Source organism: Oryza brachyantha, chromosome 2, assembly GCF_000231095.2.
Source record: "Oryza brachyantha chromosome 2, ObraRS2, whole genome shotgun sequence".
In the NCBI taxonomy this organism is placed as follows: Eukaryota; Viridiplantae; Streptophyta; class Magnoliopsida; order Poales; family Poaceae; genus Oryza; species Oryza brachyantha.
This window is the reverse complement of record NC_023164.2, coordinates 24,998,521-25,103,835: the sequence shown is the minus strand read 5'-3', so window position 1 is coordinate 25,103,835 and position 105,315 is coordinate 24,998,521. Positions and strand designations below refer to the sequence as shown.

At 41.5% G+C, this 105,315-nt stretch overlaps 8 protein-coding genes and 1 long non-coding RNA gene across 17 annotated transcripts; 6 read left to right on the top strand and 3 right to left on the bottom strand.

The window, feature by feature from the left end:
* Positions 1–9,702: 9,702 nt before the first annotated feature.
* On the top strand, positions 9,703–12,725 carry LOC102719653 (serine/threonine-protein kinase RIPK). The gene is made up of 4 exons (XM_006649030.3): positions 9,703–10,196; positions 10,312–10,447; positions 10,608–10,744; positions 11,655–12,725. Exons 1-4 carry the CDS (start codon positions 9,822–9,824, stop codon positions 12,345–12,347), a joined length of 1,341 nt encoding a protein of 446 aa, XP_006649093.1. The 5' UTR covers positions 9,703–9,821; the 3' UTR covers positions 12,348–12,725.
* Positions 12,726–13,239: 514 nt separating this feature from the next.
* Positions 13,240–29,167, bottom strand: LOC102709147 (protein OPAQUE1). Its single transcript, XM_006647937.3, has 38 exons — positions 28,938–29,167; positions 27,755–27,904; positions 27,263–27,408; positions 27,011–27,167; positions 26,813–26,871; positions 26,496–26,652; positions 25,777–25,926; positions 25,505–25,641; positions 24,694–24,840; positions 24,519–24,620; positions 24,061–24,118; positions 23,855–23,956; positions 22,844–22,881; positions 22,630–22,756; positions 22,390–22,563; positions 21,675–21,806; positions 21,039–21,148; positions 20,212–20,272; positions 19,823–20,000; positions 19,525–19,730; positions 19,004–19,123; positions 18,575–18,673; positions 17,799–18,020; positions 17,486–17,625; positions 17,244–17,355; positions 17,030–17,080; positions 16,864–16,953; positions 16,545–16,715; positions 16,296–16,448; positions 15,370–15,546; positions 15,140–15,277; positions 14,963–15,033; positions 14,413–14,512; positions 14,135–14,191; positions 13,992–14,048; positions 13,821–13,901; positions 13,656–13,738; positions 13,240–13,520 (listed from the first exon to the last, which is right to left on the bottom strand). The coding sequence occupies exons 1-38, from the start codon at positions 29,055–29,057 to the stop codon at positions 13,385–13,387; spliced, it is 4,569 nt and encodes a 1,522-aa protein (XP_006648000.1). The 5' UTR covers positions 29,058–29,167; the 3' UTR covers positions 13,240–13,384.
* Positions 29,168–32,982: 3,815 nt separating this feature from the next.
* Positions 32,983–39,435, bottom strand: LOC102719363 (LRR receptor-like serine/threonine-protein kinase ER2). 2 transcript variants are annotated; one of them, XM_006649029.3, is made up of 26 exons: positions 39,224–39,435; positions 39,063–39,134; positions 38,888–38,959; positions 38,735–38,806; positions 38,570–38,641; positions 38,433–38,504; positions 38,135–38,206; positions 37,972–38,043; positions 37,819–37,887; positions 37,652–37,723; positions 37,455–37,526; positions 37,239–37,310; positions 37,082–37,153; positions 36,926–36,997; positions 36,777–36,848; positions 36,608–36,679; positions 36,455–36,526; positions 36,305–36,376; positions 36,155–36,226; positions 35,937–36,005; positions 35,775–35,846; positions 35,609–35,682; positions 35,403–35,531; positions 34,878–35,243; positions 34,308–34,681; positions 32,983–33,752 (listed from the first exon to the last, which is right to left on the bottom strand). In XM_006649029.3, the coding sequence occupies exons 1-26, from the start codon at positions 39,424–39,426 to the stop codon at positions 33,381–33,383; spliced, it is 2,952 nt and encodes a 983-aa protein (XP_006649092.2). In that variant the 5' UTR covers positions 39,427–39,435; the 3' UTR covers positions 32,983–33,380. The 2 variants fall into 2 exon arrangements, with proteins under 2 accessions (XP_006649092.2, XP_015689543.2); XM_015834057.2 differs by having other exon boundaries at positions 34,308–34,678.
* Positions 39,436–49,818: 10,383 nt separating this feature from the next.
* On the top strand, positions 49,819–60,801 carry LOC102708496. Of its 4 annotated transcripts, none has more exons than XM_006647935.3 (20): positions 49,819–50,144; positions 50,998–51,312; positions 52,373–52,564; positions 52,650–52,733; positions 52,936–52,995; positions 53,137–53,181; positions 53,250–53,449; positions 54,173–54,727; positions 54,881–55,007; positions 55,091–55,288; positions 55,420–55,509; positions 56,231–56,293; positions 56,973–57,047; positions 57,133–57,183; positions 57,451–57,528; positions 57,777–57,911; positions 58,217–58,324; positions 58,737–58,802; positions 59,191–59,305; positions 60,027–60,801. In XM_006647935.3, exons 2-19 carry the CDS (start codon positions 51,010–51,012, stop codon positions 59,257–59,259), a joined length of 2,499 nt encoding a protein of 832 aa, XP_006647998.1. In that variant the 5' UTR covers positions 49,819–50,144; positions 50,998–51,009; the 3' UTR covers positions 59,260–59,305; positions 60,027–60,801. The 4 variants fall into 4 exon arrangements, with proteins under 4 accessions (XP_006647998.1, XP_006647999.1, XP_015689361.1 ...); XM_006647936.3 differs by having other exon boundaries at positions 49,819–50,149; XM_015833875.2 differs by lacking the exon at positions 49,819–50,144 and adding an exon at positions 50,384–50,909 and having other exon boundaries at positions 60,005–60,801.
* Positions 60,802–72,682: 11,881 nt separating this feature from the next.
* On the top strand, positions 72,683–74,652 carry LOC102708214 (growth-regulating factor 1). The gene is made up of 3 exons (XM_006647933.3): positions 72,683–73,000; positions 73,103–74,047; positions 74,133–74,652. The coding sequence occupies exons 1-3, from the start codon at positions 72,781–72,783 to the stop codon at positions 74,138–74,140; spliced, it is 1,173 nt and encodes a 390-aa protein (XP_006647996.1). The 5' UTR covers positions 72,683–72,780; the 3' UTR covers positions 74,141–74,652.
* A 3,292-nt stretch (positions 74,653–77,944) lies between these two features.
* LOC102707933 (replication protein A 70 kDa DNA-binding subunit A) lies at positions 77,945–81,345 on the top strand. The gene is made up of 2 exons (XM_006647932.3): positions 77,945–78,412; positions 79,389–81,345. The coding sequence occupies exons 1-2, from the start codon at positions 78,144–78,146 to the stop codon at positions 81,079–81,081; spliced, it is 1,962 nt and encodes a 653-aa protein (XP_006647995.1). The 5' UTR covers positions 77,945–78,143; the 3' UTR covers positions 81,082–81,345.
* A 197-nt stretch (positions 81,346–81,542) lies between these two features.
* LOC102707465 lies at positions 81,543–88,270 on the bottom strand. 3 transcript variants are annotated; one of them, XM_040520281.1, is made up of 9 exons: positions 87,969–88,270; positions 85,810–85,953; positions 85,551–85,707; positions 85,292–85,353; positions 83,605–84,561; positions 82,871–82,954; positions 82,056–82,316; positions 81,923–81,979; positions 81,543–81,831 (listed from the first exon to the last, which is right to left on the bottom strand). In XM_040520281.1, exons 2-9 carry the CDS (start codon positions 85,909–85,911, stop codon positions 81,658–81,660), a joined length of 1,854 nt encoding a protein of 617 aa, XP_040376215.1. In that variant the 5' UTR covers positions 85,912–85,953; positions 87,969–88,270; the 3' UTR covers positions 81,543–81,657. The 3 variants fall into 3 exon arrangements, with proteins under 3 accessions (XP_040376215.1, XP_015689292.1, XP_006647993.1); XM_015833806.2 differs by lacking the exon at positions 87,969–88,270 and adding an exon at positions 86,700–86,903 and having other exon boundaries at positions 82,056–82,313; XM_006647930.3 differs by lacking the exon at positions 87,969–88,270 and adding an exon at positions 86,700–86,900.
* Positions 88,271–98,703: 10,433 nt separating this feature from the next.
* LOC107303629 lies at positions 98,704–99,765 on the top strand. Of its 2 annotated transcripts, none has more exons than XR_005811181.1 (3): positions 98,704–98,979; positions 99,063–99,169; positions 99,245–99,765. It is a non-coding gene; the product is annotated as an uncharacterized LOC107303629 (long non-coding RNA). The 2 variants fall into 2 exon arrangements; XR_001549587.1 differs by having other exon boundaries at positions 99,056–99,169.
* Positions 99,766–101,261: 1,496 nt separating this feature from the next.
* On the top strand, positions 101,262–105,025 carry LOC102706914 (nuclear transcription factor Y subunit A-7-like). 2 transcript variants are annotated; one of them, XM_040520960.1, is made up of 5 exons: positions 101,262–101,486; positions 103,235–103,263; positions 103,377–103,445; positions 104,071–104,244; positions 104,378–105,025. In XM_040520960.1, exons 1-5 carry the CDS (start codon positions 101,444–101,446, stop codon positions 104,798–104,800), a joined length of 738 nt encoding a protein of 245 aa, XP_040376894.1. In that variant the 5' UTR covers positions 101,262–101,443; the 3' UTR covers positions 104,801–105,025. The 2 variants fall into 2 exon arrangements, with proteins under 2 accessions (XP_040376894.1, XP_006647991.2); XM_006647928.2 differs by having other exon boundaries at positions 103,157–103,263.
* The last annotated feature ends 290 nt before the right edge of the window (positions 105,026–105,315 follow it).

The following is a 105,315-nucleotide window of genomic DNA, read 5'->3' as shown; positions in this document are numbered from 1 at the left end:
TAATATCGTCCTTTTTATTCTGATCTTTATTGCAAAAAAAATACAAAATTACAAAATACTGCTAATAAAGTAATTAACAAAGTAAAAAATATTCTTTTTCTATTGATAGTATAATACTACTAGTAAAATGCACCGAAGAGTTGCCCATAAAAATTTTATTCATAAATTATCTATTTGTAAATATGTTATTTGCCTTCAAGCCAAAAGATGACCACCTGATGTTCTTACAATGCTTACAAAAGAAAATTTATGATTTTTGAGAAAGCATTGTTAGGTACAAAATATTACACTAAAGATTTTGATAACTTTATATAGGTACTAAATTTTGCAATAGAAGTATGGTCATGGTATCATCTCAAAGTCTGTAAAAATGCCCTTCAGGGGAAAAAAACGCGCTAGATTTTCAGGTTCATCTGGAATGCTGACATTTGACAGAAAAGAGTTCGATCCCTGAACATACACACGAACTTTCCCTTACACTTTACAGTGCTGATTTCTGGATTTAGTTTTCCATTTTTCCTAACGGAAGTTGCTGCCGCGTTTCTTGAGCACAGATCCACGACTGCAAGCTTTCAAACATACCTCATGTTTATCAGGTTACGCCGCATCGCCAGCCATTGTTACTGCTAAAATACAGGAGACGTCGACCTCAAAACGATCAAGACATTCGTGGCACACGTTTTGGCGATATGAACAGATTCAGCGACCACACGCAGCACGTCAGCACGGTTTAGAACTTCAGATAGGCTGGTGTTTAGATTGAGAAAATTTTTAGGAGAAGTGTCACGTCAAATGTTTGATTGGATGTCGGAAGAGGTTTTCGGACACGAATAAAAAACGAATTTCACGGCTAGCCTAGAAACCGCGAGAGGAATCTTTTGAGCCTAATTAATCCATCATTAGCACATGTTGGTTACTGTAGCATTTATGGCTAATCATGGGCTAATTAAGCTCAAAAGATTCGTCTCAAGATTTCTTCCATAACTGTGCAATTAGTTTTTTGGTTCATCTATGTTTAATGTTTTATTTAGGTGTCCAAAAATTCGATATGATATTTTTGAAAAAAAAAATTTGGAACTAAACAAGGCCTTAGGTTAATTAATAGATAGATCTCCTGACTTGTGTAAACTAAAAGGCGTGTTTCAGTTTCAGGTTCAGTTTCGTCAGGCTAACTGAACATCTTAGCTTAAAGTGGTGTGTAGATTGAGAAAATTTTTTGGAGAAGTGTCACGTCAAATCTTTGACCGGATGTCGGAAGAGTTTTTGGACACGAATGAAAAAACGAATTTCACGGCTAGCCTAGAAACCGCGAGACGAATCCTTTGAGTCTAATTAATCCATCATTAGCGCATGTTGATTACTGTAGGACTTATGGCTAATCATGGGCTAATTAGGCTCAAAAGATTCGTCTCAAAATTTCTTTCATAACTGTGCAATTAGTTTTTTTGTTCATCTATATTTAATGTTTTATTTATGTGTATAAAAATTTAATATGATGTTTTTTAAAAAAAAATTGGGACTAATCAAGGCCTAAGACTCCAGGTCTCTGACCGTGCTGAATACTGACGTCAATCACTCGTTGCTGGACTAAACAACGTCGGCATGCAACTGGAACGTACTGCCTCCTAATTTCAACGTCACGGCCTGCAAAAAAAGTCTAATCCGTGGTGTGAAACTATCCAGTTTACTCGGCGGATTAATTATCCTATGGACATTGATAAGAATGTTCTTGTGCAGTTGTGTTGTTGACTAATACTGGTGGTTAGTGAAACTTTTTTTGCAAGGCTTCTGCATCGTCTTCCTGCTTTTCACGTGCTTAACGTTTGATAGCTCTCGTTTTCGACATGAGTTATCATGTTAGATTATATGAGCTATAGATGTCTTTTTTAATTACTGTTGTTGACATTTTGATTATTTTTGCTTATGGCCCTAGATAGAATAATTGCGATTGGCAAGCGAGAAACTTGCCTGATTCTCTTCTCTTTTTTTTTTTTGCAAAGACTTGATTCTCTGCTTGCCTTGAGGATCACTACGAGCGTGTGCGTCGTCGTCAGGCCGGTCGATCTCCAGGCAGTCATCAATGGCGAACCTGGCGGCGACATGCTAACATCTGAAACCAAATCAACACTGCAATTTGGCCATCGCCGAATTGATTGATCGTGCCGTGCCACCCTCATCCGATCACGACCAGTCGAGAGACGATCAGACCATCAGCTCAATGGAACCAGACGATTTGCCGTAGTGTTCTTCACGTGATGATTTTGTGCTGCCACGGTGAGTGAGAAACGGACGTGTTTATATATGAGCCACGCTGAAGTGATTTTTTTCTGCGTAACTTCAGACAGAAAGAACATCGGTCAGATAATAAGTACTGTTCACTTCATCACCTGTTCAGAAGTTCAGAAATCCCAAACGGCCAATTTTTTTTTTCAGAAAAAGGGGAATTGATAGCATGTTTTGCACTGTCGTGTAAGAAAACTGTCACTTGAACAACTCGGAAAAGGCAGATTAATCGATGATGTATACAGTTTGTTTCTGAAGAGGCAGACGCGTTTTGGTTTTCGGTTATCTTCGCAGACATTCACATCTATCGTTTTTTAAGCCCCATTCACATTGGCTGTGGGTTATGCTTATAATCTAAAATATAAGTTTTTAACTTTAAATTCAGAGTTGTTTTTGAGGTTTTTCATCCAGTTTATTTTTCAGCGTTGGCTTTTTTTCACTATGAACACGTGCATAAAAGTTTTATTCGTAAATTATTTTTTGTTTGTAAATAAATCATTTGGATTTTTTTCCATTTTACGACCATAAAGATTACACGATTACATAGGATATATTTAAAAAGAAAAAAATTATGGCGTTGAAAGCTCAGCGGCATCTTGAGCAACAAGCGATCGAGGTTAACCAGTTGGTTGGCGCTTCGTTTTCGCGTACGTATAGTACTACTGCTGCACGACTAGTTGCCGTCGTTTTCTCTTTCTCCCCCAATCTCTCAGACAGACGTTGTACGTATATTCAGAGACACTGAGACAGAGACTCCGTCTTAAACTCTGAAACCCACACGTCGTGTGGCACGTCAGCAGAACTGCAGAAGCTAGCGTTTGCTTCCGTTGTTAAACATGACACGCATCAGAGAGAAAAGATCAGATGATGATTTCTCCTTGCTGCTTGCCAGCTGCCCAAGGCTAGATCGCCATGCATGCAAATGAGAATAATAATCAGCAAGTTGAGAGCTGAGAATTTTGACACTGACAAGAACAGTTCCTTGGATTGACCAGGTAGAAGTGTAGACTAGACGGCGTGTGAAATAACGAAACCCAAGCTGATTACCTCTGGGCGGTAAGGCCTCTTGTTTGGAGATGATGAGTAACAGAAACAGGGCAAGTGTTTGAACTTTGGACTAGTGAACATGCTCGAAGCCGATTTGGTCAACCGGAGAAAATTCTCTCTGGAAAGTGCATGCAAAGTTGAGATTTGGATTTAACAAATTTTGGAACTGGATAGAGAAACGGCGCACACAATCGATCACACAAAAAGGTGTGAATCTTTACTGGACCTAACATCAGATTTTGGTGCCTAATTTCCGAAATGGCTAGAACTCACCAAAGTGTTTCAGGATACGAAAACACCAACATCTTAAAAAGGCATGTGGAACTCAAAACTCCGTTTAAACCACATGCCAGCCGCTAACAAAAGGAGGTCTCGAGCGAATTCAAACACTGACAATTCTTTCTACTTTTGAAGTCCAAGAACTTTTGCATTTTAAAGTTAGATGAAAACTTCAAAAATCAAGTCTGAATCTGAAAGAAAAGACAACACTGCTAGCCAGGTGCCAGCCGCCCGCAAGCAAAAGCAGCACGGAGACGAAGATTATACTAGAATTTGACCAAAAAACGGCCGAAACTACCGCTGCTGCTGCGTTCTGGCAGGTCTCGGGTCAAATTCAAAGCAGATTACAGCCGTCGTCGTGGCTGCATATGAACTGCCCACAGAATGACAGAAACAACACCACAGCTCAAGATTTTTCACCTCATCTCTGCAGAAACATCCGTGCATTGCATGAAGGAGATGTCACGAACGCGTAGAAGCTCCCGTCTGGGAGGAAGAGTCCAACGCTGCAGATGCGTGCAGCACAGGATGTGTGCTACTAATGCGACAGATTGATCAAATCGAGCACATGATAATTAGAGCAGGAAGACTCTGAATTTCTGAATGTTGAGAGCTCGTCGCCGTCTGACGGCTTACCATTTGACAATGCATACACGGTGGATGTTGAAATGTATGTGCAGTACTAAAGGCAGCTCAAATCCTGTTTCTACACTTCCATTTTTTTAAAAATGAATTAAGATGACGAAGATGCATTCCCCACTTCCATGGAAGCTGCTAGCGTTATATTTCTACCCCGCAAATCAAATCCTAAATATTAGGCTCTGTTTCATCTCCTTTACTCCTTATCCCTTCACAAACAAAATGACAGGATCATAAAGAAAATCCATCTCATGTGCATTTTACTGATAGTAGAATTTAATCGATACTGTTGATCTATTTTTATCGAACGACTATGATTAAATTATACTACAACAAATTAGGTATGGTCGAAGTATAAAGGGGTAATATTATCTTTTTACTAGGATCTTTATTGCCAAAAAAATAAAATTATAAAATACTAGTAATCAATTAATTAACAAAGTACAGAAATATTATTTTTCATCAATAATTAAGATTAGTTTTACTGATAGTACTATCACCATCATTTCTATAATTTCAATCTTTTAGCAAAATATAAGCACTTCGGGCACGGTCCACAGGTCCACAATACTCCTTGTTTCATTAATCATTTTGATTCAAAGGTACACACTTTTATCATCATCTGTCCTCTCGTTCTCATATATTTCTCATTTGTTAAGGTCACCATATTATTTTGTTCTCAATCTTAATATATATGTATATATATATTAAAAAATCTAGAAATACATTTATTTTGAGACAAAGTAATATATTTTACTTGCAACTTGACGTACTGCTCCGTATAGAGTGATACCTAAGTGCCATTGAGTGAAGCTAATCCACCAACGAATGCATGCTAACTCAATCCATTTTTAAGAATCAAACAAAGTACTTTAGTAGCATGCCACAGATCAGTGGCTGCTGCTGAGTGCTAATGCAACGGTACAGTGGCGGAGACAGATGGTGGTCCCGGGACCAAAAAAATCTTAAGTTAAGAAGTTAAGTGTGTGTATGTATATAATATATATGTATATATATAATAAATATAAAAAATTAGTATTTATTAACATATGTAAAATACAATTTTGGTTAATTTTATATTTTTATTAAATATATTATATATTATATTTGTGACAATTAAAAAATTATGTAAGTTGGACCTATGGCCTAATCATGGCTAGCTAATAAGGGTAGTTAGGTTATGAAGAAATGGCCAATGGCCTAGCTAGCTGATCCATTTCTAGAAACATGGTACAGCTCCAAAATCGAAAACCATCACTTATATGATGCTTCGTCTCGTACTCTTGTGCAAGGTTGGTTGGAGAACGTGTGAACTATTAGTTAGTTATTAATCCACAAAGGCTTTGTGCTTTTCTTTCTGCAAAGAATCTCAAGTAATAATCCTCCAGTTTTGTCAGGGAGCGTCTCCTGGCGCAGTTTGGTTGGAAGAAAATTAAATTAAAATCAAACACCGTGTCCGCGAGGACACACACTCAATTTTACAATTAGTGGCTAATTCAAATTAAAATGGTTTAGTGTTGATGCTAGTACATACTAGTACATTAATACTGATTTCGGTTATGAAAAGAAAACATTCCTTAGGTTCTTTTTTCCTGAGAACTGGGACTGAATTATATGTCGAATTGGCGAATCGATCATCGATGAGTGACTTGAAGTCAAGATTCAAGGCTGGAAAATTTTGTAAAATGGGATGGATTAATTAGTGGATAAGCATGCGAATGTTCCGAGTAATTGCGACTGTGAATCGTGCATTTAGTTCATCAACCAATCGTATCTCTGAAATTTGAGGTCTCAAAATCAGTCTGAGTTGGCCATCTTCATGCTCCGTTCTTGTAGGGACAGAGAGTGAGAGTTTTTCTTTTTTTTTTTACAAAAATCAGGACAGGATTGCTTTCACGTCATGTTTTCACCTTTGATCTCGCTATCTGAGGCCTACAATAATTCCTTCTTTTCACAGTAACACCATCCACTTGTTGTTCCAGCATCAGTGAATTGACAGGCTCTTTCCCTCGCTGAGAAAGCATGAGTTTTACGAAACAATCCGTTCAACCCAAAAAGATTAAGCTGATTGCAAAGATCTAGCGAACAACACCACATAAACAAGGTGATTATCTGCTTGACCCAGGGGAAACGAGAGCCAATCAATGGCCATGCTTCCATCAGCCATTCCAAGATTCCTTCACAAACACCCAGCCATACACACATGTGCGCTTGAATCGTTGTGAGATTACACATCTTACGATCGAAACGCAGACATGGACAATTAATTAATCATGCATGCTGCTCCATCGTATATCCCAAATACTGTGATCAGTTAGGTCTTGAAGGTGTCCATCCATGATCCACCTATCTTTAATTTTTCTTCTCAGGCCAATGATCGTTCAGCCAGATAGGCAAATCTAACAGAAAGATAGATGAGCAGTGCAAGTGCAGTGGAGTGGTTGGTTTGTTTGGCTGATTATTGCACTGTTACTCAATTCCTTGATTTCCTCCAGCCTTCCTGGATTCCCCCGTTCCTTGATTGAAACAGTAACAATGCATGCACGTGCATGATCAGGTTCTACGGCCTGATCGCATGGTGAGCACGAGCACCGAGTTTAGTTCGAAGTAAACGCACTATATATTGCACCGATGCATCTAGCTGGCTCTCCCTCTAATTAAGGATGAACCATCCCATATATATGCATTTTTAACGTCGATACCGACCCTACATTTTCGACAAATTGTTTGTCATATTTCACCTTTAGCATAACGACACTTGGTTAAAATACCGATAATAGAACATTACCTGTAGATATAAACCATAAAAAATGCCATTACAACTTTGCAATTGTTATCATAAGCACATGATCGTATTATCACTGAGCAAAGTCATGATATTACCTCCTAGTGGCGATGATCCTAGCTGGAGGCATGCGACAAACAACAACGCTCTGCCGATGTAAGGGCAACCATAACTACAGTGGGCAGAAAAAGGCGGTAGTAAATAATAAATGTTGTCCTCTTATAAGGTAATATATACTGTGGAATGAGGTAATAACTGCTATCTATCTGGTTGTAACCTTATTGTCAATAAAAAACAAATATAGAATATTCTTTTGCTGTGTATGTGAGGATTGATGATTTTTCTTGTAATTGACTCCACTCTTAAATCTCTCATAGTACACTTATACATTATGGTGAGTGTAAATTGCTCTCACCACCTAATTGAGGGACCACACTACTATCCATTTTCACCATATACATTGAGGTTGCTCTAACATTGGCGTGCAGAGGCTAGCCAGTGAAGGGACATCTATGCAATTAATGGTGTCTATGCGTAGATGATGATTGGATGGTGATTGAAGGGGTGGCAGCCGCAGCAACCAAGGGATGTAAGTAGGTAATAAGGAAAAAACCTAGCCTAGGGCTTATGGGACCGATAGCAGCAACGCCTTTGAGCATTGTGTTCCCTCTAGGAGCGTTTTTGAGGCGCCTCTCTCCCTACTTGATGGTACTCTCTAGGTGAAAGCATTGTTTAGGACAATGGCGACGTTATCTGCATAGTGCTTTTACTAGAGGTGTTCCCTCCATTATGACCTTTTGCATCTTTAGACAACATGTGACACTGACATTCTTAGATGACGGTGGGTCTATGTGAGGACAAGGGATCTTTCTCTTCTCTCGTCCTATTCTTCTAAAACCCTTTGCCTTCCTGAAGACTGTGGGTGTTGTTTGGAGACGACATTGGGTTGTTTAGTTGCGGCTTTTCCTTAGGTCTCGTGATAGGTCAATCTATTGCTTTTCCCTCATTGATTGTGTTCACCCAAGATTGGTTTGTGGTGGTTTGTTTTTTTCTCTTTTTCTGATTATACATAGCTTCCCAGTGTTACAACTTTTAATTGTTTTACTTGTTATATCAATATAAAACATTGTACTATCTAATGTTCTACTTTTTCTAAAAGAAGATCGTCATAGCTATTCTTGTCTCACTTTACTTCTATATGTCTAGACAACTATTGTGATTCGGTATGTTTCCGGGTGAATTGCACTGAGGCAATCTCTACTTCCTGTCATTTTATTACTACAATCCTTCTACATCAATCAATTGATCATAAACCCTGATCAGATTGGTTTTTGGTTCTTTCTTTAAGCTGGAGATGAGCTACATAAATAGATGTATACCGTATATGAGGCATTCCACATCATGGTCACCAGGCGTCTTTAAACTCCAATTCTAGAGAGGATAAGATCAGTAAACACATCGTTAGTTTGTGTACGGTCGCTTTCTCCGACAAAAATAAACAAACCATTTTGCAGAAAACAGCATAAATGAAGTGGTCTTCTAAGAGAAATTACGAGGGAAGGTAAGGTGTCTCTTTCTTACCATGACGCTGATGCAAAATGTAGTATAAAGAAGCCAACCATATGCATGCTTTAATTCCATCCACAATCAAGATATACACATATCCCTCCTCGCAGCCACATCACCTTTAAATCATTTTACATCCATCAAAATGCTAGATATTTGGCATCATATATTTTTTCTAAGAGCAATTCAACCGTCCTTGAGAAGGTACTGAGAGGTATCAAAATTTTAATGTAAGAGTTTTTTTACCATCCTTGAAAAGTACCTCAAAGTATCAAGAATTTTAGTACAAATTTTTGGTACCTCAAGGTACTACATATTTTACACTAAAAAGTGTGGTACCTTGATATACTTTTTCAAGGATGGTAAAAAAGCTCTTAGTGTAAAATTTGGTACCTCCTATTACCTTCTCAAGTACGATAAAATTGCTTATTTTTTAAATATGCATAATTCCGACACTTATTATGCTGTCTTAATTTAGACAACCAATGGTGTGGTCCTGTACAAATATTGTAGGTACCTACGGATATTGCATTAAATATATTTTATCCCTTAGATCATACAAATGTATGGTCTGTAACATCATAATCATGGTAGTATAACTCAAAGAAACTGTTTACCTTCCCAGCAAAAAGGGAAAAAAAACTTATAGGAAGAGTTGTATATGTGTGTTCCCACAAGGTAATTCTTTTTTTTTTTGACAAAAGATGTATCTCGTTGGTAAGTATTGATAACGATGTAGCTGGGGAAGAAGCTAGGGTCACATGAACACTAATCATAAAGTAAATTCTAAGGTCAGAAATTTGCAACACGCCTGTTTATAGAAAGTGCCATTTCTCGAAGGAGGGACGGCTCAGCATCACATCACGTATCACCACCGCGGAAATCACCAAGTTTAACCCAGCCGGCCTGCGCGTGGGCATCGCCCAGGACCCCCAAGGTGATCAGGTCAAACCGGCCGTTTCGTACGCGCGCGCGCGCGGGGGGCGCGACCACCCAACGAACCAACCAACCAACCCCTCCGCGCCGCGAACCACCCACACGGCGCCCAACTCTATATAACCCCGCCAAACCCCACCCGCTCCGTCGTGTCAAACCATCCATTCCAACCAAACCACCACACTCGACTGATCGTCGCCTCGACCTCGACCTCCTCTCCGCCGGCGAAAACGAAGAGATCAAGTTGTCTGCACGCGCGACGTCGTCGTCGGAGGTGGCGGCCGTGATGAGGAGGATGCTGCGTTGCTTCTTCGGCGGCGAGGCGGAGGCGGAGGCGGGGGCGGAGGGGCCGAAGAAAGCGGCGGTGGTGGTGCAGAAGAAGTCGGTGCGGCGGATGCGGAGTGCGACGGGGCGGCTGCGCTCGCTGTCGCTGGAGGACCTGTCGCGGACGCTGGCGCAGTCCGGGCTGCACGCCTTCACGCTGGCGGAGCTCAAGTCCGCCACCCGCAGCTTCTCCGGCAGCAACTTCATCGGCGAGGGCGGCTTCGGCCCCGTCTACAAGGGCTTCGTCGACGCCAAGCTCCGCCCCGGCCTCCACTCCCAGCACGTCGCCGTCAAGTACCTCGACACCGACGGCCCCCAAGGCCACCGCGAGTGGCTGGTACGCACTAATTACTGCAACCTCAATTACTACGTAGGAGTGCTTTTGATCAAATTCGTAGCTAAATTAATGTGATTAATTGCGTGGTTTGATGGGATGCACGTACATGTAACAGGCGGAGGTGGTGTACCTGGGGATGTTGAGCCATCCGCATCTTGTGAAGCTGATCGGCTACTGCTGCCAAGACGACCACAGGATGCTCGTCTACGAGTACATGGCCAGAGGCAGCCTCGAGCACCACCTCTTCAAGAGTAAGCTCCTCCTCACTAATTACGAATACTTTTTCTTTAACGCGCAAAAAAATTACACATCGGTATATTAGACTAGTTACGAGTACTCAACTGAGATAATCCAATATATAGATAACTTAATTTGGTCATTGATTAATTAAGCGGGTGATTAATGTTGCAGATTTGCTGTCGAGTTTGCCATGGGCGACGCGGCTGAAGATCGCCGTGGGCGCGGCCAAGGGTCTGGCCTTCCTGCACGACGCCGACACGCCGGTGATCTACCGCGACTTCAAGGCATCCAACATCCTGCTCGACTCGGTGAGAGTTGCTTGCTTAGATTAGCTTTTACCAGGTCTATCCTGCACACGTACGTACGATATGTAGTTCCAATCATTTTGATTTCTTAATCTGCGTTGATGACTATACGACCAGTTCGCCTAATCGCCTGCAGTCAACTCTGAATTTTTCTGAACCTAAAAGCCACAAGCTTAGCTAGCTGTAGTATATATCAACAGGGGCAGCACGCAGTTAGAGTACGATTTGAATAGTATAGTTCTTGGCCAATCTCTGTCGATTCTGTGTAGCAGGCTAGCCACACACCGAAAAGTATTAGCTGTGGCGGCCAGCTTAAGAAATGGAGAATTAATTAAGTACTGGTACGTCGAGACTTAAAGAAACGAACAATTTATATCGGAGTCTTCGCCGATTTCTTTATGCCTCTGCTACCTAATCAGACAAAAATGTCCGTGCTATTCTAAACAGATGTACAAATTGTGGAACGTACGTACTCGTCAATTCAGGTTGGTGTTGATCGCCGGCCGGACGATATACAGAATTGGTTGTCGCATTGCAAAGGCTATTTATGAGCACTGGCTAAAAGTCTCTAGTAGAACAGTAGGAACTTAATTATTACAGGTCAAGCGTTTGTCCAAGCTAGTAACTACAAAGCTAACCACTCTCTTTGACTCGAGTTATATATCCACGTAAATAGCAAACGGGGACATTTTGGTATTCCTCCGATATTATTACGGAATAGTTTATTACTAGTAAAACACACATGCGCAGGCAGGCAGCAAAGAATTTTGACACGAAATCGACCACGTGAACCTGATCTGTTTCTTATAGTATCATTTACATTAACAGGGAGAGAGAGAAACATAGATTAGCTGAGACGATAGAAATGCTAATGGCGCTGTGGCTGACGGAGATTATCGATGCGATTTTGCAGGATTACACGGCGAAGCTCTCGGACTTTGGGCTGGCGAAGGAGGGCCCACAGGGTGACGCGACCCACGTCACCACCCGCGTGATGGGGACCCACGGCTACGCGGCGCCGGAGTACATCCTGACGGGCCACCTGACGGCGAAGAGCGACGTGTACAGCTTCGGGGTGGTGCTGCTCGAGCTGCTGACGGGGCGGCGGAGCGTCGACAAGCGGCGGCGCGGGAGGGAGCAGAACCTGGTGGACTGGGCGAGGCCGTACCTGCGGCGGCCGGAGCGGCTGCACCGGGTGATGGACCCCAGCCTGGAGGGCGGCTACTCCGACAAGGTGGCGAACAAGGCCGCCATGGTGGCGTACCACTGCCTGCACAGCGTGCCCAAGTCGCGCCCGCACATGCGCGACGTCGTCGACGCGCTCGAGCCGCTGCTCCACACGTGCGGCGACGTGCCCGCCGGGCCCTTCGTCTACACCGTCCCGGCCCAGTCGCCGCCGCCCGCCGCCGCTGCCGCTGCCGTTGCCAAGGACGACGGGAAGGCCACCTTGGCCGGCGCGGCCGAGGACGGCGAGGAGGTGGCCAAGAGGAAGAAGAGGTACGTGGCGTCGGCGGTGCACGCCGAGGGCGCGCTGCGGAAGGGGGAGCACCGGTACGCGAGCTCCGTGTCCGGCTCGCCGAGGCAGAGCAGGGACAGGGGGGCCTAGCCGCGCAGGCGCGCAGCTTGACTGAAGCGGCAGCTGCATCCGTCTCAAGCTCTCGACGGCGCGGCAACGCGTGAATTTGCCTGTTACTGTGTGAGTGTGTGTGTACGTTTTGTTCGAGATCGTTTCAAGTGTATATACTGCGTAACTAGTTAAGCAGGGGGTGGTGTGGTAGTAACATGTTCGTTGATTCTTTTTCTTGGTGATGCTATTTTCGATCCCAAGAGCAAAATGTTATTGTTGTTTTTGTTTGAATTTTCTCATGGAAAAGGGTTTTCTTTTTCCCTATGTTTTCGGCTTGTACCCTTTACTGCCTGGAATATAAATGAGAAAAATGAGAGTATAGAATATAAAAGAAAAAAATGGAGACGGTTCAATCACAAGCAACAATTCAAAAGAACTATAATGCAAATGTGGTTTTTTTATTTCATCTCATGTTATAAACCAAAATTTAAATTTTTAATATTAATTGAGTTTCCGGCAGTCCCATTTCACAACATCGCCTCGTAAACTGTTGTGTATGTTAGATTTTACCATAGATATCAGCGCACTCGCTCATTTCAAGTTACTTTTACCCAACCATGATATGATTGTTGCTCGAACGCCTTTTTGTTCTGTTCTTGTCTCTCTTCCTCTTGTTTTGAAGAGAGTCAAAGCCCAAAAGGTAGTAGCAAGATAGTCGCGTTTTTGCCAACATTGCACTAACCACCAGATTACGAGTACAAAACTGATTCTACAGAAGATAGATTTCTTTCCATAGCAAATGCTTGAGTCTCTACAACATTATGTACATCTGAACATAGGACTGGTGGACACATAGGGTCCACGGTAGTTTAATTTTAACATAGCAACAATTGTTGCTTTGAAACGCCATTATATCATTTTCTGTTTCAAGCTTTTTACCCCCCCCCCCCCCCCCCCCCGCGCGATAAACTTAAGACTACAGACCTAAAATACAACAGTTCAGAAGATATAACCCCCACTAAAAACTGGGAATAAAAATAAAAGAATCTTCAAGTCAACCCAACCAAGACTTACTACTAGATAGGCTGTGGATCATGATGCTTGAGTAGGAGCTGTACTGATGGATAGTGATGCAGAGATTCTGGAAGTTCTACATCTGCATAATCTATTGCAGGGATGGCAATTGACAAATCCTCTGTAGAGAACGGTATACTGAAAGAAAATATCACGTATAAGCAAATTGACAGTCAGGAAAATATGCTCTGCCATAAGGATACCTCTAGTCATGCTTTACCCCCCAAAAAAGACCTATTGTCTATAAAAATTCAACCAAGAAGCAAAGCATACCTTAAGTCATCATCTAATAAAAAGGAATTCGACACGAGATTCTGAGTATCTTTGTTGACAATCTCCCTCATTGCATTAACAACCTATCAGATATTAAAAGTTTCAGAACAAAGCATAGTGAATCCCAAAAAGAAAATGGAAAGCCTACAAACCAGAAGAACTTACATCATTTGAAATTCCTTGGGTATTATATTTGTCGTCCCAGTACATTGAGCATATCCTGTATATTTGGCGTACACTCAAGGACTACAAAGAACAAGAACAGAAAAGAATTAGTTAACTTCTGGCAAAAATAATGGTTATGCGCAAAATCAGAGGTTATACATATTGTCTTACCGGGCAAAGATCTTGCCTAATCTCCTCAAGTGTCTTCTTCCTTTTTTGATGTATGACCTGTGTCATGCAATTAGTGAGATGCTCAAGAGCGATACAAAAGAACAAAAACATGGAAAAAAAATATAGCATGCACAAACAATTACCAAAAATCCGACAGCCTGCCTGATATAATTTAGCTCATGCCAAGATGTTCCTGCAAACTAAAAGTACAATGATAATAAACTAGTAAATCAATGTGAAAAAGTTGGGACACCCAAAAAAGAGATGTTCAATAATGCTGCTTGTTCCCAACTTCCTAAAACAAGGTATATCAGTGAACTAGGAAGCAAATAAAGCGGGACAAGTTAAATAATTTCATCAGGGATTCTCAGTCCATTCTTAAAGTGTAAAACAGCTTCGCAAGCAGAATGCAAACACCTACCTCATCCGTGACATCAGAATTCCACTTCTCCAGTAACGACAGCCCAGCTTTGACATATTCCCCATTGGAGAAAGTACAGCATTCACGCCGAAGGAGGAGGCTGATGGAACAATGGAAATATAACTGTTAATATCATTAAAAACCATAGTATTTCATCGTTTCATTTTTATCTCAAATATAATAGAATAATGATTTTTTTCTGAAGCAACTATACGACCATCCCCTATTATAACTTTCCACCAACAGAATTCCATCACTCCAATGTCAAAGAGGCCCTTTGATTGTATCTTAATGAATGGTGCAAATGATCTGTGCACCAAAACTAATGAAGGCATAACTCTATCATCCAAGGAATGGCTATGCTCTCAATAACATTGATTGGCTACCATGTGTAAATTGTTTTGCATTCTTCCATCCATATGTACAAAGAATAAATTTAGAAAGCCAATGAACTATTTGTTCAGTAACACTGATTAGCTACCATGTGTAAATTGTTTTTCATGCTTGCATGCACATCTACCAAGGATAAATTTCATAAATGAGGAATTACCTGTTAAAAAGCTGTATATTAATAAAAGAGAACAGCTGAGTAATAAGTTTACGTATAAAGAATGATGGCACCTGTAAACACAAAATTGGGTTATTATACTCACTTGGAGAGCTAGGAAAGTCTATAAGTTTCCAGGAGATAATAAATCCACAGAAAAAAGTTCAAGGAAATGCTCACATGATTTTCATGCAATGTGTCCATAAGCAATTCCAGAAAATTGACGATGTTGTTCCAATGGGAGTTTGACGGTGGTTGGGTGCCAACCCCAGGTGATTTGGATGATTTTCCAGGCTGTGGACGTGTTGATTTTGGAGCCTGCATGAAAATTATAAGTGGTGAGAGAGTGTACTGACATATCTGGGTGTCCAACACATATTTGCCATCCGTATTTTAAGGTGGATAAGTACCTGAATGCAGACACTAAGAAGTGGTGATATTTCCTTTTTCAGATTATCCCTGAGCTGCCCAAAGATCTTTTCAACACATGCAGTTAGTTGCTGTTTGAATAATATGGCTGGATACCGAGCATCCACTTGTGCAAGAGTATCACTGCGTCCCACAAGCTTCGAAGGAGATCTGAGTGTCTGCAAGAAACAAAAAGGTCATTCCAATAACAGAGGTAAAATAATTTTAACATACACAAATTTTCATAAAAATGAAAACAAAAATTGCACTGTTATGGGTATGGGAACTTCAATACTAGCAAATCATGTTAGTGCACTTATACAGTTGTGCAAATTAAGAATACTTGAAAAGCATGGCATTTCCATTTCCCCCATTTTGGGAAGCAGCATAACTCTCTGGCACACACAATTTATGAGATCTGGCCCAGCACAATGCAGTGCTCTGTCGTAAAAGGGGAAAATGAACCAGATCTTCACCATGACAGTCCAACCAGACTGGATCTGCGGAATGGCCACTTTGAAGTGGCAAACCGCAGGAACTACGCTAAACTGGGTAGTTTTGGCGTGAACTGATGGCATAAAACTGCAGGCACACACCAGCCTATAGATTCCCAAGATGTGAACTGCATCTGCCTGGTAAGCAACTAAGCTAGCTACTTATTCCAGTTAAACAGAATAAGCTATTTAAGACCTTACTAAGCACCGTCATGCTATTGTTTTACCGCTAAAATGAAACCGGGGACCCTATGTCACCCAAGATGTTGACTGGGTCAATAGACAGGTCATATCTAATTATGCATACACATGAGACAAATAAAATGATATAAGAATTAAATTAGACATGCTTTGCAAATATCACTTCAGATGGGTATTAGCACACAACATAATTCAATACTGATAAGAAGATCCTTGATGTTCAAGTTCCTTACTTGCACTATCTTCCCACCTAGCCCTAAAGGCCCAGAAGGCCGGCGGGATGGTGTAGAAAATAATCCATTTGACCGTACATTCTTTTGCAGAAGGCATAGCAATGCAGAGGTATTGGATAACCAATAAGGTAATCTACCGTCAGCCTCTTCCCCCTGGAAAAGAACAGAAGAAACTCCACAGTTATTTGATGCCCACAAATAAGCATCTAATACAAACAGCAAAATAGATTTGTTTCAAAGTCATTTTACCTTGAGAACATTATTTATGGCTTCAATGATATGATCAAAAATAGCAGTCCTCTCAGATTCAAAAGCACGCCAGTGCAAAAGGCAACTGTAGATGATGCATGCGGCAACTGGTTTACCATCCTTGAATCCCAGATTTTCCTTTATGCATCGTAATAAGATTTCATGATTTTCCTACATGACACAAAATCATCATCAAGACACATGAAATAGATTGTTTTGGATAATTTCAGATGATCCAGAACAAATTATTTGACATCTTATCTAAGAATGTATCAATAGAGCTAGAACAAGGAAGCAATAACAAGTGAACAATAAATACCTCCTGCTTTTCAACAGGCATCCTGGTTCTCCTTGATCCAGTTAAACTCTGTGGAAGTGAAGCGAGGTATTTTGTTGGTTGTGGGGTTTCCTACAATTCAAATTGAGACACAATATGTCAATGAATCTATTGTAGATATGTACATCAACCAAAAGAATAGGCTTACATATCCATGCTTCTGCTCGCCGTTGGGAAGCCCGGTCGGTGTAGCGAATTTCTGCATTCAAGCAGCATATCAAGGAAACTATTTAAACATAAGCAGATATGCAAACAAGATCAGTACTAACTGTCCCGAAAATGAGTATCAACAATAGAACCTAAATGTTGGAAGATTTAACAGCAAAAAACAAATAAAGCAATTAAAGAACAAAGAAAAGAACCTCAGACAAAGCCTTTGTAGCTATGGACATATTGTTCAACGGAGACATGTTTAATGCCTTTTGCCTAAGGACATGATTTTCATTTTCCAAGTTCGAGAGTTTTTCCTGCAACCTGAAATTAGCAAGCTAGTACCTATTACATGCTTTGCTTTCAAATACAAAAGAGCAGTGATAACCCCTAAAATATTATATACATATTTTCCCAGAACTCTATGGTTTAAGAAAAACAAGGGAAAACATACTTGTCCAAATTTTGCTGGAGATGGTTGCATTTTCCCTCTACATCTTTCAATTTCTCCATTGTATCATCACTACCTTTACGAGCTGCGGTAAGTTCATTTTCCAGTGACGAATTCTTCTTTGATAATGACTCAAGTAAGTTCTACACAGAGTAAAAAGGGAATTATTTCAGGTAAGATAAAATCAAAAGAAACACAAATGCATATTGGTAACACGTAAACTACAGTAGCAAGAAAAACTATTAGTACAAACTAAATAAAATTGTGGTGATTTTATCATATTAGAATAACTTGATAAGGAAAAGAGCCTTCAAACCTTCAGATTGAAGTTCTCCTTTTCTGTTTCTGCTGTCATAATCTTGTTACTCCGCAACATAGTTATCTCTCTCAACGAATCATCCAATTTCCTCTGGAGTAGCAGATTTTTGTCATGTTCAATTTGAGCAGCCGACTTGGCTTCAGCACATTCGACACTTAATGATTCTATCATTTTGTCGCGCTTTAATATTTCTACAGACTTTGCCTCCTCACCAGCAGCCTACATTTTCAAGTTCATGCACAAGGAGGTGAAATATAGTATTATTATTAAACAGGAAAAATTTGTTCAGTGATATTAATAGAATGACTAAGGAATGGAAGCATTAAACACCAAATAACAAATATAACTGCCATAATACTGTTAGGAACAAGCATATTAATAACATATACGCATGTAGAATCCCCTCGACACAGTAATTCTTACTCTCTGTCCCAAGGAAGTTAATCTTTTTAGTTCAAAATCAAACTAGAAAGATGAACTTATTTTAGGACGCCGAGCGTATTAAGCACTGTTAAATAACAAATATTCCCTCCTTCCAACAATGTAATGTCGTTTGAAGTGTTTTGGAGAGATTAAGGTTGAGAGAGGAGGGCTGTGATTGATGGAGATGCAGAAGTAGGTGGGAAAATTAAATGATGGATTGTTGTGATTGGTTGAGATAGCTAGGTAGGTGAAGATATCCTTATATATAAAATACAAACTCTATATGTCCTTAAATTTTTGGGCAGAAGGAGTAGAACCCAAAGGTAAAAAAAGTGATAGACAACAATTACCCGCAGTCTCCTTTCCAGAGTTAGTCTCAAAGTAAGGTCATCCAACTTTTTCTCAAGTTTATTCTTCGCCTCACGCAGTGCACCAGCTTCGTTTGCAGCCTATAGCATAAACCGAGATAAGAGTATACACAATGCATGAAAATAACATGCTAGAAACAAAACAAATCTGCACACAGGATAACAAAACCTGCCAGATGACACAAAGGGAGCGAATTAGAGTAACACAAGAGGTAAATTAAACCACATCATTTCAATTACATAGAAATGTGTATCCCTCTTGAACATGAGGAAGAAAGAATAACGAGTACCACAATAGTATGCAACGGAGAAAAATAAATTAACTAAGACAACAGTCAATCATTTGGGTTCTGTAGTACACCTTGAAAATTTCCAATAAACCATGTATAGAATAGCACAGAATAAATTTACCATTTTGAGTCTCCTTAGTTCTCTTCTTGCAAGTTTCTGTCTCCAAGCACACTGAACTGCCACAGTGGCTTGCCTGTATTGTTGGAAAAGAATGATAACCTTCCGTCTTCTCCACACAGACTGCAATTGCCAACAGAAATCAGCGGAAAGTTGGACCATTTGAGTATATTTTTTCTCATATAAACAGTCGATGGCATCACAATACAATATAACCTTCCATGCAAGCTAATATGATTATGGCACATGCTTAAGACTTCTGACAAGATCTTATCAATTACTCGCACCGTCTCAAAACTAACTTCTTAAGCCATTTTTGGAGGGATTAAGGCTAAGGTGAGAAATGGTTGTGGTTGGCTGAGATGAGAAAGTTGGGACTTGGGATGAGGAAGTAGGTGGAGAAGTAGTTGTATAGTAAGCCAAATTTGAATCCTAGAAGTAGCAATATTTGAGACAGATTGTTTACTTGGTATCCTAGCATTGTTTCCAGATAACCAGGTTGGAACTTAAGTGGAGGGACACACCTGTATCACCAAAGCAGCCTTCTGCTCTCTGATGACTGAGAAATAACAGCGAGCAATAAATCCTCGAATACAGGACTGAATAAGAAGAGCTGCTGAACAAGCTTGCTGGTAAGTCCGATGAAGCCGCCATCTCCGGACATACTTCTGAACAATTATAGCAGCCGCTGCTTCTCTTTTTACCATATACATCTTCCTTGCCAAACAGCCTGCAAGGTCATTAAAATTAGCAACCAGAATGTAGCAGCAATAGATTATAATTCAAGCGAAATAAAGATAATAAAGCAATACAGATATTTACCTCTGCAATATGCTTGTATAAAAATCGAAGCCTCCCTTGCTTTAACAAACTCTTTGCGGGTAATGAATGTTCTGAAACAACCTTGAATGAGGCGTGCAGCATTCTCCAAAACTTCAGCACGACGCATATCTAATATTGCAATTTGACCAGCTCTAAGGAAAACCTTAGTGCTACCAAGCTATTAAGTAAAGCAAAGTGTCAGACCATCAAAAAATTATAGTCAGTTTATCCAAACTTAACATAACATAGAAAAGTGTGTACAAAAATGACTTCAACTGTAAACAGAACAAAAATGTGGGGTACAAAAATCACAGCTGGAATGATTCGTTTATATAAACAAGAAATATATTAGATAATGACAGTAATACAGAATATGTTGAGCAGATTACCTGAAAATTTTCGAGCTTCATCTTTTCAAGAATTCCCTTTGTCAATGCTCTCTCATCATAACTGCACAGTTAAGCATAACATCACATAATCACATAAGGTGATGCAATGAAAAACAAAGATATAAACAGTTCTTTAATGACCCATCACAAAGAGAAGTTGAATAATGGGGCTGTCTCGAGAAGAAATTCTAGAATAGCCTACCAAATCAAGCATACACTGACAGGGGTTGCTTTTTGCAAATAGCCATTGATAAACCCCCATTTCACACAGAATCTTACAATTTAACACTAATAAGAAAGTGAATAGAAAGTATAGCAAGTTAGCATAGAATAAGCAAAAGTTGCAACCGTTTGAAAAGATAGGATGTGTTAGTTACTCCTGAATTTTGGCCAAATGTGCATATGCTAATTAAACCTGTTAGGCTAGAGCTGAACTATACCATAAATAAATCCATTGATTGGTTTGGCCTACTGCAACTAATGAGGGAATGCTGGATCAAAGTAGCACCGTGAAAAGCTAAAATATCATTATTGGTAACACACAAACAAGATGCAGTACAAATAACAGATATCAGCTCCATGATGTTCAGCAAAAAAGTGGTGTTTGTTGGACAACAGTTATATCAAATATAATACAAACCTAACTGTTTAGATCCAAATAGATGAAAAGATTCAGCAATAGCTTGTACCAACAACAAATGGAATGATTTGCAGCTGTGATTAAGATCACCAAACCCGTAAACAGAAAAGAGAAAAGATGTACTCGTTGCAAACTACAAATTGAAGCACAAACTCAAAATTAATTTAATGAAGTATACATTGAATACCTTCCAAGCATCATCTCAGGAACTAGAACACCAAACCGGTCAATAAATTCAGCATAAGTTCTTCTGGTAGGATAGCCAGCAAGACTAATGCGAACAGCCTCTAAAACACCCTGCCAAACGACCAAGTTACAATCTTCAGGGAACATTTCAGTTCATCATGAACTGACATACGGAATCAAAAGTGATGAATAGCTCGAGATGAATAGTCACACAATTTATAGAATTATCTGGTGCATTGCTAGAGACAGTTCTATAAAATATAATAACATGACAATGTATAATATAAATATGAAAGACTTTAAAACATTTTATTAAGTGATCTTATGAATGTGGCTCGATATACGTGACCACAAAAGGGTTAATTGTTTGTGACTGTAGCACACTCGAGTCACATGGTAATTTCATGTATGAACAGTACAACACAAACCTACACAATGAGTTGGGCAAGTTGGCATAGGACCAAAAAATCATCTTGAAGTGGAACAATTAACATTAACTCTTCAACCTTTATGGTGCCAACAGCAAACTGAGGTGGTGGTCAGTGATGTATGGACAGATGTGCTGCTCAGATAATTTATGGAGAAGAAAGAAAATACTATTGATTTGGTGTTTAATATTTAAGTTGTATGTTCTTACTCCACAGCGCAGTTGATGCAGGACACTCTGATTTTCAAAGATCTGAGGGCGATTAACAGAGTTAGGCTTCACGCAGCGTACGTAGTGAGGCTCTGTCGAGTTGAGGGTTTCCATGAGGGCTTGAAGTTGTTGCTTCAGAAAGAACGAATATAATAGAGCAGTTAGGAAGATCATAATATTATGATTGCAAAATAATCCAAGACAATCAATGAGAAGTGAATATAGAGCAAATCAGTGTCTTAAGTATAGCCTTGATATGGGAATGGAAGGAAATGAATAAAATGATCAAAGCTAGACAGCTAGTACAATTATGGCTCAAACCTCTGCATGTGGTGGAACTAGGAAACATAGAATTTCCAAAAGTGAAGTAGTCACCCTATAAACCAACAGTGAGCATATGCGCTGCAAACTTTTTTATTTTGATGAAAGAACAACCTTTGGAGGAAAAACACACGCTAAAATACCATTATGGTGGAACAAGAATAGATAAGTTCAATCCCCTCTACATTGAAACCCCATGGGAAAATGGGCGGTACCTTTACACAGCCACACTACTCATCACTATTTAATAAATCATAACGTGGAAATAGATGCATATAACCATTTTTTCTATAGAAAATAATATTTTGATGGTGCATCCAACAAAAGAAACCAAGCCAAACATAAATTTCAAAGACCCAAAACGAAACGGAAGCAATGAAGTTTTTGCTGATACCTTAAATCTGGAAGCAACTGACGAGAACTTGTACGATGATCTCAGGGATTCTTCAGGCAACGAACCAAAAAGTCCAGAAACTAAAGGGCATCTTGATGAAGACAAAAGATTACAGTGCTCTGCAACAATATAGTCTCGGTTTTTCTCCAAAAAGGATTCCGTTTGATACGTCACCTACAAAAGGTGGCCTCTCTGATTGTTCATACCTGATATAGGAAAAGCAATTAAATTACAACATACCTTCCCAGCATAATGGGAAATAGTAAAATCTGTCTCTGAGAATTTTGTCTTCTCAAGCCTATGATGCGAAGAGAAATTTCTGAACATCTTTGTTGCAAAGGTCTCGTGAGTAGATTTTGGGAACATACTGGAAAAGAACAACCGTAGATTAGAAAGGTTATCTCTTTGTTAATAGAAACAGCTGTTTTCCAACAGAAATAAAAATAATGGTTACCAAGCTTCATCTAGCAGTGCAATAATTCCAATTGGTTTCTGCAAGGATATATAATTGAATTAGCCTTGGACTGCCAAAAATATGTTACAAGGGATGGAGCAATAGCAAAATAGCACCTCAAATATGACACCATCATAAATTACCACACATGAAACTGTCTCACATACGCATCACCACTCCCAAACATCTTAGATATAATTTAGACACTAATAAACATAAAAAAAAAATCATAATTATTGCACCCAACACTTTTGATAAAGAAGATATTAAAGCTTGCAGAAGCAAATGTATGTTTGGCACAATAACATATTTGTCAAGGTTTTTACCCAAAGAAAAAAACACCATCACAAAATTATAGTGAATTCACCAATGTGTTGTTTTGCTTTTGGGGCTTCTAGACATTTTGCAAGTACAACAGTTGTACGCATCAATGCATTCTAGTATTCTACAAACCCAAGCCATGTTAAGCATTTGTTATGGTCATTCAAGTATGTCTCTAGTTATTCAATGATGCATGTTCAAACTGTTAGGAGTAATGGCATGGACTAAAAGTGTAGCTGATGTTTCTTCCTAATACATCACAAAGGCTATAAATCATCCATGTGCTTACTACTTAAAACCCGGTATAATACCAATACCAATGACAATATGTGATAAAGCTTTGGTGGGATGTGACATGCCAGTAATAAGGTCAGGTTGGCGCTAGCAATGGATTAAGGCGTCGAACACTCAACAACTACTGCTAATGTCATCAGTAAGTGACACCCAAATCAGGAGACAGCTAACTAATTCCACCATCACTGGCACAAAGAGCAAATACAATACAGCTCAAAACATAACTAAGTAACTTGTAATGCAAGTTGGCAATGTAGCCATACAAAATGGCATACGAAGACACAGATTGATGAAGAGCAAAAATAAAAAAGAAGAAAGCTATTACAACATTAAAACAGTTACTAGCATAAGTGATTTGTCCGTATTGAACTTGGTAAATAAATGCACTGAGACAACCTTTTCAATCAAATCCAAAACATCTTGATTATCAATAAATTCAATGTAGCTCCAATCAATTTTCTCGCTTTTGTACTCCTCCTGTTCCATCTTGAATACATGCTGAAAAAGGGATTTGTAGCATTTAATGATGAGATAGATAAGTTACACAAATATTTAATGCAAAGTAATAATGTCCCAATTAAAGAGAAAATGATGCACTATACCTCATTGAAATGCTGCTGAAGCTTTTCATTGGCAAAGTTGATGCAGAACTGCTCAAAACTGCAGCAATAAACAAGAATGGTTCATCGGGAAAAGGGAAGCTGATGAAAATGCAGCAGCTAAATATCCCATGATTTTCCCACAGTTTTCCCGAGTTAGCAGCACAAACAGTAATAACAAACTAGCTTGTGGGCATTTAACAGGCCAGCTGAACCAAACAAGAAAAAAGCACAAAAGGATCAAGGCTTATATGGGAATGGATAATCAGGGATGATTTAGGAATTGGACATAGAAGTAAATTGGTGCATTGCCAACAGAAATGGTGAGACAAAACAATCATCAAGGACCTTTTGTTTTCTAATAATATATTCACAAATCAAATCAAATAAAAATATTCCAGTATGAATCGCTATAAAAATACTGCAAGTAAATTAAACTAAATGACAGAATGCCGAATTACCTGTTGTTTTTGAAGCTCTCAAAGCCATAAATATCCAAGACACCAATTTGTACTTTGGAATCAACATCTTGACCAATAGATTTGTTAATATTCTCAACAAGCCTGGAAACAATAGAAGAATGCTAACTTCTCAAGACACACAAAATGCTTGAAAAAATAAGGCAGGTAAAAATACCAGTCAAACAATCTTGCATATACAGTCTTTGCTAGAGCATCACGATTAGCTGCTGCTTCAGAACAGTCTAATGCTTTTATAATTGCTCCTTCAAGGGTGTTAATGCAGCGGGTACATAGAGTTGAGACCAACAGATCTGGATCACACCTAATTCAAATAGAAAAAATGAAGCAATAAGGAACAAATAAAGGTGCAGAACGGTACATTTTTCCGCTCCCAGAAATTTGAATAATTTCCACTACATGGAAAGTATATGATTCATAGCGACAAAGGACATTTTAGGAATAAAATGATTTTATGCATGCATGCATTATCCTTACTAAATGTACATTATCAACCTGTTCACTTAATTTGGTAGTTCTTTTATGACCCTTCTTCAGAAATGCAAGTTAAAACAGTATACGCGGACAGTTCAAAATTGTGAACTTTGCTAATCAGGCATTCAAAATTCACCAATGACAAACTTAAATAAAGTGAATAAATAAATTTAATTATACTATCCATATATGTGTATTGAAGGTATAGGAGCGTAAACATGCCAATTTTAATTATCAACCGTAGGCTGTAATCTTCGTTTACAGTAACTAACTAATAGGGTAGAACGTGTATTTTTTGCTTGTGACACATCTATAAGAAATCAAGCATTGAATCATCTACGTCCATAAGCTCAATGCCCTGGAGCATTAAAAACTAAACGCTTCAAGAATCAAGAGTTAGGAACTTGACACAGTGTTGGTATCATAATTCTGGACCGATGAGGATGATGAGGCGAAAAAATGGTCACAATCATACATGTAAATAAAATTCATACATGAATAGTTTGGCGGCCATTTGGAGGTGAAAATTTGATGATGAATCCTTAATTTTTGAAGAATCAATTTCCTTTCCAGGAGAAAACTCAATGTTGCCAAGATGAAGAATGGCTGCCAGTATCCGAAATATAGCATCCTGAACAAAGTACAGCATACACATTCATTTCTGAATTTTTTTTAAAAAAAAAAAAGAGTACGCGTAATATCCATTCATTTTCTATATATATTTATTTCCAAGTAACATCTGAGCATGTTCACATTCTGTAGAAACCTGATCATTTCTGCTAATTCCGACAATATCCATTGCCCTTTTTGTCTTCCAGTACTCGTCTTCATTATTTGTTCCTTCCAATTCATATGTCCTACTTTTATTCAAGTAATGGAAACTCCTTGGATGACCAAGCTTGTATAGTTCTGCGTCCTTCATGAACAAACAAATGCAAAATTCAAAAGTAACCTTAGAACAGCATGGAATCAACTGTACAATTAGATGCAATAAAATGAATTGAAAACAGATTATACAACTTCTAGAATACTATGTTCTCATGCTTAACAAAGGTTTTGAATTAAGGTGTATTATGATAATCTCATTTTAAGCAATTAAAAGAATTATGTTGAATAACAAGCTTGACTTTAAACTAAGTTGCACATGGATATATTATTGTGTTTCAGCAATAAGTACATCTTTCACCATTTCTTCTCTGATATGCAAAATACTTTGGCAGTAAAACCTGTTCTTATAAATTATAGCAGAAATAGGTGTCATCGTAAACAAATCCAGTTGAACCCAATAACTATTGAAATGCGAGGAAATGAATGAGGTGTAGGTTAGAACAGGGTATGAGTATAATTTAAGTCTAAGCACATTCTTGAACAACTAATGCAGACCTCACAGATAGCCCAAAACGAAACCATGCAGTAATGGAAATTACACCAAGTACGCAGATAGTAAATGAACAAATATGCAATAGAAATGGTTGGTACAGGTACCTTTCCAGACGCACATAACTGATAAAAGCAATGGAAATTTCTTTCAGGGTCATTAATCTGCACAACACGAGACCTTTCCAAAAGATAGGTCCTAATAGCAGCTCCAGATATTCTACCATTTGCATCGAATTGTATCTCAACAAATTTACCAAATCGGCTGCAACCAAAAAGTTTTGCAGGTTAAAACTTGAAACTATAAGACAAAATTGAATTGTCATTCAGGAAAACATCACTAATACTGTGTTTATCATAGAGGAGTTTATTCCTAACTATAGCATATAAGTCAAACAACATTATGCATTATGAGTGATACTCACCTTGAGTTGTCATTTCTAACTGTTTTTGCATTGCCAAATGCCTCCAGAAGAGGGTTAGACTAGTAAGGAGAAACAAAAAGACTTATATGAGTACGAGAAAATGCCTTGAAAAGTCCCAACAAGAAACGCTATAGACAATCAAATATGCATAAATATTAGTATCATTTATTACAGTGGAGAACAGAAGGCAAAACTCACTTCGAGAACCTGCTGCTCAACGGTTCGGTCGTCAATAGCAGCTCTACCACCAACATATGTAAGATACTGCATGATAAGCTTTGTTGTTTCGGTCTTACCAGCACCACTTTCACCACTAACCAGGATTGACTGGCTCCGGGATTCATTAACCATAGCCCTAAATTACTCAATAAATGTGATGGAAAAATTATACACACAAACAGAGGCTAAGCCACTAAGGACACTTAAAGTGAATCAAAATCTAATCCAAACCTGTATGATGCATCAGCCACTGCAAAAACATGTGGACTCAACTCCCCTAGTCGGACACCCTTGTATTGCTCCATCATGTACTCATTGTACAGGTGAGGAAGCCTCGTGAATGGATTAACAGCAATCAAAATGCTTCCAGTGTATGTCTATCTCAAGAAAGAAAAATGAAAAGGCTGTCACAAAGAGAAGCTTAAAATTGAAGTAGCAAAACAGAGGTAAATGTATTTAGTAAGACAATAGATGTTGAAAAAATAATCATCATTAATGATTCTAATCATAGGGACAGCCAAAGTGAATTTGTCTCATGAGAAAGTAACACTGACACATATCAGCATGGTCACTAATTATCATAAATTGAGACTTACAAGTCAAGTATGTCTTTACAACGAAATTTAAACAAGGATTCACAGATCAAAAATAAGTTATCATATACATTTCATTGTACGCAAGTCACTTGACAAATAAAAACAACAGAACCAGTTGATGACTTACATATATCTCATTCAATGCATATCTTCTCTTCAAATTGTATAGAACACCTGGTTCATTAAGATAAGTCAGTTTGGTCATGTCATCAACATGACCCCCACCTAGATCTTCATCTGTGTCCCTAGGCAGCAACTTCTCTGCCAAAACTGTAATCTGAAAACCAGAAGGGGAAGAATAAATTAACTGAATCAAATTTTAATAGTAAAAACAATGAAGATGTTAATACACATGTCAACAAAATGTGGTTGCAGTGTGGAATTACTTCAATATTTTCAACAAGTATGATACGAAGGACGGAAATCAAGTGCAGACCCCAAATAGATCAATGTGTGTAGACATAAGGGATCGGATTTAATTTGTAAAACAAATTTCCACCCGTCACACAATTGTTCCAAAATTATAAAGAATGCCAGGACAGCTACAAAATTAAGAGCCCAGCAGAATCTAGTCTGGTAAGGCAGAGCATTGCATCAAACCAAGAGGATAACATAACACAGATATGACTCAAAATAGTTAAATTTTAACTGATATCACAGTAATTTCCAAATTAACTAAAAAGATCAATGCCAATGCATGTATATTTCACAGCTCAGGCAATCCAGTTAAATAGCAGAGTGCAGTTACAAGTCGCACAATATCTAGAAGTACTCTAACTGAAGCTTCAAACTAGTTCAGCAAATTACATGTCAGACAAGTTGACACAACCTAAAATCAACTGACAAATGATCGGAAAATTTTGATCCAAATTACAATACCACGGAATTGCTACCGTTTGTACTTCAAATAGTCCCCTCGAGCGAACTGATGCCCCGCCAGAACCAGGTCGAATTTATTGTAGAAATTAACGATAGATACAAATAAGTATCTGCAACCACAACTTCCACCATTTCGAATCAACTTTGTCTCCCTGTTTTCTGACACGCAAAATTTACAACGGAACAGTTCGAAAAAATAGGTTAAAATGTTGTCAACTACCTCAGTTCACTGATGCTAACACGTGATCAAACTGACAACAAAATCAAACCTCTATCCCATCGTCGTGAAACAAGCTCGAAGAAAACTGGTATGGAGTTCATCTGCTCACATCCCACACCCACGAAAAATCCCAAAACAGCACGACGCAAACTTAAACCGCACGGAATGAGGGGGACAGCGATAGAGACAGAGAGGGGGGGGATTGCCGAACCTTCTTCCGCTGGCTGGTGAGCACGACGACGGACCTGTCCTTCAGCTCCACCACCTCCGCCTCCATCCACCCCTCCCCCTTCTCCTCCACCCACACCTTCGACCCCTTCCGGTAGCTCATCTCGCCGAAACCCTAGCCCCCGACGCCTCCGCCTCCCAGCCCTAGCCTCGCCTGAGCACCCCGGCGGCGGAGGCGAGCACGAGGCGCGCGCGCCGCGGGTCCGGGCGCCGCCGGTGGCGCGCGGCGGCAAACCGAGAGAGAGGGAAGAGAGGCCTCCGGTTAGAGCGAGGCGGCGGCCGCTGCTGCTTGGAGTTGTCGACTCATGGCCGAAATTTTGGCTTTGGCTTGGCGCTTCTTCTCCTGTGCACTTTTTCTAATGGCCAAAAAATAAATAAACAAAACAAAAACGTGGTCGCGAGGGGTGGTGATTGCAAAATTCTCCCGCCGACGTGGCACGGAATTTGAACGGTAGAGGGGCGGAGCGTCATTTCCGCCTGCGTGGCAGTGGTGGGACCGCGAGGATCAAAGCGGTGTGGGGCGCGTGGGGCCCGGAGGGCAGAGGCGTCTTTTTCTGGGCGGGGAAGAAATCACGTGGACCCATCGGTAAGCCAGGCCTGTTCAAATTCACGGCCAACTTGAAACTTTGAATGCACGGCCACATGGGCTGTTCTTTTCTGGTTAAGGTCCCTGGTCTGTTCTATATTCACTACTTGAGGACATTAGGAACTCATTTAGGGGCTTTTACACGTTACAGTAATATGTCCATTTTCCTTTCTATGGCAATACTCATAAGCTGGAGCTAGTAAAATATGATCTTCCAATAAATTTATAGTGTATCCGCTTAGTGCAGCGCGATGAAACATGTAACACTGCAAGGCACCATTATAACTATCAACGACTAAAACTTACCTAAACCATATAGTATACTTTTTCCCCAAACATTGGTTGTTTTCATTTTAGCCTGTCGGGCTTAACTAATCCTCGTTTTTCGTTAGCATGTTTTTCAAACTACTAAATGATATATTTTATACAAATTTTTCCTTATAAAATTGTTTTAAAATTATGTTTATTATTTCATGTGCGGCTAATTAGCTTACGCAACCTTCACCTTCAAATGCAGTCATTATATGAGACCAAAGTACACGTGCAACATGCCTCATACAAATGTCTAAAATTAGTCTAGTTATATTCTAAAATTGGAGCGAAAATATGTGTTTTCAATATGAGTTATTCATTTTTATATTTATGTTCAAGAAGTATGTAATTTTTATGTCCAATATTTTTTTACATGAACCTAATATAAGTTTTTGAATAATAAAATATTATTATTCTTTTAGAGATGCTCTTCAACTTTCAACGATTAAAAAAAGGCAGGTTGAATGGAGAGACTTGCAAGCAAAGAATCACCGAAGACAAAAGGGTTGAACATGATAAAACTTGGCAATAATTTAAACACAGAATGACACAAACTTGCATACTCCTGTTTTTGCTAGTACACAAAACAACAGTTGCATTTCCCTTGCTATCGATCGTAATTCGATCACTTGATTCGACGGCCCAAGTGCGCTCAAAGGGTACAAACCGGACCAACAAAACGCGCCGGGATTCGTTCCGAGTCACCGTGCCAGTGCGTTTGCGATGCCTTCGAAATCTGACGGTTATATTTTTCTAGTGCCAGTACCAGTTCCAGTCACGAACTTACCGTTTTGCCCCTGAGACCCTTCACTCAAGACGGTTGGTTGCATCACGAGCGCGTGGCCGCGTGACTCGTCCTGGCCGAACGGACCAGGCCACGTAGGACCAGGAGACGGCCATCCTCCCACTGACCCCCGGGCCCCACCGTTCAAGAAACCCGCCACGTTGCTCGTAGTCGCGTGCGCTGGACTCGTGACAGTTTCGCACTCGCAGCTTGGGCTATGGAGAAGCTGTGCACGCTAAGGAAAACTTTTCTTTCTCTGAGCCTTTCGTTTTCTTCACTTGCTGGTAACTCCTGTATTTTCCGTGGGGTTTGGGGGAACCGTCCTCTACACGGTTGCTACAAAATGTTCCTTTCCCCCTCTGAAACCATGTGTGTGCTTGCACTGCTTGGAGTACCATACTCCGGAGGAGAACCGAGAACCATGCGAGGAGAGCTCGACGAACCGATAATGGTCACGTGAGCGAGCATTTGCAGAGAGGTCCAAAAGGCCCGGGGAAATTGCTGCTGCGCTCTCTCTCGTCCTCTCTACAGAACATGGGTCGTGTCCCGTGTCCGATCCAATCAAATGGTACACCGTGCACGTACACGGCACACCAAGACACGTTACAGATGGCGTACGGTGTTCTGGCCCAACAGAAACTGCTTCCTTTTGCTCGAGAGGGAGACGTGGCCCAACCTGCAGATAGACATCACCCTGTCATGGGCCTTCTCCTCAGCCCATGAGAACGAGACGGTTCGTGCCGCGACACGCCCAGCCGGAAAAAAGCCCACGGCGTCGTACGCCAATCGGGCCTGTGACCACGCTCACGCACCACTCGAGCGAAAAAAAGAATTCCGCGAGGAAACCGCATGAAAAGCCTCGTTCGTTGCGTCGCGGTCGCGCCCATGTAGCCCACAGCCGGACGGAAACGCGAGCGCTTCCCCTTCCAAAAAAAGTTCCCCACGCGCTCGCGCCGCGCGCGCGCGCGTGCCGGCGTCCGCGGCCGCAGCGCCATTACTCCACGAGGCCGCACGTCACGAGGAGCTCGCCGCCCGCGCCCGCGCCCTGCACGCCTGCCTGGCCTTTTTGGCCCCATGGGCGCTGTGCTCGACTGCTCGCACGACACCTCTTGCTACGCCATCAATCATCAGCCGGGGATAGAGCCATGGAGGGACCCTACAGGGGCAGTACCCTCTGAACAACATTTCATGGACATGGCCCGGTACGCATTCGGCCTCGTCCATTCAATCCTCAATACTGAAACGCGAACGGCAGGACTAGTACTGAACACAGTAAAAAAAATTGAACGGGTGACTGACCATTAACTAACTACGCAGCTAGTTGGTACTAGTACTGTTTCTCTTGCTACTAGTCACCAGAGAGGCAGGGAATCACAGTGTGTGGCATGAACTGTGCGATACATCGACAACGATGCCCAAAGCTCTGCCGCGAAACCTATCAGCGAGAATGATTCCTCAGACCTAAACAGCAATCTGATTGAGCAGACTATACATCCGCACGGATGATCATTACCAGCACCCATTTTCGCCTCTGGATGTCCCAGCTGGACATGCCAGTAGAACTGTAAGAGCAGCACCTTAACAGCGTTAAGATCAAACACGGGAATAAGAAGTATTTTGAATGCCTTTTTGATCATTTTCAATCGAAAAGATAGTTTTTTTTCGTCTTGACAAAGAAAAAATCATCTTGAAAACGCTCTACATTAAAAGTATGCATTTGCCTAGGAGAAATTTATGATTATATCACTGTCAATAACTGGTTTCGTTAAAATACCATTTTCAACATGGAACACGCTAAAGTACCATCATAATCACCTTATATTTGCTATTTTACCATTGTGACTGTTTTTTTTCCAATTTAATTACTTTAACCCTTCCAGGCCACGCGAAAAGACCAACATACCCTTATTCTTTTTTCATTCGAAGAAGGATGGAGATCGATCTGTTCTGTCTTCTCTCCATTCTCCCTCCTTTCGTCTCTCCCAGCAGCAAGGACGCAGGAGGCTGCAGCAGTTTGGGTAGCAGCCCGCCATCCTTCCTCCTCCCCTCGGAGCATATGATTTGGGATTTTTAAGGTTGCTGTGTGTAATCATGTTTTATTGGAGCACATATAAACTACTCTGTTATTGGTGTGTTGAAAACTAAAATTATATTAATTAATTGTAGTGCTGTTATGATTTGTGATTTTTTAATTATTAAGATGCTTTGTATAAAAGAGAAAGCTGGCCAACAAATAGTAATCTGTAAAAATAAGATGTGAGGGTTAAAATTGTCTTTTTATAGGGGTATAAAGAGGTTAATCAGTAAAAAGCTGAACCAATGGTAAAAAAGCAATTGTGGGATGATTATGATGGTATTTTAACGTGTTTCATGTTAGAATGGTATTTTGGCGAATCCACTAGTTGGCAGTGGTATAATCACAACGCAGCAAACCCCCCTCCGTACAACGAATTTTTTACCCATCACACGGAAATTTTACTGGCTCGTGATTGCAAAATTCATCCATTCCACTCAAGGAGGCCTTAATACAGTTTACCTCATCCAAACCCCACTAACTAAGAATCACAAGAATAAAAAGTGATCAAAACAGGAAGGCCAAATAGCTTTCCAAAGGCCGAACAAACCAGAAGACAGAATATTTACAGTAGCCAGCAAAATAGCCACCCGTCCATTCACATGTCCCTTCTTATTCCTGGACACACCAGCTGGTAACTTCGCCTGAATGCTACAGAGCCATCAGATGGTCACTCCACTCTGTTCTGTGATATCACCTCGCCGAACTTCAGGAAGAGCTCCGCATCTGACGCGCTCGATGAATTTTCGCACGAGAGCGTGCTCCCGCCTCGTAGGCTCACGTACTCATTGACATAGCTCGGAACCGTGGACGACTGTGGCAATGCCGGTGGCTGCGCCGGCTTTGAGGGCGGATCAGGGTAGACGAGGCAGTCCAGGACACGCACGACCTCGTGCATCGTCGGTCGATCAGAAGGCTGCCTCTTGCTGCAAAGGAGCGCCAACTGGAACACTTTCTTGACCTCGCCGAGATCTTTGCATGTGTCGGCGATGTCTGGGTCGACCATCTCCATGACCGTGTTGTCTGCAGTTTTGGATAGGATCTGCAACGAAGCAACCAGTGAGCATAACCAGCTTTCATGTAACCGGTTCATCGCTAAAATTGGCTGTTTACAGTTGCACTATTCCATACTGTGAAGGCCTACGGGCTAGAAATACTAAATGTACTTCATCTATTGCCATTTTCGTTCAAAAGGAGATGCTCAGGTTTGACAAGGTAGATTCTTCAGATAAGTTACCAGCATGTCAGTGATCAAAATGGCCGGTACTAGTAATCTACAGTTTTGACAGTGGTGTGATGCCTGTAAATGTTCACCCACATGATTGAAGGCAGGGGACAAATATGGCAGGCTTTATGGGACACTGGCAAGTTATGATAGAGCTTTCACCAGCCATACAATGAATCACACTAGCAGGTCCGCCACAGTGTATATAGATCAGGTCACATGGCAGGATTCATGCCTGGTCCCCTTGAAGGAACACAGGCCTGATAATGCCCATGATTCTGCACTTATTGAACCTCAAATGCAAGGGTATATGGTGAAGGAAATGAACAAGTTTTCAAATAAACAGTAGCAAATGAATGAAAAAATAGTTACCAAGTGATGGAGATTGCACTCATTATCAACTGGCTTTTTGCCGGTGAGTAGCTCCAGGAGGACAATGCCATAGCTGTAGACATCAGATTTCTCGTTGAGGCGGGATGTACGTGCATACTCAGGATCAATATAGCCAATAGTGCCCATCACGTATGTTGATGTGTGTGTCTTCGAGGTACACAAGCTCTTGGCGATACCAAAGTCAGCAAGATGTGCTTCATAGTCCTTGTCTAGGAGGATATTCTTCGACTTTACATCCCTATGAATTATTCTTGGGTTACAGTCATGATGAAGATAGGCCAGACCTTGAGCGGCACCAAGAGCAATCCGGAGCCTAGCCTCCCAATCTAGTTTCGGCTTCTTGGATGAACCTGCTAAAATAATAAATAATTTGCTAATTAGGCTATAGTTGCAGGAGTCTAACCAGCAAACATGTTGATATGAAAGTGACAAGAAGGTGCTTATTGACAGGAACAGGCGATGGCTATACAAATAAAAGTCAGTCATTCTGAATACTGAGCACTCTGGAGCCACATTTGCCATGTCCAGTCTTTCAGCAAATTCACTTACCATGTAAAACATCCCAGAGACTGCCGTTTTCCAGGTAGTCGTAGAAGAGAAGATTCCCAGCAGGTGACAGGGAATACCCCTGAAGGCTGACAAGATTCCGATGCTTGATACTTCCAACAGTCTCAAGTTCAGTCTCGAATTCCTTCAGGCTCTGTGGATAGTGAGCATACAATTTTTTTATTGCCACCGGCTTGCAGTTCTTCAGTACACATTTGTAAACTGTGCTTGATGCCCCATATCCGATAATGTACTTCTCGCTCAAATTTTCAGTCATCCTCATTATATCTTCATATACAAGGAATGCCATGTTCATGTGAAGGATCACAAGCTTTGGAGGAACATTGCTCGACGGTAGGGCATATATATCTGTAGGAAATTAATAATATCACTCTGTTAACAACCAATTGCATCTATCAAGTCTACTAGATCATTTGCAAGGTTGAATGTGGCAAGATGACACTTGCCAAAAAGCTACCAAAATTGATGGGTTAAAGTAACCGACAGGGGCCTATGCAGATGTATTACCTGGTTTGCTTAAAGATACATCTTTTGGAACTTGTGGTCTGTGTGGCCAGCAAGCAACTCCTAAAATCATCAGCAGGATAACAAGCCCAACGACAGCAATCCCAAGAATTGCAGACCTTGAGATTGAGGCTACATACAAATTCCAGGATATAAGTTTAGAACGTTTAAATTTCGGAGCAACCCAATTAAGATGGCATTTTGCTCACATCTCTGCACATGACTGGAGGAATAGCATGAAGAACCAAGCCAATAGCCACAGAGTCCAGGATTGCCAAGGAAGCTGAATTAAATACCAGATTATTAATGAGAAGCATGGTGCACACGGATTATGAGAAGTTCTTTTTCGAGGGATTGATTAATCCCCAACGATACCTGTCCGGTGAAAATCGTGAGAAGTTACTGTCTGCTGGTACAGTGCCAACCAGGTTGTTGTATGATACGTTTCTGCAGCACCATTTGAGGATAAAAAGACGCTATCAGTGTAAATCTTGCATGTGAAATCAGTTCAAACAGCTTTTCAAGTGTATAACTTACAAGACATTGAGACTGAAGCAGTTAATAAGTGAAGAAACATCCCCAGTTAAATTGTTACTTTCTAGTTTTCTGAAAGAAAAGAGAAAAGAATACATTAACCAATATGCAGGAACCAGAAACAGAAAACACAAGTTAATATGCAGTCCAACGGAAACAGCCTTTTCAACTGTGCAACAGTTCATTGAATAGAGGAAAAAGTCACAAAACATAAGACTTACAACAGTATCAGGTTTTGCAACATGCCAACCTCTTGTGGAATTAAACCACCAAGGTGATTACTAGACAAATCACTGAAACAAAGCAAGAGGAATATGCATTACTCCCAAAGCACCATAGTAGAGAACATATTTAAGTGAGAAGTTGCTTACATCTCCATGATACTCCTCAAGTTTCCAAACTCAGCAGGAATATATCCAACCAAATTATTATAGCTCAAGTTGCTATAGGAATAAGAGAATATGTCATGATATGGTACATTGATGTTATTTTTTTACAAAAAGGTAGATAATAAAACTTACAGTCTCAAAAGATGCTCTAAGCTCCCAATAACTGAGGGAATTGAACCATCAACCATGTTACAAGATAAATCCCTTCAAATATATTCAGGTGACACGTCATGTCATCAAAATAACTTGCTTAAAAGCAATTACTGATTAACTTCTGGTACTTACAGTGTGTCCAAGTTTTTCATTCTTGCAAGCTCAATGGGAATAGCTCCACTAAAATTGTTTGATGACAGATTCCTAAAAGTTGTGGATGAACACGAATCATTAGACCTTTTTTTTGGCAGGCTTGCAGAAAAAACACATACTGAAAAAAATAAAACTAGTATTCACTTACAAATAAGTTATACTCTCGAGTTTGTGCAGTGAACGTGGAATGGTCCCATTTAACTTATTGCCATAAGCATTGCTGTTACAAAACTAACATTTTTAAGTATTCGTGACAACAGAGAGGATATTGAAAGTTGGGAAAACAAATGAACTTACAAGCTAATGAGATTTATGCATGAGCTTATATTATTGGGGATTGGTCCTTCAAGGTTGTTTTTTGCCAGGTTCCTGTGAAAACAGATGACATGGATCACCGACTGATTTAGCATTGCAGGTAAAGCATCACTTCACAAAGGATGAGTGGATTTATACAAATCAAATAAGCCTGTCAACTTTCCGAGCTCGGACGGAATGAACCCAGTCAGCTTATTGTCATTGAGTTCCCTGAATTCAGATATTACGTCAAAAGAGGTAGTGTAATAATCAAATAACAATCAAGAAGAAACGAAATATAAAGCTGCACACTTACAAGTAATGAAGTGTCGACATATTACCAAGCTCGGGTGGTATTGATCCAGTTAGCCTATTGCCTTGGAGGTATCTAGGAAAAGAACATACTGTGATGTTAATTTTATAAAGAATATATTTTTTCTTAAATGCTAATATTTTGTGTCACAAAAAAGCAAGATCATCAATCAACCACAAAAGAGATGTGTCAAGAAAAAACACAGAAGGGCAGGCTTACAATTTTTCTGTGTATGTCAGGTTGCCCAATATTGATGGTATTGGCCCGGACAATTGGTTGAAACTCAGATCACTGGATCAAAAAAGGAAAAAAAGCAGTACAGGTGAAAACAATGGCCTTGTCTTGCATTAGAGGGCTAAGGTAATACCCCTGAGCCCATAAATTAAGACAATCATATCAATTATCATTGGACTTACAGCACTGCAAGTGCCTGCATAAGGCCAATTACTGATGGAATAGGGCCAGAGAAGTTGTTCCCTTGCAAAGACCTGGTATAAAATAGGGCATATTAGTTCAATTAATTGATGTCATTAGTTGAGACAAGCCAGATAATCTTTCTGTTTGTAAAATGACTACCACATACAATGTAGCCACTTGCAGGAAACCAATGTTGAATGGGATTTCTCCCGTGAGCCGATTGTAAGACAGATCCCTAAAAGTACCAGAACATCAGGAATGATCGACGTGTCAAAAAGGAAGCAACATTATTACAGAGGAGTAGAAGGTATATACATACAAGACCTGAAAGCTCGTACAGTTCCCAATAGTATCTGGTATTTTTCCCGTCAAGCTATTATTCTTCACATCACTAAGTCAAACAAAATCAAGTTTGTGAAGAGAACAAAGGAAACAGAACATGTTAAAACTAATAATAAAGGGAAGCCGAGCAATACACTCACAAGTACCACAGGCCTGTCAACTGGCAAATCTCCGGAGAGAGACTTCCTTCTAAATTATTGCTCCGTAATCCCCTGTATATATGCAAAATTTAGATCAGCACAACTGCATATGACAGTATGGTCTACTTGTTCTACATTATATATGTAAAGTCGCCATGTCTGATCCCCACACTGTACTTTACATTATTAAATCTGATTAGCATTCATGGCTCTTAAATAATATGCAGTTTAAGTACTGAAACAAAAAAGGGAAGTTTCTGAAAGTCCAGATCAGAGTCAATGACTACTTAGCACTCACAAGTACTGAAGAACCTCGTTCCAGTAGATTAACCTTGGAATTTCACCATTTAGCTTGTTTTGAGCCAAGTCCCTGGGGTATATATCACATTAAAATTTGCCCAAATTAAGCCCTCAGAACAGTTAGCCACAACTTACAAAATCTTCAAATTTGGTAGCTGAGAGAGTGTTGAGGGGATCATCCCCACCAGCTGGTTGTTCTTCAAGATCCTATAAATTCAAGTAACAGCTGGGCTCACAATGAAAGAAATGCTGCAAAAATCTTCCCCTCTACCGCATTTCAGCAGGATAGATAAGCCTTACAAGTTCTCAAGATGCTTCAGCTTAGACATGGAAAATGGTATATCTCCTTCTAGATTGTTTGAGGACAAGTCCCTTGAATAAAAAAAAAACATGCGTTACTTCTACTTACATTGTTGAAACAACACTGCAGACCAAAAACTGAACCTCACTTACAGAGTTTTAAGCGATGTGCAATCGCCAATCTCATCAGGGATCTGCCCAGAAAGTTCATTCGACTTGAAGTCACTGCATACATACAAACGAATCAACAGACATGGACATTAGAGTTGAGCAGACTAATTAGGCAGCTGAAAAACATTTCATTCCAACAGACAACGTGCCGCCATACATCGACACAACGCTTTTCAGATTCCCGATGGCCGGGGAGATTTCACCCCCAAGATTGAGCCCTGAGAGGTTGCTGCATTGCACGCATGAACACACACATCAGTAATAACCACGGGCACTGCTGCAGCCAACCGGACGGCAATAGATTGCGACCAAACTTACAGCGCCGCGACGGCGAAGGTGACGTTGTCGCAGAGCACGCCGCGCCACGAGCAGTAGCGCTGGGGCGCGCCGTCGCCCGACCAATCGTACAGCACGTTGTCCACATTGCGGAAGGACTTCTTGATCTCCAGCAGTGTTCGCCCTAGAAAAAACGCACGAGCAAACCAGATTAAATAACGGCAGAACCGAAGCATATCAAGCATCACGAGGAAACAAGAATCTGGTCTCGCGGAGGAATCGGAGAAGAACTTCCAAATGATTTAAAACTACTCCTGGATCCAAACATCTATAGACAAACCCAACAAAAATATTCACTCCCAAAATGGTCGCCTCCATTTCAGAAATGGGCACTTGATCTCCAAGAACAATAATATAGAACCAGTTAACCTTAAAACATACTAAGCGAAATGAAACAGAAAATGCAAAATAAAATGTTTGAAAATAAATCACATATTTAAACCAAAAAGAAAACTACAGGAAATGTCCCCTGGACAGGGAAGAAGAACAGAGATGCTACGAACAGGAGGCTCGGATTAATCTAGTATTAGGCCATTCTTAGGCTGCGCGACCAATAGGGAGCAAGCCATAAACAAAGACCAAAAGGCGCGCACTTGCAGCACTAAAAAAACACCAACACTAACCAACCCAACCCAACCCAAGCCCCCACTAGAATGAGAATCCATCATCCTCCCGCAGTTCCGCTCGCGTAGCCCAACGCACGCACGAGGCAGGGCACCAACCGTCGTCGTCGGCTCCGGCGACCGCGAGGAGAATGGCGGCGACGGCCGGGATCAGCAGCCGCAGCATGAGGAGGACGCCGCGGGTGGTCGTCGTCGTCGTCGTCGTCATGGCGCCGGAGGAGCGAAGCGTCCGCGCGGGGGCATCGACGCGGCTTGTGGTTTAACCAACCCGGTGGGGGTTTGGACGTTCTGGCTTTGGCTACTCCACTACTGCGAGCTATGGAGAGAGAGAGAGAGAGAGAGAGAGAGAGAGAGGGAGGGAGGAAGAAGAGGCTTTGGCGTGAAGGCGATGGGTGATGGCGAGGTGGTGATGTGTGCGACGAACCGGGGGCACGTCCATGTGGATGACTGCAACTTTCGCTCTCGTGGTTGTTATGGACGCATGGTTACGAATGTACTTCGCCCCTCCCCACTTTCTGGCCCGTTTGGATCTTCCTCTTTTTTTTTCTTTTACATCGACCTCGCTGAACATATAGAGCTGCGTGAGTTCGCCTAGGAGTATAATAGTCAACGCAGTAAAAACAATTTGGGCTTGTTCGTTTTGAATAAAATTAAATGATTTGGACTTTTAAGAAAATGATTCCACCGTTCGGTAGGAATGAAGTATAAGAATGTTGTTACAACTTTAGAACCTGTATAGAAAAATAAAGAAAATTACAAATTGGTACGTGCACGTTTCTTTATTGCTCCGTTTTTTATATTATTATATTTCATCCATTTTATATTATAAGACTTTCTAGATTTATCTATATTTATTCGTATGATAATAAATTTATACATATATACATAGATACATGGATGAATTTAAATAGACTCTGAAAGTCTTATAACCTGAAACGAAGGGATTAGGTTAAATTATTTTAAAACCGAATGAGCTCTAAACGTCTTTGTTTGGGGAATTTAAACGTATTGGAATAGAAAAATGTGAAAGCATAGGAATGAATGCTCATATTAATCCATATGAATGTTTTCAAGTGGTTTGAATGGATATTTTTTTATGTTTTCCCTCAACAACTTGTAGAAAGATTTTTTGCCTTTAATTTTCCTATTCTATATTCCCACAACTTAGATGGTTTTCATATGAATTAATCTTTATGAATTCAAATATTTTGTTTTTCTCCAGGCTGAATAGGTCCTACAATTAGCAAACCTTAAGTTCATAGTTCCTTTTTTCTTTGCCGTGTTCGCAGACTTTTTGCATTAGGCCGGGGCTTGTTTGATTTGAATGCATACCAAAATGAAAGAAGTATTTTGAATAATTGAATTTAGTGCATGAAACAGATTGAGCGCGTACAGTACATGATGAAAGAGCATGGAGAGCCTCCAAGATTCCTCACAGTTTTTCCTGAGGGTGGTATGCACGCTTTCTTTTAAAAAAAAGATTATACAAAAATTCATACTCTCATATTCATAAAGTAGATTATTATCTTTATAGTTTAAAATTTTGTAGATTATATTATCAATTAGGTAAAATGTTTAAAAAATCCATCATCACCTGTCAGTTACCTCAAGCACACTTTGGTAGTAGCAGCATGCATTGTGGGCCACGCCCCCAAATGCTTCCGAAAGGTAACATTAATTAGACATCCCAATGGTAACAAGGGCCAGCAACCGCAGCGCAGGACCCATGCCACGTCCACCGCTCTGACAAAAATCCCATCCTTGAGCGCAAGCGCAACAGATCCCTCCGGCCTGGGCCAGAAGGGAATCGGTGATTCGCCGGGACACAGCTCCTGTGGCACACTATGTGGCCGAAATAAACAGAAAACGATCATCACCATTGCCGATGCGTTCGGTTTGGGTTAGATCGTGGTAAGTCATCCGGTGTGAAAAATGTGTTATATGTTTAATTAATTATTAATTATAAAAAATTTAAAATAGATTAATATGGTATTTTAAAACAACTTTCCTATATAAAAATTCATAAAAAAACATCGTTTAATATGTCGGAAAGCGTGTGTATGAAAAACGAGGAAACCTGTATAGTTAGGCTAGTCTCAATGTATAATGTTATGGTATAGTTACCAAGACCGTAAACTAGGTAACCGAGCCAGATGATCTCTTATTTTATAAAACTCCCTCGTTTAGTAATTCTGTCAAGTCAGCAACTTGACAGCAATGTTGCTGATATGGCATTTTATTTATGTACATGACACCCCATAAAATATGCATTGAGACTGATTTTAAGGGGTATAGTTGAACGCGGCCTACATTGACTAGTATGTTAGCAAACTTTCGGTCCATGTATTAACCGAGGACATACGTAGCCGTGTTCGCTTAAAAGGGGTAAGTTAACTTACACCACCACGGAAAACATAGTAATAGATTAATATTAATTATTAAAAATAAATATATTAATATGATTTTTAAATAAAATTTTCTATAATTTTTTTGTCAAAATATACCGTTTAGCAGTTTAGGAAACGTGCGCGCAAAAAACGAGAAGATAAGTTAACTTAGAGGGGCCACGAAAGCCGCCATGGTCATATTTATGGACAATGATACTTAAATATTTATAGACAAGAGTCACGTACAAATAACTCTCTTATTGGGTTAACAGTGATTTCCAAAACAATGCTGGCATGCACTTTTATCGTTTATTTAAACACCGTGAAATTACTTGGAGCAAGTTCAGTGGTATAGCTAACTATTAGCTCTAATTTATCTGTAATCAATCTAATAGTCAACTTATACAATAGCAACATATGAAATACATACTACCATGATTCACCTGTCATACACACACTATGTCGTGAAGTCTGTATTGTAGCTAACTATAAATCTATAGCTCATTATTCTTCTCTCTATTTTCTTATTTATTTAGTTTATAGCCTGCTGCTATTGTACCGATAGGCTGGCCGTAGATGGGGTAGATCCACCAATGGGAGCGGAGTCTCCACTGCACCTGTCAGGACTATGGTCACCTATACTATGTTTTTTTTAAAATTTTATGCTAAAATAATTAGAGTTAGAGTTTATCTAACTTATTCACATCCACTAGTATTTTAATTTCTAAATCCTTCACCGGCGGTAGCCAATTAGCCATGGATTAATCTTGGTCTTTTGAGTAGCACTCTAGTATGCTACTCTTAACAACATTCCGATCGTCCACTAGTATATTTCCTCGGTCCCTAAATAAGTTTATTATCGGTTTCTAGATACACTTTTGACCTTTTGTTTTATTTAAAAAATTATAATTATTTTTTTATTATTAGATTATAAAATATAAATAATATTTTATACGTGACTAATTTAAAAATGATATAATTTTTTATATAAGATAAATGGTCAAACACTGAAAATAGAAAAAAAAAATTAACGGAACGAGTATCTAGGTTTGAGTATATATACAGAGCAGCAGCAACAATAACAAAAACACGAAAAGGACGGGATGTGAAAGGCACAAACGAGCTGTCATGCTTCTTTGGGCAACGAAAGGGGCAGCCTTTTCTTCGGCAGATTTCATTGAGAAAACGCTTGCATTGCTTACCAGCTCCACGATCTTTAAAAGACTCGCCGTGCAAATCTTCCACGGGTTAATGATGGCGAATATTGAGCCATATGATCCTCAAAGCTGAAACTCAAAGGCTGCATCAGGTCAGGGAGCGTGATAAGCTTTCGAGTTGTATTTTGCTGTTTAAATTTTCCTAGTCATGTTGACATTACCTGTAGCACAATTTGACAAACTATTCCTATGATACATGAATTTTCATAGTGAACAAATAGACTCGTAGAGCTTCTTCGGATCACAGGAATTTCAGAGGAAACAGTTCAATTCCTCCAAAATTCCTATAAAATTCCTCCAAACCGAAGAGGGCCGTAGACAGATCTAGCGATGTAAAACAATGTTTTGTTTAGGGTATTGAGCAGATTATCTACTTATCGTAGGAATAACGAGGTATGTGTTACTATTCTATGAAAGCCTGGGAATGGTACCGGCAGGGACGGATTCTGCAAAAAGTAGCAGGGGGTCTGACTGAATGACGAAAGTAATCTAACATAAATTGAAACATGTTGTCTCATATGTTTTAATACAACATGTTTCAATTTTTCTAGATACACTTGCTAACATATCCATGAAAGAAATTTGTAGGGGTATTAGGGGGGCCTTCATGGTTCCGGCGCTGGTAGGGGGGCTGAAGACCCCCTGCACACATGCCAGCTCCATCGTTGGATACCGGATTTGTATCAAATATGGTAGTATGGTAACATGCTACCTCATCGGTATAAGCTCGATAACTATCGGTATCATATTTGATATTAGAAGAGAGAGAGCATGGAGAAATGACTATTAAACATAAATCTTTTATTACTCCCAAGAAAAATTCGCAAATGACAAAATATTCTCCCTTCAACAACAGCGATGGTGTCAACACACTCGCCTGACAAATTATGTGTCTCGACACATCTCTCGTAATTCACGGCACCACAATGGTAATCTTCACCTCCAACTCAACCTCGCTGCCTTCACCTTCTCTAGCACCACCAGTGATTGTTCATATCTCTCGCACCACCTGCTTCCTTTCCTCAACATCGTCGATCATGCATCTATCCACTTTCTGATAAGCTCGCAGATCTGACCACCTTTGCCTATGCTCCTCCTCGCCACACAAGGTTTCGCTATGGATGGTGTCAATTGGTTGCAAGATTTGGCACCCTCGAAGGTTTATATGTCTGAAGATGGCGAGATCCTTGTGCTTGATTTCGGGGAAGAGTTGCTGCTACGTGAAGGTATGACAAACAAGGATAAGAGGAGATGATAAGTAGAAATATATTGTCTAACTTGTTCCGCAGAGTATCCTGTTCACCCATTCTACTCTCTTGATTGACTTTTCACATGTCTATGCTAGAGCATGCGATTTGATTGCCACGACATGACTTCCTCCATAATGTGGAGCACACTTATATCCACATTCTTAATAAGTTGCTAAACATCTAGTCGTTTATCTTCTTTCATATGGATAAGTTGGTAGGACGACGATCGTATCAAAACCCTTCCTTCAAGTCTAGGTGATAGTTTTAGTATTGTCACACCATCAGCACTATATCAGTGACAAATTTACTATTTTCAAAATAAAACCGTATATTTATAGTGATCCAAAGTAAAATTAAGATAATTAAATATGGTCAAAAGTGCAGTCCATGTAAATTAAATTAAAACCAGCCACGTTATATTAAGACTTAAAAGAGTATTATGGCACACGGTTCATGGGCCTATTATAGAGGACGAAACGATTGGCTAGGCTGGGCTGGAGCCTGGAGGTGATTCGTTGCCGATGGTCGTGACGATGGAATCGCAAAATTTGGGCCATGCGCCGGTCCAATATGACTCTGAATACGCATCGTTCTGGCCCATACAAAGGTAAGCTGGCCGGCCTCATTGAGGCCTATCCAAATGAGCCCTGTGGTTAAGTGGCCTATGCTAGCCTACCACTTCTCTCTCTGTTCCTCCTCTTCATCACGAACTGAAGTCAGCTGCTCAGTGCAATTGCTAGCTTGATGTGTGTGGGCCTTAAAAAAGGAGAGGAAAAATCTGCACCAGAGTAGTCCAGAAGTTCCATATCTGCCTGCCTCACGTCCTGTTGGCAGTACTTCCCGGTTTCGACGCTCGTTGTGTCTTCTAGCCAAACAGAAAATCCATCGAACTGTCCGGCCATATCCACTATGATCTCACCCACCTACTGCATTTATGCAGTATTTTCAGTCAGACACCACGATGCTCAACAGGCGATTTTCTTCTGAGTCTCCTACTCGGCTCCTCGCCTGAAGTTGCTGGGCGTTGAAGCCTGAAGCCACAAGGAGAAGGGGGTCCTATGCAAGTTGGGGTTATTATTCAGAGAGAACCGATGCCAAAGTTCAACTGGCAACCAACGGCAAAGAATGCGTCAGCTATTCAACTACTACTGCTTACAAATAGGAAGTGTTTGATAATCTGACGGGTTTGGTAGAGCATCAATGTCAGTGACTGACATCAAAGTCGGGCAAGCTAATTCACCATGCCATTCAGTTGTGTTAACTGCAACGCAGGTTCTTCAATAAACAGATTTGCATATGTTTAATCAAGTATGTATGTGGAGGGCAGAGAGAGAACTAGCTTTGCTATACCTAACTTTTACTACGCTGCTTAACCTATCAGCAAGGGTCTGAACTCTGAAGCAAGTGGCCTTTTGCTAGAACTGTCAGAGAGTGGAGTTTTCCATATAATTGTGTCAGTTCGGTGCTTGGAAAATGCTCATGACCTCGAGTTCTTGCATCTGGTAACAGCATGGGGGTAATGATGCCATCAGACGGAGGGTGACACAGCACTCTTAATCAATCTAGTGATCTGTTGATAAGGCAGCGGCTGATTGGAGGCATGCTGGCCAAAAGACATCTGATTATCTAGTCTACAAATCGATTAGAGACTCTGCTTGACAGCTACGGCAGGTTCTCAATAATCATGATGCTAACATTTCTCCCCCCTTTCTCTTTCCTTCTTTCATTGGCGACGGCTTGATAAAGAAATGCGGTCCTTTTCAAGAGGAAAGAAAGCCCCTAATATCTTTTTTTCTGATATGGATAAAGCCGGGGACTGAAGTGCTGAACTCTTATCCAATTTAGGTTACACGCGTGGTCGTGTCATCTCGCCATCCTCTTCGAAATTAATTGCCCTGGCGTTTATGGGCACCACGTAGGACATTCTTCCGTTCTGCATCGCCAGGCTTGCTAGCGCTAGGGGTGCCAAAACGACGTATTTAATAAGAAAAAAATTTATGAATGATACTTTTTATATGTATTATTAGCGATTTAAAAGTTAAGCTTAAAAAACCCTAAAATCAACTATAAAATTAAGGCTAAAAAATATTTTTTTCTAACAACCATAAGCAGAAATGAAAAGATAAGATTGCTGATTTACAGGAGTAAGAATACATTCATCCCATGTCTTTGATTTATGTTCATCGTAGTTCTTATTGTTGGCAGCATATTTGTAGATGAAAAAAATATTTTGTAAATAGAAATCTTATATATGTGGTTTTTAGTAACGAATTGAAAAATAAGCATCAAACAAGAACCTTAAAGTCAGTTTAAATTGAAGGTAGCGAAAAGAGGAGGATGCACATGTTTACTTTTAACGATGTATATGTGCGAAGCTGCTCGACGTGCCCAACGTCAGTGTAAAACCGTTATTCTGAAAATTATTCACCGAGTTATTAAAACGAATCACTTACTCCACACTTTGAACATTTTCACAAATAACTTCCTTCTACCGCATTGTTGTTAGAAGACCTGTTTCAATGTATCCATATATAAAGTTTATTTCTTAAACTTAATTAGAATTCACTTAATAATCTCAATCAGATGAGGCCTAAGTCCAATCATCATACCAAAACATAGCTAAGAAGTGCTGAATAGCTCAATAGACGAGCTGAATGATTGGCGCTAGTTATTCTATGATACGCACAAACTAATTATTAAATACTATAAGGTTGAAGCATAGATTTAAGATATTTTTCAAGAAATTTGTGCTACTGTATACATTTTTCTCGAAAATCATGTCGTTTAAAAGCTTGGGAATCATGCACATCTATCTATCCATTTGTTCATCCATTCCTTAAAAAGGAACATACGTAATTCTAAATCTGAGAAGTAAAGGCTGTGTTGTGCAATGCAGAGAGCTGGCTTGCCATACAACCAGCAATTGGAACTGGAAAATTCAGAACACTGCCTACTACCTCTGCCTGTCTGCCGAATCACCCGTCGTTTTCTTGCGTGCTACAATACCCATGTCCGGTTCCCCACCATGCAGGCATGCACGGGCTGATGCAACTGAAACCCAACCATGCAGTCTGAGATGTTTCCGCCGAACGATTCTTCACCAAAACGCAACAAATGGAGCTGTTTATTGATCACTTTCGCAATGACCCAGTCTCAGGATATGTTGGCTCAAGACTTCATGAAAAGTTCAAGTTGTCAGGTAGAGAAATATTCTGGATTATAAACAACCTCATATTTTATCTTCTGTTTATACTTATAAGATAAAATTTAAAATTCCAGTCTTAAATTTAAATTTAATTTTAGAGTTTCTTAATCGTAGTTTATTTTGTAACCTTACTTTTAAATTAAAAACATGTATATAAAAATTTTAATTCTAAATTATTATTTATTTATAAATATATCATTCCATCCTGCATTGCAAAATGAACCGATGACCACCGAAGCAAAGTAAGCGGCAGAGTTGAATGCTGACATTGGAAACCGTGGCCGTCTTCAGAGTCGGCCAAAGTTGAAAGGGTTGGCATGGCTGATTCCCAAATCTGAAAGAGATGAAATAATTGATTTTTCCAAGCTGGTTTGTTGGTTAGGCTTTGTGGTGGGCGCGTGGATCACCCAATGGGCCCGGGAAGGCTTTTTCGCCACGTGGGCATGGCCCAGACAGAGAAAAAGATGGAAATCAGCAGGGGGGAGAGTTCACGTCGCTACTGTAGCCGTACGTCCGCCGTTGTCGTGATCTTATGCGGCCTTGGGAGGATCACCTGATCAGATCAGCACGACAGCGTTCACTCGCGTCAAAAATCGTTGCTCGCAGGGCGTAGTTTAAAATCATCCGGAGTAGCACGATCTTTTCGACTTATCTTTTCGTTTTTATTTATATTTATATATTAAATTTAAAATTTTTAACTTTAAATTTAGAGTTGATTTTATAATTTTTTCATCAAAGTTTATTTTTAAGCATTGGTTAAGATAGTTAAGAATACATATATATAAAGTTTTTTTATAAATTACTGTACAAATGAAACAGTGTGCGTGAGAGAGAACTGTACTTTGCACAGGTATTTGTTTATATAGTTTAGTACCTGCATTGTTTTCGACGGCGGCCAAATGGCGGAACCACTTTATTGATTAACCATGGATACGACTTTAACCACCATCAGTCCATCACGGTACATGTGCTGTACTACCTGTCCCTTGTTCTAGAGCCTTTGACATCTGGATTACTGAATACTACTTCCGTCCCATGATAACTTCATTTTTCGTTTTCCGTATTTCACGTTTGATCATTCGTCTTATTTAAAAAAATTATAAAAAACTTAAAAAATCAAAAATATTAATCGTAAAAAAATTTCAAATAAGACGAAAAATCAAAATATTATATCAAAAAACAAAAAAATTCTAATTTCGGGACAGAGACAGCAATAGATTCCAACCCTCCCATTCACTCGTGCATTTTCGTTGGTCATTTTCTGCTAGCACTGCATATTTGTAAGTAATAATACAAGAGATTTTGAGAAAGAAATGTTCGCATGATGAACAAAATCTTGAAGAGCGGAATCAGGATACCTTATCAAGCATATCCACAGATAGCTGTCCAAAAATACAAAAACAATACTACAATATAATGCTCGGTAGGAACAATCAGAAAACGACTGCATCAGTATTATAAAAAACCCCCCTCAACTGATAGGAAAGAAAAAGTTGATTGCTCGGACTAAACTTGTTGGACTCCTGCTATATAGTATCAGTATGATTTATATCCCATAATAGCTCACAAACCGTACAATTATTGTTTCAAAAACATTTGATTTATACAATTATACTTGTCATGCATGCATGCCTGCTGGCTGGTTCCGTGTACTTCTACTGACAAAAAAAGCACCAGTACGTAAAAAGAAAGAGCTCTTCACTTCCCTTCTGGCTCCAGGCAGCCAGAGCCGTCCACGCGTCGCGAGACGTGGCGGCAAGCGGCACCCGGCCACACGGAGGGCCACACGGCTCGGGTCAACTCAGGCAGCGCCGCACGGGGCCCACGCGCAGTGACAGATCGCACCCCAGTTCCAGCAGAGTCCCACTCGTCCACGGAAAAAAAACTCGCTTTCCGAAAATCTCAACCTGTCCAGTGCCGAACCAAATCACGCCACTTAAATTTTTTTCGCGACGAATCGCCTCTTGCTTAATCGAACGGATCGAGAGCATTAAACCACAAATCCGAAGGGGAAAAGGGGAGGAGGAGAAAAAAGGGCGAGGAGGAGGAGGAGGAGGAGGAGGAGGCGAGAGGCGGAAGGGGGAGGAGGCAATCTCCCATTCGCTGCTAGTTTGGGGTTGACGAGGGGGTCCATTTTGGTGGCGGCGCGTGCACGCAGCGGGAAAAGCCGAGAGATCTTCGCGGCGGGAAGCTTCAAAACCCTCCCCCGCCGCCGCGTCAGGTGAGGTGAGCCGATTCGAGGCGCTTTTCATTTTTTTTGTTCGTATGTGTTTTGAGGATTTGTTTTTGATGTTTCATCTATCGTAGTGGGGTATGGCCGTATGGGTTCCCACTGTTAAATTCTGAGACCATCCGACTCTGCTTGGAGGATGCGATTTCCCTATCGATTTGGGACTTTGAGGTTACTGTCGCCTGTATGATGGCGTTGGAGAGTAGTCAAGCCGTATGTTGGGTATGGTATTTTGGCGAATTTTAGGTCAAACACTGAGATCGAGTGGTTGGTCTGTACGATTTTGCTAGATTTCTATAATGCTTCGGTAGATTATGTTGTATTTTCGTACTTTGTTAGTGTAAAATCTATGATAGCAGTATAGGATTATGCGTTATTGTTTGATTTGTTCTTACCTTTTAGATTCCACCATGCACTCAGCGATTATTTCAGAAAAGTTCGATCATTACTCAAGTGGAGCGCTTTTTAGTTAGTTAGGTAAAGTGCTTATAGTTTGTTGTTAGGTGGCCTTCTGTTGGATATCAGAGTGAGGCACAAGCTAATTTGTTGTTCTATATGAGATAGATCATAGATGTCACTGTTTTACGTGCTACCAGAAGCCCAGGACTGTAGGTTGTGTAGGCCATAGGTTCAATCGAATTGGATTTAAATGGTTCAGAAAAGCTGAGAGCATGATCTACGTGTTCGATAGATGATACCACTGGGTGATCATGTTGGAATGCTCACGTTTTGTTTGTTACCATAAGCACTTCCATGGTATGTCCTACATCCGTATTTTGTTTGACTGATATGCACATGCTCAGTCATGCTACTGGAATTACAATCTCCTTCCTCGCATGAATAGGAAGCTTTTAGAATGGTGGACAAGAACGAAGGATCTGAAGGGCTCAAATTCAACACATCACACCTGATGCAAACAACTGAAGAGGTAGCGAGAGCATTTATTGCTGCAGCTTCTGCAGCCACTGTACAGTCAACACGGCCATCTGTTGTGTACTCTTCCAAAGATGAGAGTGGCAGCCCAATGCAGAAACTGCAACAGCAATTTTCGAAAATCCTGAAGGGGTTTTCAACGTCACCTGAAGTGTCTGGATCTTACAATCCGGAGGTTCTCACAACACAAAAGCGTCAGTGGTCCAGGTTCCAACTAAAGTCGTTGGTATGTAACTCTCATTTTTAATGTATCTGTTGTTGCATATACTTCTGCAGATTAACTTGAGTCTTTCAGTGAGAGCTTTAATTTATGAGTGGATGTGGAACCTGGTCTTCTAACTGTTAGGAAAGAGTACAGTAGTACAGAAAACATAATTAATTCAATTGTGTATCTTCATTGGTAGTTTTTGTTCAAGCATAATACTCAAGCTTGCAGTTCATTCTAGGGATGTTATTCAGGTCAGGGTCATTGGTTGGTTTTTTTGTGGAAAAAGCAAAACAACATATTTGCAAATAAAAAATAATTTGTGAATAGAATCTTTATATACGTATTCTTAGCGATCTAAAAGCAAAGACCAAAAAATAAACTATGATCGCAAAAACCCCAAAATCAACTCGAAATTTAAGGTTAAAAATTCAAATTTTGGTTTATAAACATAAGAAGAAGCGAAATGATGAGGCCCATTGTCTTAATTCTTTCCCATTACAAACCTATATAGGTCATAGCATTGTCATAAGACAAGATGACAGTCACTTCAATGTCTATTAGCCATTTACACGTGTGTATTTTCTGATTAACATTAGTGTCTTGGTGTTTTACTTATAAAAATATCAGAACTCATTTAATATCGCTTGTCAGGCCCAATGATTTATCACGCATTGGGTATTTTATTTTGGCTCTTTCACCTTGCTCATGTATCTATCATGTAGCGACTTATATTTAAAACTATTTAATTGTTTACACCAGTTGTGATTGACTGATTGTATTATAATACTAGTCATCTCTTGGACAGTTAAGTAATAGATACTAATACTTAGTAATATTTGGATACCACACAGTGCTGAATGACCTAGCTTTTTTGAACTACTAAGACTGGTAAATTGTGGCAAATGCTCTAGAATTATATGCACTATGGTTATCATACATGATTATCATGAGTCATTTTGCTTCAGCACGCGAGCAGCTGTAGAGTTGTTTCTGAAAAGTATTTTGAAGAGTATGCAGTTGCATTTCTTGTTTCTGTTCTGGTCTGGCTAAAAACTGTCAAAATTCTTTTCTCGTTCAGGGTAACAGGTGTATCAGAGAACCATCACATCTTTTTGAGAGCATTGTGATTGTTGGGCTTCCTCCTCAGGCAGATATCCATGAGCTAGAAAACATTGCACTAGGGAGCAATGAGGAAGATATAAAGAAACCGAGAAATATATTCGGCAATAATCACCACCAAGTTCATGCATTATCAAATTTGGAACCTCAGGTTTATAACTTGCCTCATCCCATTTATGCTTAATTCATGCACTTTAAACTTTTGCTGATTATTATTTGCATGCCTTCTTCGCAAGGTTCTTTTTGCATACCCTCCGGAGAGGCGTCTACCACTCAAGTATAAGGATATCCTCTCATTCTGCCTTCCTGGAGGTGTACAGGTCTGTCACATTTGGGCTACATACTGCTACAGTTTGCATCTTTCTTGTTTTTGCAGAGGGCTTCAACCAGAACTCATATTATTTGTTTCCTCTGCATGAGAACACATATGCATTGATTGCTTAACATCCAATCCTCAACAGTTTTGTCAGATCATGCACTGTATAGCCTCAACAATTTACCATTGTTTATGTTTGTAATTAGGTTAATGCGGTTGAACGGACCCCCTCATTCAGTGAGCTGAATGAAATCCTCCTAGGGCAGGTGGATGTTTCTCTGCACTAATTTTGTCTTTATATTTTTAATCAATGTACCATATAACAGCGATGCTCGGATTTACAGATTGTGTAATATACTCCTGTGATTTTTGATCCATAATCTTATATCCTAAGTTTCCCATTTCAGGAACAACTGAAAGAAAGCAACCAGTCTTTTGTGTTTCGTTTACAGGTAAATGCATTTCTTTCTCCTTTATATCATTCCACCTCAATAGGTTGCTGATTATCGAAAGAGTGCAGGTTGCTGATGATTCTACACTATATGGATGCTGCGTGTTAGTTGAAGAGATTGTGCAAAGACCTTCGAAGCTGGTTTCTATGCTTACAAGTGAGAAACCTATCTTTCCACGTCGGAGTCGTTATGTAATAACCACACCACGATGCTATTGCATCCTTTCCAGGCTCCCGTTCTTTGAACTGCACTTTGGGGTGCTACAGAGGTACAGTATAGTGATCGCCATTATTGCTAATCTTGCTGATTTGTAAATATTCCTTATTTTTAGGCTGCCTTTTGCTTTGCCACCTTTTTTGCCTGCACTCAGCAGAAGTGGAAGCCTCATCCTTACGTACCATTTATGTGTTCTAATTTTGGTCATGGTTTCTTGTGTAAAATGTAAACAATTTTAATAGTTTGCGTTTGGCCCTTATTAGCGATAGAAAGCTTTTACATTATCGATTGTACTGCTGGGCTGCTGGCTTTACAAAAATATACCAAGTTCATTTACTCTTTTGCTTCTGCAAGTAAATTTTTTTTACATCCCTGCGACTAGAATAGGCATCCACATCTTAGATAAGAATACTGAGGAAGGTCTGAGAAGATTAGGAGCTAAAAACCATGAACTGAACCTATATGTTCCACACTTTGCACAGTGTTTCGAATTTTAGTTATGATTTTTAACTAACATCAAAATCAACCTTCTCCTTTATTATATGTATTTGATGGTTAGTTTGTCTCTTTGAGTACCATAGTGATCTAAGGTTCAGGATTTCTATTTGTGGCATAAGAATATTTTAGTGCTGAAAGTACCTGCTTGGCTGCTTTGCTCAATTTGCTAGTGTCTATGTTTAACTTTGTTGTATGAGTGCCTTTGATGCTATCCAGATCTGTACTCAATATTGGTATTCTCCTTGATGTTACGTTTGCATATGACTTCCACAAACAGCATTCTTATGGAAGAGCGTCTTGAATGGCTCACCGATGGGGTTAGCATGCTTACATCATTATCACCTGAGGAAACATGTGAGGATGAAGATGTCTGTGAAGGAACCAAAGTTTCAACAGATAAACAGTATCTTGATGGTCATGCAGTAGATCTGGAAAAATCCTCCGAATCAAGTGTGGGAGTTTGTCCAAAGGAGCTGTCAGACACCGACAGCAGTTCTGGATGTAGAGATAACCAACTGGACTTAAACTCCAAAGAAGTCCAAGGGGAATGTGGAGTACAGGATGATCTTGTAACAGTAACCGTTCCTCAGTGTGATACTCTTGAAAGTCCTGACAATTGTTTATCAGAACATACAACTGCCGATCAATCTGGAATTAAGCTTCATGAACTGGATTCTGTACCAGTTATCCTGAATGAATCTGTTACCACGAAAAATTGTGGCGATTCTTTACAGGATGATGTGGATGATGAACAGCTTGACATCTTTGTTAGCGATACTATTCTACCTCTCATGCGCTCTCACCTCTGTGAAGGTTCCGAATCATCTCCAAGGTATGTTATTCTCCACATAAATAAGGCACTAGTATGTTATTTACACAACTATTCCTATGTTTCTTTTCTCACTTGAAATCATCTTGTTACTTCTAAATTCTGAGCACCAGTAGCTGAATATAATCATAAAGTAGCTAGCACTGTTTCCTGCAGTTCCCAGGATTCCCCTTCTGCAGGCATAAATTTCAGAAGTGATACCCATGAATCGGATTCGGAGGAGCCATCATCCATTGGTCATGGAGACTTATTTGGCCACAACAATATATTGCAATGGGCTAAGGTTCTATATGCATAAAATCACACAAGTTTTTACTTGGTTGCCTCTTTTTTGTGGGTAGTTTTGTAACCTATTGTTTTCTCCAGGCAAAAAACTATGGATCTCTGCAAGTTGTTTCTCAGTACTATCAGCTGCAGTGTCCTGCCAGGGGTTCATCGCTTATTTTTCACCCTTTAGATCACCTTCATCCTCTAAGGTTTCACCGGCCGGGTGAAACAGTTCTTCATATTGCTGGTTCTACTATTGATCTCAGGTCATGCGATATGAGTTTAGAGGTGGCAGAGGTAAGATACACCGGTGTGTTGCAGTATTACGCATTTGATATTTACCATTCTAGTGTTATAAGCTCCTTGCTATTTATAGCTTCATGAAATACATGAATACTATGTGTAAGGCTTTGTCCACTCCTTTTCAGATGCGCAATGCGCTATTTGCCGAGGAGGAATCGACTGCTTTATCAACATGGGCTGTGGCATCCATATGTGGATGCCTCAGGTTGGAGCATGTAAGATCCTTCGCGTGTTGTTGTGATGACTTATTTCCTTTACAGAACCTAATTAATTATTACCGCTACTAGCTGCTTGGTGCTTTCATTTTTAGAAGAGCCTCCTCATACTTTCAAAATATGCAAGTGCTCCTACCCATCGTGAACTTAATTTTTTCCATGCTCGACTGCGAACTATTTGCAAGTGGCCAATTGGCATCATTGTGGTATCTGCCTTGTTTTTCCTTTAAAGAAATGTGCTTAGAATCATGTCAATAGGATAAACCTTTAGCGATGGCAACTTGTCTGGATTAGTAGATTACTCCAGGCTCCAGGCATGGTTTTGTAATCTTTTTAGTAGTGACTTTTAAAGGAAAGAATAAGATGGAATTGTAATATATTGATATTGTTCATGGAATGCGGTGCATTTTAGTACATTCAATGACATGAAATTCTGTATGCTTAGCACTGTGATATAATGCCTTTTAGCGTTGCCTGTTCATTCCTTGACAATGATTCCATAATAAAATACAAACTGATGTCTGTCTTTAAGACCCATTCATTGCATTGGATTAATTTTTTTTGTTTGGAAAAAAAGCTTAATGGATGATCTGGTGTTCCATATTCTTGTGCATGTGTGTTATTTGTGTCGCCCAAAAGCTGAAGCTTTCTATAAATTGATTCGGAGTACTACCTGGCATTTACTTGCATTTTACTCATTTTGAAATGATATTGTTGGCAGGTAATGACACTTTTTGCTGCAGCACTACTGGAGAAACAGATCGTTATTGTTTGTTCTAATTTGGTAAGCATCCAAGGCTTTTAAGTTTTGGCATTATCTTGTTATATATTTTTTGTTGTTACAATGATGGTCAGTTAATCTATTGCTTGTCTTTATCTGGCATTGTATAAGTATTTTCTGTTATAACAATAGAACTACCATGCATACTCCTTCCGTCCCAAAATAAACCAATCTTTCACTTGGTACCTATACTTTTTGACTCTTCGTCTTATTTAAAATTTTTTTACGATTAACATTTTTGTTTTTATTAGATGATAAATCATGAATAGTACTTTACATGTGACTATTTTTTAAAAAAATTTCTTGAAATTTTTTTAAATAAGATGGATGGTCAAACGCTGGACACGGGAACCGAAAAGTTGCCTTATTATGGGACGGAGGGAGTAGTTATTAATCAGCCAAATCATTAACATACATTGTTGTGGGGTATTTAGCTGGATGCTTTAGCTGTAGTAACACTTTTGATGTTCTTTTATGAGTTTAATTGTTATTAAAAGGGGAATGCTAGGACCTTATAGGTTAGTAGATTTCTTAATTTATTCATTGTCCCTTCCAAGTACAATTTTTTTGAGTCCTTATGTAGAACATCAGTTCACTCTTTGATAATGAATAACAAGAATTCAGCACTAATTAAATTGTTCCTTGCATTCTATGTTGACTTCTCATCATTTCCAATGACCAGGGAATGCTTTCTGCTTCAGTTTTATCCATCATACCTCTGATACGCCCATATCAGTGGCAGAGTCTACTCATACCGGTACATTGACGTTGTGATTTTGAATGAATCAGATTTGAGCACAGCAATGCGTTTGTTCCTATATTCTAACATCATTCGTTTCCAGGTCCTGCCAAATGACATGATGGATTTTCTTGATGCACCTGTTCCCTACATAGTGAGCTCTCTCAACATTGTTTATCTTCATAAAATCAAAGATGACAAGGGATAGGATTGTACAGGAGTTGTTAAGTGTGTACATTTCACAGGGTGGGATGAGACCTAGATTTATAGTTCTCACATTCGTTTACCGCTGAATATGTGGATATAATGTCCAGTAGATTTTGTTTGGTACACCACCAATTTTATCAACGGTTTCAAATAAATTTAAATTGAGTTAGTCTAGACTGTCTTATCCATAATTAATAACAGCTATCATCCTTAGGTTGGTGTGCAGAACAAGACATCCGATGTACATTCCAGACTAGCAAATGCCGTTGTTATTGATGCCAACAAGAATCAGGTGACCGTTATTATGTTAATATTCCAATGTTACTCTGTCGCTTTCCAGAAATTCAATTCATTGCACAATTATGAATACATGTACAAATATATCTTTTTATGGGACCTCGTGATGATGACTATGTGTTCCCTGTTATCCATTTCAAAATCTTCAATAAAAAACTCATAATACTGCGCTATCACTGGTGGAAGAATGATGTGCGTTATGCAACAAGCTATTTGCTTACATGTATTTATGTTGAAATGTAGATTAAGTCTACTTCAGTCCCACAACTCCCGCAGCAGAAGGAGTTGCTTTCTGCCTTGCGTCCATATCATTCCAGACTAGTGGGAGAAAGTTTTCTTGCAAGAAAGAGGCCTGTTTATGAATGTACAGATGCCCAGGTAGTTTCTTGATTTATTTGATTCTTCACGTTATCTTGTATCTCTTGATCTGTTCCCAACTTAGGGTGCATCTTGATATGTTGAACCTATATTTATTTCTCCTTTTTCTGATGTCACTGGTAGAGAAACCATTGATGTGCTCCACTGTTTTCATGGCACACTTATCCAATGGTCTCTGATCATTGAAATGTAACTTTTGTTTTTGTGAACTGATATTCTTTTTCTGGTTCAATATATAAGTTAATGCATTGTAGGAGCAACATATCGTCAATCCTCGAGGCACATTTAATTTTCGCAAATTGCAGGTGGAAGCTGCCAAAGGTTTCTTGGCAGTGCTTAGATCCTACCTTGATTCGCTGTGCTCCAACTTGAGATCTCACACAATTACTAATGTACAATCCAACAATGACAAGGTTTGTTACTATATTGTTTGGTCTGGTTATTCTCTGTCCACTTTTCTTGTGGACAATATAAACTAGCTGTCATGTGCCGTAGCTACTAGACAGAACATTTTGGCCGCGTTCGGTAGGAGGGGGGGGGGGGGGTAGTGGGTTAGTTATCCTGCACGGAAAGCGTAGTAATAGATTAGTACATGATTAATTAATTATTAATTATTAAATAATATAAAATAAATTAATATGATTTTTTAAAACAATTTCCTATAGAAAATTTTTGCAAAAAATACAGCGTTTAGTAGTTCGGAAAGCGTGCGCGCGGTAAACGAGGGGGTTAAGATAACTTGCTGGAGTGCCGAACGCGGCCTTTTTCAGCATGCTTATAAGTGTAGGATACTATCTACTAACAATTATTTTCTGTATTGCACAGGTTTCCTTACTTTTAAGAGAAAGCTTCATCGGTTCTTTCCCGACCCGTGAGAGGCCCTTTATGAAGGTATAGAACTGGGGCTTTCCCTTTTTCTTCTTGTTTTCAATGGAATTTTTGAATTTTGATATTACAGCAAATACATGTATGGATAATCTAGTTCTGTTTTGTGGCTACTAAAGTATTATAATATATTTGGACAACAGAAAGTAGAACAAGTCGCTTGGCATTTGAAGTCTTCTTTCTTTTATGGATATGCATCATGTCAAACTTTCAAAACTTTGGGCACCAATTTCCTTTTAAATACTAACCTGGATAGATTTTTCACAGCAATTATTTTCATAAGAAATTAGTGGTCAAAGTTGCATTTTGGAGACCATGTCGACATCCAAAATGCCATGTTCTGTATACTGGTCCATGGACTAATGTATCTGGAGTTTCCTTTTTCTGTTGGCAGCTTTTTGTGGACACGCAATTGTTCTCAGTACATACAGACCTAGTTCTCTCCTTTTATCAGAAGGACTGAGTCTCTCTTATGAATTTAACCATCTTCAGCGAGCTGATTTGCCAAGGTACACTAACTAGTTTATCTTTTTTATTATGGCAAATCTGGCATAGATATTTTTTGAGACCCCCACAATTACCATGATTTGGTTGGCGAACACTTTAAGTTCCTAGACATTCACTGTTCTGCACTATAGCTTTTAGTATTATTGCTAATATAAAGGAAATATAAGGGTACACTTAGTTCATGTTCACAGGTCTAAACTGAATTATATGTAGAATCAGATGCAATCTCAATTCTCTCTGACACCCTAATGGCAGACCTGATTTTGCTATCCTCCTGGTCTTGGTGAGAGGACAAATTTGAATTTCGCTTCAAGTCAAAAAACCCCTATGATGATGGATAGTGTCTGTTAAATGGCCATATAAATAATTTAGAGAGTCCAACCAATTCACAGTTATGTGGTGTGTTTCAACATATATCAACAAAGTGCAGTGCCTACTGCCTAGGTACCAGTTTTGGATTTTACCATATATCTTGTGTATAACTGATCTAATATTAAGTGTGTGTCTTTATGTCGGACGTCTTTTTGTCCTTGCAAAACAATGAGGTTACTAGCAGTTACAGCTTGAAAGTTGAAACCTACAGCTCACAAGAAATGTCCATGAGATAGCATTGCCTATAAAAGATATTTAACACGTTATAAAATCTGTACCTAAGTATCTTTTCCATCCTTAGGCATCTACTACATCATGATTTATTCTAGTGATTTTTTTTTGGCATTACAGCATTAGACGTCAGACATCAACCTCAACTGTACATATTCATCTCGAAAAGATGAGTTGCCTTTTATTAAATTGATAGCTCAATGATGGGTTACCAAGCTGTATTGGTCATGTACGGTTTCAAAGAAACCATACTGAACCAGACATAAAGAGTCCAGTTCATGGCTAAGTCACCGGCATGACGCCCGTAAAAATGAATATGGCTGGTTTGGTTGAAACCACCGATGAACAGTTCCACCAAGCTGCAAGGACAACCCATATACTGTTGGAGAAATGGTATATTATTGAGATCCAGATATGGATAATAAGCAAAAATGGTGTTATAGCTGTACATTAATTTGGCATGGCTGTTGCACACAGCGTGCCATTTAAGATTTTGTAGTTAGCAGTCCCATAGGAAACCTTCCTGGTCTCTCCCTTCTACATTGGCTACTAAAATTTAGCCAGTCTGCGTTGCAAAATCTCTGGACTGGGAAGTGTTTACTTTTGCAGCTGTTCTGTAATCTCTATACGAGGGGGAAACCAGAAATATACTGTCATATCAAGAGTGAGTTGTTTGAATCTAGTCCTATCTCTTTTGTGTTGGCGTCCTGTGTCCAGTACCGTGGAAGTATTGTGCTGAAATTCCTGTAACTGGAGGATATTGTCATACTAGTTCATTTTTGCCGTCTGATGTGAGGGAGTTAGGGCTATATTTTTTGTGACAACAGAAGGGCCAATCCTACCAGGGGACGTGGCTATGTTAGATTCATTCAAAGCAATGCATTTCGATGGTGTCTGTTGCCGGAGTTTAAATTGTCTGACAGTTGTGGTTGTACTCTTTGCCGGAGTTTATATCGGCGTCCTTCACCCATTGGCTCTTATACCTATCCAGAGTTACAGCTGTGGGGCATGGTTAACTCTTTTACTGCCTTGATGAACAACGAAGGGGGTGTTTGGTTCTCTTGGTCTTTTTTTTAAGTCTCTGTCACATCAATATATACTATTAATAAAACACATCCTATACTCTGGACTATTTCGCGAGACGAATCTATTGAGCCTAATTTGTTCATGATTAGCGAATATGATGCTATAGTAAATATTTGCTAATCGTGGCTTAATTAGGCTTAAAAAATTTGTAAAATGAAATAGGCTTTAGTTTTGAAATTAGTTTTATTATCAGTCTATATTTAATACTCTTAATTAATATCTAAACATCCAATGTAACAAGGGAAAAAAAAGTCTTTTGATCTAAACAGCCCAAGGCCTTCATTGTCCAGCACTCCACCGTTCCTAACATTTTTAATCTGCCTGTCAAAGTGACGCATAGAAAGAAGAGTCTTGACTCTTGACGACGAGGCACCATAGCGAGACTCTTGCCTTTGTTCACATCAAGAGATTTTTTGAGCTGAGGATGACGAGTTCTACTACAAATGCAGTACGAGCTGTGGCAAGCACATTACTTTCGGGGCAAAAAGCCCAGTTGCCCAAGCAAGACCTGACACTCCAGCGATAGGCCATCGCTTCTAAAACAGTGGCTTATTACAGCCTAAAGCCTGTCGTTTCGTCAGCCAGGAGCCATGTTTCGAGCTTTCGGTGTCCTCGTCAGTAGTACCAAGCTGAAGCACAGTGGTAGACGTGGACTGGGGCGAGGAATGCTACAGGGCGGTGGCTGCGTCGCTGCGTGCGCAGGGAAAAGGGCTCCGTTTTGCCCGTGGGGCGGTAGCAGAGCAGTGTGCGAGCGCCGCGCAGTGAATGTGCCTGCCACAACGTACCACGGAAAAGCTTTCGACCAGTGGTCGTCACACTGCCCCTCTAGCCTTTCTGACCGCCCACCCCGCCGCTGCATGTGCCGCTCGCCAGCGGCGGCCATGCCGCTGCTGCCGCTACCTACAACGCCATGGTACGCGTCGCTGCGTCACCCCTGTGTGTACTATGGAGTCCGTACCGGCCAGCTGCCACGGCCGCACTGACTGCCAACCGCGCGCTGCCGTCGGAAAGACGCTGCGGCCGGAGTTAAGCTTTTTAGCCAGATGCGGCAGGAGGAGGAGGAGCCGAGACCACCGGACCCGGATCTTCTGCGTTTGGGATCACATCACCACTCGTCGTCGCTCAATGATGTACTGTTGGCCATGATATGATACATGGTCCCTGCAGCTGCATGCAGGTAACTTGGGCTACCGGGAGTACCTAGCTGCATGCAGATTAACCCGTGGTGATCAAGAGACTATTTTGGGTACCGGATCAACTTATGCACGATCCCTGCTCCTGTGTCGCCGGCAAGACCCCGCTGCACGGAGCTGATGATGCCTGGTCCCTAGCCCAAGTTGCTGCAGTGGGGTCAGTCACCGCTTATTCAATTTGATGCTTATGAAAAAAAAATCCTTCGCGTACAAGGCTACCGCAGGCATGAAAGAATGCTGTGGCAGCGCTCTACGTAAGTGCTCCTACAGTCCTACCATATTTCCTGAAGACTCTTCCTGCCTTTCCTTCCCAATGATATGCTGGTGCCTGAAGCATCCCAAATTTCCTAGATAGTTACTCCTGGATCGGCATTGCCATATATATTCTCTCCAGTGGAGCATGAACGCAATGAAATTCCGTAACCTCAGGCCTAAAATGGCAAAGCTGCACTTGCAAATTCCTACAGCCAGCTCAGCCCGGCATAGCGCGAGGCCGGCCGGTGAAACTGCCGCTACTCCTACACCTACACCACCGCATCCTCGTCCTCTTCCAGTACGTACGCTGCTGCTGTGTGCTGTCTGTGTCCCTGCCCGCTGCATGCGAGCACGCATGTGGTGGGGTCAAATCGACGCCATCTGCAGCAGCATCTCCGCATGCGCCGCGCCACCTACCGGGGCATCTCCCATTTAACGCCGCATGCACGCGCCGCGGCAGCGAAAGCTGGAGCGGACGGGTGGGAATGGCTGGGGTGGAGACGCAGAAGCTGGCATCTCTCCCCCCCTCTCTCTCTCTCTCTCTCTCTCTGACGAGAAGACGCCGCGGTCCATCCATCCGCCTGCCTGTGCGCATGACAAGCAGCACACTGCCTGAGCCTGACCCCGAAGCATGCATGCAGCGGCAGCGGGGGCGTCCTGTCCTCCCTGCTTGCAGCTGCACACGCATCAGAGATGACACAGAGAGAGAAGGCAGCAATAGTTACTGGAGTACTCCAGCAGGGAGCAGCACTGCACATATGCCATGCATCTGTGAATCAGATGGCAGGCCAGGCAATCTGACCACTTCTTTGACTCATCATGTAGGGGAAGGAGGAGAGAGGCTGGCCTTCACTGTTCTCAGCTCTGACAGACAACTCCCAGCTTGCATGCATTGGGGGACAAAACATGTGCTATGAGTGAGTGAGGTACTACGTTCTTGACCTGTGGTTTCCTTGATTGCTAGGGTTTGGTTTGGCTTGGCCATGGCCAAAGTGTCTCAAACAGGGGACCATAATTTATGTTAGATATAATGTTCATATGAAGTTGTTTCTTGATCTTAAGCCTTGTTTAGTTTTCAAATTTTTTTTCCAAAAACATCACATCGAATTTTTGGATATCTAAATAAAGCATTAAATATAGATGAACTAAAAAACTAATTGCACAGTTACAAAAGAAATCTTGAGACGAATCTTTTGAGCCTAATTAGTCCATAATTAGTCATAAGTGCTACAGTAACCAACATGTGATAATGACGGATTAATTAGGCTCAAAAGATTCGTCTCGCGGTTTCTAGGCTAGCCGTGAAATTCATTTTTTCATTCGTGTCCGAAAACCCTTCTGACATCTGATCAAATATTTAAGTGACACTTGTCCCAAAATTTTTATTAATCTAAACACCACCTTAGATAAGACCACACTAGGTTGAGAAGTGTGTGCTCTACTAGTGGGCTAGTGGTGTCGTGAACTAAAATCACAGTTAAGACCCTTTATTTGTTTGCTCAGCTCATGAATCTTATGGGATGTGTTCGATACAGGTACATTTCTTTCCAAGAGTAGCAAACACAAGTGGTGGCCATGGGCTTCATGATGCATTCAGGCATGCTCGCATCATGCGGTGCCAAAAGTACAAATGTGCTAGTACGAAGTAGATTTGTTGTATCCTGTAGTATCTGTAATCTCAATTCGCAAACACACACTGTATTTCCTATGCATGATTCATACAGTATAGAAGAATAAGACGCATCTATTAGCAGCACACACATCTCCTAAGTGAAGTTCATGTGCAACATGAGTGCATGACACATAGTCAAAGGAACAGGGAAGGACTGAGAGAAACCTTGTGGAAGTACTACTCCAGTACTCCTACTCCTACTGATTACAGTGGATCCTTGGGGTGATCCGAAAGAGTGCTTTGCAAGTCTCAATCCATACATGCAGCATGCCCATGCCTGCAGTGCAGTGCACTGTCACAGGCTCACAGCCGAAAGAGAGGCCTCATCGGTCAGCCGGTCACCACTTCCCCAGCAATGGAGCCCCATCTTTCTGTTCCCCTCTCCCGAATAAGAATAGTCATTTTCTAAAACTTATTCATAGGATTATTGAAATAGAACTTTATGGTATAATATACCAGCAGTAAAATTTGAAAGTGGCAAATTAGGGCCATTTTGATTGAATGGGTTTCTTGTGTCACGCTTCGAAAATACCATTTTCTAGCAAGAACATTTTTAAAAAAGTAGGAGTATTGCTTAGACCACCCCACAACTACTTCATCTTTCATCATCTTATTTGTCCCAAAATAATTTTATCCTTCAATAGATCGTTGCATTGTAGTTCATGAAAGTGATGATCAAATGCATTGAGAGACTACAAAAAATAGACATAATAACAATGCAATTTGATAAAGTGGGGGCACAATAGTCTTTTGGAAATGCCAATACATTTGTACTATGCTTTACCAATTTCCAATGCAATAATTACTCAAAAAATAAAGCTGATATGGGACACAGAACATGAGTGAAAAAATATAAACATCTCTAGATTGGGTATAAAAGATTAAGATTGAGAAAAAAGAATATAGCGCCCTTCAATATTGGGGAATGTAAGGCGGGTGGAAGGGTAGGTGGAGGATAAAATAAAAATGGGGTGAATTTTTTTGGCTTTTTCAGGAACAAAAACCAAATGTTATATTTGCAAATAAAAGCCAATGCTAAAAAAATAAATTATTATGAAAGAATCTTAAATTTTACTCAAAATTTAAGGTTGAATATTCAAATTTTGGCTAGTAAGTATAAGCCAAAAGATAGGGCTAAACGAATCTTGAACAAGAAGAATTGATCGGATAATAATATTATAAATAATGCCAAAAAAATTATATTTTAGGACAAGATTTAAATGCTAAAAATAATTATATTTTAGGACGGAGTGAGTAGTAAGATAAGTGAAAATGAAAATTTTTATAGGACGGATGGAATAGATATCTTGCATCATTAAGCTGAAAAAAAAAATCAAACAGAGGCATTAAGGGCTTATTTGGAATGTAGTAGTATCAAAACTAATATGGAAAATACAGGATTATAGTGTCTTATCAACTCAAATCATATGGAGTAGATAAACATAGGAAAACTGTAGAAATGACCATTAGATTGAGCATAGGAAAACACACGGGTATTAGAAAAGATAGATCGACACAAAAAAAATGATCAAGAGGTTGGATCTTATGTTAAAAATCCTCAAAGTTTCTATGTTTTGAGGCTTTCCTATGGAATTTCAGAGGATTTTGGAATAGATATTTCCTTGTTCCAAAGGACCATATAGTAGAAATTATTCTCTCTAAACGAGCGTAAGAGGAGTACCAGCAACAAAAAGAAAATTTCCAGTTGTAACCTCTGATGTTGCCAGTAATACTCATCATTAGCAAAGAAAAGCAAATCCAGAACACGTCCCCCATATTTTTCTCTTGTCTTCTGATGGGTTAAGGCACATTATCACAAGGAAGACAGTCACTAGCAGTAGTACTGTTTATTGATTATTCGTTTGCAAATCAAATTTTGCCATTATTAATTAACAAAAATTATTGCACTTTTCGAAGTTGAGGTAATCAAATACTTACAAATCCATGGCAAATATAAGAGAATCATGCCATAATTTTTGAGTCATTGATATATGAGGCATAGTTTGCTGAAAAAAAATCTTAATTATGTGTACAACAAAACAATTACTAGCTCAGTCCTAATGCAAGTTCATTTTTAGCGCTATATAGAAAATTTTGTTACAAGAAAAAATAACTTAAATCTTCCTCGTTAAATGCGGGACGTGCGGAGTGTGAGGCAGTATGAGTAAAATAGATATATATTTAAATATGACGTGGCTGATGGGATAACTAGTTCTCTACGAATATATTCTTTCCAGAATAATTTAAATTTTAAAATACGAAATATTAGAGAGAATATCAAGTTAATCAAAGCTGCTTAAAGGGTAGACGTCACAAGCTGTGGAACATGTCCTAAGTCGCTGCTCCTCTGAATGTGCTGTCTCTCTGATAGCCATATTGATCACTGAGCCAGTGGGTTGGCTTATCTGAGCCCCAATAGCTGGCCCACATGGCGGCAGGCAGGCCCATGGGCCCATGGTGTTGTTGTCAGTGGGCATGCCTCCCTTTCTCCCAACTTTGACCAATCAAGTACCGTTGGGGGTGCAACTGCGTTTGTTGTCTACTCTCTCTCTGTCCAAAAAAAAAAAATTCTTCGGTTTTCGTGCACTTTGGCCATCCGTTTTATTTGAAAATTTTTAAGAAATTGGAAAAAAAATTAGTCACACGTAAAGTACTATTCATGATTTATCATCTAATAAAAATAAAAATATCAATCGCAAATTTTTTTTGAATAAGACGAAGAGTAAAAAATTCAAGATAAAAAGTAAAAAAATGATTTATTTTGAGACGGAGGGAGTACTGCACTAATTATTGTGTGTACCTCTGCAGGCATGCATGGAGGAAAGCTCGTATCTGCATCTTTTGTTTTTTTTGCAAAATCTGCACCTTTTCGGCGCCATTTCGTTTCAATCATTATGCTTAACTAAGAGAGCAATACTCTATGATTAGTGCAAATGCTCAAGTTTAATATTTAACTTACTCCTGCTTTTGCTTAAAGCATGCTATCTTTTGCACGCATATGAAGTGAAAATTTGCGGTATCTCGGCCTCTCATGTGATGTGTTTTCTTGAGGAAATGCAGATGATGAAAAGCCGACATGGCCGCCGCATCAGGATGCAGAGAATGGCCATGCCGGTGTTTGTTCGTATGGTGACCTCTGCCAAGTGCCAAGATTTGGTCATTTTTTGCTACAGGAAAAGAAACACCATTCTCAATCTAGTCTAGGAGCCTTGAGCCATCACATCGGTGTGAGGAAGAGGAAAAAAAAACCTATACTCGTACGAGTACTATACCAGAGTAAACTTCTTGATCTTTCACCTGGAGGAACAGTTTTAAGTATGCACAAAATCAGAGAGAAACCTGAAAAGTCAGTAGTAACCCACTGTATTCCCTTCTGCGGTTCTGCCCTGTCTGCACTTTGCCGCTTTCTACCTTTTCTTTATCACATGTCACACAGATGCCAACCTCACCAGACAACATGCAAACCCATTGTGTTTCAAATAATGACAATCAAATGGCTTGTTTGTTTCATACTACTACCTAAGTCAAATCTTAAACACACCATAATTTAAATTAAGATACATGCTTGTTTCATGTCACAGTTTCATGGACTTAAATTCGGGCAAGAGTCTACCTAACATGTGGGATGTGTTTCTTCAATATACTACCACATCTTACTAAGGTTATGTGTGAGAAGCTTAGTCATGAACCAAACAAACTCAAAAACTTGATGGTTCAGGCTCATCCATTCTGGAAAGTTTCCCCAGCAAAACCACATGCGTACTCATAAATGCACTGCAGAGATGGGTTGATAAGATGATCGACCCTACAACATCATTCATTCACACGCTCTGCCTCTGCAAGGAAATGAAATGAAACCATGCAAAAACCAACCAGTAGGTTTGACATGGAGCAAAACGGCATGGCACCAACAGTGGCGAAAAGCCTGCGGCGCGTGTGAGTACGCGGCAAGCTGCGTCCTCTCGTTTCGGCTCGTCTCAATCTTTCGCCATCTTTACGTCTCCCACTTTCCCTCACTCCCGGTCACCAACACCTGGTTCTGGTTGGTCGCTGCAGCAGCATCGGCTGATGCTGCAGCGGGCGTTTGCCTGCTGCTCGCTCGATCAGCGAGAGGCGCACGCATATAGTATACGCACACCACTCAAATCTTCTCGCTGTCTTCTTTTACGACTTGCTTTTGCTCAGGCAAGGGCAGCTTTGCCTTTGAATTGAACGGACACACACACATGTGTGCACAGTGGTGTGGCCAGGCAGCAGCGCGCGCACACACAGCGTCGCAGTGCAGTGTGGTGGCATGGAGGCCTCTTTGTTTATGAGTTTCCGTAAAGCTGGCGGTCAGAGACAGCCGCAACAAAAGGCAGAAGAGCACAACAGCCATGCTGCAGACTTCAGAGAGATGGGCCCTGTCCCCATCCCCCCTCCACACCCTACCACACCTAAGCTACCTCTAGAGAGAGAAACCACCGTGCATTACAGTAGTGATGTGCTTGGGCACTTGTCATTAGGAGTTGAGCAGTCATCAGCACAGTTGAGGTACCCGCATCCTTGTTCATTCTTGCATTGCTCATTGGAGGAATAGAGTACCACTAGTATATGTAATCATGATGGTTGTACTTTGCTGTCCTGATTAGGAGTGACTGATGCATTCATAGGACGAGACACTATGATTAAACAGAAAACAGGCTGTTCACTTGTAAGAGCAAGTACTCCTGATTAGGAGTATAATACTAACCGGCTATATAAGCTGCATACATGGTTATATGGAGAAGAGATGGGATGAAAGAGAGTGTAAGGGCATTTTCTATCAACTCCACGTCATCAAGAAACTAGTACTAGACACTACTCTTCCAATACAAATATCACTATTCTATACTTCCAATTTAATGCTACTTATCTAATATGATATCTTGAATATTGTGTAAAAACCATGTCTCATGCAAGACATGGTTTTATTATCTTTCCTCATTTATTCACTTATCACATCATCTTTTATCCTAGATGATAACTTATTTAATGTATGGACATCATTCTAGTCATTGAGTTGGGAATGCCCTAAGTAGGCTGTAAATTTATAGTCAGCTTGGACACAGGAACCGAGAAACTCTAGAAAAATAACATGTGAGTTTTGAATGATGAAGAGCTAACTAGTATATGGGTGAGTTTAAAAAAATATAAAATATTATATAGCCAGCTCGCTCGTTATATTAGCCTTGCTCTAGTGGCACATTAATTTGACCAAAAGAGTAGTATGCTCTCACCTGAAGTGGTAGAGTACAGCGAAAAGGTATCCTGATTTTTTATACGGTGGTTATCGCCGAACTGGTGACCAACAGTACATATTTCTGGTGTACTCTGCACAAACAAGCCTACTCCGAGAGAGAGAGAGAGAGAGGTGTGAGGTGGGGTGTGTAGTTGCAGGCTATCTGCGTGGGGTGTCAGAGTCTGCCTGTCTCCCTCTCTCTCTCTATTCTCACTTCTCTCTCTACTGCTGCCATCTGCAACCCGCACCGTTGCAGTCAATAAAAATAATAAACAATATTAAAGTGGGGCCTCGTCACTCCAGAGCCTGGTGGCATCGTGGCAGCGTCCGCCCGCAATGCGCCTCTGACACCGACCAGCATTGCCCATTAATCTACTCCTATAAATACCCAAAGTGCCCTCTACTGCTACCTGCACCAACTACCGTTCGCGCCAGCACGCCCGAAAGATAAAAAAAGGGCTTCATTCGTTTCGAATCACCCATAACAGAATTTTAATTCTAAAACTAGAGTTTAGATTAATTTTGTAGTTTTACAGTATTAGAAATATCTAAGTTATGCCCTCCAACCACTAAAAAAACTTCACATTTAATCTATCATGGTATATATATTACGGAGCATATCAATTATTTTCTTTCCGAACATTAATATATTTATCCGTTAATTTGTTAGTCCTTTCAATGATTACTCAAAAAGTCTTTTTTTTATCACAAACTATATGAGCTAAGGACGGTGTTTTTTTTATAGAGGTATGCACTAGTAAATGTTAGCTGCAAATTATATTCCATTTACCAATAAGCCATTTCTTTTTTCTTCAAAGATTTGTGAATATATTTAAATTTTGTGAAAACCGTTGGTAAGATGTTAAAACAAAAACCTAGCAGTCCCTTGTCCGAAATGTCCAGTTTCCGCCTGTGTTTTCCTAGAGCAGGAGCGTGTAAAAAAGCACAGACCTTGAACCGTGCAAAGTTTACGGGCGACATGAGCGACGGGCAAAGGACTTGCGATTACGCATTGCTCGCGTCGTCGTCACCGTTGCGCGGGGGAGAGGGAGAGACGGAGGGAGACGAGAGGAAACGGGGAAGTTTGGGGTGGTTCTTGCGGTGACGATTCCTACGGCTGCGCGCGCCCACGAGGCACAGGCTGCAACGGACGCGAGGGAGGGGGCGTACGTACAGCAGATTCTGCAGCGCGCACTCTGCTCTCTGCTCTGCTCTGCATCTTGACTGAATGACCTATCCTCTGTACCCTCGACTTAAATTATCGGGAGTAAATGTCCGGAGAAATATTCAAAACACCCCTCGCTCGCACGCCTCCGTTTATTTTTCTCTCTAATCCGTCACGCGGTCCTGACTACTCCCTCCGGAACGGTAAGCCGGTTCTCATTTCCAGCGTTTGACCATTCATCTTATTTGAAAAAATTAAAAAAATTAATCACATATAAAGTGATATTCATGATTTATTATCTAGTAAAAATAAAAATATTAACCGTGATTTATTTAATAAGATGAAGCACCAAACATCATTGCTAAAAAGTAAAAGATTAGTTTATTTTGAAACGGAGCGAGTAACTCACACGCAGCGTACGGGGTACGGGATCCTTCGAGCATCCTTTTTTTACTCCTAGACCTTTATGAATCGCTACGGTTATTTTTCCTTCTTTGTGTGCGTTCGCCTTTGGGGGTTGGAAAACCAAAACAACCCCACCACCCACGCACACACGTAAACGCCGCATATGATAAATTAAGTGCTGCTAGCTTAAAAAAACAAAACATAAATTAATACTACAAATTTTAAACACCATTAGCAGTTCGAACTTCGGACAAACTCCTTATTTTTTGGATTTTATCATTTTTATTTCAGTTTCCATTTGTATAAATTTTAGAATTCTAAGCCGTATGCCATGTAGATAAATTATGCATAAATTTTTCTTGTGTATATTTCTAAAGCTGCTTTTAGACTTTATACACATCATTCTTTCGTCTATAAAATAGTTGTCACTAAAACTAGAAGTAATTGTCATTGAAACTAGAAGATCCATCATATACCTAGTCATAATCATAAGCAGATATTGCTATCACTATCTCCAAAAAATTTTAATCTTCCACACAAATATAAGCAAGGGTATTTTTTTTGACCGAAGGCATTACAAAGAACAAAAGTGTCGGTCTAATACCAAGATCGTTTAGGACTTCAGATTTTAGTGGTGGTTTAGTTTCTGCCAAAATTGGTCTTATGAATAGTTGATAATTTCGATAGTTTAGTGCTTGTTTATGTTCAAGCCAAATTTTGGCATCTATAAAAGGAAGGCCGAATACATCAATAATTTACATAATCATTCTTTATTCAATTTGAACAAACCTTGTCTTGTCATGAATGACCATGCCAAAAGTTAACAATGTATAGCGTTGCACAGACCAGGGGTGCACAGAAAACTCAATGTTCGTGACTCCGATCAACTCGTAACTCGATCAAATCAAACTCGTAATCTTAATGAATCAAACTAAGATTGTCTTTTAGCTCACGACCTGTTTGTTTAGCTCGTGAGGACCAAAGATCACAATATTTTCACACATTTAATACTAGCCACTAGTGTTTAGTCCTATAATTACATTCAAACTACTATATTTTGAGTTATTTGTTAGTTATTGTCTATTCTTACGCTAATATATGTTAAAAATAAGAAATTTATAAATTATGGAGACAGTTTAAATGAGATATAACTCGTTAGCAAGCCTAATGTGCTTAACGAGTCAGCTCGTGAGCCGAGCCAAGCTAGTCTATTAGCTCGTTAGTATTAATGAATTGAGCTGAGATAACTCGTTAAGATCGACTCTTTGGAATGATTGAACTCGTTGAAATCATTATATAAATACTTATGTTGTGATATGAAATTTGTATACTAAAAATTATTATATTGTGAAACAGAGAAAAAAAAATAAATGTGGAAAATATGTACTCTAAGATTAAAATCGTTAATTTTTAATGATGCCTGCGACCGATAATCCGAGCATGTGTGGCAACTGGCAACACATCGCATGCTGGGCTGCTGGCTGCTGGCTGCTGGCTGCGGGCTGCCTGGCTTGATGACCCGCGACCTAATTTCGCAGGACGACCCTAGGATTTTTGCTGCCGGTAGCACCGAGCCACGGGATTTCGCAGGGTAACCCTCGGGTTTTCATTGCCTCCGGAAACACCCTCCGGCCACCCATTACAAAATCCCCAGCCACCTAGCTCTCGCTCCCACTCGCCAACCACGACGCCGCACGGCACGTCGGCACCCGCACCGCTCCGCGCCACCGCCACCATCACGCAGCCGCGACCATCCGATCGGCCGCGTGATCTCCGTGTAGGTAGTGTTTGAAGAGTGCCACGCTGCGCTGCCGGTGAAGAGGCGGTCGGGGCGAGCGATGATGATGATGAGCGGTCGCCCGAGTGGCGGCGCCGGCGGGCGGTACCCGTTCACGGCGTCGCAGTGGCAGGAGCTCGAGCACCAGGCGCTCATCTACAAGTACATGGCCTCTGGCACGCCCATCCCCTCCGACCTCATCATCCCTCTCCGCCGCAGCTTCCTCCTCGACTCCGCCCTCGCCACCTCCCCTTCCCTCGCCTTCCCTCCCCAGCCTTCGCGTACGTCGTCGTCTTCTGATTCTCCGTTCATTTTCCGTTTCGCTTCCATTCACGTAAGCATGGCAGATGCTAACTCATTTGATTGATTGGTGCTGGTCGTAGTGGGGTGGGGTTGCTTCGGCATGGGGTTCGGCCGGAAGGCGGAGGACCCGGAGCCAGGGCGGTGCCGGCGTACGGACGGCAAGAAGTGGCGCTGCTCCAAGGAGGCGTACCCGGACTCCAAGTACTGCGAGAAGCACATGCACCGTGGCAAGAACCGTTCAAGAAAGCCTGTGGAAATGTCCTTGGCCACGCCGCCGCCTTCCTCGTCCGCCTCCTCCCCGGCGTCGAACGCCTCGGCCGGCGCCGGCGCAGGCGCTACCACCACCTCTTCACCCGCGCCGTCCTACAACCGCCCGGCGGCGCACGACGCGGCGCCGTACCAGGCTCTGTATGGCGGTCCATATGCCGCGGCCACCGCTCGCACGCCCGCCGCCGCGGCGTTCCACCCGCAGGTGAGCCCGTTTCACCTCCACCTCGACACCACCCACCCGCACCCGCCTCCGTCGTATTACTCCATGGACCACAAGGAGTACGCCGTCTACGGGCACACCGCCAAGGAGGTGCACGGCGAGCACGCCTTCTTCTCCGATGGCACCGAGAGGGACCACCACGCTGCTAGCCATGGCCAGTGGCAGTTCAAGCAGCTCGGCATGGAGCCCAAGCAGAGCACCACGACTCTTTTCCCGGGGACCGGTTACGGGAACACCGCGGCGTCGCCGTACGCCATCGATCTTTCGAAAGAAGACGACGAGGAGAAAGAGAGGCGCCAACAGCAGCAACAGCACTGCTTCCTCCTGGGCGCCGACCTCCGGCTGGAGAAGCCGGTGGGCCACGACCCCGCAGCGGCGGCGCAGAAACCTCTCCGGCATTTCTTCGACGAGTGGCCGCATGAGAAGAGCACCAAGGGTTCTTGGATGGGGCTCGAGGGCGAGACGCAGCTCTCCATGTCCATCCCCATGGCCACTAACGACCTCCCCATCACAGCTACCTCCGCCTACCACCACGGTGCGTACTTCCTTCGTCTGCTCTGATCAAAATCGTTTTTTTTTTTCCTTTCATGGCAGCCGTGCTGACGATCCATTGTGTTCAGATGATTAATCTCCTGAAGAAGTGATCAACACGGAAGGGATCAACTGCTTCCTTAATGGCGAATCGATCGATCATTGCATCTCCAAACTAATGTTGATCATTCGGGACATCATGAATGACAGGCCGAAACAAACTTACGACTACGAGTTCGCTGATCCTCTTGTTTCCACCTTTTTTTTTTCACTTGCGCCATTTGTAATGTTGCTTCGAGTGTTACTGCTACATTTTCTGTGAAATGGCCTCAGAATGATGCGGTCGGGCTGATTAATTAGGTTAGACTCTTCCTGAATCAACTTAGGAATAGATTTTCTGCCTGGTTCCTGTCAGTCCCTGTAATATCTGCAGCAGCTTGGGAGCTTCGCTTTTGTGAACTCCTTTTTTTTTCTCTTTACGATTCCTCTGCCTGTGATAGTATGTCACATCTCTGGATTCTGAGGAAAGCATAGTCATCCTGTTTCACATCATACTTTATGCTTTCTGACAAGTCGGTATGGTATTCCTACTTGGTTTAAACAGCACGCTCGCTGAGGTTAAACAGTTGAGTACTTTGGTTTGGTTAAGTGCTGCTACCACTTGGTCTAGTTAAGGAGTACTAGTAGGTTAAAGATGGGTTGTTGAGTCGTTTAGGCTGTCGACCAAGCCATGTCCATTGCCATTCTGGCTTATCACTGCAAAGTCCCAGGCAAAAAGATTCTCTCAGGGTCTCTTCTCCCCTGAACCGTTTTCCCATTGACCAGCCAATGCTGCAAGAAGCTGGATGCAGAGCTGGTAGCTGCAGTGCCCCCACTCCTGAACCTGCAGAGAGGACTGTGATGACTGACCCCTGGGTCTCCAAGGATTCAATGCCAACTGCACTGCAATTGCTGCCGGCCCCCTGAGACAACGTCAGGGGCTGTCAGCTCTCGCGTCCATGCGATTGAATGATCCATGCTCAGATTGCTGGCCTCACACAACAGTCTGCAGCGCATGCATGCATGCATGCATCCCACAGGACACAAGCAGCTCCTCCTTGCAGCAGCAGCCTTCAAAGCCTGCACTTGCTGTCTGCCGCGAGACGGTGTCTGCCGGCCAGCGCCGTGACAGTCTCTCCGGTCATGAGCTCAAGTACCGGTGGTTGTGGCACTGACGTGTGGGCCACCCGCCCTCCAAAGCACTGCTCCGACGTGCACAGCACTACTGGCCGGCAACGCACAGCACGGCACTGCACTGCACCACTAGCTCGCCTGCCTGCCTGACACCACAGAGAGTCTGGTCTTTGAGCTCTTCGAGTGTTTCTCCTGCCTGAGAAATTCCCAGAAATTACATGTCCCACGTTACAGCCTTCGGCTCATCGAACAACAATTTACTCTCAGTTTTCACAGTACTGTCACCTCCCTCCACCTGCAGAAGGTGGTTCCGACGCGTAATCCGGAGGTGCTAAGTGCGATTTTAAACTAGAAAAATCAGTTGTTTTTCACTGAATCCAGTGAGCACGTATTCGCTCTGACAGCGAGTTAAACAAATCCGAGGCGCCCAGTACTGTCACGACAGAGCCCACATGAGCCTGGCTCCAGCACGTAACGCAGCTTGCCAATACTATTTTTACTAGTAATAAGGGCATCCCCACACAAGAAATCTGAACCACTGTGGTAAAAACAAGTTTATATACTGTAGTCATCATTACTCCTAACACAAACTATAATTTTTCATATAACACACACGCTTGACACCTCGAGTCGAGCTTCACAAAACTTCAAGGAGCCTCCTGAGAACAATAGTAACCCCAAATGCTGTGCACGTCTCTGCGATTCTGCACCCGTCTCATCAGCATAATCAGGCAAAGCTGCATATAGACAGCATAGTGCAGCATGCGGTGAATCGATCGCACGTGGAGAGCCTCAGGTTGCACGGTTTTGGTAGGGGGCGTTGCAACCGCGACGAGCGAAGCCGTGACGGCATGTTATTCTACTGACACTGTCGCCTTCCCAGCTCCCATCCGTGCGCGACCTGCCTGACGACCACTCGCGTGTAAGCCTGCATGTGCTTGCGCCTGATCCCGTGGCACGTAAATACAGTAGTACTATCACGCTCGCTGTGTTTCTTTTTTCCCGTTTTCGACGGCCGGTTCAGTCAGTGGCTGCGAGAGAAAAGCTGTGGAGAAGAGATTTTTAGCAGCAGTGCACACATGCGTGCACGGGCAACCTAGACAGCTGGGGTTTTTCTACGGGGGGAAGAGCTGAATAAACTAGTGTCGTCATTCGCGGCAACTCTGAGTTAGGACAGACTGATTGCCAGATTATTCGGTTTTTAGTGTATCGGCGAGGCATCTGACGTCCTCGGGATATGAGGCCCTGCAACGTGGTGGTCGCGGCCGCTGCTGCCACTCCCCCAAAAGAAAAAGAAAATGGAACCGGAGACGGAGGAGGTCGGCGACGACTCGCTCGGCTGCGGCACCGGCACCACCGGCGCGTCGTGTGAGTTGATTCTCGCCGCGGCGTCATGGCGGTTTTGTTTAAAATCCGTCGCGTGAAGGGATCCGATGCGGGGATGTGGCCTGGTTTTCCGTGTTGGGGGCGAGATGTCACGGCGCGCGACAGCATTTCTCGTGTCAGCCGCTTAACTAAACGCCTCAATCTGAGAGCTGGTCGTCAGGGATCAGCAGCATCTGTCAGGCCACAGCCCAGTGGCGCAGTTGCAAGTGTAAAGAACAGTACACTCCTGCAGTGTCAGCTGGGACTCTTCAATTCGCTGGAACGGTACTGCGGTGACATCATACAGACCCTGGACCAAGGGAAACAAAGGACTTGGGTGCGGCTTGGCAGATGGCACGGTGTGTTTGCCCGTGCTCTTCCCTTGCTTTTGGCCATCCTCGTTGCCAGGTTACGAGAGTATTCCCGACAACTTATCTATTCTATTGTCTATCTTAAAAATAAAGGATAAAAACTATAAATTGAGTTCTAACAGAACGATCATCATATCATCTATTTTTAGATATCATCTATATTAGAAGAGAACCTTTATATTTAGATGATCTCTCTCTATTCTACAAAGAGATATAGAGGATATCATATATGAATAATCTAGTAGAGTACAAAGAGATATGAAGGATAAAACTAGTTTAGATAATCATCCGAATAAATATATAGATGATCAAATTTAAATGAGTCGTTAGGGATGCTCTTAGTAGAGTAATAAACAATACTACTATTGTACTATGCAGCTTCTTCACTTTCTTTAGAAGCCTTTAAACTCCAGGAAAATGTTGTTATTCTTTACAAATATTATCAAATTGCACCATCCATTCCAAAATTTAAGTATTTCTAGCATTATTTATAATGTTATTTGTCATATCAATCACTTATCACTTAAAATCATTTCCATTTTATTTCCACCCTCACATCTTCATTCATTAGTCTTTTATCGAGTGACATCCTAGTATTTTTTTCACCCTTATACTCATTAAACAACCTAGAAACACTTAATATTTGGGATTGAGGTAGTACATTTTTTTGTTTCGTTAAGGAGGCCAAACTGTATGGCATCATGGGCCAAAATGATGCAGGAAGACGGCCTTCGAGTTCACGGCGCCGCGTGACGTTCCATGACCATTCTGTCTTGTCTGGTGGGCTACGGCCCAAATATCAAACTTCCACCAGGCCTCAGCCCAGACCAGCCCAGCGTAATTTCCACCCACTCAGGGGAGCTTGTGGCCGTCCGATGCGGTCACGCCAGCTCGATCCAACGGCGGACGTCTCTGAAGCGGGTTGATGTCTTCCTCCGGAAGGAGCAGCATATGCAGCATCCACGTGTACGGCCTCCGAGGCAATCAAACCGCCTCTCTCTCTCTCTCCCCACGTTCCGCCGTTCGCGACCATTTCTAACCCAACCCCTCGCGATTTTTCGAATATCCGAGCTCAATCCCTTGCCGTTCCCTTCTCCTTCCTCGCAATCGCACTATCCAGACCGGATTCTCCCGTTAATCCGCGGCGCCGTGTCGGATTGAGGAGGAGGAGGGGTGGCGACGGCGGCGGCGATGCTGACGCCGAACGGCGTGGTGGCGGCGCTGGCGGGGGACACCAACCTCAAGCCGGTGGTGCAGATCGTGGAGCTGCGGGGCGTCAACGTCAACGGAGCGGGGGTCACGCGGGGCGAGAGGTTCAGGGCGGTGGTGTCCGACGGCACCACCACGTCCTCCGCGCTCTTCGCTGCGCAGCTCAGCGACCGCGCGCGGTCCGGCGCACTCCGCCGCGGCAGCATTGTGCAGCTCTCTGAGTACGTCATCAACGACGTCGGGCCCAGAAGGTTTTACCGCCTCCTCCACCTTCCCCTTCCCTAAGCCTCTGATCGATGTGCGGTTGCGTGCGATTTGGGCCGTTTCGGTTTAGGGTTTACGCGTGCCAATCGGTTGGTAAATTGTCAGCCACTGATCCTGTTTCTAACACAGTAGACGCATCATTTTTTTATGATGTATGCCAATGGTTTGTTTATGACATCATTTGATCGGTGCTCGTTAACCATTTGTCCGATTGATTTGAATGCTAATTTTGCATTTTTGTGGTTAGAAAGAAGCATAGGTATTAGAGAACTCTAATCTGCGGGTCAGACTGTCCTGTAATCCAAATTGGTGTTTATGGATTGTTAATTGGTTGGCATTTGTATTAGCGAGTACAAAACAGTGCAATATGTATTTGGGTAGATTCGTCTGTGCCTTTGGTATTTGCTATTTGCTGACAGGTAGCATGTGAATGATGAGGTAGTATGGTTGGTTTGATTAATACACAGTTGTCTGATTTAGTTCATTAATTTAGTTATACATCCATTTTTTTCTAGTTTACTAGTACTCATGCTTGGGTGCATCATGAAGTATGATTTCATCATTGCAATTACATATTGCTCAGCAATAATGGTCAGATCACCTGGTGCTGTGAGCACATTGTAGAATTCAGTTCAACACACCAGCATACTAACTGGTGCTTGTTGGCACTGGCTAATATTAAGATAATGCATTTCTTTTTTATCCTGTTAAAAGTAAAAAAACTGGAATTGTAATTGTGTTCACATTCAGATCATGTTGACAATGCAATAAATGCAAATGTGAAGGTAAGTTTCTGACCAAAAGGTGTTTTAATAAAACATAGTGTTCATTTAGCAGTGTGAACCATCATATTCTGAGACTATTACATTTTTTATTCATTTTCAACTGATCTACTTGTTTATGGAGCAGAATCAGTAATGTTTTGTATTTGTTAGGCTGACTGACTTGTTGCAATACCTGTAGGATTATTGTCATTCTGAACCTGGAAGTTCTTATTGAGGAGTGTGAGATAATTGGAAGTCCGACAACGCTTTCAGAAACTGGATTTCCTAACTCAAATCCGATGAGAGTAGAGCAATTTAATGGAGCACCTCAATATGGTCTGATGGCAGGGAACTCACCAAATACAACTGCAAGGCCTACTGACAACGGTCCAGTTTTCCAACGTTCAATGACAGGAAACTCCTCTAACTTTGCCACTAGGCCAAATGACAACAAAGTTCCAGTCTTCCAACCAACAGTCCAGCCAGCCTATCGCCCTGCACCCAATTACAAAAATCATGGATCAATCATGAAAAATGAAGCCCCTGCTAGAATAATCCCCATATCTGCTTTAAATCCTTATCAAGGCCGCTGGGCTATCAAGGCTAGAGTTACTGCCAAGGGAGATATCCGCCGATACCATAATGCTAAAGGTGATGGCAAAGTATTCTCTTTTGACTTGCTTGATTCCGATGGAGGTGAGATCCGGGTGACATGCTTCAATGCTCTTCTTGATCGATTCTACAAAGTTGTGGAAGTTGGTAAGGTCTATGTGGTATCAAGAGGAAACTTGAGACCTGCACAGAAGAACTATAACCATCTTAACAGTGAGTGGGAGATTGTATTGGAGAATGGGTCAACTGTGGAACTTTGTCCTGATGAGGACAGTTCCATTCCCACCCAGCGGTTCGACTTCAGACCGATCAATGAAATCGAGGATGCCCAGAACAATGCGATCCTTGATATCATAGGTGTTGTTACATCGGTCAACCCTTGCACCACAATACAGAGGAAAAATGGGATGGAAACTCAGAAAAGAACTATGAACCTGAAGGATATGTCTGGTCGAAGTGTTGAGGTAACCATGTGGGGTGACTTTTGCAACAGAGAAGGCTCACACCTGCAAGAAATGGTTGAGCGTGGGACTTTTCCGGTGCTGGCCATCAAAGCAGGAAAAGTGAGTGATTTCAGTGGCAAGTCTGTTAGCACAATTTCTTCAACTCAGCTCTTCATAAATCCTGACTCTGCTGAAGCTCATAGGCTCAGGCAATGGTTTGATGGCGGAGGTAGAGATGCCTCTACTCAGTCCATTTCCAGGGATATCACACCTGCATCATCGAGGAATGAGATCCGAAAGACAGTTGCACAGATCAAGGATGATGGTCTTGGAATGGGGGACAAACCGGACTGGATCACGGTGAAAGCCACCGTTATATCCTTCAAGAACGACAACTTCTGCTACACGGCTTGTCCTAACATGATTGGCGACAGGCAGTGCAATAAGAAGGTGACGAAGGGTACTACTGGCAATTGGACCTGCGACAAATGCGATAGGGAGTTTCAAGAGTGCGACTACAGGTATCTCATGCAGTTGCAGATTCAAGATCACACGGGAACAACTTCAGTGACAGCATTCCAGGAGGCTGGGCAGGAGTTGCTTGGCTGCTCGGCACGAGAGCTCTACACACTCAAGGAGCGCGAGGACCCTCGCTTCGCAGACACCATGCTCGATTGCTTGTTTCAGGACTATCTGCTCAGGCTGAAGGTCAAAGAAGAATCATACGGTGATGAGCGCAGGGTGAAGATTACGGTCGCCAAAGTGGAGAAGGTTGATCCTTCAGGTGAAAGTAAGTTTCTGCTCGATTTAATTTCCAGGTCCTCGGCGTTACATTAGCAACATGTGCTCCTCTGCTGGCCGCCAGCTCGGTGCTCGGTGAGGGGTAGCAGTTGTCCATAGCCCTCGTCCTCCTGGCTCCTGCTCGACGCCAATAATATTTCTTCACCTTATTTAGGATTTTTTTTCAGATTAGTGCTGAGATTTCCTTTTTGTACCCGGTACTTCGATATTAACGTCGTTTAATGTATCACCTTATATACATGTTAGCACAACTTAATGTATCAGCTTATATATATGGCTTATAATTTTCTGCCCCTTTTTCTGGACTAAGCGAGCCGTCGTGACTAGTTCTTGCGCTTTTCCATGGACTCGAACGTCTCTATTCATTCGTCAATGCACTTTGGACATCTCGTTACACGTTTAAGCTGTGCAACGTGCACACAGGCGAATTTGGGGAACAAAATGGTGTCTTCCAAAAAGAAAAAGAAAATGCATGCGTGGAGATTGTATTCTTTTGCACAAGAACGCGAGTCGCGATCACAAACTTTTCTGTAACGAGTGTTGTATTCATAGGCGTCCAAAAGCGTACATCTATCTCAGTCGTTTCCCCCTCTATTGCACGCAACACGTGGCTCACAAAAAACCCGAACCTTTCCCCTGTACAACCATACTGCTCTTCCCTGAAAACTTGACCGGTACCCTCAAATCGCCAACCTGAGGCTGCATGTCAGCCAGTTCTTTTACTCGTAGCAGAATGGACGGTGGTATTGGTATGGTAGAAGGGTTGCTCTTCCGTGGACAAACACCCTGCTCAGTGCAAGAGAGGGGAGAAACTCATTCAAGATGCAGAGAAAAAGGGAAAAAAAATGCAAAACTAGAGAGAGTGTGTTCATCATACATCGTTTTCAGTAGAAAGCTGTGTCTGGCTGGCCCTGATCAGATTCCGCCACTTGTCCTGAATAAGCAACATGGTCATTGTAACATGAAATACATACACCAAATTAACATATGAGTTGGACAAGCAATTCCACCTTAAGATCCACTGAGGTGCGGTATGAATACGAGGAGAAGGCTAATCTTCTAATCTCGGACCATTTACCAGCCCCATATCGAGCCACACCATCAACCAGCTTCACAACCTCGCTCAATGTCCATGCTCGATGATGCTTCCGCTTCCCACCCCGTTGTATTTTGGGATTGACATCAGCGTTGGCAAAATCTTTGGCCTGTTGACCCTGAACCTTCTTACTATCGGCTGCCTCTACATGTTCTCCTTCCCGCTTGGTGTTCTTCTGCCAGCAAGTTCAACAGACAAAGTAAATATTATATAGCTCACAATACAGAAGTACATATTACTATGCTAGTATACTACACAACAGTTCGGAAGAAGGAGAGGGCAAGCTTCTACACTGGCATGGTCCTTGTAACGTGATTGCTGTGGAAAGAACGCAACGCTCACGTTTTCAAGGGCTCAGCCTCATCTATCCCGCAGCACTGCGCCTCCATCCAAGCTAAATGGAGAACCTGGCATGAGCCAGGCATCCTCAAGTCAAATGATCCTGGTGATCCCAGGAACTCGGAGCCCCCATAGATGTGCAAGGATGAATGTCCCCCCCCCCCCCACCACCACCACCACCCCAAGGGTGTTTTTTCTATAATTCTCTGTTTTCTGTACCGTGTACTCTCTCCTTAATATATTTTGGTCGGCTTCCCGCCACCCCAGCTATGTGTTCCCAATATATTTCTAGTCAGAAGTTCACTCTGAAGTAGGATTTTCACTATGGTGTCCTAAATGAAAGAAAACATCATACAAGTGAAGCGTGTATAGTTGTATGGCTTTACTTACATGGTTCCCCCATTCACCTTCCTTTTCCAAATTCACTGCATCTGCAATGGGGACCTCAGTACATTCCACAGAAGGCTCAAGATCCTAATGCAATTTAAAAAGAAGAGTTCAGATAGCTACAATGAGAGAATGAGATAATTACACCAAATTGAATAACATATGACACAATGAAACCAAGTTGTTTTTCTAAATTATTCTAAACAGGCACATCAGATCAATGGAAAATTGGCACAAGGATGAGGAAACCTTTGAACAAAATAAGACTACTATAGCCAACTCTGCGATAGTGGGGCAAATCAGTTAACAAAGGTTCAGGGATTCATCACATTCAATTTTTGAAAAATAGCACATAATATTTGCAGGAAGTGCCAAGGGGTAAGGAGCGGAACTATGAAAAACAAAACCAATACTCTGCTTGATTGAAAGTCAGGCACGAATCTTTAGTTAGTTGCTTCAAGTGCATTTTCATTTAGATAAGTTTCATAGGCCAGATTTTACCTTGCAAGCAGGAAGCAATTTACAGGCCAAAATGCATTAAGAAAATGCTCTGTGGAAGTCAATATTATTTTCAGAAATAGAGAAGGCATTTGCAACCTCATAACAGAAAAAAAAAAAAAGGACATATCTACACAAAAAAGGGCGTGCATAAAAAATGTTTCCAAGATGTTGGAGTAAAAAAATGGTGGTCAAATTGTTGAGTTGGAAGCATATATAATTTGTAAGTACACAGTTACCCATAATGGAATGAAGTTACTCCTTGGGCGCCCTCTTCTCATCCTTGAAACATATGGTACATGCACACTACACCCTCCAAGAGTATCCCTTCTAGTAGGGTAGGTTGTGCCCAATGAACCAACCTCATGAAAAGGTGCTTCCCGTGGTCTCAACAACACCTCATCATATACAGGTCTTTTTCTAGGTGAAAAAAATCTCCCGGTGGGCTCATTAGTCTCAATATCTGAGAGCTCTTCGATGTATCTTTTTGTTGGCTTCCTAATTCTCTTGGTGGTTCCTTGTCCAGTGAAAATAGTTACTTGTGGCTCGTCATTATCTGTTGGTACTCTTTTGAGCCTCTTGGACGATCTCTGTTGCTCCTCACTATGATAGGGAAAACTTGATGGTAAATCTCTCTGATGTCCTGGGTTCAAGACTTGGTCCCTAACCAGAGTAGCCTCGAGCTCCATCTTTGGTATTCCTTCAACAGCTGCTATTTCTTGTTTGGAACCCATGCCGATAACTTTATAATCCTTAACAACACAACCTGAACTTGGAACATCGCACGAATTGGTCAACCCCATTGCAATACGTCTTTTGAGCCATAGCTTGTCCTTGACAGTAGTTTGGCGCCCAAATGTGGCTCTAAATGCTTCCTGAAGTTCCCTAATTGTAAGATTATCCAAGCAAACTTCTCCCCTTAAAATGGAAAAATCAGGCACTGAACTAGTAAACCCAGAAACAGATTGACATGCGGATGTGTTATTTACAGGTTCTGAGCAGGCATCAGCCTTTTCTTTATCAGAAGAAAGGTCATTTAATACTGTTGATTTTGTAGTCTCTGTTGAAACATTGTCCTGTTGGGCAGTGTTATTACCCCCTTGTTCTGTGTTCAGTTTATCCAGCTCCTGGTCATGAACAGCTGAACAGTTCGAAGGAAGAACTACTGAATCATCTGGTGTATGTAGCCTGTCATCCTGTTCAATGATATGCATCTATTTAGTGTTGCATTAACACATATGTGTAGATTGAAACATAACACGTACATAGCTGTATGATTAGTAGCCGGTAATTTAAGCTTTAAGGTAAATGTGCTCTGATAAAAATAGATTAGCCTGAGATTATATTCAACAGAGATCGATCTCTTATTACCACAACTTTGAATGGTCTATAACAAGTTAGATATATTTATTACATTTCCTGTATTCACCTAAAAAAACTCTCATCTTCTCGTTGCATTGAAGTTCACTCCATATTTTCAATCCATCCATCTTTGTGTCTGTTCTTGACGATGATCTAAAATATGTTCCATAACTTCTAACCAGAGTTGTTACATAAAAAAGTGAAATTTGTTGAGGCCACATACAATTGAACTCTGAGTTGATAATTTGACAGAACCAAGTAGTGCATATTACAAAAAATATTGACCACAAAGATACCTAAAAGCATTACTCCCTCCGTACCATATTATAAGACTTACTGGGTTTGCCTACATTAATCCATGTATTAATGTATATGTTCTGTATATGTGTCTAGATTTATTAGCACATATACGAATCTAGACAAGATCAGAAAGTCTTATATTATGAAACGGATAGAATACCTATTATCTAATATAATAAACATACTATCTGGTCATAAAATGCTCATGCTCATCGAGGATATTTGTGAATCATGTTCATGATGGACAATAGATAAACAGTTTACCTCTAGGGCGACATCTAACATGTGTACCTGTACATCAGCAGTTTCTAATTTGGAAGGCCCCTCTGTGAATATTTAGCAAACAGTCAGCATTTTTAGTAGTCAGATCGGTTGAATCGATTAATGAATCATACTAGCTTGTAAGCTACAATGCATCCTGACAAGCTATGGTACTTAATTGTTGTTCTAAGGAAGTATGATTACCCAAAATGAACATAATAATAAAGTAAAATTTCAATTCAAATAATGTTTCCGAGGGCACCTCCAAAATCAGGCTTTATGCAATCATTAGTAAAGTATTCCTCCACATGTGATACATCTTCAATAGAAGGCAGATCAACCTTCTCATCATGAAGGAAACTTTCGAATTGCAAGACCTCATCCTCTGTAGCAGGAACAAGCGTTCCATCACCTTCAACCTGATCATTTTATTAAAGAAAACATGTTTCTCATGACTATGGAATTGGAAACAATTGTATGGATCTTAATATATAGCCAATTACCATAAGACAAGAACTTACCCGAACTAGCTGGTAAACAACAGGATCAGAATTGGCGTTCTTATCAAAGTCGTTGTCATCACTTTTGTTCTCCATAGCATCTTGCGAGCCACACCCCTCCATAGATCAATACAAGCTTCATCCAATGCCCACACTAATCAAAGTCTACCAAGATGAAATTCTAATGTCAGCTACAATCGGTTTAGAATTAATACTGATAAGTCAATGAAGTAATTCAGCAATCATGAAGAAAATAAAGATAACGAACACTTAAAAAGGATTTCAGACTACAGAACAAGCAAAAGGTGAACAAAAGGGTCCAGCTAATTGTCTAACAGACTATCTTTAGGCACCAAATTTTTTTCCCTGGTATTACAAACAGAGAAAATACATGTGTGGTGCAACAATTCCTTCATAGGATTGACAAAAGTGATCACACCATAGTGAGACCTTCAAAATCCCACCAAAAACTACCAAACTTCCCGTTGATCAAAGTGATGCGATCATAGGAATGATCACAGCAAAACTGACTTCAGTTAACACTACAAAGTGCTCGATTAGAGCACCTAGAATAGCAATTACAGCGACGGTTAGGAACAACCGCGCTCGTTTTCACCATAACCAAAGCTCACAGCACAGGCAACGGTTCCAAATCGAAACTGAACACTAATCATACAACATTGAACACTAAAACAAACACCACAGCGAGCGCTGACGCAATTACTCACCCCACAGGTCCATTAGCGCCACACCGCACAAATTCCCATCCCGGGAACAGCTCAATCAAGCAAAATCCCGCGCGATTGACCACACAATACTAAAATTACCACGGATACCACCTGATCTAACAAAAAAACGGCGGCAAAAACGGCGCGGAAACGCACGGATTGAAGGGATCCGAGTGATCTCACCGCGATAAGCAACGGCTCGATCCACGCAGCATTGCTCCGATCGCCCGGGCGCCCCGGCCGATTGGTGAGATCGCGCGAGGCTGTGGAGGAATCCTTCGCTCCGGTTTCGCTCGGGGAAGAGGAGGAGGAGGAGGAGAGGAGAGCTTCGATCGGTGCGATCTACAATGGAGAAAAGGAACTCGCTTGCCATTGGAAAGGAGGTGGTGGTTTGGAGGACGGGAAGGGGAATTCGATGGGTGGGAGGGGGACGGGCGGCTGGGATGGCGTTCGGATGTGGATCGGACGGATCAGGGGGAGGGCGACGGGTGTGGGGTAGTGGCCACGCAGTTCAGGAGGGTGGTGCAGCATGGCGAGACCCCTTCTCGGGCACGCAAAGATTGTTGCTCGAACTGCGAAAAAACGGCGAAAATCCGGAGGCGGTAGCGAGTAGCAACGCGGTCTTCAGTTCAGAACTGCAGTTCTGCTCGACTTCTCCGATTGTTCACGTGCATTAGTTATAGTTGATTGCATTAGATGAAATGATGAAATGAAACAGTCTAAGTCCAGGTTGTTTGAAGATGTTAAAAAAAATGTTGGGGTGACTAGAGGGAGTTAGTCATCTAATGGAATTAAGAACAGAGGAGGAGCCACATATTTTCAACCCTTCATTTAATCCAGACGAAAGGGAAGAGGTTCAGTATTCAAACCCTGGCTGCAAAGTTCACCGACAAACATCTTTGCGAAGCACATCTCTGTCTGAAGATGTTTCAGAACATTGAACAAATTGGACATGGCAATTACTCCTGTACCGAACAAACAAATTAACTAAATGTGCTACCAAAATTTTAGTGTAAAATTTAATACCTCCTAGTCAAAATTTGGTATACTAAATTTTTGATTAATATCTCACAGTACCTTCTCAAGCACTATCAAATTGCTCTAACTAAATTCCTGATCACAAAGCCACATTAAATTACATCTCCAGGCAGATCATACTCGTCAGGCCTCCACAAAACTCTAGACATGCTGGTTTAATTTACATTGATATCAAGAGAATAATCCAAGCTGACAGAGGTTAAAACCGTGACCTCCCAAATCTCAATCATGGCAAGACTCTGGGCAGGCTCCCTGTCACATTCAAATCAGATGAAACCAGACCACCACAAAAAAAAAAAAAAAAAAACGATGGGGCAGTGAATGTATGTGCATTTCTGTCACCATGAACTAGCCAGGTGATCATACAGTCCCTTACAGAGCCTCAAAAGTAGTAGAAGTAGTAGACAGACATACATGCTGACCACCGGGAGGGGCACAGGACTTGGCGCCGGGGAGTGGAGGGCGCGGAGAGGCAGCCGCCGGCGGGGAGGGGCGCAGGACGCGGCGCCGGGGCGTGGAGGGCGTGGGAAGGCGACCACCGACGGGGAGGGTCACAGGACACCGCGGCGTTGCGGGGAGGGTGCGGGGAGGCGACCGCTGGCGGGGAGGGTCGCAGGACGCCGCGGCGTTGAGGGGAGGGCGCGGGAAAGCAACCACCAGCGACCCCATGTGCTCGAGCGAATCCTAGCTTCTTCTCTCCCGTGACATACAAACCAAGCCAGCTCTCTGTTCTATCTCTAGTAAATGTGAAGCAGGGGCAATTATGTCCCAAAAAACCTAAAAAAGTAATCAAATAATAATCAAATTTCGAAATGGATGAAAATGACATTGCAGCTTGTTTCCCATGTTAGCTATGGTATTTTAAAGAAGCCCATCTAGTCAATGGTACATCTGCGAAACCATCTATTATTGATGCTAGATATCTCATTTTCTCTTGTAAAACTGTAAAACTTGTAGTCTAGTCTTAGACAAAGATAATTCATGACAAGAGTATTGAGTTCTGTATCAAATTGGGATCAAGCCAAAAGGTAAATGCTCATTGTGTGTCTCCACTTCACTGTATCTGTTGACGTTGCCGCCAAGCCCCTCGGTTCCCTCGTTGTGTGCCCTTTTCCCTTGATGTTGGGTCCATCCTCTTTGGTAACATCGTTAACACTAGCTCTCTCGCCTTCTTATTTTTCAAGTCACAGCTCGTCAATTTCTCGTTGTACCACAACTCCGTTCCTCTCCGTCCGGAGGTCTCAAATGGTGACGAATATAGGCATAAGTTGAACTATAAATTGTTCATGTTTAGCGAGAATGGATTTGCGGTGCACGACATGGTGGCGAGGAAGAGATCATTGTTGTCTTGGACATAGCTTAACACGAGGAGTGTGCTCCCACTATGGGCAGGTAAAGCCTTCGGTCCAAACGAGGGCTGCCTGTTGGGGCTGCATGTTGCACTCACCGATGATGCCGGTGTGGGTGGCCGCTAAGGGTGGGTAGAAAACACTGAACTAAAAAGATTGAGATCGAGAAATTCCGTTATCAATTTAGTCCTAGGCAGTAAAATATCAAAATTTATTCAGTCAATTTGGTTAGTCTCCTTGGTTAAGTGAAAAGACCGAATTAAAGAAATGTCCAAATGCAACCTATAATTCACTAAGTTCAATAGGATTAAACTCTATTTTTTACATTCTTACTCCTCCTAGGTATACACCCAATAAGAGTCTTTATTCGGACATGCTTGCGAATTCTTTTAATGCCTTTTGGATTAAAATTTTCTACGGTTTATTTGCATGTAGGAAATTGTTGTTGAATTTTGGTAATGACCGAGACCGAATTATTCGATCCTCATTTTGTCTCAAGACCGACTAGTCCTGAACTTCCAGTAATCTAAATCTAGTTAAAGACCGAAAACCAAGACCAAATGGACCGAATGGCCACCCTTTAGTGGCCGCACTGTAAGAATGCGCTCATACAGTCGGACAGAGGAGATAAGGAAAAAGGCAGATCTCAACAAGGAGGCTCTAGCGTTTCTTCAATGTTGCAATTGGTTTTCTTTGATGTTTTACTTACTACGTCTTCTGTGTTGCAGTGAGTATCATTGAACGTTCCATCTGTTTAAAACAATTTTCACCGAACGAGGAAATATTTTCCACCGAGCAATGAGCCAATGACACATCTAAAACAAATTTATATTTGAAATATTTGTCAAACAGAGAAACACCTGAAATATTTCTTTACACATGATGAAAAACCATCTGATTTCAAATCTTCGCCACCACAAACATTATTTGATTCTGAAAAAAAAGACTTGGATACTTGAGAAAATCTATAATGTTTGTCCTGGGAGAAACCAAAGCCCACGATCGTGTCCGGGGTTTCGACTTTCGAGTCCACCTACTGACCATGCCGGATAGCTTGAGCTTAGCACGGGCCTTTGCCCAACAGGCGCACCCGCGGGGACGAAGCGAATTCGCGTCGGCTGGCCGCGTGCTCAAAGTAAAATTCTGTGCATGCGGGCGTGCGTGCGCGTTGGTTTCAAAAGAAGGCACGGGAGGTGGTGCCATGGCGTGCGGATGAAAAGTGGGTCAGCCCAGAGACGAGACGAGCTGCGTCTGCTGCGTGCGTGCGTGCGCGCGTGGTGGCCAGGCCAGGTGGGGCGCTTGCGGCCCGGTTGATCATTAGCCGCGGCGATGTCGCGGTGGATTCGTGGTTCTTTCGCCCGGTGGACCGCACTTGATACGTGCCGCTGCCCGCCGGTGACTGAGTGATGCCCACTGATGCCGAATTGCCGATAGGAAGGAGAGTAAGGCCGCTTTGTTTTTCACACGCACGCTTTCTGAACTGCTAAACGATGTATTTTTTATAAAAATTTTATATAGAAAAATTGTTTTAAAAAATCATATTAATTTATTTTATATTTTAATAATTAATAAATAATTAATCATATACTAATCTATTACTACCTTTTCATACCAACGCATAACACAATCCATCGCCTAAAGGCCGAGAAGACGTGCGGGCCTGATGCTGGTTAGAGGACAGGGCGGGGCCTGCGTCAGTTGGAATTCCAGCAGTTACGATATATTGAAAGTAAAAATATTCTATAAATAAAATTTTTATATGCATATTTTTAATGATTTAAAAGTTAATGTTGAAAAATAAACTTCAGGAAAAAAAAAACTCTAGACATATAAGTATAATAAGAAATGAAAATATGTGGAGTGAGACGTCGCAAGGTAGCAACATCGTTAGGACAAAGGGTGGGATGGTTCAAGCGACCGGCTGGATGAGCAGCATATTCTGTGAACCGATCAGTGTTCAAGACATTAATCATGGTGCGTGGAGTGTTTCATGGCAATTTCCTTTGTAGGTTTCAGCTTATTTTTCTACTACATGTGCTGGCGTTGGTACTGGTCTGCCCATCATGAACTGAAAGTTAGAAAAAGAGATATCTTGCAAGTAAAGAAAGTGTTCATTGCATCGTATCCTTTCTTTGCTCCGGGAAAGAGCTCGCTTTGCCGCTCGAGTCTGGATGGAAAGCTTCTCGATCTGTTACTGACTAACTAGCGACGCATTAATTTAGAATCCCGCTATTCTTTTGAAAAGAAAAGGAAGGCACCCGGCTAATAAACGGGCTAAAGTAAATAGAAATCAGTGAATGGCATATAGGATGTTCTTTTGCGCACCTAGGTGCAATAGCACCTATAGTTTACATGCGATCTCAATAGTTATAGAAAATATTAAAAACAGTAGGTAGCATTGATGACAATGTTTTAAGTTTATACACAAATATATAAGTCTATATTCAATATACAGCTAGAGAGACACAAATAATATAATTAGACAATAATTAGTAAGAGTGTGGTGCACATAAAATTTCTTATTTTTTTATTGTGTTGATAAATTTAGACTTGTATGCTGGTGGAGACTTATAACATCATGGTATATCTTATAAAATATTTGAATTTTCTCAATTCTGATAACTATTTAACCATAAGCATAAACCTAGTCATTTTTATACCGAAGTGTAAAGAAATATATTACCATGGCTTATATAGATGCAATGTGTCAGCATTTTGATGGATCGTAACAACACTATTGTTATAGTCACTTATACGTAAATGACAATTTCATACAGTTCACGTGTCAGTGTCTATAATATTATTGTTAATTTATATAATAAAAGATATGAACCGAGCATTCCCACTCACGTTGATAGACGGTTACTCTTAACGTTTTCACTCCCATCGCAAAAGAAAGAAGGCGACAAATTTTGTAGAACTACTAGGGCTGTGTCTTTGCATGACTCGAAGTTCGCTTTGCCAGCACGCCCACGCCATCGCCGCGCGCCGCGCAGAGCACTCACCGTCACCGTCCGTTCCCAACAAACTCCACTGGCGAGGAGCGCGAGTCTTACACCATGGCTCTCTCAATTTGAACAGGATTTTCTGCATGAATGGAGAGTTATGTGGATCCCAAGGAAGATAAACACAATTGCTGACATATTAGCTAAGGAAGGAAGAATTTCTCAAGTAGCTACCACTTCTTTTACTTGTCAAAACTCTGCTCACACAGAGTTGTCTAGCTCAACTTGTTACGCAAATGAGCTAAAAGATCGCTTTGTCTCAGAGGACTGTATCCTAAATAATGTTTTGTGCTTCTAATATATTTAAATCCTGAACTCTTTGGAAAAAAAAACAACAACACACACAAAAAAAAAGGCCCAAATCTCGAGTGCGGGCAGTGTCATCTGCCCCCGTTTCCACCTGTGCGCGCGGCGTTTTTCAACCCCCGGGCGCCCCCACGGACACCTCCGCACGAACGCACCACCACCACCACCACACCAAAGCCACCTCCTGATCCTTCTCCCCGCGATCCCGCTCACCTGGTCACCCAGCTCCCGTACGTCGTCGCGGCCGCGCCGTGGCGGCACCATCGATCTCACACCATGTCTCCGCAACACAGCGACGCCGACCGTGTCGCGCCGCCGCGCCGTAACCGGGAGAATCCATCCTTCTCCGCGGCGCTCCTCGCCGCCATCTACCACTCCCTCGACGCTGATGGAAGCTTGCCCGCGTCGTCCCCGGCCGAGGGGTCACCGGTTACCGGACGCCATCGTCCCTCGCAGGGTAACCTATCGCCGTCGGTTTCTTCTGTGAGGTCCCCTCGGCTGCAGAAGACGGCGCGGCCGTGCCGAGTCCGGCCTGACCCACAGCCCTCGCTCCTCTTGCCGCCGCCGTCGCTGCTGCCGGAGTCAACGGGGGACGGTGCGGAGAAGAAGAGGAGCAGGAGGAAGAACAAGAAGGGTACCAAGTCGGCGCCATTTGCATGCCTTCTAAATGCTCTACTTTGCAACAGGAGGTCAGCCAAGTCGGCCGAGCCGACGACACCGCGGGCTGTGGCGATGGCGCCGCCGGTCGTCACGGCGGAGCCTCCGTCCGCGAGGTCGATCCTGTCATCGCGAGCTTCCCGGCGACAGTCCGCGGCGACGGGAGGGACCCTGACTCCGGCGAGACGGGCTGTGCGGTTCTCGCCGGTGGCGGTTGTGGTGGACGACGATGAGCACGGGTGCCGGGAAGCTGGGGTTGCAAGGCTGCGTGGAGAGGAGATGGAGGTGGCTGCGGCGCAGGAATCGGCGGCGGAGGCGGAGAGGAGGGTGGAAGAGCTGCTGCGCGCGCTCGGCGTGGCGGAGGAGAACGAGAGGGCCAAGGACAGCAGCGAGTCCAGCTCCGACCTCTTCGAGCTCAAGAGCTTCCCGGCGTTCGACGACGCCGAGTTGCCACGGCGGGCTAACGCCAGCCTCGTGCTTGCACGTCCGCGACCACGCGTTTTTTGAGAGTTGCAGAGCAACTTGTGTTCGGATGCTGATGAATGTTTGGAAATGGCACTGCAATTTCAGCACGCATTCACTTGTCTAGATGGCGATTGTGGCATATCGATCTCGAGTGAACAAGTAAAGCGCATTTTGGATTGGGCCATCAACAATTCACAGGGCGCTTCTTGTTTTTCCTGTAAAACGAGATCATCTGTATGACAACAGATAAGAGTGCAATAAATATAACCATGGTGCCCAGGTTCACCAGCCGGCCCGGCGGTTTTTTCACTTTCGTGTCTTTCTGCTTGCTAGTTGTTTCGATACAAGCAAGTAATTGAGCGTTTTACTTCCACTGTTGATCGATAATTTTTTCAAGCACTTTAACGTCAAAAAGTATGTCGAAGTAACGCTGTTGTTTTAAAACATAAACCATATTTATGAAAGAAATAAAAAGGAAAATAAACAAAATATCCATGCATCTCTTACCAGAAGAACAAGAGCAGTCACGCACTCGTGCATTTCTTGTTGGGCAAAACCATTTGGGCCTGCTCACGTGATGCATCTCACGAATCCACGAAAGCCCAGCAGCTCACGTGATGCACTCTCCGTGAAGCCTTCGAGCCGGCCCAAGCCAAAACCGAGTACCACGCTCGCACGAACTGGAGCAGGATAAGAACGGAATGGATTCGGGCCGGACTTGCTGCCTTTCTGACGCGATTCCAGCGCAATCCGCGGCCAGAGGAGTCTCCGACTACCACCGGAAGACCATGGCAGAGGCAGGCATTCATTGTGGCTCGAAGATAGAGCGACTGGTGGTGGGCCTGGTGGTGGCCGCCATAGTTTTCTGGCAAAAGTTTAGACAGCTGTAATTACTAGCTGTGGAAGAAGGGAAGTTCATCAAAAAGCGGCAAATCTTTAATTGGCCTTATTATATTTGTCTTTGTATTTTTTATGGAGAGACATGACTTATTAATTCTTTGTCACTTTTGCATATGTGAGAGGCACGGTGGACTACAAGTCTCGACATCATCTTCATGCTCTCTTCTCTCTTTTTGCCTCCACTCTTTCCTAACTGATGCAACATGATGGGATTGTTATTGGTTGGTAGAGAGGTAGGCAATGTGGCGTGAAGCCCAGTGACGACAAACCTCATCAAGGCGGTCGAGTATCACGATGGTGATGGCCTTAGATATTGCAACGATGGTGCTTAAGACCTTGGGATGTGGCAAGCTTTGTGAGCTGCGTGACGCTGTGGGGGAACTCTTTTGAGTTGAAGCTGACAAAACCAAAGCGATCGGAAGCCACCAAGATTGTCATGGTGTGCGTCAATGAATGCCACAATCGTGTCGGCCAACCATGTGAGGCAACTTCGATGCCCCCAATGTCATTGCTATTGTCTTGCTCATCGCGAGAAGAACATGCATGAAGCTATGCTATCCAAGCGCGTCGATAAACTTTTCATGGCGTATGCAACATGGGGCATGTCCCTAGAGCACATCAACAAGCTCTACAACATGTATGTCAGCCTGCACAGTGACAATCTTCTTAGCATTAATGTTGAACACCTTTATCCATTAGTGCAATGTTGATTGATCATGCCAATGCGAGAAAGCATGGGGCCATTGGAGGACATACCTGAGTTAGGGGGAGGGGCTAAGCTCATGTCGCTCGGTGTAAGCGGTGATGACTAATGATCATGTCTTGAAGAAAGAAAGGGAGATAGTTCGGATGGAGGAGCACATAGGGGTATGGATCTCGCAGGTGGCACTCCATTTGGAGATTGGTGTGAAGGCCATCGAAAGGTGCATACTTGAAGGGGATAACCTTCTTGTGGAGAACATCAAGCGGAAGTGGGACAGACTAGTAGATAGAAGCATTGTAACTAAAGAGACATACTTGTGGTTGTTAGTGCCGGAGGCTAGGAGCAAGGATAGGATGGAGAGCGTCCTAACGAGATAAAATTAGTGAGATAGGGGGATATATAATGAGTCATTGTCCATGCTAATCGACAGTGGTGTACTGGTGTATGAAGGGGTGGAGGTGACTGAGGCAGGTGAGTGACGAAGGAGAAGGAAAGATGAGTAGATGACAACTAGAGGAGAGAGAAGATAACCAGACAATAGTTTACCGTGTTCCGTCACATATACAAAAGTGATAAATAATTAGGATTCCATATGTTCTGAGTGTCTCAGGAGTAGATGACACACTTATCGATAGCTCTAAAGTGACTCAGTGGTAGGCGATGTATTTATCGATAACGAGGTGTTATAGGTGATTTTGTTAATATTAAGATATGGTTGACTTATCTTTCGAAAGTGTTCATATTAATAGAATGTGTATACGTTTATAATGTTGAGCGTGTGTTTGTTATAAGAGCTTTTGTTTATAATATGTTCGGTAAGAAAAATATTAAAATATATATATAAGAGGTATTCGATGAGTTGTCAGTGATATAAACAAGTTACTTTTCTTCAAATTTGTTACATCGGTTTGTTAGGCCGAGCAATTCCTGCCATTGGATGCACTCTATTATGAACGGCCGGTGAAGAGAGCACGCGCCGCCCTGCCTCCTCAACCGCCGCTTCCTACTCCGGAGTTGGTATCCCCTCCTTGTCCCTGGAGCCAATGCCAACTCCCTCTCCCCTCCTACCTCTTCTATAGTACAGCGCCGGCCGCTGCCACCACCGCCTCCCTCTCACCCCCACATCCTGCACAGGCCGATGCGGCCTCCGTCCCATACCCTGGTCGGCGGCGGCGCCGCCTCCTTAATCACACCCTGGAGCGTCTCACGGAGATGGGTAAGGAGTCAGGACCCCATGCATGGCTGCATGTTGGCTTCTCCAAACCATCAACTTGATCCTGTTGATAACTGTACATAAGACCTAATCTGCTCCGTCTGTACGAGGGTTTGCTTTTGCTTCCTAACGGCCTACCAAATCCATTTGTCTCTTTACCCGGCTGGGTGCTTCGGATCAATCCTCTTTGGGCTAGGAGAAGCTTATGGGTAAGGGGTATTTTCCCTGCTAACAATCTGAACTGTGACTATGGAGAACACATTTTTTTTTTCAATTATCACATAATTTTTGTACTGCTCTGAACTCTTGATGATAAAATAGTAAGCACGTACTATTTGAATGCTATGAGAAAGAGGCTTTGATTTGCTGTCTTACGAAACATGAACAACCTTATTATTGTTCTTTTATCAGTTTAGTCAGATTTTTTTGATCGTTAGAGGTCGAGTGTGCTTCTGAAAGCGCCGGTAAAGAGACTCTCACCTTCATATTTTTGCTTATGCTTATGTTTATAAGCCAAAATTTAAAGTTTCAACATTAAATTTAGAGTTGACTTTAGGGGGTTTTCGTCGTAGTTTATTTTTTAGCTTTTGCTTTTAGTTCGCTAAGAACACAAATATAAAAATTTAATTCATAAATTATTTTTCGTTCGTAAATATGTTATTTCGCTTATTTGTTTAAAAAGCCAAAAGATGGGACAATACAGGCAAATCGCAGTTGATAGGCAGCATACTAGTTGCCTCTCTCACCTGGTGCAAGCTTGACGGAACGAAAATAGAACAAAGAACACACGCAGTCAATTAGTATCAAATTTACCTGTATCATTTCCAAACTCGAAGTTCCAGTGGTTATATACATAACTTCTAGCTGGATGTTTGATTGTGACATATTTTGTGCCTTCATATTAACATGTCTAAGTTCATTCCCTTCCTTGATCAATAGGGGACAGCAATTTAGCAAGCTCTTGTGCAGTATTCAAATGTGCCTGGAACTTTGCTATAAATCATATTTAGGAACAAATTAATAGATCTTTTGGAAAGAATAATGTTCAACTGATTCATAGTAATCATCTTTGTCTAGAAAATAAAATGCTTCCAACTTCAACTTTGCACATAGCTAATGAAAATAACAAAAAACTCAGTTATATTATATCTATATACTTATTTGATTGGCACTGGGTTTGTGCTTTTGCAACTTACTTTCTAGTGAGTACGTTGAGCTTAGAACAAAGGATTGACATGATCAAGCTCAAATCAGTCATTCTTCAGAAACAAGTCCATTTAATCCGGTTTGTCTGGATAACTGCACGATTGCACATCAAACTGCGCAATGATGGTGCATGTGTTATCAGTTCCAGTTTGGCTGAACTGAATCTGGGACAGGTGATACTTTTGTAGCAATTGTCTCACTTCTGCTTACCTTGAATTTGATGTACTTTTGGTCCTTGTGCTGAAACCTCATAAGTTATATGACATGTTGTTCAGTAGCTCTGAATTCAGAAGCACTTGTTTCTGTTTTTTTAGCAATATATCAGTATATCTCTGACATATGACTATTATAGCTGCTAGGCGGTGAGCATAAATAAGGATCTGGTTACTTTCTTGTATTTGTATGGGCTAATATACTTGGGAGTTAGGATTTGATACATGTCCAGACAAGCTTTAATAACCTCTGAAATAGTAGTTTTAACCTTTTGCTGGTAGTGTCCTTTTGCTATATTCTTTGAATAGCTTCAGTTGGAGCACCACAAGCCATTGGAGATTCGGAGTGTACAAGATCCTTGTTGTTGATGTGATCTAGAACTACAATGGCGTGAGTACTTGTGCCTATATTTGACTCTTTGAATTTTAGATGTTTCTAAATTGTATTTATAGATGGACTTTTCACTCAGTATTAATTATTTTTAAATTTTAATTGGATTTTGATTTTTTAACTTATCTATAAATGGACTCCTTTTTGACTTTTGTTTATTCTCAATTCCAAATTTGTATTTCTATTGGGATTCTAACTTTTATTTTCTGATTAATGTGCGATTTTCTAGCCTGTAAGACGAACTCGGTGGCTCATTTTTCTATTACTTTATTACTACAATAGAGAGTATATAATATAAAACAGACCCATCGGTGTTCTTCTTTACCTTTACTTCCTAGGAAAAATAGCATTCACTGCTTTGGTTCTGCTGGTCATTTGTTGAACTACTCTGAAGAGAAGAAATTAAGGAGTATCTAGACCTCTTATTCATATGTGGAACTTAGATTCTCTGCTGAGAAGAATCTTGATACTTCAATGGTACTAGTTACCTAGTTAAGCTTTGTTGTCTGATGGGTGTTCCTTTTTCTTTGTTGCTTAGCATCCCCCTCTTGTTTGACATTTCTATGGCTGTTGCTTTCAAGTAGAGCCTGTACTAGTACACTCTAACTGTTGGGCTTGTTCTGTTCTTTTGTGAGACAAACATGTACTAGCACTACTATTATATTTGTTGAGCTACTGAATCACTGATGTACTTTGCAACATCTCTTAGATCGATGGAGCTTAGGTAGCCATAATTAAGCTGTATCATGAAAGCTAACAGCCTAATTAAAGCAACTAAAACCTTCAGTAGAAATAGCAAGTAGTGCTGGGGAGAATAATGCTTCTTTAGGAAGCCCAGCACGCATGGAACCCTGGAAGTGGATAGTATGATCTCCAGCACGCAGTGCCCTTTTCTTACCTTCCGTGGTGGTCCAGGCATTTGCCCAATTTGGCGTTGTATATTTCACCATTTGGACGCGGTTCTTTTCTTCATTACGAGGGATCAAGTTGTGCCCAATGGGCAGCTACCTCTGCTTAGGTAAAGACCCTTCTCTTCTCCGGTTTCTAACTTTTCTATGGCTCCGTGGTTACCTTACTTCTCCTCCTTTTGTAAGCATGCAGTGAGCCTGACGCTTCAAAAGATGCTTAAATCTTAGGCACTAGCAAGCCATTGGAGATTTGGAGTGTACAAGATCCTTGTTGTTGATGTGATCTAGAACTACAATGGTGTGAGTACTTGTGCCTATATTTGACTCTTCCTAGCATGTAGTGATATCTTATTCTGCTATAGCTTGTCCTTTCAGGAATGCAGGCTAAACAACATGAAAAATACAGTACGGAATAATCGAAACGCAGGCCGCTTTATTTCCAGGAATTGTGATTTGTGGCCGCAGAAAGTAGGTGCCCATGATTATACGTACATTATTAGTAGCTGCTGTTTCTCATATATTTTCTGCAGCGGCAGTCGTACATGTACACTATGCCAGGCAGATAAAGTTCAATGGTTATGCTCCACAACACATCATCATCGTATATACTATATACAACTGTTCAACCGCCATCTCCGATGCAGGAAACAATTCTGAATTCTTCAGAACTGAACTTTCTATTGCATATTTTCTTTGTTTTGATAATGGCAGCAGGATACACCTTAGAGCAGGTACAATAGCAGACTACAAATCAACTATAAAGATATTTTAAGAATATAATAGATGAGAGAGAAGAGGAGTGGCTAGCCAGATGTAGCACTGACCCTGTACTCTAAGACAGAGTCACAGCATGTGTATGATACGTGGATTATTGTATATTTTGTAGGATTATTGTATGAATTGATTATTAAATTGACTATAGATGATAGAGTTAGAGTTAATAGTTGGCTATACTATTGAACTTGTTCTTAGTCATGTACTCCCGTATACTACCTCCGTCCTGAAATAAGTTCATTTTTCATTTTTATATACAATATTTTGACTCTTCGTGTTATTTGAATTTTTTTGTGATTACTATTTTTATTTTATTGTTACTAGATGATAAAATATGAATAATAATTTATGCGTGGCTAATTTTTTAAAATTTTTGTACAAATTCTTTAAATAAGACGAATAATTAAACTTGGACAAAGAAATCGAAAAATAAGATTATTATATAACAGAGACAAAGAAATCGAAAAATAAGATTATTATATGACAGAGACAATGTTTATGGGTCATCACAGCCATCATGCAATGATAGACAATAGACATGGCACTATGTATACCTTATTAAACTAATCAACTTCCTAGGAAGAAAAGTCGCCAAGCCCATGGGAGCCTCATGCCGTCATGCGTGCCCGGGAAAGAATTTCTTTCGCTTTCTTTAACGAACGTTGCTGCTACTAATAATACAGCTAACCAACACGCCCACCGATCGAAGCAAGCAGCTCCCTTCCCCTCCGCATTGGATGCCGTTGCTCCCCACACTCGCGACGAACCAACGGTGTGAGTCGTGTGTGAGCTCAGGGTGGGCCATGACCTGACGTCGCCAATTGGAAGATTTTGGCCAAAACCCGTGTTTTCTCTATTGTTAATTAGCCTGAGGTGACATGGTAACCATAGGTTTTTGCTGTGGGTACTCCATGGACATTTCTTTCTTGCTGTCTCGGTATTTTTTTAAAGCAAGAGGTAACTTGGGTTTTTTTAACGTTGGAACGATATTGATGTGTAATGTATAATAATAGGTGTGAAATGAGATACGTATGGTAATGATTTAAACTTTTATCAAGTATAAGTTATTTTATATTTTGAACCACATGACGGTAAATAAAAGGTTTCTACTCCTTTCGAGAGTTTTAGCGTTTGTTGTTCGATCTGTATTCACATGTTATATCAGGATTAGGAAAGTGTATCACGAATATATTATTTTAGAAAAAAAACATACTTAACCATGAAAAAGTTATTGCACAGCTACAATCATACACAACAAGTTGCACCATTATTCGTTTGTCCGGTGCTCTCTGGAATAAAACGATAGTTTTTTACAGCAATTCATCACCCCGCACTTGGTCATGATAATGTTAGCTCTTTATCGAGAGCTCCCTTGAACAACAATATTTGAACGATAGATCGAGATTCTAGGTACGAATTGGTCCCCTCGTTAAATAAAATCAACAAAAACAGCTCATATAAGATTAACCTATGTGAGTTTTGCTATTGGTAAAGCCAAATTACCTGTTTTTTTCTCTCTCCATTTCCTCCTCTCTGGTCCCCACCTTGCCGTTATATAATGGCGCTCCAGATGTAGGCATACAAAATTGCAATAAAAAATGGTTCTGTAGGCGTTGCTTCGAACAAGGAGGAGAGGATTAAAGAACATCCCTCAGTTGGAATGATGCAGTCGAGGGGGGCAGCAGCGGAAGGGACGGCGGGGAGGAGCTGAGGAGGCTGCAGGCAGGCAGGCAGGCGCAGCGAGCGGCAGAGCGCAGCTTCTTCGCGCGGCGGAGGCACCGAGGGAGGCGCGTGGTAGCCATGCTTCTCCCCTCCTCGTCGTCTCCTTCCTACGGCTCCAAAGGTCATGATCCAACCTCCCCCGCTCCTAGTCCTAGACGATGCAGCTACCCTGATCTCGTTTCCAAATCCGCGGTGACCTCTGGGTGACATGTTTCTTCGTCCAGCGAAACTCTGCGCAGTCGAAAAACCGGGTCTTTTATGTAGGATATGATTGTAAATTTGTAATGGAGCATCTTCTTGACGCGGAGGCTTAGTACGCTGAGTTTTTTGTGGATTTGACTGGTTGCATGTCGTTTTGGTACAAGGATCGGTGAAGCATGGAGATGGTTGACTAGTCGTGTGTGGCCTTGCAAGGCTACTATCGGATGTCTATGAGACTCTGGTGGAGAGTCTCTCCCCTATTGTCTATAACTCGATGGGATGGCATAGTGCGTGACAATTGTTGCGTTCCTTATAGTAGTTGCTGTTATGCATGTTCTTGGGAATTTAGATCATATATATTGCTTGAGTGAGAACATTTCTAGTGCTGTCTTTCTCTCGAACATGGTTTACGACGAGCGATGACTGATGGTATACTCGGACTAGAAATTTAGCCCGTGTACTCCTATCACTGCCTGCTGGTTAATTCTCTTCGTATCTATTTGCATCTGTTGTGTCGTATGGATTTATTTGGTATAGTTTGCTCCAGGCTTATTTTGTTGGGTGCGATTCATATACAGTGCAAGACTATTGACAGTCTTGCTTTGTCTGAAGGAAGTTTTGATTTGTTGATCTTTGCCTAGAAACATAGCTAATCTGGGTGGAAGAAATTTGTAGTTGTCCAGGTTTTAGAATTTGAATGACAGATCAATGAAATCTTGTGTGTTTTAGGTCTGCCGGTTAGCTAAACTTGGGCCGAAAACTCCCAAGATGGACATTGATTAACTTGGAATATTTAACTGTTCATTTTGTGGCACATGGATTTATTATCTGTGTTGCATATCATAGGAGTTGATTAGTTTTCAGTTAAGACTTCAATTAGAAAGTATGGAGGAAAACTATTTAGTTGGCAAGCATTTTCTTCAATATTAGCATGAGTACCAGTAGTTACAAAGGAACAATGATGCCTTGAAACATATTTGATTTAAACCATTCCTGCTAACTAGAATTTTTTTGAATTATTAAAGAGCTGAAGACATACTAATTAAACTCAGCATGTACCACTTTCAAGTTACACATACACAAACTTGCACACTAAAACATGCACAAATATGTATCAGGGTGTGCTTCAAATTGTGGACATCAGCATTTAAGCCTTGGACTCAAACCCTAGGGTGCTAATAAACTTTAGTGCACCTTGCCGTCAGGACATTTGGAGAGTAGAAAATGCCATTGTTTTTTGCTTAGAGGAGTAGAGCTACTAGTAAGAAACTTGTTGACAGAAACAAGAGATTCATTTCCTTCCCTGGATGATTCACTAACCAACATATCTTCAACAATCAGCTAAAAATGTGTTCCTGGCACACTAGGTAGAACCACGGAACTGACAAGATATTGGCATAAAAATTGTCATGCAAATTTAAAACAGTGCTTGCTTAGCATCAGTGACACCTAAATACTACTTTAACGTTTTGAGGATGTTATTTCTGTTTTGTGTTTATCTGATTTGGATAATGTCAATGTACTTCCCGTATTTTCCCATGTTTCCTTTTCTAATCTAACAATGTACAGTACATCTCAATCTGTCATCAGGTGACTCCTTCAGGAAAACTGTTGATGGTCTTATGAGGTCAACTTTAACTTTTGATAATAATAATTCTGTACTGCCAGGTCAAAACATTGATTACGGTCAGCCAATGGTAAGACCCGGTCACGTAGCCAGACATTAGTTTTGACATCACTAACAAAGTCCATTATTCCTTATGTTTTTATGTAACCAGGCATCTGATATTATTTTCCACATATTATACAGTCTTGCATTTCATACCCATACAATGATTCTGGTTCAGGAGTTTGGGCATCCTACAAGTCACGCTCAGTGGTATGTTCTTGTAACAACAAGTCGATTCAATTCTCTCGTGGTCTTCAAACTACTGCATAAGAAGATAATAAACTAGTAACAATAATATTTATCAACAAATATAGTTATGTAGGTATAATACATGTATTTCAGGTCATGCTTAGCAGATTCCAGTATTTATACATGAACAGCACAACTTGATGCAATTTAGTGTACAAACTTAATATTAATATGTCATTAGTTTTCCCGTTTTCCATGTCAATTAGACATTGACTAGCTGGCTGGTTCCACATAAAAATGGATGAATTATCAACACAGCCTTGACAGCGTAGTACTTCTGAAACAAAGAGATTAGTTTTTTAAATTATTTTAGATTTTTCCAAAATCACATGTAAATTTTGTAGGCTGATACATAAATTTCACAGTGAGAAGCCATAATTATTGTCCATTTGAGTAATGAAGTAACATGCAGTTCATAATTCTTGGAACTAATTGATATACGTGTGTACGCACATTAGATCAATATTATTATTCTGGGAGATGCAGTAGTTAGGCATACCATGTGCATGCACATCTCTTGGGGCGTCCCAGCTTATTTTTATCTATGTTTTTATGGATCTTGCCTAATCAGTTATACTTAAAACAGTTCCATCCTCAAATTGTGGGAGGAGGCACATCGACAAGAGTTCCTTTGCCCTCCCTGGAGATAGCAGATGATGAACCCATATATGTCAATCCCAAACAATATCATGGAATTCTTCGCAGAAGACAGCTGCGTGCTAAGCTAGAGGCCCAGAATAAGCTTGTCAAAACCCGAAAGGTCCTTGCCACTGCCAACTGATCCTTTGATTTTTTACCTTGCACTGCCATCAGCTGTGCATGTTGCATGAATCTTTTATAATATTGTTAACCACCCTGCTTGGCATAATATTTAACACAATCTCCATGCGCAGCCGTACCTTCATGAATCTCGGCATCGACATGCAATGAAAAGGGCAAGAGGCTCTGGTGGGCGATTTCTCAATACTAAGCAGCTCGAGCAACAGCAGCAGTCTCACACTACATCGACCAAGGCCACCACAGACAGCCAAAATTCTTCAGGTTCAACCCATCTACGTCTTGGTGGTGGTGGTGCAATCGGAGATCAAACTTCGCTACCGTTCAAAGCAGTGGATTCACAAGATAAGATCAAGAGAGTGGCAGCCTCTGCTTCCACCTTCACTGTGACTTCTGCGGTGCACAATGACGACGCCTTCTTCGACCGCCATGGCCACCATCTCAGTAGCTTCTCCGGCCATTTTGGTCAGTCAGGTGCACAAGGTGGCGTCGGCAGCAGGCATAACGGGACACAGCATAGGGTTTCTGCTATGAGATGAGCAGCGTTTGCGAATCATCAAATATGGTGTGGTCTTGATCCCCTGCTTTAGGCAATTCATCCTTGGCTTAAGTTTCATGGTTTGTTTAGGACTTCAGAGATGCTTTCATAGTTCTGTGCCTTTTGCAGCCCAATAAGTGTGGGCTTAATTGTGATGTGATATATTAAAGTATCGGTCTGATGGATTCGCCCTTGTTTCAATAAACACTTCCCTGTTAGTTGTACACAATGTGTTGGAGGGTTATGCAATGTGCATTAGTATTCCAGCGTACTGTCCATGGTAAACCTTGAAATAAAACTGATAGCGGCGAATTGGTGATTTTTCTTCCTTTTCCATGAATCGAGTGGAAAATCAAAGCTAACCAAAATAATTTTAGAATGGCTAGACAGTGACGAAGCACAGAAGATATCCTCGTGTGAAGAAATAGAAAGAAAGCTACGTTCTGACAGGTAGCGATGGGATGGCTGTTGGTTGATCTGCGGGTATTTTAAGGAAATCCTAATTTAATTAAATGA

Bases quoted from the DNA above. Each gene is read 5' to 3' on its own strand.
- LOC102707465 (XM_040520281.1), bottom strand. From the start codon at position 85,911: ATGGAGGGGTGTGGCTCGCAAGATGCTATGGAGAACAAAAGTGATGAC. The intron at 85,708-85,809 runs GTAAGTTCTTGT...TAAAATGATCAG, and splicing joins TTGTTTACCAGCTAGTTCGG to GTTGAAGGTGATGGAACGCT. The intron at 82,955-83,604 runs GTAACTGTGTAC...AAATTGCATTAG, and splicing joins GTAACTTCATTCCATTATGG to GATCTTGAGCCTTCTGTGGA.
- LOC102709147 (XM_006647937.3), bottom strand. From the start codon at position 29,057: ATGAGCTACCGGAAGGGGTCGAAGGTGTGGGTGGAGGAGAAGGGGGAG. The intron at 23,957-24,060 runs GTATAGTGCATC...TCCCTTTTTCAG, and splicing joins TTCAGCAGCATTTCAATGAG to CATGTATTCAAGATGGAACA. The intron at 13,739-13,820 runs GTAAGTTCTTCT...AATATCTGATAG, and splicing joins CCCAAGGAATTTCAAATGAT to GTTGTTAATGCAATGAGGGA.
- LOC102708496 (XM_015833875.2), top strand. The intron at 55,008-55,090 runs GTTCTATATGCA...TGTTTTCTCCAG, and splicing joins ATATATTGCAATGGGCTAAG to GCAAAAAACTATGGATCTCT. The intron at 58,803-59,190 runs GTATAGAACTGG...TTCTGTTGGCAG, and splicing joins GTGAGAGGCCCTTTATGAAG to CTTTTTGTGGACACGCAATT.
- LOC102719653 (XM_006649030.3), top strand. From the start codon at position 9,822: ATGAGGAGGATGCTGCGTTGCTTCTTCGGCGGCGAGGCGGAGGCGGAG. The intron at 10,197-10,311 runs GTACGCACTAAT...TACATGTAACAG, and splicing joins AAGGCCACCGCGAGTGGCTG to GCGGAGGTGGTGTACCTGGG. The intron at 10,745-11,654 runs GTGAGAGTTGCT...GCGATTTTGCAG, and splicing joins CCAACATCCTGCTCGACTCG to GATTACACGGCGAAGCTCTC.
- LOC102706914 (XM_006647928.2), top strand. From the start codon at position 101,444: ATGCTTCTCCCCTCCTCGTCGTCTCCTTCCTACGGCTCCAAAG. The intron at 103,264-103,376 runs GTAAGACCCGGT...CATATTATACAG, and splicing joins TTGATTACGGTCAGCCAATG to TCTTGCATTTCATACCCATA. The intron at 104,245-104,377 runs GTCCTTGCCACT...CTCCATGCGCAG, and splicing joins AGCTTGTCAAAACCCGAAAG to CCGTACCTTCATGAATCTCG.
- LOC102708214 (XM_006647933.3), top strand. From the start codon at position 72,781: ATGATGATGATGAGCGGTCGCCCGAGTGGCGGCGCCGGCGGGCGGTAC. The intron at 73,001-73,102 runs GTACGTCGTCGT...TGCTGGTCGTAG, and splicing joins CTTCCCTCCCCAGCCTTCGC to TGGGGTGGGGTTGCTTCGGC.
- LOC102707933 (XM_006647932.3), top strand. From the start codon at position 78,144: ATGCTGACGCCGAACGGCGTGGTGGCGGCGCTGGCGGGGGACACCAAC. The intron at 78,413-79,388 runs GTTTTACCGCCT...CAATACCTGTAG, and splicing joins AACGACGTCGGGCCCAGAAG to GATTATTGTCATTCTGAACC.
- LOC102719363 (XM_006649029.3), bottom strand. From the start codon at position 39,426: ATGCTTGATATGCTTCGGTTCTGCCGTTATTTAATCTGGTTTGCTCGT. The intron at 36,227-36,304 runs GTAAGCAACTTC...GCTTTGTTTCAG, and splicing joins TTGAGGAGTATCATGGAGAT to TGATTTGTCTAGTAATCACC. The intron at 35,847-35,936 runs GTAAGTTATACA...ATGGTGCTGCAG, and splicing joins TGCTTCAGTCTCAATGTCTT to AAACGTATCATACAACAACC.